At 36.6% G+C, this 144,179-nt stretch overlaps 9 protein-coding genes across 14 annotated transcripts; 5 read left to right on the top strand and 4 right to left on the bottom strand.

The window, feature by feature from the left end:
* Positions 1 to 21,283: 21,283 nt before the first annotated feature.
* Positions 21,284 to 22,902, top strand: LOC130408188 (C-C chemokine receptor type 8-like). Its single transcript, XM_056731670.1, has 2 exons — positions 21,284 to 21,970; positions 22,687 to 22,902. The coding sequence occupies exons 1-2, from the start codon at positions 21,284 to 21,286 to the stop codon at positions 22,900 to 22,902; spliced, it is 903 nt and encodes a 300-aa protein (XP_056587648.1).
* A 1,814-nt stretch (positions 22,903 to 24,716) lies between these two features.
* On the top strand, positions 24,717 to 32,967 carry LOC130408187 (allatostatin-A receptor-like). Its single transcript, XM_056731669.1, has 3 exons — positions 24,717 to 25,025; positions 25,146 to 25,234; positions 32,097 to 32,967. Exons 1-3 carry the CDS (start codon positions 24,717 to 24,719, stop codon positions 32,965 to 32,967), a joined length of 1,269 nt encoding a protein of 422 aa, XP_056587647.1.
* A 31,290-nt stretch (positions 32,968 to 64,257) lies between these two features.
* Positions 64,258 to 66,842, bottom strand: casp21 (caspase 21, apoptosis-related cysteine peptidase). Of its 3 annotated transcripts, none has more exons than XM_056731297.1 (6): positions 66,712 to 66,842; positions 66,515 to 66,603; positions 65,783 to 65,917; positions 65,529 to 65,707; positions 65,326 to 65,446; positions 64,258 to 64,856 (listed from the first exon to the last, which is right to left on the bottom strand). In XM_056731297.1, the coding sequence occupies exons 1-6, from the start codon at positions 66,771 to 66,773 to the stop codon at positions 64,606 to 64,608; spliced, it is 837 nt and encodes a 278-aa protein (XP_056587275.1). In that variant the 5' UTR covers positions 66,774 to 66,842; the 3' UTR covers positions 64,258 to 64,605. The 3 variants fall into 3 exon arrangements, with proteins under 3 accessions (XP_056587275.1, XP_056587276.1, XP_056587277.1); XM_056731298.1 differs by having other exon boundaries at positions 64,258 to 64,841; XM_056731299.1 differs by lacking the exon at positions 64,258 to 64,856 and adding an exon at positions 64,865 to 65,222.
* Positions 66,843 to 69,805: 2,963 nt separating this feature from the next.
* crb2a (crumbs cell polarity complex component 2a) lies at positions 69,806 to 89,515 on the top strand. The gene is made up of 13 exons (XM_056732026.1): positions 69,806 to 70,091; positions 78,933 to 79,592; positions 80,273 to 80,468; positions 80,548 to 80,687; positions 80,780 to 80,950; positions 82,017 to 82,130; positions 82,209 to 83,165; positions 84,197 to 84,756; positions 84,840 to 85,005; positions 85,893 to 86,763; positions 86,886 to 87,002; positions 87,238 to 87,364; positions 87,467 to 89,515. Exons 1-13 carry the CDS (start codon positions 69,998 to 70,000, stop codon positions 87,686 to 87,688), a joined length of 4,395 nt encoding a protein of 1,464 aa, XP_056588004.1. The 5' UTR covers positions 69,806 to 69,997; the 3' UTR covers positions 87,689 to 89,515.
* A 568-nt stretch (positions 89,516 to 90,083) lies between these two features.
* On the bottom strand, positions 90,084 to 105,900 carry dennd1a (DENN/MADD domain containing 1A). Of its 4 annotated transcripts, XM_056730840.1 has the most exons (24): positions 105,762 to 105,900; positions 104,130 to 104,194; positions 102,956 to 102,999; positions 101,534 to 101,583; positions 100,975 to 101,094; positions 100,770 to 100,839; positions 100,603 to 100,683; positions 100,459 to 100,512; positions 99,326 to 99,436; positions 99,116 to 99,216; positions 98,987 to 99,032; positions 98,628 to 98,729; positions 98,377 to 98,502; positions 98,085 to 98,186; positions 97,811 to 97,898; positions 97,657 to 97,697; positions 97,339 to 97,410; positions 97,177 to 97,233; positions 96,963 to 97,079; positions 96,716 to 96,820; positions 96,203 to 96,273; positions 95,716 to 95,841; positions 94,207 to 94,483; positions 90,084 to 94,024 (listed from the first exon to the last, which is right to left on the bottom strand). In XM_056730840.1, exons 1-24 carry the CDS (start codon positions 105,776 to 105,778, stop codon positions 93,035 to 93,037), a joined length of 3,033 nt encoding a protein of 1,010 aa, XP_056586818.1. In that variant the 5' UTR covers positions 105,779 to 105,900; the 3' UTR covers positions 90,084 to 93,034. The 4 variants fall into 4 exon arrangements, with proteins under 4 accessions (XP_056586818.1, XP_056586820.1, XP_056586819.1 ...); XM_056730842.1 differs by lacking the exon at positions 95,716 to 95,841 and having other exon boundaries at positions 105,762 to 105,894; XM_056730841.1 differs by lacking the exon at positions 96,716 to 96,820 and having other exon boundaries at positions 105,762 to 105,894.
* A 125-nt stretch (positions 105,901 to 106,025) lies between these two features.
* On the top strand, positions 106,026 to 110,601 carry lhx2a (LIM homeobox 2a). Its single transcript, XM_056731653.1, has 5 exons — positions 106,026 to 106,078; positions 108,240 to 108,424; positions 108,777 to 109,090; positions 109,910 to 110,106; positions 110,201 to 110,601. Exons 1-5 carry the CDS (start codon positions 106,076 to 106,078, stop codon positions 110,450 to 110,452), a joined length of 951 nt encoding a protein of 316 aa, XP_056587631.1. The 5' UTR covers positions 106,026 to 106,075; the 3' UTR covers positions 110,453 to 110,601.
* Positions 110,602 to 113,862: 3,261 nt separating this feature from the next.
* Positions 113,863 to 120,726, top strand: nek6 (NIMA-related kinase 6). Its single transcript, XM_056731572.1, has 10 exons — positions 113,863 to 113,984; positions 117,208 to 117,285; positions 117,459 to 117,599; positions 118,121 to 118,183; positions 118,266 to 118,376; positions 118,688 to 118,796; positions 119,090 to 119,197; positions 119,448 to 119,542; positions 119,843 to 119,956; positions 120,034 to 120,726. The coding sequence occupies exons 2-10, from the start codon at positions 117,223 to 117,225 to the stop codon at positions 120,142 to 120,144; spliced, it is 915 nt and encodes a 304-aa protein (XP_056587550.1). The 5' UTR covers positions 113,863 to 113,984; positions 117,208 to 117,222; the 3' UTR covers positions 120,145 to 120,726.
* Positions 120,727 to 121,111: 385 nt separating this feature from the next.
* Positions 121,112 to 124,866, bottom strand: psmb7 (proteasome 20S subunit beta 7). Its single transcript, XM_056731573.1, has 8 exons — positions 124,768 to 124,866; positions 123,651 to 123,744; positions 123,469 to 123,566; positions 123,251 to 123,391; positions 122,801 to 122,916; positions 122,201 to 122,259; positions 121,944 to 122,095; positions 121,112 to 121,331 (listed from the first exon to the last, which is right to left on the bottom strand). Exons 1-8 carry the CDS (start codon positions 124,827 to 124,829, stop codon positions 121,220 to 121,222), a joined length of 834 nt encoding a protein of 277 aa, XP_056587551.1. The 5' UTR covers positions 124,830 to 124,866; the 3' UTR covers positions 121,112 to 121,219.
* A 5,509-nt stretch (positions 124,867 to 130,375) lies between these two features.
* nr5a1b (nuclear receptor subfamily 5, group A, member 1b) lies at positions 130,376 to 143,514 on the bottom strand. The gene is made up of 7 exons (XM_056731888.1): positions 143,270 to 143,514; positions 142,546 to 142,667; positions 142,059 to 142,200; positions 140,283 to 141,025; positions 133,656 to 133,775; positions 133,423 to 133,570; positions 130,376 to 132,064 (listed from the first exon to the last, which is right to left on the bottom strand). Exons 2-7 carry the CDS (start codon positions 142,645 to 142,647, stop codon positions 131,811 to 131,813), a joined length of 1,509 nt encoding a protein of 502 aa, XP_056587866.1. The 5' UTR covers positions 142,648 to 142,667; positions 143,270 to 143,514; the 3' UTR covers positions 130,376 to 131,810.
* Between the last annotated feature and the right edge of the window lie 665 nt (positions 143,515 to 144,179).

Here is a 144,179-nt window from a genome sequence, read left to right as displayed (position 1 = left end):
GCACTCAACTTTTTGGTAATGTAACATTTTCTAGTATATGCCGTGTTTTTGTTCATCGTTTTAATGTAAACCATTCATGTACAAATTGAAAAGTAATGAATAAATGTGTTGTGTTGTGTTTGTGCACTAAAGTGTTTGATTTGGGGTTCGCTCATTTTAACTTCATCAAACTATTTTCGTGCACAATTTCTTTATATTCTAGGTGAAAAATGTACAAGTATCGGCTCCCTCTCCTTGCTGTCAACTACTAACAGGTGTAAACAGCTGCAGCTGGTTGTCATGGCGATGGTGTTGATGACGTAAGGGTACTGTGGTTCAGAGTCAAATAATGTAAACAGAGATGTTCAGGAAGGTGGGTGTTATTGAGGTGTGATGTGTTTCAGCAGTCAATTTTACTAACAAGAAGTATAGCTGTATTTGATGACAATGTATTTTAATAATCATTCTGCCAGACAAATGACATTTCTCGTTTAAAAAATATTGCTCTTTATTTTAATGGGCATATTATTACTAATGTTTTAATTAGTGGTGGGCCGTTAACGGCGTGAGACTATTATCGCGCGTTAAAAAAAATGTCGCCGTTAATCTATTCTCAAAGTTGGGTTGGCAGCTGGGACTATACTACGCAAGCTATGATGACTTTCACCTTGATATTTTAGCGCGGATGTATACCAGCTTAACTGCACTGTACGCGGCGAGAACGATATTTTTCAACTCGCGTCATTCGCGGAAGCAGAAGCCGGCTCATCGTCTCATAACCAGGGCTTCATTCGCGCGATTCGCGCAGCAAGTAGGTCTATCGCCTCTTTGCATTAACATATAAATCACTCGCGCTTGACACGCCATTCGCGTTTGTTCTGAACACAACATAACGTTACTGTGAAATTACCGCATCAAACGTGACGTGCTAACATGGATGCAGCTATGAAGCCGCCTTGTGCAATGCGGAATTGGTTTAAAAAAAAACACTTTCTCTCAACAGGTACTGGTCTAGCTTTAGTTGAAACCAGTAACTTTGTATTGAGATCTGCTAAATGACTAAACGTAAATGTACTGTAGGAGCTCTTCCAGTCTCAAGTACCACCTAAACGGAAATCATCCCTTAGCTAATGCGGAAGTAAACACAAGTTCATCTTATTGAACATAATTTAATTTTCATCACCAATTATCATAGTAGAACAGCTTTCTCAAGCAGTTTGTGATGCATTTTGGAAACAGGAGTTGAGCCCCTGGTCTAATGCGCCACCTGGCTTGAGAAACCCGTTCTCAAAGACTTACTTTTAGTCATTATTTGGGTAGCACACATATTCTGAATGCCTTCGGCAGAATTCAAATGAGCCATTTTAATCTAGATTAATCTAGATTAAAAAAATTAATCTATGCCCACCACTAGTTTTAATATTAGAGCACATGTATTGGGCAGGAAAAGCAGATTAAGTTACAGTAACAGCATTACACTTTAGCACAAACATTTACATTAAAGGCTATAATGCTTTTGCTTTTAATAATTAAACTCTTCTTTATGTACCTTTAAGAACATAATTATGTAATTGAAAATAGTCTTGATTTGGTATTTGACCAAATGTCTTTTTTGCTGTAAATGTCCGATGACATTGTTTGATACGATTTTTATAGCTAATGCTGTTGTTCTTTTATATAAACCCATTCGTCACACCTATATCAGTTTTCAAGTATTTTGAATACGTTTTTATTCATTGAAATTGGTTTTATTGTTTTCATCTGTGCGGACTCTCGTTGACCCTGATCTGTCAGTTAGATACAATCTATTATGGTAACACTCTTATACAACACACTCTGTCTTTTTGAAACAAATATGAAGCCACTAAATCAAAGGTGTAAATCTGGTGTAATAGATTCCTGATTCATTTTTGTGCCACACACAGTAAAGAGATGAACATCTCCAGTCAGATCTCCTCCATTTATGGATCCAATTCTTCTCATCACTTCTTTTCTAATGAAACTAAAGCAAAAGCTGATTTTAAAATGTTCTCGGTCATATATATCATCAACATTTTATTAAGTTGTCCCACCAACTCTATGTGATATGGCTTATTGTAACAGGAACTGGAAATGGACTTGCAGCAGAATTCTTCGTTCTCAACTTCTCTGTCTGTGAAATACTCTTGTGTTTGGACACGCTCGTTGTTTTTTTCAACTACACATTTAAAATTCCATGGAATGTTGTGGCTTTTTTAGATGGTGTACTCGTCATTGGACATCCCTTGTTTGAGTGTCTGATCTGTGTGGAGCGTTATCTGGCAGTGGTTCATCCTGTAACCTTTCTGAAGTACAAACCTCTCAGATACAAACTGACGTGTTCTGCTGTCGTCTGGGGAACAACATTTGTCTTTGGTGGATTTAATGCTATATCCTTTTCATTTGTTGTGGAGGTGTACTTTATTTTCTTGATCGCACCATTCTTCGTCTTCCTCTCCATAAAGTTGTACTGTTGTCTGGCTGTTCTCAGAGCTCTGAAGCAGTCAGGACCAGGAGAGAGAGGGAGAGAGAGAGAGGAGGAAAACCACATGAAGAGAAGAGCGTTTAATCTCATTCTAATAGCTACTGTAAGCATGATTATTGTATATTTTCCCTACCTTTTAATTGTTCGTATTAGATCAGATAATGAAAGCTTGTTCATGTTTGTAGGTCAAATTTGTTTTACTTTGTCTGGTTTGGTGCAGCCTGTTCTCTTTCTCTACCGGGTGGGGAAACTGAACTTCATCAAATGTCAATAATTTAACTTGAATTAGCAGAAATATTTTATTCAAATATTCACCTTTATTGTACTGTACACTAGACGTTAAAGAATGACACATGGATGTTTATTGAAACTACGGAGTCATGATTATACTGGACTGTTTTCATATAGACATTGCTTTTAATTAGAGATTTGTATGACTGACATTTTTAAAACATTTTTAAAACATTGTATCTGATACTTATTAAAAAACAAATGTACAGTTTAAGGCAATGTAAGTCGCTTTGGATAAAAGCATAAATGCATAAATGTTGTATCTTCTCCTAAATGTATTTGAGGATATACAGTATACATTTGACTTTAATGTCTTCAGTTACATATTTTCCTCACAAAAGTATAATTGTATGATTTTTTTTCATGAAAACGGCTTGTTCACTTACAAACTACCTGATACAAAAAAAAAAAAAAAAAAAAAAAAAATTAAAATAAATTTTAAAGCATTCCTATTAAATAATTAATTTGTATGTGTATAGCTAGGGCATTATTTAAAAAATGCAGTTAGAATCCTTGTAATATGTTGAAATTTGAATGAAATAGATTTGACCATTGTCATTGAGACTGAACAATAAAACGTACGTATTTAAGTTGGCATTTTCATTTTTTTTCTTGCCTGTGACAAAACATGACAAGTTCATATCTAGTGACAGAAATAGTGCCTTTTTCTTGATGAATCTAAACTGAATCTAAAGTTTTCTCATTTTAGATGGCAAATTAAATACCATTTAACTTCCATTGTCAAAAGACAGTTGCTTCCAAAAAGATCACATGCACAAGTTGTTCATTTTTTGATAATATGCTAATCCAGAGTCTTTAAACACTTCACTTTTATTATTGCACATTGCACTGCTTCTTTCAGCGCATTTAAACGTATAGTGTTATAGTGTTCACTTTTTTTGCTTGTCATAAGGTATTATTTATTATTCACACCTGTTGTTTTGTTTTGATTTCTTTACAGCCTTTCTTGTTTTTGTATCTGTTTTCAATATTCTGATTAAGTTATGTTTCAATGTAGTCCTGTTGTTTTCAGCTCAGTTGACCCTGAATGATAAAACCTAAAATTAAATATTACCTATAAGACTGGTTTTGTTGTCCAGAGTCACAATTATTATAAAAGTAATATCCGCTGATATTTACACATTACATTATAAAAAAAAAAACAGACACCTGACACAAGGAACTATATAGGCTACACACACACAAGATAACAAGACACAGGTGAATGCAATGATTTATGGGAAATGTGGTCTGACAAAACAGAAACACAGAGCACTGTGGCTCCCTCAGCAGGTGAACCAAGGACGTGACAAGTACACTGTTGAAAAAAAATTTTGTTAACAATATTCCAAAAATATTATCAAGTAATTTAAAGTGTATTTTTAACACAATATATCATGAATAAATCAAGTAAGATTTCCTAAGTTATTTAAGCACATGTCACATGATAATCTTAAAAAAATCAAAAGGATTTATTTTTAACATTGCCGTTAATATCTTTAACTTTTTGACTTCAGTTTAACATTTATTATTGTTGACAACATGTACAATGTACAAGTAAGCTGAGAATTGTCTCAGTACTGACTAGAGCAGCATTTCTGTTAAATGAAACAAAATCTTTTCTAAATCCGACAACTGAACAATAAACTCTGTCAAGTAATTTAGAAAAAACCTTTTTACAAGTTTTAGTGGATTGTTGAACATGATAACATTAAATTGAATTCACTCAATCATTTGTGCATTTAGACTTCAGAGATTTTTTATACAATTTAATTAAAATTTTGGTTGAAAAGGTAATGTAAGTAAGTAAAATGTACCCAATTTTCGACCGGACACAGTGAAGAGATGAACATCTCCAGTGTGATCTCCTCCATTCATGAATCAAATTATTCTGATTAATTTCTTTCCAACAGCACTAAAATATAAATTTATTTCAAATGTCCTCTGTTATAAATATTGTCAATATTTTCATCCGTTTTCCTTTGAACTCTTATGTGATATGGCTTATTGTGACAGGAACTGGAAATGGACCGTCCAGCCGAATTCTCAACCTCTCTGCCTGTGAGATCATCCTTTGTGTGCAAACTCTCTTGATGATTTTCGTAGATAAATTTCAGATTCCCTGGAGTGTTGGCTTCCTTTAGATGGACATTACCAGATAGGCATTACCAGACTACTTCTGTTTGAGTGTTTGAATGGTCAGTTGTGGTTCGTGTTTAGAGAGTTCGACTCATAGCAAGAAGGTTGCTGGTTCAATTCTCAGTGCCACCAGGACATGACTGAAGTGCCCTTGAGAAAGGCACCTTACCACTGCTTGCTCTGCAGTCATAGCTGCCCACAGCACCCTACTTGTAAGTTGCTTTGGATAAAAGCGTCTGCCAAATGAATAAATGTAAAAGTAAATGAATGTAACCTGGCAGTGATTCATACTGTAACCTTTCTGAAGTACCTCTCAAATTCAGTCCTGCTGTCTCCTTAATCATAGGTTTTGGCTCCTGTTTATTCAGTGTTATACTTTGGGTCTTTTTGCTCCTTAATTCTTCATCTTTCTCTCTATCCAGTTGTTTTGTTGTCTGGCTATTCTCAGAACTCTAAAGCAGTCAGGACCAGAAGAGAGGGGGAGAGAGAGAGAGAGAGAGAGAGAGAGAGAGAGAGGGGATGAAAACAACATGAAGAGAAGAGCGTATTATTTTATTTTGATAACTAATGTGTGCATGCTTATCATATATTCTCCATATTTTTTTTAATAGCTCTTATTACATCATAGAATGAAAGCTTATTGATGTGTGTTGCTCAGATTCTTTTATACTGTACATTGGCTGGTTTGGTTCAGGCTGTTCTCTTTCTCTACCAGGTGGAAAACTTCATCAAATGTCAGTAGTTATCCTTAATGTGAATATTTAAAGCAGGTGGTTCGTATTTTGGAAGTGGGGAGATTGCCATGTCACCCGGGTTTGTTGTTTTTATCTCAAACATGAGTGACTTTCGATTATTTGTAGATTAGAGTGAACATTTTTGTCTATTTAGAATGATGACGAAAAAGTTATTATATAAAGTATTCATCAACTTTTTATACAGATCTTCCATTTAGGCCTATAAAAACTGAACCAAATCAAACATGATGTCACACATTTGCATGAAATGGTTTTATGTTTCCTGCATGTTCAAAATGTGAAGCTTTCACTATCTACACAAAACACGTCTTATCGAAAAGCAAGAAGCCCAGGTAATTCATGACAACTTTTGATGTATCTGTTTGTTTAAACAGATTTAAACAATTAAAAAAAGTTGTGTTTTAATCTTTTATGATAGAGGTTCAAATTTGTCATTGGTGCAGTTGCATTTTCGTTGTAGGTCAAAGGATTTTGCATTTTCAACGTTGTTTATAAATGTTTTGATCAAGTATATTAGATACCAGAGTTTCGATCTGCTGACACTTGTATTCTCATTTGTAGATCACAGTTTAACTCTGACATTGAAGAGATGAATACAACCTGTGAGAACTCTTCCACCGATGAGAATTCCTTCAGTTTTTCGGCTTGTAACAACACTGAGGTGGATGATGATCTCACAGTCTCAGTGACTAAGTCAGTGGCATATATACTGACTGTTCTGTTGAGTTTTCCCACCAACTCTTATGTGATATGGCTTATTGTAACAGGAACTGGAAATGGACTTGCAGCAGAAATATTCAATCTCAACTTCTCCGTCTGTGAGAGTTTCTATTGTATAGAATGTCTTCTGGCCACTCTCTGTGAAATCGAAACTGTCAATAGAGTTATGGATTTTTTAGAGGGTCTTCCTATGACCGGTCGTCCTCTGTTTCAGTGTCTGATCTGTGTGGAGCGTTACCTGGCAGTGGTTTATCCTGTAACCTTTCTGAAGTACAAACCTCTCAGATACAGACTGATGTGTTGTGCTGTTGCCTGGATCATATGTTTTTGCTCCTGTACATTCAATGTTACGACTGCCATCTATTCGTCAAAACAATTGAAGGCATACTTTATTTCCTACTTTGCACAGTTCTTCCTCTTTCTCTCCATCCAATTGTTCTGTTGTCTGGCTGTTCTCAGAGCTCTGAAGCTGTCAGGACCAGGAGAGAGAGAGGAGGAAAACCACATGAAGAGAAGAGCATTTAATCTCATTCTTATAACTACTGTGACTATGGTTATCATATATGCTCCCCAAATAACGTTAGATAGTCTTGTTTGGACAACAAATGAAGATGAAGGCATACTTGGGTCGTTTAGTTATGTTTGCTTTCTTTTTTCTGGTTTGGTGCAGCCTCTTCTCTTTCTGTATCGCGTGGGAAAACCAAACTTTATCAAATGTCGTTAACCTTAATGATTGAAATAAAGTTAAAAATGTCATTTCTATGAACACATCTGACCAAAGTTGCAATAGACGGTTAACCTTAACTTCCGGTACATATACGCATAATATAATAATAGAGTGCCTGTCGATTATTTCTGATGACAAGCAAAAGAAACTGTTACTTGGCTAAACTTTCCACTGCAATATTTTGAATTAAGACTGCGAATCAAAGCTCAACCGCTAGATGTCAATATATCATATGGTTTCTTTGAATGCGACAAAATGGAAGTTAAATGCAGTCCAGGCGTGCGCGTCTTAATGCTTCAAGGTGCACTTCTTGGTTTTTGCAATAACCATGCAGATAGATCACTTGGTGACTATAAAACTTTAAAGACTTAAATATTTATAAAAAAATCTTGATAAATCGGTTTAAGGTACTTGAAAATGACATTCTCTTTGTTTTATTAAAATTAACTTTATCTAGATTGAATTGCTCACTTGATTTCTATAAAATAATAAACTTACTAATTAGTTATGCAATAGATGACAAAATGTTTTTAAAGCTTAAAATGATTTTGGAATGTTTCAGCTGTATTTGTGTTCACAATAAAACAGTGCTTTTGCTAAACAATGATCTTTCAAGTTCATATTTCAAATTGATGTACATTCAAATATAACCAAACATGTGTGTTGTCATTGAATCTGCATTTTGAATTGTCATCTAAAAACCTCAGTTTCACTCTCTTTAATTTTGCCTGCTAATCGTTGTCATTGAAATATTTGTTCCTTTAACAATTTAAAAGCAAATCTGTGTTTATTCACAATAGGGATAAATGGATTAAGTGGCTTTTTGTTTTACATATAAAACCATCGTGTTTGATTTCACATAATCACAGTGTAATCTAGTTTCATGAGGACATCACCTGTGCTGTCATCAGTGTGGAACAAAGTGGATTCTCATGTGTCACGTTTGATCCAGGTTATGAAACATAAATCCCTGAGATAAGTTTCATATCCTTGTTTACAAAATAACTTCTAAAAATACATTTCACTGCTGGATGACGACAAAGTATACATGATCAAAACCAAATTTATATTTGCTGGTGCATTAAAAAAAACGTTTTCAGAATGTTTGCGCTTGGGGGTGTATCTGGAGTTTGGTAGGTGTACAGAAGGAGAAACATTATATACTGTAAAAATCTTAAAATAGTATGTGTCACATGACAGAAAGTGACCCAAAACTGTCCAGGGCTTAATAACTGTCTGAGAACACTGAGCTTCTGAGCGGCCTGCAAGTGCATTGCATCATCATGTTTACAGGCTCATCTGCTGTGTGATGCTTCCCATGTGATGTCACGGAAATCTGTGTGTTACTTCATATGTTTGCAAGCACAACAACCGCAAGTCTGGATATTGGGACGGGCCCGTTAATTCATGAAACTGATTACTTCTATGTAGTATTTCCAAAGGGTTCTCTCTAGTGGCCAGAAGTAAAATACAGGGACGATTGCGTAATTTTTTTGTACACATAATAGCACTCTGTCTTGTTGCTTTAAGACTTTGCCATCTCAAATACTTAAAAAAACACAGTGTCTTTGTGAACACGGTGTATGATGGTATCATATAATTTATTTGCATATCAAGGTTCCAGATAAAAAGTACACGTTGCATCCCATGTTAATTCAGGTCATCTGGGAATACAACTAGTTTAAGGGTGACTGCGGCTGCAACTCTCTCTGGTAAATATATTTTTAAACCACATAAATCATTTTGTAATTTTAGATAGCAAGACAGTGCTGATATATGCTTGTTTTTTTCTAGACAGCAATTCCCATTCATTTTTGATTGAGTAACAAGCATTTGAATGCAAACTTATAAAGTAAGTAGATCTCAATAATGTTGTATAAATGGAAAGGTAATTAGAACCTTTGTTAACTTTTCTTTATGCTTTACATGGATTGCGATTTTCCATTTTCTTTCTATACTTTTTTTTTAACGTATTTGTGCTTGTATATTTTTCGCATACTGTGTTTGTGGAGGTATATCCTCTTTTTTTCTGTTTTATTTTGGGTGCACTATTTGATTACATCATTTTCAAGATAACTGTCGGAGCACTTTTTGAGCCTACACATGAAAACATATGTTGAAACTAAACTGGTTGTAACTCATGGATTAGTTTTTTAAAAAGAAAAGTGGCTGATTATTGCAAAAAATTACACACACACAAAAATTAAAGGTATTTTGTTAGGTTTATTGTAAAAAAAGAAATAAAAAAAGTTTAGATTTTTCTTTGAAAAATACATTAAAAAAATATGGGTCGCAAAAGGATAAAAAAAATCTAAGCACACTCTTTATAAAAATGAATCAATAACTCTCCCTACATAAATTATTATAAAAAGCACCAAAGAAATCTGTATTCTAGAGTCTTAGACCTTTCCAATGATATATAGTTTGTCATGATTCGATTAGAAATTACATGCACTATATTGACACAAACTAAGGTGTCCCGTATACGGGTCGGGTGACAGTAAACAGGCTACAGGGATACTCCACCCAAAAATTGCAATTCCATCATCATTACTCACCCTCAAGTTGTTCCAAACCTGTATACATTTCTTTGTTCTGATGAACGTAAAGAACTTAAATTAGAAATTAATACAAGTTTAAAACAATTTGTGGGGGAGTAAATCTCAGACTTTCTTTTTTGTTTGAAGTGTTCCTTAAAGAAGTTATGTGACCAATGAGCACCATTGGCTACACCTTTAGAGCACACATAGCTTTCTTAATATCGAGACTAATGTTCATTTGTACATTGTAACAGTTTTGAAATGGTCAGGTGATTAAACACTTTCTTCTATTTCTCCATATTAGATCACAAATCTGTTTCTGACAGCAAACGGTGAAGATATGAACATCTCCAGTCAGATTTCCTCGACTCATGCAGCAAATTCTTCTCTTTACTTCTCTTCCAATGTCATTGTAAAAGAAAGTCATTTTGACACGTTGAAAGTGATAGACGTCATCTGTGTGATGTTGGGTCTGCCCATCAACTCTTATGTGATATGGCTTATTGTGACAGGAACTGGAAATGGACTTGCGGCAGAATTCTTCATTCTCAACTTCTCTGTCTGTGAGATTCTCTTGTGTTTGGAAATTCTCTTGACCGTTCTTGGTGATACAGTTTATATTCTCTTCACTATTGTCATTTTTGTAGAAGGGCTACCCATCACAGGCTGTCCTCTGTTTCAGTGTGTGATCTGTGTGGAGCGTTACCTGGCAGTGGTTTATCCTGTGACCTTTCTGAAGTACAAACCACTCAGATACAGGGTGATCTGTGCTTTTGTCGTCTGGGTGGCAACTTTTGTCTCCAATGGGGTTACGATAGCTTTTTTTTTGTTGTCATTACACCGCGATGTGTACTTTGGTTTTATACTGGCACAGTTCCTCGTCTTCCTCTCCATTCAGTTGTTTTGTTGTCAGGCTGTTCTCAGAGCTCTGAAGCAGTCAGGACCAGGAGAGAGAGAGAGAGAGAGAGAGGAGGAAAACCACATGAAGAGAAGAGCGTTTCATCTCATTCTGATAACTGCTGTGATTATGTTTATCACATATATGCCCTTTATTATTTCAATGTTGTTTTTTGTAAGTCTAGCAGAAAGCAGTCTCACACTCCTATCTATTGCTTTTGCTTGTTTTGCATTGGGTGGTTTGGTGCAGCCTCTTTTGTTTCTCTCCCGGGTGGGGAAACTAAACTTCATTAAGTTTCAGTAATTCCTTCTTTTAATTTGCTGTATAAAAGAGTTTAGTCTTGGTTTCCTTGTGAAACATTGAATAGTTTTAATGATGTAACAATAACAATGGGGTGACAACTATTCAATGTGTCAATGTATACATAAAGCATAGACCAATTTGTTTTTGTATGTAATGGAGAGGGGTCATATCCTAATTCAGTTTATTTGCATGTTCAAAGTCTCTGAGTTTAGTTTAATTTAAATAATAAATCCACAATTGGTCCATGCAAAGCATCACAGGAGATGCATGACGATATTTCTCAACAAAACCTCCCTTTTGGTGCATGTGTTGCATCTTGTTTGTCTTGTTAAGTCTTTCAGTTGATCAAAGGAATATAATATAATAATAATAATATTGTTTTTTGTCATTATTTTAATATGTCTGGCAACCTGATGTGGAATGTATATTATTTGTTTATAGGAACTTCTATTCATTAAATATCTGTGCCTGATATGTTAATATCTGATTCTGCAATATTGTGTCTCTTTGTACTGTAGATGTGCACCCTGATAAATGCATTTTAGCATTGGAACTTTGGAAAAGTATATCCCTAATCTAAAAACATCTGTTTTTATAAAGCATAAATCTCTCAGATAATATATTTAATATCCCGGTTTATAAAACCACTTCAAGAAATACCGGATGGCAGCACCCATTCATACATCATCATGCACGGCTAAAGGTCAAAGGTCAACCAGAGGTGAATCTGCCTTGATCCATTCATTTAAATGCAGATTTATTCGGTTTGGCTGACAAATAAAAACAAATCTTTAAGGTCTTAACATAACAACATAATTTACATTCTACAGACTTTAAAAACACTTTGTCTTCAGGGTCTTTTATTTTTTGAATTTCTAAAGGGCTCTCTCTAGTGGCCAAAAGTGAAAATACAGTTAGGGACGAAGGGGTGAAATTTGTGTACACATAAAAACACTCCGTCTTGTTGTGACTTTCTCAAATACTAGAGCTGTGCTTTCTTATTTCCGTGGAAAAACTGCACTTGCCAAATTTTTTGTCAGTCTAGGGGTTATATATGTATTTTTTGGGATGAATATTTGGACGTCAATCCCAAGAGAGAAGATTTATGAATGTAATGGAGAAGGGTCATATCCTAATTCAGTTTATTTGCATGTCTCAGTGTTTAGCTCAAATGTAAATTATAAATCCACAATTGGTCCATGCAAAGCATCACAGGATGGCATGGGAACATTTAACAACATAAAATGTTGTCAGATATGTTGTAAGGCAACAAATACTGTAATATACAGTGCATCTGTAGCATCTTGTGTGTTGTTAAATAGTGCAGTGTTTGAAATTAAATTTACAACTCAATTACAGGTTTTGTATGTATGTTGTCAATATAAAAGGTTGAAATATCTGGCAACCTAATAGCTAACATCACATTTGTATACAGCCAACACTACTCATTAAAAAATATTAACAGTGAATGTCAATGAAGCAAAAACAAATTGAGTCATTGTATTTGCATTTTGTATTGTATTTGCTATAGCCGTGTTTACTGTATTTATGCAAAACAAAACCCTGAACCCAAGTTATCTCATTTTTGTTTGTTGTTGTTTATTCCATGATCCTCATTTATGTTTCGTTTTGTCATTTGTCATTTAAATACTTATTGTTTTAAAAATTTTAAGGCAAACGTGTGTTTATCCACAATCAGGATGAATGGCTTAAGGGATTGTTTTGTATACAAATAAAACCAGCATGATTTTTTTTATTATCGCAGTGTCATCGCTTTTATGCAGACATCACCTGTTCTGTAATCAAACTGGAACAGAGAGGCTTTCCATATATCCCTCTTATATCATTATATTCTTAAAGAAACCTCCCTGAACCTTAAATTCATTGATAAACATTTTATAGTTGTTACCAAACCGTTTCAAGACATACATTTCACTGCTGGATACTTTGGAACGCATATACAGTACGTCATTTTGAAGGTCTGTAGATCTATAGATTACATCAGTATGTTTTCTTCTACAACTACGACAATTTGCCTTGATCCAACCCGTATAAATTCAGTTGTATTCAGTTCAGCTAAAAAAATAAGAAAAAACCTTTAATATGTATATAAAAACACTTTGCCATCTCACTAAGACTTAAAAGAACACGGTGTCTTCATAAACCAAATATGGTATCATTTGTTGTATTTGCATATTAGGGCTCCAGATAAAAAGTATAAGTTGCATCGCATTTTCACTCAAGTAATCTGGGAATGCAACAACAGCTTTAATGCTTTCTGGTAATTATTTTTTATAATCATTGATCAAATTATTTTTTTAATGAACATTTCATTCATGACTTTATTATGAATGTTTAAATTTAGATAGCAAGTCAAGTCCACTTTAATATGATAAGGACATTAAAACATTGCTTTCTTTTCCAAATGCTTCAATGAGCGTTTTTATTTATCGCCAGAATCAAGTTTAATTGTGTAATCTGTACAGTTCACAAATGGTCTAACACTTTCTTTCTCAATCACAGATCACACTTCGATTTTAGACCACAACCAGTGAAGAGATGAACATCTCCAGTGAGATCTCCTCCATTCAGGCATCTAATTCTTCTGTTTACTTCTCCTCCAATGGCACTATGAAACAAAGTCAATTTGACATGTTCAAAGTGGTTGATATCATCGGTGTGATATTTGGTCTGCCTACCAACACTTATGTGATATGGCTTATTGTAACTGGAACTGGAAATGGACTTGCGGCAGAGTTTTTTAGTCTCAACTTCTCTATCTGTGAGATCATCTTGTGTTTGAAATCTATTTTGTCCCTTCTGAGTAATGCATCTTTAATTCTACTCATTGTTGTCAATTTTTTAGGAGGGCTAACCATCACCGGTCGTCCTCTGTTTCAGTGTCTGATATGTGTCGAGCGTTACCTGGCAGTGATGTATCCTGTAACCTTTCTGAAGTTTAAGCCTCTAAGATATAAAGTGGCATGTGCTACTGTTGTCTGGGTGGCGACTCTTGGCTCTAGCGGGGTTTTGATAACTCTGATCTTGTCTTTACACATCAATTTGTTACTTTGCTTCGTACTGGCACAACTTTTACTCTTCCTCTCCGTCCAGTTGTTCTGTTGTCTGGCTGTTCTCAGAGCTCTGAAGCAGTCAGGACCAGGAGAGAGAGGGAGAGAGAGAGCGGAGGAAAACCACATGAAGAGAAGAGCGTTTTATCTACTTCTTATATCTGCCGTGACCATGTTTATCATATATGCTCCCTTTATTATTTCAATGCTGTTTCTTTTAAATCCTTTAGAGAGCAATTACAAAATTATGACTATTGGTTTTGCTTGTTTTGCATTGGGTGGTTTGGTGCAGCCTTTTCTTTTTTTCTACCGGGTGGGAAAACTGAAGATCATCAATTGTCCGTGAACTACTTATTTGGTCATCTGGTTTCAATACAATTTAACAGTTATGAAATGAATCACGGTTTTAGTTATTATATCCTGATGTAAAAAAATGCAACAGATACGGATATTTGCTTTTTAGCTTGAAATAAAAAATGTTTGACAGTTTTAGGAGGTGATATATTTTCTTTGGATCAATATTTGCTTCACGGTTTGAGTTGAGTTGAGTTCAAGTTTGAATAATGAGTCCACAATTGGTCCATGCAAAGCATCACATGAGATGCATGACAACATTTCACAATATAATCCGCCTGTGTGTATCATCTTCCGCGTCTTGTGAAAACAGACAATGTTTGAATTTTAAATGAACTACTCAGACACAGTAGATCAAAGGAATATGATTATCTGTTGAACATTTGAAATGTTTTATGTGATATGGCTCATTGGAAAGCCTAGGAACTGAAAATGGATTTGCGACAGAATTCTTTATTCTCAACCTCTGTCTGTGAGATTCTCTTGAGTTTAGATGTTGTTGTGCTCTTTCTCCTTTTCAATTTTTGCTACCTGTATATTCTCTATTATTTAAACCATAATTTTGAGATTGCCTGAATGTTTGTGACCAATTTAAATGAAATCAATGGTCATCCTCTGTTTGAGTGTCTGATCTGTATCGAGCTTTACCTGGCAGTGGTTCATCCTGTAACCTTTCTGAAGTACAAACCTCTCTGATTGAGTCTCATGTCTTCTGTCTTTGGTGTCAGTGTAGCCTGTATTTTTATCTTATGGTTTGTTTTTGAGTTCTTTATTATTTTATTGATTTCCTCATCACATTCATCATCCAGTTTCTTTGCCTTTTGGCTGTTATCAGATGTCTGAAGCAGTCAGGACCACAAGATAGAGAGAGAGAGAGAGAGAGAGAGGAGGAAAACCACATGAAGAGATGAGTGTTTTATGTCATTCTCATAACAATGTCAACATGTTAATCACATATGTCCCAATGGTTAATTCACTACTGTTTGTTGTTAAATCATTTGGAAATACTCACACTATCGGGTCTTTCGGTTTTTCTCGTTTTGCTTTGTTTGGTTTGGTGCAGCCTTTTCTGTTTCTTTACCGATTGGGTAAACTGCACTTCATCACTCATTCCAATGATTCTGCTCGATGTTTTACAATCTTTTGTCAACTGGCTGCAATATTTTAAAGTTATAGAAATGACTGTATAAGAGTTGTGTCTTTGTTAATGCTACTGTGTGAGCTATGTAACATAAATGTTTATGAAACCACAATAAACCTTTATTTGACAAATTACTTACCAGTTTAAAACTGTGTTTTCCTCAGATGAATCATTTTTGTTTCTAAAGAAGAATTGCACCAGTCAGTCTAAATGAAAGAACATTGACGAATTCCTGCAGCTCATTGGTCACAGCATGGGGCTAGCAACTCTAAGGTCATGGGTTCAATCCCAGAGAGTCCACATACTCAGAAACAAATGTACTAAAAAGTATCATGGAATGTAAGTCGCTTTTGATAAATGATAACAAAAATATAAATTGTTTATGCATGTAACCAAGAGGAATCATTTGTCATTTTATTTAAAAGTTCATAAAAAGTGAAAATCATTTTTTTGTACTCAAAATAGTTGGAATGGAACTCTACACATGTTTTTTTTACTATGAGGATTCATTAATAGACTAGAATAGAATCGTTCTATTGTCATTGTACAGCTGTTTATATTCAATATTCAAATTAGTCCCCGCCCCCCAATTACTTACACCGGCTGAGACTGCCTGATCAACTCGGTCATATAGACTCAGTCATCTTACACTTATTACATTACATAGACATACAGTACAGCCGTGATTTTTTTTCCCAAAACCATTCATTTAATCAGCATTTCTAGATTTATTGTGGCCATTCCAGTTCAGCAACTGTTGAATTTCAACAAAATCAATCCTCAGAAGTGATATAAAGTCATCCAACAACAATGTGGAAGACTGACAGCATGACCAGACACATGAAAACGGATTATCACATTAAAAATGTTTTCATTTTTTCCAAATTACTTGCACAAATGTGACTTTTGTATTGCTTAAGAGTGGATGAACTGGTTTTCTTTGCAGATTTTGAGGTCTGAAAAAAAATATTCTCTGTTATTATCAACTGTTTCACAAGTTTTCATTTTCTTTGTTGTTAGTAGTTCAGAGAATGAAACTCTAATCAATAAAAAAAATTCCGTGGCTGTATAATATATACATAGTCTTGTTAAATTATACAATATTTAAATGATAAATTGATAAAGCCCTAGTGAAAGCTAAAGGAAAAAAACTTAGCTTTAAATACGAGTTAGCTTTAAGGACGTCAATAAACAATTAAAATTCTTGAAATGCCATGATAGTTCAGAGACTAGCACAGAGCTGATCATATCCGTCGATCATACGTGCATACAATCTGCTGAGATGACAAGACCTATTAGAGTATCTCAAGGCTCTTTATTACACGGTTATTACACTTCTTGGAATGCTTGATTCTGATTGGCCAGTCGCGACGTTTGCAGGTTCGTTATTCCCAGATAACAACCTCTCAAAACTAATATCAAACGGTCACCCGGATGCAGCAAATCTTTTTGACAGGTTTTCTGACAAATTAGAGAAAAATATTTCTTTTTTTAACATGTATTACATTATAATTACAAATGATTATCCAAATTGCCTGTTCGTGACATTTGAACGTTGTTTTTTACCTTTAAAACAAAAGTAAAGGACATTTTCTTCGGGATGTTCTGCCTTCGTTTAAAAGTAGCTAATAAAATAATTCAAATTCACATTTCATGTCCGTTTTTTTTCTCAGCATAATTTACAAGCAACCGGCTGTCATCGCGAAATAAGCCCCTTCAGTGTGATATCACATCCTGATCACACTGTAGTGGCATTATTCCTCGATAACAAACGGCTGCCTGTACATTATCGAATACTTTGAAGAGATCGGCTTTGATGAGTAAAGGAGAAAACAAATGGTCTTACCAACGTTATCAACAAGCTTCAAATGAGACATCACTTGTTTGGTCTTCCACTTTTTTTCGATAGACTATTACACCACTTTGGTTTTCACGCTGTTAAAGGCATTATTGCCAGGCTGTGTCTTGTGAACAAAACGCAATTGGTTATTTTAAAAGGGGGCGGGGTCACTCGATATGTCTCGCTGAATAAAGATGTTTGTTGTTATACGTCGAATTTTATATCTTTTCATTTTGTCTTATGTAAGAATTGATGTGTAATTATTTGACATTAGGTATTTTATACCTGTGAAGGTAAAGCTTGAAGCTTTAAAAATCTTTAAAAAAAAGAACATGACAATTCCTTTAATACCCTTTTTGAAACTTTTAAGCATTTCTATTGTTTGCCAGCATGCCAACATAGCATTATTTCATCCTCTCATAGCAGGTGTTGCCACATTGATCTTCATTTGCATGTCGTTTTCTTACTGAAATGCTTTTGTGATCAATTATATGAGACCTGCTGACATTCAGATTTATAAAACTTTATCTTTGCAGGTGTTCAGCATGTACAAAGCACATCAAGCCAGACATCTGGGAAAAGAGCTGTTAATCATTTGCTGAGATTGTTAATCCTTATTTATTCCAAGGTAAACACATTTTTAAAAATGTATAGTTAGTTACAAATGATGAACACCAAATTTTATTTTGTTTGTTACCGCATCGTTTTTTCTTTCTATGACCATATATATTTTGTTATATGACTGACAGCCAACAAAAAAAGTTCAAGGGTCAAATCAGGTAAAATATTCATGGAGACAACTGCACATTTTCACTTTTAACCTCTATTTTCGTAAAATATATTGTTTACCATAAAACAGAATGTTTAGTATAAAAAAATATTACACTGTATCTAAAATGAAGGATGTTAAAATCACAAATAAATGTTTGGAGACAACATCTACATGTGTATCATAAAGACAATATCATTTGCAATGTGACATTTAAACATTTTTGTATACTTGCATTAAAATATGAATATAACATTATTAAATTACTTTATTTATATAAGTTCCTTGGTATATTTTTCTTGCTTAATAAACATTGCTTTTTAAAATAAAATGTACATACATAACCCTTTTAACCTGAGTAAATCACATCCAGTGATTGTGCAGTAAAGCTGAAGATCCTATATTAGCTGTTTCAAAGTAACAACAAATAAACAAACATTACTGCTCATGTGTGCTTTTGTGGCCCAAACATAACTTCCGGTACATATCCGCAAAGAAGAGTCCCTGTAGATTACTTATGACACAAACAAGTTATAAGTGTAGCCAGCATTATTTTGGGGTTACCAGTAAAAGAACCGCCAATTGGCTCAACTTAAATGAAACAAAGTTACACCACCTATTCAACAAACTGTTAATCTAATAATATTAACATTTAATAAAATTCAAACAATTGTTAATTTAATACAATTATTATACACTAAAACATTAATATTACATTATGAAATAATCAAACATAGACAGGAAGTTAAGTTAACAGGCAGGTATCCAATAAAACCTTCTATTCACACATACAAATAACAGTAGATGTTATTCAGAAAGCACCAAATCATTTAAAAATAATTAAGTATACAAGTTTAAAAGTGAGAAAATAAATCATTTAATTATTCATCATAATTTGAAAGTCATAAAGCATATCCTTCCATAGTAACACTTTACAATAAGTTGCTATTAGTAAACAGTACCTGCATTAGCTAACAATAAACAATATCGTTTTTCAGCGTTTAATAATCCTTCATCATGTTAGTTCATGTAAATTGATGGTGTATTAACTACTGTTTAGAGTGAAAACATTAGATTTTTCATAATGTGTTAGTAAATGCTAAAATTAACATGAATTAATGTTAATAAATGTCGTGTTAGTATCATTGTTTGTTTGCTAATGCCTAAAATAATATTTAACCAATAGCACCTTATTGAAAAAGTGTTAGCACTTCCATATTAAAAACAATCAATATCAGCATTGCAGACGACTGCATGATTGATGCCTCTAACACACAGAAAACAACATTGACTACGAGCTGATACACTATTTGCATACAGATAAAATAATATATTCAGTGTTGTAGATTCTGCAGTGAGATCCGTACTGCTCATCTAATGCGACACAGGCAGAAATTAATGTTGGGAGTGAGAATACATCACTGATCAGGTAACCATCATTACATTTCAATTTCAGATCAAAATCCTCAAATGATCAAATGCTAAATTTGTTTCCAAAGAGTGTGTTGAACTTCATCACAGCAATAATAGATTCATGATTAGAAGCTGTTAATGGTTAATGTTCATTTTATGTGTATTTTCATCTTTTCTTCTCGGTGGATGTTCTTTGGTTTTGTAGGTGAAAGACAAAATGAACATCTCAATGGAAACTGTCACACTTCTCACAGAAGATTTTTGCAACACGACCAGCGTCTCCCAATCTAAATTGCTGCCTTTTGATATTGGAATGCATGTCTTCAATCTCCTGTTTGGTTTACTTACTCACGTTTACATTCTTTGGCTTATTGTCACAAGGAAAACAATAACCTCTGAATTCTTCGCTCTTAACATCTCTGTTTGTGAGATTATGTTCTGTCTGCGCTCTGGGACAGCTGTGATCGCCACTGAATTTCCAAGTTTACGGGACATGATAATGTTTTTGTCTGGCTTTGCCATCACTGGTCGTTTCTTTCAGTGTCTGATGTGTGTGGAGCGTTACCTGGCGGTGGTTCATCCTGTAACCTTTCTGAAGTACAAACCTCTCAGATACCGAGTTGCATGTTGTACCGTTATCTGGATAATGATTCTTATTTTTTGTTTGGTTTACATGCAGTTGGTTAGCCTCTGTTTTATTCGCCTTTATAAATCCCTGTACGTCTCACAGTGCTTAGTCTTCCTCTCTATTAGTCTGTTCTGTTGTCTGGCTGTTCTCAGAGCTCTGAAGCAGTCAGGACCAGGAGAGAGAGGGAGAGAGAGAGAGGAGGAAAACCACATGAAGAGAAGAGCGTTTCATCTCATTCTGATAACTACTTTGACTTTACTTATAACTTATGTTCCGAGTTTAATTGTGTCATTTCAAATTATTCTGTCCAAACCTCCTCTGTCAGTGCTGGAGTCAATGAGTCGAGCATGTTATATGCTGACTAGTTTTGTGCAACCTCTTCTCTATATCCACAGGGTTGGGAAACTACCCGTCTGTAAGATTCAATAGTTCCATCGTCTTTTTATAGTTTATTAAACAACTGGATTGTAAGAATCTCATAACTTTTCTTATAATGTTTGTTATTCAGTTGCATTGTTCGCAGTTTGATTTACACACGAGGTGTTGTCATAAAGCTGTCAAACGTCTCTGAATGATATTATTTGTATGAAAATGCCCTCCGGTTTTAATATTGCCAACACCTGCAAGGAGAGAGAGAGAGAGAGAGAGAGAGAGATTGGTTGTCCGTGTTATATTTTAATTTAAATCCTAAATGAGGAAAGTGCTAAAGTATCATCAGAAAATGCTTGCTGGTGAATGAAATGGTTTATAAAAAAATGAATAACTTGTATTGCTTTAATTTTTTAAATACATGTTACTCATATTTGCATATTGGCTTTTTTATGTGACGTGTACCTTCAAAGCATTATTGACATACAATGAAAATGTACAGCACAGGGATTCATGTAACCAGAGAGAGACAGAAAGAGAGAGCAGTCACTCCTCAGGTGATAAACACAACTTTTTATCAATCTTTTTTTGAAACTTTAAATTATGATTGTAAGCTATAAACGTGTGTAGAGTTTTATTTGTTTTATGAAGCAGACGTAAGGCTCTAATGGGATGTGGAGCTAAGCCCTTACAATTTGCCTGAAAAGAACCATATTTTAGGTTGGTTTATTGCAAAATGAAATCAGAGATTGAATATTGCATATTTTGAATGTGCCTTCTGATTTGTTTGTTTAGATATTTTGTGAGATTCAGAACTGAATTGAGATTCAGAACTGAAGAAGAATGAATTACTCATCTACCAACATCACCACACCTGCAGCATCCACAACCTCTCATAGGTTAACAAGCCCTTTTGAGATGTGTGTATACAGCATCAATTTTCTGTTTGGTCTTCCTACACACTCTTACATCATATGGCTCATCGTCGCTAGAAGAGGAAGTGGAATCGCATCAGACATTTGCCATGTTAATCTCTCAATTTGTGAGATTGGCAACGCTGTGAATGGTTTGTTTGTTGCTTTGTCCTTTTGGGTTTCAGGCCTTGCGACTTTAGTCCAATTTTTAACAGGACTACTCATCACCGGCCGTCCTCTGTTTCAGTGTCTGATCTGTGTCGAGCGTTACCTGGCAGTGATTCATCCTGTTACCTTTCTGAAGTACAAACCTCTCAGATACAGACTGATATGCTGCACTGTCGTGTGGTTAATCAGTTTTGGCTCGTGTTTATTCTGCATGTTTATATTAGGAGCAGTTAATATGAAGACATATAGAGGCATTATTTTATTGCAGTTCTTCATCTTCCTCTCCATCCAGTTGTTCTGTTGTCTGACTGTTCTCAGAGCTCTGAAGCAGTCAGGACCAGGAGAGAGAGAGAGAGGGGATGAAAACCACATGAAGAGAAGAGCGTTTCATCTCATTTTAATATCTATTGTAAACATGGCGATTGTTTATGTTCCATTTGCTTTTACAGTATTTGTTAGCTTGCTGACAGTAAATAAAATCCAGCCACTGTGGAATTTGAGTTTAATTTGTTTCATGTTGGCTGTTTTTTTACAACCGGTTTTGTATTTGCTGAGATTTGGGAAACCCTCCTGGCTACGTTGTAAATAAACCATTTGATCACTAGCAGACTTTTTATTTTATTTCTTAATTTTAAAATGACCAAACTTATGGCCATCATGATATCCTACAAATATTAATGTTTTTCATTACAAACACTGTTATGAACCATCATCTGTTCACCATTAAAGCGTTTGATTTACATACCATTTTTATGTAGTCTGTTTGGTCTGTATTCCAATAGGATTTAATAGTGTTTTATTAGTTCCATTTTGCATATCTCCCAAACATTACCAGTAGATACCATCAGAAACCATTACAGTTTTAAACCAATATAATTCTTTCCATAACCATTTAATCCATCCCAAAATAGCATATCTGTCCAAAATAGTATTTTATATGAATAGAACATTTACATTTAGTCATTTAACAGAAGCTTTGGAAGCAATTGGGTCCACATTAGGACAATAAAAGCATAAGTGCAATAAACAAAAAACATGTTTCACAAAGCTTACTACAGTGTACAGAGCTAAGTTTAGTTTATCTAAACTTAAGTTGACTTGCTTTTTTATTTTAATTTTCTTTGTCCAAGATGGCACGCTTCTGAGTTCCCTGCCTTGTCCAAGGTGGCTTCTTGGGCTTTCCGCCCTGGACTCCGCTTTCGGCTCCTTCTCTGCCTCTGCTCCACACCCCAGGTCCTGTTCCCCTTCATGGGCCTGGGCCGCCAACCCTCCCCTGTTCCGCCTCCTCTCCACCGCCCTCCAGGACTTTGTTATTTTTTGTTATTCCCAATGTGGGGGCTATGTCACTCCCTGGTGCTGGCGCATCTGTTCGCCACCTGAGAGCGTCATTCTCAGTGTTCTGTCTTTGTTTTGTAAGGACTCCAGTTCCAATCATGCTTTGTCTTATTAGCATGTAATGGTTTCACCTGTGTCTCATTACATGTTTGTTCCTTCATCTGTGTATATATACCCCTTGTGTTCATTATTATGGTGTGTATTGTTGTTGTTAGCTCTCCCTTGTGTCCCCGTCCTGGATTCTGTTTGTACTTTTATATTAAACACTTTTACTGAACGCGGATCCGCTCCTTATTTTCCCTCCGCTCATCATGACACTAACGTTGCTTTAATTTTTTAAACAAAGAAAGCTTCTAAAGGGAAGTCATATTTACATATGATGTATTAACCAATGGGTTAAGATTAAAAAGCGCTGATCTAGTTTAACACTGTGTTGCTGTCTGGGTGCATTCCTTACTTTTGTCCAGACATGTTAAAGTTTCCCACTTTGCATTCATGTTCGCTAGAATCATACAAAAATCCAGAGTTTCCTACTCGTAATTAATTTGCATTCATGTGCACTAGAATCGTAAATACAAGACATCAAACGAAATGCACCATTAGTGTTCACCTGCAACGTTACCGACTAACGGGTTCAAACTTCAAAACCAGTTCAAAGAGAGTCAAGAACAAGGATAAAGATGATGCAAAGTGCAAAATAAAGATCACCCAATTGAAAAAGCCATTCAAGAGGACACAGCATTACTCACCTGTCCATGGATCCTGTGAAAATCAGTCAACAGTAGAAGGCATGTGCTTTCAAGTACTGACCACATTTTCAAGCTCCCTCGAACCTAAAACCAACTTTTGCATCTCCTTCAGATCTAACGTGCCATCAAGTGTTGTAGTATCTGTTTTCCCTATTTTGAATACACAACCATTTCAAAACCAATTGTTCTAGTTCGTAATAAAGTGGTTTTGCAGATGGTTATTTTAATTACATGTGGCTCAAGACAGATTGTATTTTGACCTAGATGTTCTTTGACCTACAGTATAACCTGCTGTGACATGAGCAACAATTTACATTGGTGTTGGTTATGCAATACAGTTTAAACACATAGAAACACGTTCTAATGTAAAATGCTTAAAAGTGTCTAGATTTAACTGAAGACGCTTCTTTTTAAAAATCATCTCTTAGGTGGGATCTTTTTCATCGATTACCCGATTTTTACCAGTTACCTGGTTTTAATCACATTGCGATGGACATCACCTCACTCGTTACCAACAAACTATTTGTTCGTCCTACAAACTCATAAGTGATAGGGGTTTTTTGTGTGTTATTATAAAAGGAAATATGTTTCCCCCGAATTATTGCTAAATTTTACTAGACGAGTCGTGTCTGATGGTCAGCTCTCTTTTGGGGAGAGCGAGTCATATCTGCTTACCTCTATCTTCACCTTCTCCTTGGCAGGCCTTCCCGCAATCTACGGCGATTATGTCACAAATTAATACATTTGCATATTAGGGTTTCAGGTCTGAGGTTATTGTGTATAAAGGTTTACAAGTTTCATTATTCTTGGGACGTCAGCTGGTAAGGTAGATTGTCCTGACACAGGTGATTATCTCTATTATGCAAACACACAGATTTTAGGAGGTCATGGTGTTTTTTCCAATATGAGATTCTAAAATATTCTGGAAAGAAATGTAATTTTATAAAAGTGAAATTTGATCATACTAAATGGACTTACATTTCCTTTTACCATCATTTACAGACCACAGTTGAAATTTATCGACCACACCTTGAAGAGATGAATTTCTCCAGTGGGATCTACATGGATCGATCGAATTCTTTTAGTTATTCATCCTGTAATGATACTGGGATGAATGAGGGCTTCGCAGTTTTCTCTGTGGTAGATATTATCACTATCCTCTTGAGTTTTCCCATCAACTCTTATGTGATATGGCTTATTCTAACAGGAACTGGAAACGGACTGGCAGCAGAAATCTTCAATCTCAATCTCGCGGTCTGTGAGATACTCTTGTGCATGGAGGCTATACTGGGTCTTCTCAGCTATGTATTTGTCATTTTCTTGAAAGTTGTGGATTTTTTCGACGGACTTGCCAACACCGGCCGTCCTCTGTTTCAGAGTCTGATCTGTGTGGAGCGTTACCTGGCAGTGGTTCATCCTGTAACCTTTCTGAAGTACAAACCTCTCAGATACAGACTGATCTGCTCTGTTATCGCCTGGGTCACGTGTCTTAGCGCCTGTGTTTTCAATTTTCTCACTTTGTATTTTTTACTTCTTCAGGTGTACTTTATTTCGTGGTTGGGGCAGTTCTTCTTCTTCCTCTCCGTTCAGTTGTTCTGTTGTCTGGCTGTTCTCAGAGCTCTGAAGCAGTCAGGACCAGGAGAGAGAGGGAGAGAGGAGGAAAACCACATGAAGAGAAGAGCGTTTCATCTCATTCTTATAACTACTGTGACCACAGTTCTAATATATGCTCCATATATTACTTTAACATTCTTTGATACGTGTACGTCAGAAAATACTCACATATTTGAATCGATGGCTTATGTTTGTTTTGTTTTTGCTGGTTTGGTGCAGCCTCTTCTATATCTCTATCGGGTGGGGAAACTGCCTTTTATTAATACGCATTAATTCTACTAAAATGAAAAAAATGACATTTTGTTGGATATGCATTTGAAGGCATTGTAAAATTGTGATATGTGCAACTCTGTGTCCAATCAGGCAAAAACTCAAATGATAAAGTTCGGAAAATGAATTTTATGACTTGTAGAAAGTGTCTAGATGTTTATCATAAATTAGTAATAATAAATGCAACTGTTTAAGGAACATTCATTTTTCACAGGAACAATGACGCATTGTAAATGAAAACAGCCTTTACCCATAAGATTTAGAGTAATTTAGCAAAATAAACTTAATGTACATGCTTTGTTTAAAAAAAAATAACATCTAAAGTCTTACTGTAATAATAATAAAAAACAAATGACGCAATAGATGACACCATTCACTTTCTTTGTGTGAACCATTGGACAATGAGGTTTTCTGGCCGTGTGTCCTGATCAACTCTTAAGTAAACGGACCAAATGTCCCCACAAATATAATAATATAATAGCAGCAAAGTTTGATCTTGTGGGGACATTTTTGGGAAATACAGCTCATAAATTCAACTAAATGCAGAAAGGTTTGTGTGATGGTAAGGTTTAGGAGTATTGGATAGGATTCACTGTTCATAGACTAAGAAATGGAGATGCCTTGCAATTGCTTACAAATCGTGTAGCCATGTTCTTGATATATTACAGTATCTGTGTTCTCCTGGGTCTTTGCAACAAATCAGGAGGTAGACTTTTTTCTAAACCTCTGTCTGTGACAAAATAGTCTGGTGTAAAACCTGCAAGAGAAGTGAAAGCATGTGGTGAAAACTATCAAAAATTCTGGTTTGTTTCAACCCATGTTTGGGTCAAATATGGACATTATATTATGTAATTGAAACCAATTGTCGTGATTATCTTTATTTTACCCAGTCTTTGGTCGAAACAAACCAGGATTTTTTCAAATGTGTAGGAACTGTTTATTAAATAAATAATTCAATTAATATTCAATAAAACTAAAAAATAATTATTATTCCATATTAGCAGATCATCATTTGTAACTATGTGTTTATAGTTACATAGTTACTTGGGTTGATACTATACGTCTATATATAAGTTATAGATGGTTTCAGTGGCAACAATATAATTTGACCTCCAGTAGCCCTTCGCATAGAATCAATTACTGTTGAGTAGTTTTTATTCTGTGTTATATAATTAACACACAATAATGTAAGTGAATATTTATATCAATTAAGTATCATATAAATTGTTATTTTATGACCAAACACAGAGCGGAAATCGACTACGGGTCAGGTGTTTGCATCTGATGAAAACTTAAATAACTACAAAACTAGACTAAATAGAAACAACCACAGATAAATTCCAAATTACATAAGAAATAAACATAAAAATAAAAAAGCAAAGCTGCAGACACTTTCACTTTACTGTCAAGTGGTTTGTCACATACACATGATATATAACATTATCACATCAAGAATGAGTATAGTGGGAGTTTTGAAACTTACCGTGCCTTTGTGATGGAATGTGTAAAAAGACTTCACGAGCTTTGTGAGCAAGCCAAAGACATGAGTTTTGCAAATCTCCACACTTTTTGGAGTTAACTCGGAAGGCGGCTTCTCTATGTTAAGTAACATCTCTCTAAACAAGCAAATACTAAACTAAACAGTATATCATTGTCCCCTAAGACCGTACTTGTATTTTATCATCTGTAGATACAAATCCTTATAGGTACAAAAGTTCTCCCAATCCATATATTTCCTATTTTATTTTTTTAATTATACTGCTGTTTTAGATTAGATTTGTTATAGTTTTAATAATTTGTCATTTAGCATGCGGTATCTGATCTAAAAATAAATAGAACAGGCAAATACATCATGAAACAACACAGCTTTCTTACAATCTAAAAAATGTGTGTTACTTCAACACATGGTTGGGTAAAAGACTGTATGGACAAACCCAACCGCTGGGTTTCAATTACCCTATTCAGGGTTGATTCAACCCATCGTTGTGTCAAATATAGACCTATATTACAATATGCAATTAAGGATGCAGCATCACTACTGTAAGCTGGATACTCCCATTAAATGTTTGCTAAGTAAATTGCAATGATGTTTAAAAAGTAATCTAAATGAACTCAGTAGAAATCACATAACTCGTCCGTCATTTTATTTGACTTTTGTACCTTAGAAAGCTATTTAAGAAACATACACTTTTAAAGGTTATTGGGTTAATCAAGAGTGTTGCATGCCATATGTGGCCAATTGATGGTCAAACATTTGTTTATCTATGTAATTGAGAGGGGTCATATCTTGATTCATTTTATTTGCATTTTCAGAACAGAGATTAGTTCAGATAATATTTAAATATGTGAATCCACAATTGGTACAAGCAAAGTGACTCAGCATAAACATGCCAACATGCAGTATGTTAAACATTTAAATAATAAAAAATCATACACAAACCATCAAAACAATGTGGGTAAGTTAATGCTTGAATGTGTACGATGTGTCTCTTTAATGCCAAAGGTAAGATTAATTAATTTACAGCTATGATGCAACAAAATATTTTTGGGACAACATGTAAAACAGCCCTTCTTTAAAACCTGCATTCAGCTCTCTGAATTTCTGCATTCTTAAACGATGGCATTTTACTGCTTTCTACTGGCTTTTCCAATTCTAGCGCTGGTTGTTGGATTTTTTATGGCTGGCTCTTCTACGTCTGATCTGCGTAAAGTTTTGATCAGGGAATCTGCAAAATATTTAAACTATAAGGTTTAATGGAAAACTACTTTTATTTGTAATAATACTTTCTTTGTTTTCATGACAGCATACACTTCAGTTAGCTTGGATTTGGGGGCAGAATGTGATTTTTACAGTAAACAATTTTTTTGTTATTCTACAATGTCATTTTCATACAATTATGTGCCTTCAACTTTTATTTTATTGAACTCTCTGGACTATTACATACTAGTTTATTATATTTTCACCTATATTTTCACCTTATTTTTGAAGATAATTTTTTTTTACAAAATGTTCTTTTTGATTTCTTGCAATGTAATGCTTTCATTAAGGTTTTCACTTTTGTTTTATCATCCATTAATAGCAGGTGTTATGCGATATCGTTATATAGGTGGTATGCGTTTATGATAAAGTATGGGATCTGTTGAGTCAATCTGGCAAAGCTCATCGAGCCAGACTTCCGAAAAAAGAAAATATGGTCTCTAATCTATCAACAATTTGTTTGAAATATTTTAGGCAAAAGAATACTGAAATTGTCATCATATTAAAAACCTTTCAATCTCCTGGCTTAAGCTAACGTTAACTTACAAGCAAAGTCAAAGTTTTTTTATAATATCGTATTCAACAATAAGTTTTCAACTGTTTAGCTTTTTTCAGAAAACTGTAACAGCAGACAGAGAGAGAGAGAGAGAGAGAGAGAGAGAGAGAGAAAGAGAGAGGTGAGAAAAATCACATTAAGAGACACATACTTTTTTATTCTTTATTCACATTTTTGTTCTTTATTTATTTCAAGGTTATTTATTAATGTAGTCCATTTTTTTCTTTTCTTTTTTGACAAATATTTGTTCAAAGAGCTGTTCATTTTTTAGCAGTGTGTTTATGGAAAAATATTTGCATGTGTTTATGTAATGATGCTTATATGTGTGAAGATAGATTCAGTCAATGTACTGAAAACTAGGCTGACTGTGCATTTACTCATCAGGTAACAAACTCCTTTCTCATATTATTTTTTCACACTAAATTGTTTTTATAACTAAAGCATGTGTATGTGTTTGAGGACTCAGACATGTGTCTAAATATCTGAATTTCAACTGAATGTGTTAAACATTCTTCCAAAATGCTAATCTTTGCTGAACGTATTCCTGGTATTGTTGGTATTGTTTTATTATTTGATCGAATTTGATTGTATTTAAATGTGAGATTCTATTAGTATTTTGTATCATATGACTGTATTACACGTTCCAATAAGTTCATGCAATAGGAATCTTGTAACTTAGTTTGGCTTCCTCCCACTAATATTTTTTCACCACAACGGCCATCTGCGGCTCATTGGGCAACAAGAATATGATTTATTTTGCTCCACTGCATTTTCTAACCATGCTTATGTCTCCCGGTAGATTACAACTGTTCAAATCTTCAACAAAAGAGTCACTGATGAACATCGGCAAGGAAAACATCACCTCATCTGAGGTTTATCCTGTCAATCTCACATCACTAGATTTGGTGTTGAGGGATCTCAAAACTTCTTTGCTGTGCTTCAATCTTCTGATCGGTCTTCCGATACACTCCTATATTTTGTGGCTTATTGTCACAGGGCGAGGAATTGCATTACAGTTCTTTAACTTTAATCTGACAGTTTGTGAGATGATTTACACTCTGGATTGTTTTGCTTATGTTGTGTTTCTAAGGTTTCCAAGTCTCTCTATATTACGGCTTATTTCACAAGGACTAGTCATCACTGGACGTTGTTTGTTTGAGTGTCTGATCTGTGTCGAACGTTACCTGGCGGTGGTTCATCCTGTAACCTTTCTGAAGTACAAACCTCTCAGATATCGAGTGATCTGCTCCGCCACTGCCTGGATCATTAGTCTCGCATCTTGTTTGTGCTGCCTTATCACTTTGATATTATTTGGCACGCTTGCATATACATGGTTCTTTTCGGTTTTCTTCCTTGTCGTCCTCTCCATCAAGTTGTTTTGCCTTTTGGCTGTTCTCAGAGTCCTGAAGCAGTCAGGACCAGGAGAGAGAGCGAAAGAGAGAGAGGAGGAAAACCACATGAAGAGAAGAGCATTTTACATAATTCTAATAACTACTGTAAACATGATAATAATGTTTGTACCTTTTATTATCACTGGATTCCTCACTGTTCTGACAAAACGGAGTAATGCAATCGGCGATTTCATAAGTCTTTCTTGTTTTATTCTGACCGCTTTTGTGCAACCTGTTCTTTATATGCACAGGGATGGAAAACTGTGACTGAGACAAAACAATGATTCACTGAACCTGTACATAACTTTTTATTTCTTATCATTCACTTTTAAACTACATCTACACTGGTCCACACATCCGTAAAGTTGATTATTATTACCAATATACGTTTTTCAAGCTTATATCAATCTCAAATGATATGTCATGTATATTTTGCATTTTTGTATTATCATCATTTGTATTTAAAATATTTCATTTAAACCTGTTAACTGTCGGAGCCCTTTTTGAGCCTACACATGAAAACGCATGTCGGAACTAAAATGGCTGTAAATCATGAATTCTTTGCAATACAGACTAACGGTTGGTCTCGCTTTTTAAAAAGAAGAGTAGCTGTTTATTGCGCACAAAAAAAAATTTAAGGTATTTTGTTAGGTTTATTGTAAAAAATGAATTAAAAAAGTTTAAGCGTTTCTTTGATTAAAAAATACTTAAAAAAAATATGGGTCGCAGAAGGATTACAAAAATCTAAGCACACTCATTACAAAAAAGAATCAATTACTCTCCCTACATAAAGTATTTAAAAAATCACCAAAGAAATCTGTATTCTAGAGTCTTAGACCTTTCCAATGATATATAGTTTGTCATGATTCGATTAGAAATTACATGCACAATATCGACACAAACTTAGATGTCCCGTATACGGAACGGGTGACAGTTAATAGGCTACCACTATAACACTTTCACTTAAAAATTGGCGTACATAAATAATGAATGGATATTTTCGTATTGCAAATGATACACTAGAATAGAAAACAAGATCCTAGAAAAAATTTGGAGGCATTCTGTCTAAATGAAGAGTTTATTTGCAAAAACAAAAAAAATATTGTGTAAAACTTCGGTGAAGGCACTAACCCATGCATCTTTTCACACAACACATAACAAACACCCTGCAACTGCCATACATTAATAAACCACAATATGTTCTGGGTGTAAAAATTATAGCTTTATTTGTTTTTTTCTTATAACGTGGGCCCTGATCATCTCTTATTATTTTTCACAGGACAAAATGCTTATATGTAAAGTAGACTTCTTTTCCTATAATGTAAGTGCAAAAAAAAGTGATCTTTATTTTAAGATATGATGTACTAGTTTAGGTGGCAAATGGTACTAATATGGGGCAGAAATTTCCTAGATTTGTTTGTCAAATTACTTTTGATTTTGCTTTTCTCCAAAAAAACAGGCTTTGTAGTTTAGATTTACATACCAGGTGGTGCCATAAAGCTGTCAGACGTCTCTAAATCATTGGTATGAAAATGTTCATAATGATAACACCTGCAGGTTAAAAAACACAGAAAGAGGATCCCACTACACATCGCAGAAAACACATTCTATATAACGAATAGCTTCTGTATTCACTATTTGCATAAGTTTTAATATGTGACGTGTGTCTTTGGAAGCATTACATATATCTTGTAACAGCTCTGAAAGACAGAGAAACAGTGCATTTTACTCTTGAGGTGACTCCTCTTCTTTTTCTGTACTATAGATTGTGTAACTGTTTTTATCTGATTAATGTGTGGGACTTGTATACGAAATTGGGTGATTTATTTTTATTGTCAAGCAAGTGCAAAATAATATAGATTTGAATGTGTATTCTTTGCTTTTTGCTCATGTTTCTCTAGACATTTTGTGAGCTTCTGTGTGGAGAAGACAAACAAAGTGGAAATGAATTTCTCTGCAGTGAACATCATCACATCTGAAGCATCCACAAACTCGACATCTAGATGTATAAACACTATAGACATTAACGTCTACGAGATCAACTTTCTGTTGGGTTTTCCAACACACTGTTATGTTTTATGGCTCATCGTCACAGGAAGAGGAAATGGAATTGCATCAGACATTTTCAATCTCAATTTCTCCATTTGTGAGATTGGTATCTCTTTGTATTGTCTGTTGTGTGTTCTTTCATGCTGGGTTTCAAGTCTCCTAACATATTTAAGGTTAAGCTTAGGACTAATTTACACCGGTCGTCCTCTGTTTCAGTGTCTGATCTGTGTCGAGCGTTTCCTGGCAGTGGTTCATCCTGTGATCTTTCTGAAGTACAAACCTCTCAGATACAGACTCATGTGTTCTGCTGTCGCCTGGTTAATCATTTTTTGCTCATGTTCCTTTATGTACAAATTGATTGAACTTAACTTTAATGTGTTAAGAGGGTTCATTTTAATGCAGTTCCTCGTCTTTCTCTCCATCCAGTTGTTCTGTTGTCAGGCTGTTCTCAGAGCTCTGAAGCAGTCAGGACCAGGAGAGAGAGAGAGAGAGGAGGAAAACCACATGAAGAAAAGAGCGTTTAATCTCATTCTAATAACTACTGTGAGCATGATTATTGTTTACGTTCCATATGTTTTATCAGTCTTTATTAGCATGCTAACAGAGCATAATATTCAACCATTGTGGACTTTAACTTTATTTTGTTTTATGCTGGCTAATTTTACACAACCTGCTCTGTTTCTGAATCGATTTATGAAATTCTCCTGCCTCTGTTCTCAATAAAATGTGATGAATAAAACATGATTACTTTACTATAAAAACGATCAATGACAATTTTTCCCCAATAATTGATTAATTATCAATTTGTACAAATTGATAACATATTGTTTGCATACATTTAATTAATCTATTCTTTGGTTATTCTGATGTCAATTTTGATATTTTATGTGTATTTGGATACATTTTGTTTACATTTAGTCATTTAGCAGATGCTTTTATCTAATGCGACTTACAAAGAGTTTATGGAGCACATAAGCAATATATCATACAGGAGCAATACTACAATAGGTGCCAATACAAAGCTACTAGTTTAAACAAAAGCTAGACCACTACCTGTTGAGAGAAAGAGAGAGTTTTAATATATATATATATATATATATAAATAATAATAATCTTCGTGAATATGTTTTTTAAATATATTACAGTATACTTAACATATCATATTTATTTATTTATTTATATATTATATATTTTAAATATATTAGCTTTTAAATCAAAAATGTCTGACAGTAGCTAATATATTTGCCTAGGTATGAGCCCTTCCAAAGAATATTTAGCAGAATTTTATGAAATGAACACAATTTGAGCAGACTGAACTGGGTAATACAATTCACTTGAAAGTAATGAAATTATTATTAACTGTTAATATTAAATTCAGATCCATTTATAATATTTTGTTAGGGTGTGAATGTGCGTCATGCAAAAAAGGACCCGTTCATCTTGGTCACAGCACATCGCCACCTTTAAACTCTGAGCAGTTTTAAGATATTGAGCTTTAAAGTTTTTGCATTCCATATGACTGACAAATCACGTTTGTTTTCTAAGTTCCAAATACACACAACATAAAATGTAAATAATGTAAATAAATTTTTCCATTCGCCTCTATACATCATTATGCCCTCCTAATCAACCCCATATGTACTAATTGGCTTCATAACATTGTCTCCTCTCCCCCAATTAACTGATGAGTGGTGGGCGTTCCAGGCAAAATGGCTGCCGTCACATCATCCAGGTGGATGCTGCACATTGGTGGTGGTTGAGGAGATTTCCCCTTCCATGCAAACCGCTTTGAGTACCCAGAAATGCAGTATATTATATGTAAATAAATTAAATAGCAAAATAATAGCAACATTTCCAAAGTGATAACGTACCTATATCATGGTACATAGCTAAATACAACTTTAACTCTTAAAGTGTACCTAACATATGTTTTTTTAGGCCCTACTTTGGTTTATGGAGTGTCCAACAACAAGTTTATGTAAATACAATGTGTAAAAACACTATAATCTCGTAATAATAGCCAGTTATTCGTGCCTTATTTCTTGACTGACTCTCAAATGATTCGTTCCACGATTCATCCGTTTAGGCCCCGCCTACCCGCTAACCTTGTGTCATGTGATTGGTCAGATGGTGTAGTCCGTTGTTGAAACGCGTTCATCATTTGTCGCAACTTGAACCCCACTACCATCATTTCAGGATTACGGTTTACATGTGGTTGGATGTCATGTATATTATATGTGAAGCTAGAGATGGCGGCAATTTTACCGTACCAATATGAGGCCGAGTCTGACGAGGAAGCATCATAAGACGCTAATCCAGTGTCAGTGGCAAATGACAACTCTTTTCATAAAAACTCCCAGTGTGACAACATGCATATCTATATAGGTGCACGTGCGGCAAATGTGTCAAAATGCAACGTTAATAGTCAGATAAACAAACTGTAACACCCCAGAAATAACGCTACATGCTAATGCTAGTGTTATATGCATGTCTGCTAAACACAGACTAAGGTACAAAAATATTTCTTGAAGTTAAGACAAAAATCAAGTCAAACTTACAGGTTGGGATTCGGTGGAGCTAACAGGTCCAAATAGAGTTGATAGTCGTTTCACATACACTGCAGTGAACGCGCCATGATTATTAAATGAAATGATGCGCGCACAGTTAAATCCTGGGGTTATACTCCTTTGGTATCGTTTGAAAAATGAATTGTTCCCTCAGACGTTCTTCGTTTGGTAGTTGAAATAAGACGGACTTAGTTTCACACCGTAGAACACAGACTCTAGACATGATACACACGCATCACAAACGAGCGACAGTGTTTGGGGGAGGAGAGATAAGTTTTCGCGTAAGTCTCAGCCAAACGTAGAAGGAGACTATGTATAGTGACGTAGATATGCGTCCACGACTCGTTTGTGTGATTCAGAGTCGACTCCCATTTTTACAAGCAAATAACTTTTTATTTATTCACCTTCGGACTTACAACTTGGCAGACAGCTTACTTTCAAATACGGCAACATAACAGACTGCACGAAATGTCATTTTCATGATGTCATGTTAGCTACTCTTTAAGTATATCACTCAATTTTAAATCAACCGCTTTGACGTGCTGAAAGAGAAAGTTTTTTTAACAAACCAATAATTCAAGTTAGTACAAAACATGTTTAGTTGACAAGTATTTCCAAGCAATTTTTCTTTTTGAGTCCTGTGAATGTTTGCATACGATATCACGTGTTTCTGTATTGATGCTCATGTTAGTCTTAGAATCAGACAGTCTGCTGAAAACCAGGCAGTCCACAGACAGAGTATTTACTCTTCAGGTAACACAATCTTTACTTTTATTGTTTTTCCGAACTGAAAAAAAAACATTTAACATTGCTGTATGGATGTAAACAATATCACTCTCGCAATGCCAAATGAGGGTGGGCTCCATCAGATTTTGTATCTTATCAAGATTGTTTCCCTTCGCTCTTTAAACATGTAATGAAGATGCTTTTTCTCACGAAATTCGACTTCAGCTGCTTACTGTAGATTTTAAAAGCTAATTCTAATTCTAATACAACAAACAACATCAATCTATAATCTGATTGTTGTACATAGATCAGTATTTATATAGCCGTACAACATGATTTGTAAAGATGCTTTTAAACAACATGTATCTTCAACTATTTTAACCAATAACTGTCAGTCTTGTGTCTCATATAAATAAATAAATAAATCTTGTTGTTTATTCTCTCCCTTGCTTACTCCAGCTTTAATCCTCCTATAGTATGTCCATGTAAACCAACAGTATAGCGTATTATCTAAATAATAAATATATGCTCTCCTAAGTCGCTTTGGATAAAAGCATCTGCCAAATGAATAAATGTAAATGTAATGTAAATGTTTCGATCTTTAATCTTTTACTAAAATACATGCTTGTGTTTATCTTCAGTAAATTAGTAGATTGAGTCAACTGAAGCAGATGAACATCTCGACGGGAACAATGTCCTCATCTGAGGCTTGTCCTTCTGCAAATCTCACATCTCAAGAGTTGTTATCCTGGAATCTCAAAAGTTATTTTCTATGTGTCAATCTACTGCTCGGACTTCCGACACAAACCTATGTTTTGTGTCTTATTGTAACAGGAAGAGGAATTGCATTAGAGTTCTTCAACTTCAATCTGACAGTTTGTGAGATGATTTATTGTCTGCATTGTTCGGTTTACCTGATGTTACTAAAGTTTGAATGTCTAACTATATTACAACGGGTTTTACAAGCACTAGTAATGACAATCCGTCCCCTGTTTCAGTGTCTGATGTGTGTCGAGCATTACCTGGCAGTGGTTCATCCTGTAACATTTATGAAGTATAAACCTCTCAGATATCGGGTGATCTGTTCCACTGCTGTCTGGATCATTGGTCTTGCATCTTGTTTGGGAAGAATTGTCACATTCATATTATTAAACCAGAGTGCATATGTATGGGCTTTCTCAATTCTCTTTCTTCTCCTTCTCCCGATTCAGTTGTTCTGTTGTCAGGCTGTTCTCAGAGCTCTGAAGCAGTCAGGACCAGGAGAGAGAGGGAGAAAGAGAGAGGAGGAAAACCACATGAAGAGAAAAGCATTTTACATCATTTTAATAGCTAATATAAACATAGTAATAATGTTTGTACCTTATATTATCACTGGATTGCTCACTGTTCTGGCGCAACAGGATATTCCTATTTGCTGGTTTATTAGTCTTTCTTGTTTTATTTTGAGCTCTTTTGTGCAGCCTGTTCTTTATCTGCACAGGGTTGGAAAACTGTACTGTTTTTGTTCCAAATAAAACATAAAATTGCTTACATTGTTCATTTATGGCTATACGTTCCATGGTTCCTTGTATACATATTTCATAATTTTTAACCTCTAATCATCTTATGTTCTGTATTATAATTTGCATTGTATGTTTAAACTGTATTATTATTTTTATCAAATATAATTTAATTTATTAAACATCATTTATTTATTGTAAACTTTCTAATAAATATTGCCAAACATTGTAAAATGAAATGTTCTCTTTGCAAATTATACATTAATCGAAGGTAAGGTGACGTTGTTTGGTTGTGAATTAATTGGTTCTTTAAGACCTTTGAATACAATTTAACACCATAATTTAATTGTCAACTCAAGGTTACAACAAAATGTGGATCACAATATATGCATGAACACATCACCTCTTAACTGGAAAAATATGCAGTATTTGCCCTGATTGATGGATATTTTCCATAGGAAAACATCTTAAATGTTGAGTAGCTTTAAAGTTAATTTGTTTTTCAATGACGTACAAAAAGTTTATTCGATATACAATGATATACTGTACAAGTTCTTATTATAAGTTTAAGGTGTAAATTGAAATAATTTGGTGAATTATAAACTATAAAATCATGAATTATAAACCATAGCACATCAATCACATTGTTTGCTTTTCCCAATAAAAACAATTGCTTTATAGTTTGAGTGACATACCAGATGGTGCTGTCAGGCATCTCTGATTTATATGATTAGCATGAAAATGTCCATCTAATATTCTCAACACCTGCACAAGTCAAAGAGAAAAAAGGATTCCAGTTCATCTAAATATACATCATAGAATTCATTCAAATATCAACTTAATATCTATATACTGCATTCAAAATATAGGCATAGAATAGTCCAAATGTGCCAAAACACAGAACAAAAATTAATTGGCTTGTGAAAACCATTCAAATGAAGACAATATTTGGTCCTAGGTCACTGGATGATCGTGCAAAAAGTTGATTTGAGTTGATTGAGTTATACGCAAATTCAAAATGGCAGAACTGACATGAATCTCAAAGATTAAAAATGCAATGAACAATGATACAGAAAATTGTTGTTAGTGAATATAGTTTCATTGTCAGATTTAAATTATCAACGTTATTTCTAGAGCTGTATTTTTTCCTAAGCATGTGTTTATCATGTTACTCTTAAAAATCTAAATAGTGCTTATGCAGGTTTAGACATATTTGACAAAAGCATTCAGCCTACTGAAAACTGGTCTTCTGCCTGTCCATTTACTCTTCAGATAACAAACTATTTTTCAAAAATATTCTGCTCACTCACCTGCATCTAAACTCTACCTTATCATAACATTTAATGTTTTTAATGATTCATATACTGTACAACACATACTGGCCCCAGGAGATGAAGAGAGAGAGAGAGAGAGAGAGAGAGAGAGAGAGAGAGAGAGAGAGAGAGAGAGAGAGAGAGAGAGAGAGAGAGAGAGAGAGAGAGAGAGAGAGAGAGAGAGAGAGAGAGAGAGAGAGAGAGAGAGAGAGAGAGAGGAAAACCACATGAAGAGAAGAGCGTTTATTATTACTTTAATAACTTCAGTTAGCATGTTTATAATGTTTGCACCTATATTATCACAGGATTCCTCGCTGTTCTGGCACAACAGGATTTTGTCTGGTTCATTGGTCATTCTTGTTTTATTTCTAGATCTTGTGTGCATTCTGTTCTTTATCTGCATATGGGTTGGAAAACTTTTCTGCTTTTGTTCACCATAAACCTGCAACTGTTTGAGACAAAAACAATGAATCTAACTTTTAACTTATTTGTGGTGAATTAATTACTTTTCACTTTGTAGATATACACTGACGTTCGAGTTCAAACTTTTAAGACTAGTGATGTTATTATATGGCATGTTTATATCTTTAGTTGAGGCTTTTTTCATCTCAAAATTCTGTTGTATCTTTTAATCTGTATTTATATTATTATAAATTGTACCAATTGCACACATTCTGGACATTGCCATATGGTAAAGGACTGTCTTCAAAATATAATAAAATAAAATATTTTTTCCTAAAAACTGTCATTGAATAAAGCTGCATTATTAATTAGCTCAATTAAACAACCAAATGCATCCCTGAACAAAATTGTGAAGAAAATTTACCAGGTAAATTATATGAGCTTTACTGCCCCCTGCTGACTCCATGACAATACTACATGTTATTGAAAACAGGTGGTTATAACAAAAAGTCCTGCTGTTTCCATTTGGACCCAGAAGGGCTTTGGTAAATAGTTATACATTATGACTTCGTCCATTTTACATTTAAATTTACATGTTTTACTCTTATATGACTTTTTAATTGTCAAATTTTGTCAGTTTAGCAGATTTTAATTGTTGAATCATATTGCTTTAGGAGCAACAAGGAAATGAAAGACTTTTATTTATATTTACACCGAAATATCTTGGAAGCAGAAGATAAATTAAACTGTGTTATTAATTGGACAAGTTTACCCTGTTTACACTAAAATATGTATCTCTCATTTATAAATTGCAGTTCCATTTTATTGACTATACATGTGGAAGGGATGAACACCTCCAGTGAGATCTCCTCTTCAAATATCCTCCTTAATAGCACTAATTTGGAAAATTATATTAAAATGTTCTCATGAATCTATGTCATCGGGGCTCTGTTGACTTTTTACCCCAACTCTTATGTAATGTGGCTTATTGTGACAGAAAAATGGACTTCAACATCTAAATCTGTGTGTGAGATAATCCTGTGCATGAAGACCTCAATTTCTGGATTATTATGCTTTTTCAAAAAGGATTAGGCATCACCGGTTGTCCTCTGTTTGAGTGTGTGATCTGTGTTGAGCGTTCCCTGCAGTTGTTCATCCTGTTACTTTTTTGAAGTATAGACATCTCAGGTATAGACTCTGTTATAGAGGGTATGCATAGACGTTACTTTACCGCGAGAACACCACGTGAGCACGCTGCCCTCCTGGGTGGAACAACACTCAGCAAAATGACTGATTACAACATAAGGAAATGCAATTCAATGAACATTTCAGTGTCCAAGCTGTAATGATCGTTGTCGAGTCCAGCTGCCAGGAGAGTGAGAGAGATAGAGAGAGAGAGAGAGAGAGAGAGAGAGAGAGAGGAGGAAAACCACATAAAGAGCAGAGTGTTTTTTACTCATTCAAAAACTACTGTGAGCATGTTTACTATGTATGCTCCCTATATTATTGTAGCAGCACTTCATAGAAGTTTCATGCAAAATTCTGAAATTCTCAGATGTGGTTAGTTATGTTTATTTTGCTCTTGCTGGTTTGGTGCAGCCTCTTCTCTTTCTTTATGGGGTTGGAAAACTGAACATTATCAAATGTCAACAATTCCACTTTAATTCAACAGCTTATTTTCATACATGGGATATTTCTCTGTATATGTATAAATACTGTATATTGAGGCTTTCGAATGAGTCATGTCGATTAATCGCATCCAGAATAAAGAGTTTACATAATATAAGGTCTACTGTGCATTTAATTTATAAACACATGCACTGTATACATATGTAGAAACTATTAACATGTACTGTGTTTTTTATTTTATTCATAATTTCAATTACATATAAATGTTTATTACTTTTTATATATTTTTGAATCATATGCATGTATGTTTATGTTTTTATGATTAGAAAATTAATATGCGCAGTACATTGACGTATATTATGTAAACACAATCTTTTATTCCGGATGCGATTAATCACGCTTAATCATATGACAGCCGTAAAATATCTATATTTTGTATGGTTTAAAACACACCAAATTATTAAAGGGGTAGTTTAGCCAAAAAGTTATCATGAAATTCCAGTCCAGGGGATTTCTCATAACTTGTCATGCCTGCAAGTGGAGGCTGGTATTATGATGTCACTTATGAACACATTTGCAAATAGGGTTTCAGGTCTCATAAAGGTGGAAAATTAATAATCCAGCCACAGGTGAATATTAATGCGTATACAGCATATATATATACTAGAATAACACTAACACTTTGTCGTATTCTCATTTATACATCACAGGTGCCATATTTTCAGCTCCACACAATAAAAAGATGAACCTATCCTCCACCGGAGATTTAAATTATTTGAATTACTCTGCCTGTAATGACACTGAGAAAGAGGATTTCGAAAGGGTTCTTGTCATAGATCTAATCACACTTCTGTTGAGATTTCCGACTAACTCTTATGTGATATGGCTTGTTGTATCAGGAACTGGAAATGGACTTGCGGCAGAGTTCTTCAGTCTCAACTTTTCTATCTGTGAGATACTTCTGTGTATGGAAACTCTTTCTGATGTGCTCAGCTATAGATATGACATCTTCTCAAAAATTGTGGACTTTTTAGATGGGCTTGCAATCACCAGTCGTCCTCTGTTTGAATGTATGATCTGTGTGGAGCGTTACCTTGCGGTGGTTCATCCTGTAATCTTTCTGAAGTTCAAACCTCTCAGATACAGACTCATGTGTTCTGCTGTTGTCTGGATCACTGGTTTTTGTTCCTGTATATTCAACATTATGACATTGTTCTTTGATTTCATTCAATTGTACTTTATTTCCTGGGTGGGGCAGTTTTTCGTCTTCCTCGCCATCCAGTTGTCCTGTTGTCTGGCTGTTCTCAGAGCTCTGAAGCAGTCAGGACCAGGAGAGAGAGGGAGAGAGAGAGAGGAGGAAAACCACATGAAGAGAAGAGCCTTTAATCTCATTCTCATAACTACTGTAACCACAGTTATCATTTATGCACCCTATATTACTGCATCAATCCTTGAGAGGCGTTTTACTGAATTAGGTAACATATTCAATACTATTAGTATTGTTTGCTATCTTTTTGCTGGTTTGGTGCAGCCTCTTTTATTTCTTTACCGGGTGGGGAAACCGCCCTTTATCAAATGTTAATAATAGAAAAAAGATGACGACTGGACGACTTACATCGATTATAAATTCAGTGTAAACACACATCATTGACTCTACATATTGATACTCCAACAACAACAAAATGTGCACAGTTAGAAGAATGAGGATCATTTCTAAAATGTCTATTATTTATAAAGTGACATGAATTAATACAATGACGTTTTAAATTAGATTTTTTTAATGCTGTATTCTGTATCTAGCCAATAAAACCTTTGCTTCTGACAACTTGACAAAATTAACTTTTTTTTTTACTTAAAGTTCAATACATGTTTTGTTTAAAGCAATTTAAACATATTACAGTAAATAATTTTCAATGAAAATCTATTGGGCAAGGTATAACCGAAAAGGTCAAATAAATGTAAATAATACAGTTTTTCAAAATTTCTGTCAGTGCCTGTGGTCCGGTGAGATGACCCAAGTATAAAACCATATTTTATTCTGTATTTTTGATTAAAACCTGGTTTTTTTTTTTTTTTAATGAAATAAAATCTTTCGTAAATTTCTCAAACCATTAAATTTAATCCCAAATTCATGATGTGGTTTGGGCCGCACGTTTCTAGCTTCACCCACTGATCTCTGTCATGTCACTGAAATGCTTGCTCGCTATTTTTAAACACATCTGTCCTCCTTTACAACAGAGGTAAATGGATTAGGCGGTCATTTGATTTACAAATAAAACCAGCATCTTTGTTTTTTTATATAATCACATCAATTTTCAATATTGTCATTTGCTGACATCAGTGTGGAACAAAGGGCCATCTCAAATATCATGTCTGATCCATGTAATCCCTATTTTTCGGAAACATAAATCCTTGAGATAAACCATTTCAACATATACGTTTCCATTCTTGATTATACCACAGTTTTGCACACACGGGTTCACTTTTATGCATTGTGGGGACTTTCTACAGATTTAATAACTTTTAAACTTCATTTTTTTATATATTTTACGTGGCAATTGTCTAAGACCTTTATTATCATGAGTAGCTGTGTTCCAGTTCTTGTAATGTTTAATCACGTGTGCTCTGGTGAAAAATACCTTTCATTAAATAACTTCACTTTTAATGTACATAAGCGTTTAATATTCAGAACAATTACTGTATGCATGATTTACTGTTAATCTTTTTAATAAGGAAATGCGTCTGTGTGTACCATGAACTATACGTGACCCCAGGGGCGCTGTAACGCTTGAGAGGATAAGGGAGATTCTAAGGGCCCTTGTTTCACTGGGGGCCCAGCAGAACCCAGGTGTGTATGTGTGTGTCCCCTAAAAAAGATGTAAGCAGATCATTCAGAGAAGCGGCACTGGTGCTGAAGCGCTTCCCAGTTCTGTACGTGTATTGACATGGATCAAATCAGGATATCGAAAGAGAAACAAGAGAGAAGAGAGGTCGAGACGAGGAAGACATCTTATCACCCAGTTTTTTTATAAAGTCAAAGTGATTTATGTTCCCTATTTTGTGTTATGGTCCTATAAGCTGTTTTAATTAACACAAACTATAAATTCTATCAGCTACACACCCCAATGTTTTGTAACACAATATAGGAAGTATTTTGATGCATTCGAGAATCGAGTTGATTGTGATGAGCTTTAGAAAAGCCTGAAACACAACAAAGGCTAAACTAGTCCATCTATGTATATTAAACCTTCTCACCTTTCAACTGCTTTAAGAAATCAATCAAAATGTATGTTGTAAGCTGCTATAGTTATCCTCTTCTTTTCAAGTCAATGTAGAATCCAGTTCATAAAAACAGTCCTAAAAATCATTTAAGATTATTGTTGTTTTCTCACTGTTTTAATGATCTGTCGTTATTTTTGCTTGTGTGGAACCTGTTATGAATATGATGATGATAATAATAACACAAGCTATACAAGCTTTGGTCAAGCATTTCTTGATCTAGTCTTATTTAAGGGAGGATGTAAACTTCTAGAAGAGATGTATTGTTGTTGTTTGCCATGTTTAAATGTTACAATTTTATTGGTGTGTGTAACGGCTCAAGTATGTATATGTGCAAAAGAATTTGTAACTTGGTAATATAATTAATATCTTGGCTTATTTTTATTTATTTATAGAATAAGATTTACAGAGTTATTTTTAATTAATTAATTTATAAACTGTTCAAATTTATTTATTTTTGTCTCTTATTGAAAGCAATATGCAATAACTCTTTGGGGGCCCGGAGTACAAATTAGCCACAGGGCCCAAAAACCATAGCGGCACCTCTGCGTGACCATGCCTTTAGGGTTGGGAGAAAAAAACGATTCACATATGAATATCGATTCAATCTGCTGGCGATTCAAATCGATTCACAAATTTCAGAAGGGAACTATCGATGTGGCAATTCGTTTAACATAAAGCACTAATGAGTGCTATGTACTTGTTTTATTGTCTGACAGCAGAATGCGTCAATAAGAATGGCTTTTCTGGGCACTTATTTTTGATAAAATACAATACGTGACAGAGAGCCAAAGTACCAACACTAGTCTGACTCAAACAATACGCGATGACATCTAAAAGTAGCATTAGATCATGAAAATTACATTTCATGCAGTTTGTTATGTTGCCGTGTTTGAAAGTAAGCAGTCTGCCAAGTTGTAGTCCTAAGGTGAGTGAATAACAAAGTTATTGGCTTGTAAAAAAGGGAGTCGACTCTGAATCACGCAAACGAGACGTGTCTCTAACCGCCGCGTATCTACGTCACTAGACATAGTCCCCGCCTACACTCATTATCATCACTTGCTCTCATCCCGCCTTGCTCGTTACAAACGCGTTTGACCAATCACAGCAGACTACACCACCTGACCAATCACATGAGACTAGGCTAGCGGATAGGAGGGGAATAGAAGAATGAATCGCGGAACGAATCATTTGAGAGTCAGTCAAGAAGTAAGGTAAGAATAATTACTTATTATTACGAAATAATAGTGTTTTTAAACCTTCTATGTACATAAACTTGTTGTTGGACAAGCCATAAACCAAAGTAGGACCTTAAAAATCATATGCTATTTACTCTTTGAATATGCTAATCAGTAAATCAAGAATCGAAAGTAAGGGACCAAACAATATCCACCACTAGTAACCCAGCTAGTCATTTTTTGTGATTCTCAGTTACTTTAATATTGACTCAGAGAGGCCGTTAAAATCTTTCTTCTATCTTTATTTACCAAACATGATGTATTTGCATATAAGGGCTCCAAATATAAAGTACACGTTGCATCCCATTTTAAGTCAAATCATGTGGGAATGCAGTTAGTTTATATAGATGACTACAGCTTTAACTCTGTCTCATCTTGTAACGGTAGACTTCAATACAGGTAATGAGCCGATTTATTGTTCTATTGATTCTATTGTTCTATTGATTCTAAAAAAGGGTTTAGGGCTTGACAATAGACACAGCCTAACGCTGTGTCATGGACATTTTAATTTACTTTAAAATGCTATCTTCTTCATGAATGGGTTGTTGATGTAATTTTTTTACTTAATCAGTATCAGCATTATTTAAATATCGCTGCTGTCCTTCTTAAACCTTGTATCTACATATTTTGACGTTTACATTTTTGCCATATATCATCATTATTCACGCTTTCTGATGGCACTTTGGCAAATATCTATCCTTTATAAAGAACTTTGACAACACATTATTTAATCATTTAAAAAGTATTTTTTATTTACTGAAAAACAGCTATTGTTTCAGAAGGACAGCTAAAATTCTAAAAATAAAATGTTGCTGCCATATTACGCATTGCTATAGAGTTTGGTTGGCACTGTATTGTCCTTTGCTTTGGTGAACCAACATTTCCCTGTATTTCTCAATTACAGATCACAGTTCTGTCTTTGAAAGCAAACAGGGAAGAGATGAACATCTCAAGTGAGATCTCCAGCACTCATATATCGAATTCTTCTCATTACCCCTTTTCAAATGGCACCGTGGGGACACCATTTGACATGTTCAGAGTGGTAGATATCATCTGCGTGGTCTTTGGTCTTCCTGCCAACTTCTATGTGATATGGCTCATTGCCATAAGAACAGCAAATGGCCTCGTGTCAGAAATCTACAGTCTCCACCTCTCTGTCTGTGAGATCATCTTGTGTATGAAATCGCTCTTATATATTTTTTATGACACATCTCTGAGTCTCTTAACTGTTATTGTTTTTTTACAAGGACTACCCATCACCGGTCGTCCTTTGTTACAGTGTCTGATCTGTGTTGAGCGTTACCTGGCGGTGGTTTATCCTGTAACCTTTCTGAAGTTTAAACCTTTCAGATATAAAGTGATGTGCACCGTCGGTGTCTGGGTGGCAACGTTTGCCTCCAGTGGGATTATGGTTATGATGTTCTGTTTGCAAGTCCACATCAATATATACTTTGGTTTCATATTGGCACAGATCTTCTTTTTCCTCTCCATCCAGTTGTATTGTTGTTTGGCTGTTCTCAGAGCTCTGAAGCAGTCGGGTCCTGGAGAGAGAGCGAAAGAGAAAGAAGAAGAAAATCACATGAAGCAAAGGGCGTTTTATCTCATTTTATTAACTACTGTGACCATGCTGCTTATATATATACCCTTTATTATATCAGTGCTACTTTTTGTGAGTCTAAGTCAAAATACTCAGCTATTGCTTTCTCTTAGCATAGCTTGTTTTTCATTGGGTGGTTTGCTACCACCTGTTCTCTTTCTCTACAGAGTAGGGAAACTGAACTTCATGAAATGTCAGTAGGTCAATTTACCATCACCTTTCCTTCACCTTAAAAAATGAAAAATAATGGTTTCAGAAATAGTCAGCTACTGTTTAAGCATTTTTTACATATGGTGATTTAAATATGATAAAATGTGATTTACAAAATGATGTAACAAGTGATGTAACAGATTACAAATAATGTTAATGTACACTTCAACTAAAAATAACATTAGAAAACAACTTGACGTAATACTTCAATTATTCTTGAATTAAAATCAAATTACCTCTTCACAGCGGTCCTAGTGTGATGTTTTTGTGATCATTAGCATTTTTATGATATTTCTGTAATTTTTTTAACATAGCAGACATCACACAACACGTCCCATTTGTCCCATCATACTGTACTATTGCAAAAATTTGCGTAGGTGTATTATTTTAATAGCTTTTATGGCAATGAATAATTAAATAAACCATTTCTTCTAATTGCGTTCCATATTTAGCCAAATGATAGTCAAACATCTATTATGCTAATAACGTCTGTCCTTCAGACAGAAGCATCAGTTTACAGTGCGCACCACACTGCAGATTTCATGATAGGCTTTTAAATGGCAAGTTCCGCTAAAAGCCAGTGTTGTTTTGAGCCAATTTGCATGTCTATGTAATTGAGAGGGGTCATATCTCGATGCATTTTATTTGCATGTTCTAAAGACTCACAGATTAGTGAAAACATAACATTAAAACAAGCTATACACAAATGTTCCATACAAAGATGTTCATCAGACACAGAACTGGTGTCACAAATAACCAGGTCTTTAATTGGAAATTTTGAGGTGGGGGAACCCTGAGGTCTGTGGGGGATTCTGGTGCCCTAGACCAGGAGAATTCAATTAAAGTTCCAGAAGGTTCGGTCTTTATATTTTCTTTCTAACAGAGGTGTTTCTTGTAAAATGTTTCATGAAAAGCCCACGTGGATATATATATATATATATATAAGATATGATCTTTTATCAGGCCATTTTTTTATATTTTGATATCCACAGTATGTATGTATTGTATGTACAGGCTCTGGGGCTATAGGGGAATGCCCTCTTAATCGAAGTCTGATCATTCATTTTTGAAAATAAAAAAACTAAAGCCAACATACAAACAGCAAATGTATTGCTCTCATCATGAACAAAAAGCTATTTTATTTACTAAAATATGAGCTTTCACTGCCATTCATACCAGAACTTCTTAAAAAAATGTCCAAAGTCTTTTTACAGTTTTTTTACATAAAATCATTCTACAGAATAATCTGTGAAAATATAACCACAATATTTTCAATACTGACTGAATAATGCAATTTTAAAGATTGAAATTAATGCTTTGATGCTTGTTATTTAATAATTAATTACATTATGAGACTTTAGCCTGGGTCATGCTTATCAATAACGCCAATGCTTAATGTAGATAAAAACATTATGGTTCATAACACATCACATATCTGGTGGAAAGGTTGGAGAGGAGACGTATAGCAAACGGTAAACAGACTGTCAGATACAAATACTTTTAAATCGCTGCTTTTTTTACTGTTGTGTGTCCATTTACCTGCTTTGTGTGTATGCACTAGGCCTACTGTTGTTAAACTAAGCACGTGTCTGCTCCGCTCTTCATGTGGCGCTTCTTTGCGGATGATGCCATTGACAAATAATGACATGGCAAAAGATTAATGCAAAATTGAAAGATGCATTTGCTGATAAATATAGCCTACTGTCACTAAAGCATATGAGGTCAAGTAGTATGACTCTTGCTTTTGACACGAAAGAAACTTAAACACCAAGCAATGGTCCAGGAGAACTTCCTGTTTCAATGTGTAATTTATTCACAAATATATTTTTTTTTTTTTTTTTATTCTTACATTTGTTTAAGTGTTAAGTAACTGAAACAGGAAGTGCAGTGCTTCTGGACCAGTGTTGTTTACGTTTTATGATTGTTTAAATGTTCACAAATGTTTTTAAAGTGTAAGGTTCGCCTTTAGGGGGAGCCAGAGTATCTCAGTGTATTTATAGGAACTAACTAAGAACCATACAGTAAAAAGAATAAAATCCAAACTCATCAAGACACTTTTTTATAGGTGATGGTGGATTCAATACTGTCCCAAAAGCTAAATTTACGATTTTTTTATGCTTTGTTAAGTAGCATTTATAAAAATGTAACTTAACATTCGGCTTTTAAAATACATTTGAATACTAAGTTGAACTAGGAATGTGCGATTTATAATTATGACAATAAATTACCAATGACATTTTTTTATAATTTATTTAATATTATATATAAACCAGGTATTCAATCGGAACAATGAAAATTTATACCTTGGCCACACAACTCTATTATTTATTCAGTGTTGACAACAGGTGCTGTTTTTTATTATTTTATTGCTTTTAATTTGCATGTAATTTATTTGATGTTCCATAAATTGGCATGCCACTTTCTGAGACCCACGCAGTTCAAAGCAATACCGGAATAGCCTTTCACGCCACAGGTGATTCATTTCTCTTTAACCATTAGACATTATTTGGTAGATTTTTAAATATATGCACATATATACAGTGATTAACCGACATTAGTGAATAACTTTGAGATTGAATTCTATAAATGCTCGTTGTTTCACTCACCGCCACACACATCATTGTAAAATACACATATTCTGTAAAGTGTCTTGAAACTGTTTGTTTTAATAACAGATTTTGAAAAGAAAGCTGGGAAATGGATATCTCCATTAATGTTTTGTCCACCAACACCACAACAAATGACACTTCATCAACCTTCCAGTTTTACACTGCTGGATGGTTCATCAGCGTCCTTCTCGGGCTTCCTACAAACTCCTATGTGATGTGGCTTATTGTCTCAGCAGGAGAAAATGGAATCACATCCGACTTCTTCAGCCTCAGCCTGTTTGTTTGTGAGATTGTTCTCTGTTTACAGTCGTTTGTGTCTCTTCTGAGTAACACGTATACAAACCTCTGGATGCTTGTGAGATTTCTATTGGGCTTTTCCATGACCGGCCGTCCTCTGTTTCAGTGTCTGATCTGTGTCGAGCGTTACCTGGCAGTGGTTCATCCTGTAACCTTTCTGAAGTACAAACCTCTCAGATATAAAATGACATGTTCCCCTGTTATCTGGATAGTAATTCTGTCTTCTTGTGTGTTTTCCGTTTTGAGTGCAACTTCAGCTTTGTTTTATGTGTTCATGTGCTTTGGCTTATGTCACGCTTTGCTCACTTTTTCAGTTCAGTTGTTTTGTTGTCTGGCTGTTCTCAGAGCTCTGAAGCAGTCAGGACCAGGAGAGAGAGGGAGAGAGAGAGGGGAGGAAAACCACATGAAGAGAAGAGCGTTTAATATCATTCTAATAAACATAATAACAATGACATTGACATATATTGTTTTTGTGCTGGTAGCTTTCAACTTTGTTCTGACACGTAAGCTTAATGGAATGCTCTGGAGTGTTAGTCATGTTTGTTTTGTGCTTGGTGGTTTGGCGCAGCCCTTCCTCTATCTTCACAGGACTGGAAAGATACCTTTTTGTAAAACTCCATAATCCAGTTAAAACTTCATCAATTATTTATCTTTTCTTATTCATACATTTATATTGAACATAATAGTGTCCGGGACTGATTAATAAAACAAAATATAGCCAATAAGTATTTTGGCGTTTTCTGTGCATTTCTTTAACTCACCACAGATGGCATGTTTCTTTTATAAAAAAACGTGATGTATTTACATCAACAACAAGAATCCTTTTTGTGGATGCACATATAATTCATTAAAGCTGCATATTTTGTACCTCTTACAGTTTCTTGTGTCTAGTGTTTTGAACTTGAGAAATAAAGTGATACAACAAAATGTAACATAATGTGAATTTAAAGAGACTAAATGAACCTAAATAGTCTTTATGGGAAAAAATATGCCCAAATATGTCCTTAATATAATTAGATATTGATCCATGATGTATTAAAAATACTAGATTTTTTACAATACTTAATTCCATCCCACAAGAAACATTGTTTTAGACAGTTCTAGTGATCTATGCTGTCAACACTCACACAAAACATTATTGATCGCTTCTTGAACCAACTGATTCATTACGTGTCTTATAATGTTTGCATACTGTATACAATTGAGAGACTATATGAGCTTTGTAGATTCTGGAGCAAGATCCCCACTGTTCAACTCATGCAAGACAGAGGATTCAGTGTAAGTTAAGATAGCAGAAATATTTGACACTCACTACTCAGGTAATTTCCATTCAATCCAAAACATTCCTTTATCAAATCACAATATTTTATTGCTGCTAAAGATAAATAGTATATCTAATGTTTGTGAAATGAAATCAATAAGAAACGTTATAAAAATCACTGAAATTAGTGCTATTTTGTATAGTATAACCATTTAAATGATTATCTAAATAAATTTTAATAAACAGACCATGTTTCTCATGTTTCATGTTCTCCTGTCAATCACAGGATTGTCTTTTTTATGAATTGTTTAGTCAAAACCAAAGACACAATGAACGTCTCAAAGGAACTCACGTGTCTTACTAACGCTTCATGTAGCATCAATATTCCCGGATGTAAATTGCTACCGTTTCATGCTGCATTGTATGTCATCAATTTCCTTTTTGGATTTCCTACACACTCCTATGTTCTGTGGCTTATTGTCACGACAACGAAAGAGAAATTGCATCTGCAATCTTCAATCTTAACATGTCTGTTTGTGAGATCATGTTCTGTCTGCGCATCTTAATCGGTGCATTTGTCGAAAACTTCTTCTAGACATTGTGATGTTTTTGTCTGGATTTGTCATCATGGGACGTTTCTTTCATTGTCTGATCTCTTTTGAGCGTTACTTGGCAGTGGTTCATCCTGTAACCTTTCTTAAGTTCAAACCTATGAGATACAGAGTTGGATGTTGTGCTTTCACCTGGATAATGATTTCTATCTCTTGTGTATTTAGTATACAGTTAGTAAACCCTCGACTTCTACAACTTTTTACATGCCTGAACGTGTCACAGTTTCTCTTCTTTCTCTTCATATGCCTCTTCTGCTGTTTGGCTGTTCTCTGAGCTCTGAAGCAGTCAGGACCAGGAGAGAGAGAGAGAGAGAGAGAGAGGAGGAAAACCACATGATTTTCGTTTCATCTCATTCTCATCACTACTGTGACTTTACTAATAACTTACATACCAGGATGTATTACATCATTTCTTTTTCTCTTGTCAATACTCTTTCCACCAGAGATGTCTTCATTGACCAGTTTATGTTTTATGCTGGCTGGGTTTGTGCAACCTCTTTTCTATATCCACAGGGCTCAAAAATGACCCTTCTGTATTTATTAGTTGCTATAAAGAAAAACAGAATTGTAAAAACATAAGATGTATGAAATGTCATTATTTGTCAAGTAAGGCCTACATCGTTTGCGTTTTGCAATAAAAACAACTGCTCTCTACTTTGATTTTCATACCAGGTGTTCCAATAAACTGACAAAGTGCATATCTGTATATTGAACAATTTATGTCGTCTTGATGCTTATATAATTCATTGACTTAATAGGGCACCTCTGATTCAGATTACCAATGCGTATTAAAATAGAAATTCTGTATAAACTTTGAGATCTTTTTTAAATTACAATATACTGTTTGTCATTATTTTTCAGTTTTGTCTTCTTCAATATATTTAGGGGCTTACTGTCAAAAATAAAAAATACATATTCACTAAACATTTGTTTGTGAGATCAGTCTTTCTCCTCTGTAATTTGAGTTGCGTGTTTTGATATAATTTATTACAATTTAAAATAATCTATTTGTTTCTGATAGCTAACATACACTGTATACTGAACATGAGAGTGACACACTGAATTTCACTTCACATCTTTCTATTTATCTCCTAAGACATGGGGCTTTTTCAAGACCACTTTAATTTACACTTTGTTTTGTTCTTTATAAAGCTATATATCAGCTTAAAACATTTAATGTGAATAAATATATTTCCAAATGCAAATGGCATGAATCAATATGTAAAATGTATAAACAAGATTGCTTTTTCAATTGTTTTTACTAAAAAAGCAAAATGACTATTGATAAAGCCCTTACATTCTGTTTAAACTCGTATTAGGTTATCAACCAAACCTCCCAAAAACGTTTTGGGTGGGTGGTCTATGCTAATGAGAAATAAAAACCTTAAACGGGAAATTAGGAACTGGGAACCGATTCTTGAAAAAAAATAAACTAATAAGAACATCCAAGCGGAAGCCATCAGAAACGGTTCGTTTTGCTGTGTTGAAAACATAATTTATACAGTTCTAGATGATTCTGTCAACAATACAAGGTTTATTCACACCACTTTAACTGGCACTTAATGTGATTTTCATGTGTCAAAATATTTGCATGCATTTACAATAGACAAATCGTACATAGAAACTGGACCAAAATCTACTGTTCACCTTATACAAAACAGACGGTGACTTGATATTCATATATATTGGATGTTACGGACAATCATTATACAGGTAATAAACTTTTAAAAAGGCTTCTTATATTACTATCGGATGTACTGTGGTTATTTTAAGATTTCGCTGTTTCAGAGAAGCTGGTAGTATTTCTAAAATCTCGATTTCATTTTCAATAGAGGTTTGTCCTCATCTCTCGCTTCCTTGCATGGAACAAACCCTTAAATCATAAGTGCCTATAAACATGAGCATTGAAATAATATTTACATAAAACTTATAATGGATTGTAAGATTTGACTTTTAACTAAACTCAACTTTCAAATAGCGGATTAGGTTTTCAGAACATTCACGTTTATCTTCTATCCGGAATATTGTACACTGATAGTTTCTCCTCTTTTATTTGTACAGGTGAAAACAAAGAGAGTGACACAATGAACATCTTGAAGGAAGCTCTAACACAGGGTTCATATAACAGGACAAATGTTTTCGAAGATTTTTCTATGTCAGCTTTTGAAGTTACAATATATGTCCTTAATTCTCTTTTTGGTTTTCCAACACACTCCTATGTTCTGTGGCTTATCGTCAGAGGAATTACCTCTGAAATCTTCACTTTTAACATCTCTGTTTGTGAGATTATGGTCTGTCTGCGTTCTGTTATTGGTGTAATCTCCCACACATTTCCAGGACTCAGAGACATTGGTAGTTTTTTAACTGGATTTGTCACCACTGGCCGTTTCTTTCAGTGTGTGATCTGTATCGAGCGTTACCTGGCGGTGGTTCATCCTGTAACCTTTCTGAAGTACAAACCTCTCAGATACAGAGTTGCGTGTTGTACGTTGGTCTGGATAATGATTTTTCTCTCTTGTCTGCTTAATCTACTATTAGAAAAGCCCGGATATTTGGATTTTCATCTGTTCACATGCTTGTACATTTCACAGATCCTCGTCTTTCTCTCCGTACAGTTGTTTTGTTGTTTGGCTGTTCTCAGAGCTCTGAAGCAGTCAGGACCAGGAGAGAGAGGGAGAGAGAGAGAGGAGGAAAACCACATGAAGAGAAGAGCGTTTCATCTCATTTTAATAACTACTGTGACTTTTCTGATAATTTATATTCCAGGTTGTATTATAGTGTTTCTGCAACTTCTATCAATACGTTTTCCAGCACAGCTGTCTTCAGTGGGCCAGTCATGCTTTATGCTGGCTGGTTTTGTGCAACCTCTACTCTATGTCCACAGGGTTCAAAAATTGCACTTCTGTAGGACTTATTAGTAGTTATAAACAAAACAAAACTGTAAAAAAACATGTGGGTGAAATGTCATGACTTGTCAAGTATTTTTTTTTCTTGCAATAAAAACAAAGGCTTTGATTTACATACCAGGTGTATGTAACATACCTTGGCATCAGGACAAGCTCTAAAATGATGCTGAAAATTATTTCTGTACTGTCCAATGTCTCGACTTTACCATAGATTAGAACAAAAAATATGATTTTACTTTTTGTGATAGGTTAAAAATAAAGAAATACTCAACTCAACTCAACTTTATTTATATAGCGATTTTTACAATTTTCATTGTTACAAAGCAGCTGTACATGAGACACATTGAATACAAGTATGAATTCTAAATAGCTACTACACAGTTTAAATAACCCTTTATTGGACCTTTCATTTAATCTCATACGACACAGGCTTTCTCACTGACACTTCAAATTCAGGCTCTTTGATTTGTTTAATTTAAAACTGGATAAATAAATACTTCACATAAGACTATTGTTTCTAAGTGAATGAATATAGATTAATAAGATTGCTTGCATGGTACATGTATTTTTATGTAACGTATCCACATTTCTTAAGATGGCCCTGTACAGTACAATGTATGTAAATATGACCATGCTGTAGGCTACGTTAGACATAGCTGTGCACCTTAACACAAAAAGGCTTTTCAAAATCTGTATGTGTATTGACAGACAATAAAAATGTATGTATTAACTATTAATTCATATTATTACAGAGTTTGATCATAACTTACATTTTAAATGCTATATTGCATTAATGTTAGACATTGCTGACTTACGACTGATGTTAATTCTGTGAATGTGGGTTATGAATATGCTTTGTCAACCAAACCTCTTAGCAAAGTTCCGGGAAGGGTAATTTTGTGGTGATAAAAACTAAAACCTAAAGTGGGGATTGGAAACTAGTTTTTAAAATTAATATATATATATATATATATATATATATGTATATATATATCAACGTAAACGACATTCTAAATTTAGAGAAATGGTTTGTGTTTGTTTTCTAAAGACACTTTTGGATGATGCTGTCAACACTAACACCGAGTTTTATTAATAGTAGAACTGGCTGTGGACATAATTCATAACATTTGCATACTTTAACGATCAACAAATACAGCCTAATGTCTGGAGAACGATCCACACAGTTCACTTCATACAAGACAGAGGATGAATGTTGGGATCAGACAAAACTGGACAATCACTACTCGTAACCAACATTTTTCCAAACATTACATCGCAAAGTCATTCTGTTCAGTTTTTTTTTAATCTCGAAAAGTGGACGTTTTTTGCTCCATCACAAGGTATAAAATCTATATATTAATATTTTATTCTTCTTCAGAACATTCATGCACATTTTTCCATGTTTTAGGTGAACGCAAAAACGGTGACAAGATGAATATCTCAAAGGAAGCTACCACACCTCTAACACACAGTTTTTGTAACATGACCAACGTTCCCGAATCTAAGTTGCAACCAGTAGATGTTCCAATGTATGTCCTCAATTTTCTATTTGGTTTTCCTACACACTCTTATGTTCTGTGGCTTATCGTGACGGCAACAGAGAGAGGAATTACCTCTGAAATCTTCACTCTTAACATCTCTGTTAGTGAGATAATGTTCTGTGTGCGCTGTTTAACAGAGGCGATCGCCACTGAATTTCCAAGACTCAGTGATTTTGTGATGTCCTTGTCCGGATTCGTCACCACTGCTCGTTTCTTTCAGTGTCTGATGTGTCTTGAACGTTACCTGGCAGTAGTTCATCCTATGACCTTTCTGAAGTACAAACCATTGAGATACAGAGTTGCGTGTTGCACTTTAACTTGGATCATGATTTCTCTCTCTTGTTTATTAAGTGTGCAAGTTGTAAACCTTTGTTATTTTCGTCTTTTTACATGCTTGTACTTGTCACAGTTCCTCATCTTCCTCTCCATCCAGTTGTTCTGTTGTCTGGCTGTTCTCAGAGCTCTGAAGCAGTCAGGACCAAGAGAGAGAGGGAGAGAGAGAGAGGAGGAGAACCACATGAAGAGAAGAGCGTTTTATCTCATTCTAATAACTACTGTAACATTGATAATAACTTATGTCCCGGGTTGTAGCTTAACTATTCTGTTTGTTCTGTCGATAACTACTCCACAAAGTCTGGATTCAGTGTGCCGAACATGTTTTATGCTGGGAGGTTTTGTGCAACCTCTTCTCTATATTCACAGGATTGGAAAATACCCCTTCTGTAAGACTCATTAGTCGTTTAAATACAAATTGAACTGCAAAAACATTGAGTGGTGGTTATGAAGTCTCATGTATTGTCAACATTGTCTTTTGCAATGACAAGCTGGAGCTTTCCTGTAGCTCAGTGATAAGAGTATTGCGTTAACAATGCAAGGTTGTGGATTTGATCCCAGGGGATTGCAAATGCCTAGGTAAAAATGTATAGGATAATGCAATGTAAGTCGCTTTGGATAAAAGTGTCTGCAAAATGCCTAAATGCAATGAAACAACTATGCAGTTTAATTTACATACTAGGTTTTATCACAGTTTGTGTTGTTGTCTGTTTTATCTTCACTACAACTTGATAAAAAATTCCTTTTGGTGACCATTTGTGGAATTTTACCCAGAATCTTTCCATTATTCTCATAAGAATCAGATCCGCCTTGGCACTTCAAATTGAGCCACTTTTACCTGATTGATAGTAATTCAATAAAAACTATAGTAAAACACAAGTGTTTCTAAGTGGAATTAATAGGTGAGCTTGTGTGTGTTGACTTCCTTAATAAATTTGATTAATTGTCTATGCACTATATAATTGTGCATAAGCCCGCGATTCGGGACGAACCTAATGTGATTTATATTTTTATAGTTTATATTTTCTTTACAGCAAAAAAAATATTTAAAATGTTGATTTATCTTTTGCATAGTCTTTTCAAAACCACTTATCAGGAAGAAAAATCACAGTGTTCAAACATGTCAAATGTAAAATACAGATAGCTATTTATCATTTTGTGTATACAACAATTATAAGTATTTGCATGTCACATGTGAGATATTTAACCTGACAAATTAGGAATAAGTCAGAATATTGAGCAGCAAAGTCCTGTGATAGAATGACCCCCCCTCATCATTTGTGATGGGCTCCAGTAACACTAGAATAACCAGTATTGAGAATTAATGGAAAGAGCTGAATTATGCTTCAGGAGTAACCAAACATTCACTCTTCAGGTATAAAATGTCTATTTTTTATTTACAAATTTCCAGACAGTAAATAATGTAATTCTAGATATCACTGTAGATGTTTTAGGAAATTTAAATGGTATGACTGTTGGGATGCTCACAATATACATTTCACCAGAGCTGAGGTGAGCAGATGAACGCCTCCACTGTGAACTTCACCTCACCTGAGGTACATCAGTCCACCAATCTTACATCACAATAACATTTATTGTGGGAAGATCTTGTGTTTGGTGTGCTATGCTTTAATGTAGTCGTCAGACTTCCAGCGGACTCCTATGTTTGGTGGTTTATTGCCACAGGAAGAGGAATTGGAAGAGGAAGCCAAGAAAATGATCTTAATACTTCTTTAATTTACCTCTCAAAAGAAAATGTTGCATTTAAACAGGATTTGGTAATTTACTTGGCATGGAAATCTTCAATCGGCAAGGCAGTCAAAACAAATAATGAATTAAAAAGAATGCCTTACCTCCATCCATCCATCTTCTTCCGCTTCATTCTGGGCCGGGTCGCGGGGGCAGCAGTCTAAGCAGGGATGCCCAGACTTCCCTCCCTCTAGACACTTCCTCCACCTCTTCCGGGGAACAACGAGGCGTTCCCAGACCACCCGGGAGACATAGTCCCTCCAGCGTGTCCTAGGTCTTCCCCGGGGTCTTCTCCCGGTGGGACATGCCCGGAACACCTTCCCGGGAAGGCGTCCAGGGGGCATTTGGAAAAGATGCCCAAGCCACCTCAGCTGGCCCCTCTCGATGTGGAGGAGCAGCGGCTCTAAACTGAGCTCCTACCGAGTGACCGAGCTTCTCACCCTATCTCTAAGGGATCGCCCAGCTACCCTGCGGAGAAAGCTCATTTCGGCCGCCTGTATCTGGGATCTTGTCCTTTCGGTCATGACCCACAGCTCATGACCATAGGTGAGAGTAGGAATGTAGTTTGACCGGTAAATGGAGAGCTTCGCCTTGCGGCTCAGCTCCTTCTTCACCATGACAGACCGGTACAGCGACTGCATTAGTGCAGAAGCTGCACCGATCCGTCTGTCAATCTCCCGTTCCATCCTTCTCTCACTCGTGAACAAGACCCCCAGATACTTGAACTCCTCCACTTGTGGCAGGAACTCTCCACCCACCTGAAGTGGGCAAGCCACCCTTTTCCGACTGAGAACCATGGCCTCGGATTTGGAGGTGCTGATTCTCATCCCAGCCGCTTCACACTCAGATAGAAAACATCCCAGTGCATGCTGAAGGTCCTGGTCTGATGGGGCCAGCACGACGACATCATCCGCAAAGAGCAGAGATGAAATCGTGTGGTCCCCAAAACCGACACCCTCCGGCCCCTGGCTGCGCCTAGAAATTCTGTCCGTACAAATTATGAACAGAACCGGCGACAAAGGGCAGCCCTGCCGGAGTCCAACATGCACCAGAAACAGGTCTGACTTACTGCTGGCAATGCGAACCAAGCTCCTGCTCCGGTCGTACAGGGACCGGATAGCCCTTAGCAAAGGGTCCCGAATCCCATACTCCCAGAGCATCCTTCACAAGATGCCGCGAGGGACACAGTCGAATGCCTTCTCCAAATCCACAAAACACATGTGGATTGGTTGGCAAACTTCCATGAACCCTCCAGCACCCTGGAGAGGGTATAGAGCTGGTCCAGTTTTCCACGACCGGGACGAAAACCACACTGTTCCTCCTGAATCCGAGGTTCTACCAATGCCTTACCTACAAAACAAAATCATAAAGTCCAATCGACCGACTGCATTGTGGAATCGTTGTGTTTAGCCGTCTGAGGCGCGCCGTACTACTCCAGTGTCGAGTGTTTTTAAAACGCTTCAACGCTGTGTGTATTCCTCTCACGTCGTGCCAAACAACAGCATATTACTTAAAATTATTAAAATTATTTTATTTAAAAAACCTATTCTTTTGGTTGCCAAGTGGAACGTAGAACGTGCTCAACCAATCATAATCAGAGACCAGAGCTATTCATTTTATAGTAAAATATATTTTATCGCTTATAGACAGGTTAAAAACAAATTACAAGTCATTATAGCATCAGGTCACTAACTTTTTTGCATTCCCTGATCTTATGAGGATGATTTGCATGCATGTAGCCTAAAAAAATCCAACATTTTCAAATTCACAATGCATATCATCATGTTTTTCACATAAAATTTTGCATATCTGTCTTATGTAACAATGCTCATATATCTTTGAGACAGCATAAATACACAATTGGCTAAATATCGAAGTCAATGTAGAGATTTATGTTGTTCCAGAGACTCATGCTATCCACTGTAAAGGTGAATGTTTTTTTTCTTGATCAATATTTTAACTGCGGTTATAGGCATAACATAATGATTGTGAAGATAGATTTGATAGATAAAGCTATTATGTAAAATAGAGCCGAAATCTGTGGGTTTACCTAAAATCCGATGGAAAAAGATGAACTGTTCTAAAATAATAAAAAAGCAAAGTTTGGTCAATTGGAATGCTAGTAACTCTATCCTAACCATTTGTCTCCTTAAAGAGTCATGACGAAAAATGTATTTCAATGTAATGTTATAAATCTCAAAAGTTTACTTAAAGGCAAAATGTCTTTTCTAACCATTTTTAGGCTAATTTCTCGAATCTTGAATAAATTATGTGTTTTTTTTAACCAACCCTCTTCTGGATGTTTTGTCTTGTACTACTGTACACTCTCTGTGATTAAATTAGGATTAGTTTAGTTTTATTTTATTATTAATGTTTTACAGAAGAGTAGATGTACGACTCCACTGGAAACTTCACTTCACAAAGCTCACTTCAGGAGAATTCGTTCTCCAGAAACACAAGCCTTGGATTTACAGCACAGGATGGTATCCGGATCGGTGTCCTGTGTTTTAATCTATTTTGTGGTGTTCCTACATACTCCTGGGTTTTGTTTCTTATCATCACTGGAAGAAATGGTGTTATAGCGGAGTTCTTCAATTTCAATCTGAATGTTTGTGAGATCATGTTCTCTGTGACCTCTTTGGCTTTTTTACTATCAACATGGTTTCCAAGTTTCGTTATATTACAGAGACTTTCACTCGGACTGGCAATAACAATCCGGCCTCTGTTTCAGTGTCTGATCTGCGTCGAGCGTTACCTGGCAGTGGTTCATCCTGTGATCCTTTCTGAAGTACAAATCATTTAGACGTAAAATCGTCTCTTCTCTTCTTGTTTGGCTCATAGGTCTAGGCTCCTGTTTGTTTTGTATGTACAGCTTTGCCTTGAATTATATCTACGCATTTACGTGGTGTGTCCTTCTTCAGTTCCTCATCTTCTCTCCATCCAGTTGTTCTGTTGTCTGGCTGTTCTCAGAGCTCTGAAGCAGTCAGGACCAGGAGAGAGAGCGAGAGAGAGAGAGGGAGAAAACCACATGAAGAGAAGAGCATTTCATCTCATTCTCATAACTACTGTCAGCATGATAATCATATATGCCCCTTTTACTATCACAAGTTTTCTTAGTATTCTGACACAATATGATCTAACAAAGATGTTGCCTGTTAGCTTTACTTGTTTTATTTTGGGTGGTTTCGTACTGCCCGTTCTTTATCTTCAAAGAGCTAGAAAACGTTATTAAATGTTATTATTGAGATTGTCCTGTTACCAACACTTGATGTTTTCTTTTTATCTATGGTGCACTATGAATTGCAAAAACATATTATTTGATGTTAATAAACAAGATAGTTTGCACGAATAATGAAACAGATTTACTTGAATAGAGATGCCTTTGGTAAATAAAATATCTTCAATGCTTAAATGTGTCTAACCAATGTATCTATCATATTATACTTATGTTGTTGTTGTGTGCAGCATGTCATTTGATATATTTGCATACTATATGGTCTCTCCTATAGACAAATCAACTTTTTAAGGCTGTCTAAAAGTCACTGCCCCTCTCTCTCTCTCACTCTCTCTCTCTCTCTGGATTTTCTCATGAATTTGTATCATATAATGTGCTTAAAAGACATACTGTATGTCACATTAACCCTCCTATTATGTAAAAATTTTAGCAAAAAAAGAATGCTTTATGTTTTGTTATTTATTTACTCACAATTAACTGCCTAATATTTTACATGAAGTTATAAGAAAAAACGCAGCTTTTCATAATTTCTTAATATTTATATACATATTTTTCTACATTTAACGTTTGCGTTTACCTAGAAAAACAGAATTTTGCTCCACATGAATTTATAGAATATTTAGGATGACATTCATATTTATTACATTTGTTGCAAGTTTTTTTCAAAGGGTAAATGAATTCAAGCTATACATTATTAGTATGCCGTGTCTACAGTATACATTGTTTTATACACAGTACGTGTGCCCTGGCTTTTGAACCAATGACCTTTGCACTGCTAAGTACAAACTAAAACTAATATTTTACTTATGTTGGCAGAGTTTCATCAGGCAAAGGTAAAATATAACAAAAAAATATTTAGCAAGTTAAGCATAAAAAGAACTTGGGGTGAAAATGACCCTAAACATCAACGATTAGGTTTAAATGTGTACAGACATTTTGAAAACTCTGTAACATTAGATGAACATGTCTATTTACTATTTTAATGAAATTAGAAAAACTCAGAAATAATCAAGTTTTAAATATGTATTTAGCATATCTAAAAAAAACAGTAAAAGTAGCTTTGGGGTCTATTTAAACACAACAGGAGTGTTAAGATCACTCGGTTTAATCCACGAAAATGTCACATAACAATTTTAATAGTTAGTCATGTATGTAACAATATTTTTAGCACTTTCTGTACACATTCAAGAACTATTTTAGAACGATGGTTAGACAATTCTGCTTATTAATACATTACAGGTATCACTACCATGATATTCTGTTGACACACAACATGACCACTACATCTATTGAGCTTCCTGTTCTCCTGTCCATATTTGCATATTTATTTTGCATCATAAATTGCCGCAAATATGCAGCGTTTCAAATTCTGGAGCACAAGCATAGGGACCACCTTAGAGACAGAATACAAGTCTGAACTTTATGTTGGGAGAGAATGAAGATTTGATGACCATCATTCAGGTATCCAATTTTTGTTTTCAATATTTTTAAGGGACAGTTTGCCCCAAATTTTAAATTCGGTCATCATTTTCTCACCCTCGAGTTATTCCAAATATGTATATATTTCTTTGTTCCAGTGATCACATAGAAAGAGTTTTAGAAGAACGCTAGTAGCCAAACAGTTCTTGGCCACCATTGACTATACTGGTGGTTGGAAAAATAACAATCTTTGTCAAAAGTGCCCCAGAACTGTTTGCTTTTTTACATTCTTTAAAATATGTTCTTTTGTGTTCTGCAGAAGAAAGAAATACATATCAGGAATAACATGAAAGTGAGCAAATGAAAACATTTGTATTATTTTAATTTTTTCTATTTCTTAAAATTTAGCCAAGCTACAGAATGCTTAGATTGGGACATTCATTTTACTGCAAGCTCTCAGTTCAGATACATTTTTAAGATTGGTGATTTTTATTTTACAATTCAATTGTGTTTATTCAGGTATGAACATCTCACTGGAATCCACTGCGTCATCAACACACGGTTCATGTAACCTGACAGCATTGATGCCCTTAGATGTTGCGGTACACATCCTCAATTTCCTATTTGGCATTCCAACACAATCCTATGTTCTTTGGCTTATTGTCACGGGAACGGGACGAGGATTTGCTTTTGAACTTTTCCAAGTGAACATTTCTGTTTGTGAGGTAATGTTCTGTGTGCGCTCTGTGATTTGTCTGCTCACCATCAAATTTCCAGACTTATGGGACATTGCGATGATTTTATCTGGATTTGTCATCACTGGTCGTCCTTTGATTCAGTGTGTGATCTGTGTGGAGCGTTACCTGGCGGTGGTTCATCCTGTAACTTTTCTGAAGTTCAAACCTCTTAGATACAGAATTGCATGTTCCACAATTCTCTGGATAATGATCTTTATCTCTTGCGCATTTTGTTGGCAATTCAGAAAACTATGCTCTGTTTATCTTTTTACTTGTTTTTACACATCGCAGTTTCTCCTCTCCCTCTTCATAAACATGTTCTGTTGTCTGGCTGTTCTCAGAGCTCTGAAGCAGTCAGGACCAGGAGAGAGAGGGAGAGAGGAGGAAAACCACATGAAGAGAAGAGCGTTTTATCTCATTCTTATAAATACTGTGACATTTATAATAACTTATGTACCCAGCTCACTTGTTGCATTACAACATCTTCTGCCAATGTCTGTTATCCCAGAACTGGATACAATAAGTCTAACAACTTTCGCGGTGGCTGGTTTTGTGCAGCCTCTCCTTTATATCCACAGGGTGAGGAAACTGCCCTTCTGTAACTCACCATAGTTTCTCTTTTTCATGCCCTGATTTTAAAAGCATTTCGATGAGTGATGGGGAAAGCTTGTCATAACCTGTCATGCTGATTGTTTTTTTTATAAGAATAATATCAATTGCCTGTGCCTTGATTTCCATAAAACCACGATGAGGATCTGTCTTTGTATGAAAATGTCTCGGTGTGTTCGGGATAAATTCCTATCATTTGTTTGAACAATGTAAATACAAGAATGACAAAATTGATTTACACTCACATCATTATTATGCATTGTATTGTCGTCATTTCAAGAAACCTGTTTTTTAACTGTATTGTACAGAAGCACGTTTAACTGCATCACAAGAGTAAAGAATATCCACATCATCCAAAAGTCAAAACAGACACTGATAAAATAAAAAATAAGTCTCAAGAATATCTGTGTGGATAGAATTGTTTAGATGCAATCTGGCACAAAAAATTGCATGTAACAATGTGCGCAAATTTATAAAATGCACTGAGTGCTATTGTTGATGCACTGTTAAAAAATAAGCCAATTCTTTTACACTCAAACACATTGAAACGTTCCTTTAAATCGCTCACAAATGCTTCTCAAATGTTTTTTATTTTTATTTTTTTGCTTGCATGTGAAGGTAAAAATCCTTGGTCAGTCTGGAGGCAAAGCACGGCATTTGTCTCTTTTTATGAGTCGCAGAATCTAGGGTGTAAGACTCAAAGTGATTCGCTACAAGCTGGTTTACTCTTGTCAGATTCTGAATAATCTCTAGATGACTGTTCATCAACATCTTGCAAAGCTCACAGATGAATACAGAACCCGTCTGCGGATTCCTCCACGAGTAATAACCTACAGAGACAACAACTGTTTTAATATTTATGTGCAGGAGTGCTATATATGTGTACATTTAAAGGTCCTGTGTTTAGTTTTATGGAGGATCTATTTACGTAATGAAGCAATATGTTTTTATTACCTTTTAATGAGCTATTTCTATCTTCATTCATTGTGGGCCCAATTAGATGGAATTCACCATTTTGTTTCTACAGTAACCCTAAACGGACAGCTGGTCAACAGAGTATGTTTCGTAAATACGTTATCTCCTTAAGCAAAGAAGCGAAAAAAGTGATGTCATCTTAGTCCTGTGTCAGCCCCCATAGTGTTTCGAAAGGGAGGAAAGAGGGGTGGAGTGAGCCATTGGTTGCAATTTCACAACCTCACCGCTAGATGCCGCTAAAAAGCCAATATTGCTCTTTTAAATATAACACACTCGTTGTGTCATCTGCTGTATTATGTGAACAGTGCTAAATAATTACAGAACAAATGCAATGCAGACCTTCCACCGTGGAATAACAGCAAAGAAAATCCAATTCCGGAACGTCTGAGATTCCGATAAATTCTGGTGCTTCTTCACTGTCTGTCTCAACGCCAGGGTCATACATCTCCCCTCTGCAGGCCTAAATATGGAATAACAAAAGAAACAGCAATATGAAAAGATGAACTGGATAGAGAAGAAATTAAAAAGAAACAAACAGAAACCTGAAGGAAGAAGATTTTCGGCTTGTCCTGCAAAGTTGGGCAGAGGTCTGCGGTCATGGTAGAGGTCAGAGTTTTGATGGGGATCCATCGCTGATCTGATCCAAGAAGGGATCCTTCCTTTCCATGGCTCATCAGAACACACACAAAACAAGACATGTCTGTGTGGTCATCTTCAGACGCTGGAAGACATACAGTTGAGTCAATTCACACAGGAAAGAGAAACAAGCTACACTGAAAAATACAACATCTTTTACCTTTCGTCAGTGCAGCAGTCATTTCGTCAGCCGACAAATTTCTTTCCAACTGCACATTAAAACCCAAAGACTGGAACGTCTTCAACAGTAGATGTTCATCTGCTCTACATCCGGTTCTGTGCAAACGTGGAGCTCCTAGAACATCACAACACAAATAATGATGGGGAATGATAGGAATTTAATAGTATTTGCTTCCGTTCTTATTTTTGAGAAAGTTGAAAGTGACTAATTGTACTGATTTGTGATTCAGTGAGTCAGATGCTAATTCAGCCACTGGATGAATCAGTGAGCGAGTCATTTGTTTGTGAATCAAACTACACTGGCAGCACGCAAAGAAACACAACGGAAAGTCGGTTTGTGTATTCGGTGTGAAATGAAACATATCAGAGTGTGTGAGAATTGTTGTGACAGTGAATGACAATCTTGCTTAGCTGTTTCCAAAAAACGTGGCAAGTTGAGTTTATTTGAGGAACGAATTGTTGGTCAAATAAACCACAATGTGGATTTAACATGGTGTGAATCACATGAACATAATCGAAGTCAGCAAGAAGAAATATAAAAAATAAGAAACGTTATAAAAATTTAGATAAGATGTATTACATTTACATAATGACGTAATTTTTTAAACCTTTCAGTTAGCAATCAGCATGTGCTTTTTTACAACTTACAACTGTTGAACAAATACATTTCTAGGAAAATAATTGTTTTCGTAGTAGATATGCTGATACTCACCAGGGAAATCTTCATTACTGATGATAAGACATTTGCCCATGTGTTTATGCTTCTCATAGGATTCAAAGTCACAGAGCTGTCTGAAAGCCCTGTAAAAATTTCCACAATTTCAACAATATAAAAATATTACAAAAGCATGCCCAATTTAAAGATTCTGAAAGTTTGAGTTCTCAGATTAATTTGATCCACGTGTTTACCTGTGATCTTCACGTCCACGCGAGCCCAATCTGACCCCTAATTCTTTATCCCACTGCATCATGTGCTATGAGCTTGAAAGTAACTTCCTACAATCTTACGCCTTTAATTCTACATGTCATCTTTGTTTTACTTTCATTACCTCTGACAGAGAAACTCAAAGTCTAAGGTATTGCCTCATTATGAGGAAAGTTAATATTTAACAGATTTATTTGCCTAAACCATATCAAACACCTTACAAACATATTGTTTAATGCAGATTGTTTGCACAAAATGTATAAATATCAAACTTAGAATTTAAAATGATCTAAAGATGTTCTTAAAGGGAGACTAATTCTACTACTTAGAAAACATATAACATACTTTCTGTACACTTATGTTTCTTTCAAAAGACGCTTTTGGGCAAATATTGACAATACGAGTAGTAGCGCCCTCTGCTGTACACCTACGGTTACTGTGAATGCTGTAGATGAACATGAACACATGAAGATGTTTAAATGATTTTGAAGACAATATACAATTATGCTAACATAACAGAGTATAATTAAATTAAATTGTTATTAAATTGTGGGAACTTCATCAAAAATATTAAAAAATATATGCTAGTACACAAACAAAACTATGTTTGTCTGTTACTCAAATAAACACACGAGTTAAAGGGTTTTTCCATGTGGATATTGTTGTAATCCGGACGGCTGTGGGTTAGCCTTTATTAGTCAGTTTAGGGTTATGTTTTGGGGTTTTACAGCAGTGGGACTCTTGTAATCCAGCCATCTGTGATGGTTTTTGCTGACCCTATGCTCATGTTGGGGGTGTTGATTAGTTTTTTGCAGGTGAATAGGTCTGACTGGCTTTTAATCTTATTATAGTCCATATGGGGATGCCTTTTGTGTTATTAAGATAACAAGAATGCCTTTTAATATCCAGCCTACATCACGACAAAAACATCTTTCAAGTTTTAACAAAATGAGTTTCTCCGTCTCATATTATTAAGGGCTTAAAATTTCTCAAATATTGTGCAAAAGTGTGTTTATAACAGCAACCACTTTTAAAATGCATGCAAAAGCATGCACAATTTTGTTTTCTGTCACGTACAGTAAAACGGATGATACATTGATGACAGCACAACTCGGGACAAAACAACAATCCAGTTTTTTTTTACTTTGTTGACATAATGACCTAGTCTGCCATCAAATCTGCCCATATCCAAGCTCCTAACCAATCAGATGCTTGGAACCTTGTCCATTCTATCCATGTATATTTTGGATTACATTATTAACTAGAATACGCTTTGCATTTAAGGTTCGTTCAACTAAAAATCATGTTTTGTTTTTATTTAAATATGCATGGAAGGCATTCATCAATTTTTTGGGATCATAAACATATTCAACAGGCCATGTTTTTACAAATGGGTTGTAACTTGTAATGATGACTCAGAGTTCCTCGTACTGGCTTAATCTACAACTGTTTTGTTCATTTGCTATTTTGAAGCACCCTTTAGACCTGATAGTCATTATATAAAGAACACTGGAACTGACTTTACTGTGGACAAAGGGAAGATAAAACCACAACTATCTCATACGTCACCGTATCTCATACGTAGTACAGGATTTGGTTTGTTCTCAAGAAGAACTGCTGAGTACAACAAGAGTAGTCAATGGAGAAGTCATCCAAAAAATAAAACAGTTATTTAGCTTTATTAATCCAAGTAGTTCCCTTTGATGCAATGAGGATGAAGACTGAAGAAAAGAAATATGAACACAAGACAATCATTGTAACATTGACATTGTTTGCATTGTAAATTTGGATGTAAAACATATAATAGTATGAGCTAAATTAAACTTTAAAGGCTAAATGATACGGTGTTTAAGTAAAAAAATCGTCACTGCATTTCTGGTCTAAGCCTGTTATGTATTTCTGCTTTGAGACAGAAAGAGTGTATTAGTGTACACTTTCTCTATCTCAAGGCCATTGGACAATGTCACATGCTCTTCATGTCACCATCTGGAGAAGATGGTGAATAGAAAGACAGGAATAGGACAACTCATCCTGTTGGGTCAGAAAAACAAAACAGTGTGACTTTTGTCTTCGTTTTACAAAACAGAATGTATGATGACTCACAGATAAAAGTGTGACAAGATTGGTTAATCTTGTTTTGGGCTGGTCTGAACATTACAAAAAGCAGACAAGCACATACACACAAGTTTGATCTCTTTTATCGCAGGAGAATCACAATGTTTTATAGCAAACGCTTCAGTAAAACACTGTTGAATATGTTTTTTTTATATATATATATATAGTTCAGAGATTATGCCAGTAGTTAATTTGGTCATCAAAAACTATCAACATGTATTAACAAAACGGTACTTCACTAAAAGCCTTTATGTTTAATTTTATAAGGGGTTGATAAAGGGAACAGATGCAGTATAATTGTTCATAATTTTTTTTGTACATTAAATGTTGTTGTAGTGAATTATAACCAAATTTATAATGCAAAATGTGACAATGAATTGATTCGACCTTACTTCCTTATAAGCGTATGCATTACAAGGCATAATTAATACATTAAAACCACTTTTATAATGCATTTTACATATATGCTTTAGGAAACGTGTTGTCAAAAAACAAACGTTGATGCGTATAAGCATAAAGGAATGCAGGCTTGAATAACTCATGAATATGGATTTGTGATATAGTCGAAACTCAGCAGGACACAAGATCTCTGTTAGCAAAAAATCAGCAGGGAATCACCTAATGAAGGTTTTTGATTTGTGAAAGAGAATATCCAGCGGAGCTCAGTGTTTTTTAACCAAACAAAGTCCAGATTACCAAAACTACTATCTTTTTTATTTTTTTTAAAAATTTGAGGACATCTCCAATGCCCTATTTTGTCAGATTTAGCTAATTTGGTTAAATTTTGTATAAACACACACACACACACACACACACACACAGTGAGTCCTGATGCTGAAGTCCCTCCTCTCTCTCTCTCTCTCTCTCTCTCTTTCTCTCTCTCTGGGTGATTAGTGTAGTAAGTCCCTGTGGGATTGGGTGAGAGAGTTAGTCTCATTACCGCGTGTACAATGAGCCACTGCTCATAGCCTCACTGTTCTGATGCTGTCCGGAGGAACTTTGTCTACTGAACTCGGACGTTTTTATGAATTATTAAACCGACAGGAATTACAACAGAGTAAGGATCTGGATGTTATTTAAAAAGGATTCATTTGAAGGTTGTTCCACTATGTAGGACTCAAAGCGACATTAAGCTGAACGGACGTTTGCTTTGGCATGTTTGGGGTGTCTCACATCACCATGGAGATCAGGAAAGTGCAGCTAAATTGTCACAGGACAGTCTTCCTGACAATGATGATGTTCAAATGGGGTGAGCTATCTCTTTCTTTCACAATACTTAGGAATGATATGAGATGCAATATAAACTATTTATGTATGCATATTTAACATGTATATTGACAAAATGATTGTATAATAACAAGCATGGGTGGTTGAATGAAAGGAAGAATTTTCGGAGTAAAAAATGTTTCCTTAGGGGTCAGTATCAGAAAAACATTTTTAAAAGAGGTTCTGAATATATTTTTAACATATGAAGGATGAATTTAGACAGAATGTGATGCTCCGCCAGAGTTTGGTCCTTTTGATTTTTACAGTTTTATTGGGATGTTGAGTGTTTTGCCGAGCTTGTTCATCTCTCTCAGAGACAAGAGCAACAGGTTGGATGTTGTGTGAGGTTCTCTTGTCTATTTTCCCAGGTGCATTCAAATCCAGTTATATAAAGGCATACAGGAGAAAATTATTATATTTTAATAAAAATTACTGTTAAAAGAAATATTAAAGGCCTACAAATCTGCATACAGATTTTAAGCTTGGGGTTTTTCTTAAATTCTTAACCTAAAAATATAATTTTGGTTACTTGTCTTGTAACGTTTTTTTGCTACAGGGTTGAAATCTCCAAGTGTGGAATGTTTGAGGAAACCAATGTTTTTAATTTTTCATGCCATCAGATTTGTGATTTCCGGCAAATCGATTTGAGCTACGCCCAATAAAGAAACCACCTGTCAACTACCAAAAGCACCCTAGCAACACACCAAGCAAACCCTGGGAACACCTTAGCAACCATCCAGAACACCCTAACATCGTAGCAAACAATACGTTTCAACAATCTCTTTTCTAAAAGTTTTTTTTCAAAAAGGTTAAGTTTTGTTGCGTTCGTTTACTTTCCAAAGAAAAAATATATAATTTGAAAGCATCAACCTGAATTTTTTAAGATAACATACACATCTAGGTATTCTTAACATCACTATAGTGTTGTTGTTCATATTTTGAATTCGTATTCCTGTCTCCCCCACCTTCTGATCTTGAGTGGCTAAGACCGGTGCGTGGCACGGCCTGGAGTTTGGGGGAGGTTATTTATCTCTGCCTCTATTTTTCCCTCCCTCCTTCCATCCATCCCGTCTGATTCTGCCCCGCTCCCTGGCCAATGTCTGAAACAGAAAAAAGTTGGGGGGTGGGTTCCATTGTTTCCCGTCGCCACGACGACAAGGCTGACTCATTTGGAAACGGCGTGAGGGAGGAATTCACGTTAAGCACTTTTAACAAGCTCTGTTTGCTTTCACGTCCCGTAGGCTTAACGTTCTTTCATCTGTTCGCACGGTCACGCTTTGTTTTCTGTGCTGGCCATATCTGAGGAACATATGACAGGATGATAACAAATGTGATGTTTTATCCTATTTGTTGTGTAAAGAATTAAATGTGCTGTGGAATTTGTGGAGTTGCTAAAACACATAAAAGTAAACAGTGCGTGTAATTGAGTGTAAACGTTATTTCTAGCTTTTGTTGCTCTTGGGATTATCTCAGTACATTAAGAGTATTAATGATGGGGGGTCTTTAGTCTAGTTTGTAATTATTGGGTCCTGTTTGCATTGTCATAGGTTGCAATTTTTTTAGAATTTTTCTTTTGTCATTACCTTCATGTGATTCCAAACCTGTATAACTTTTCCTTCTGTCAAAGACAAAATAAGAAATTTTGAAGAATGTTAGTAACCAAAGAACATTGGTCCCCATTGACTTCCATTGTATGGACACAAAATATCATCTTTTGTGATTCACAGAAGAAAGAGTCGTATACAAGTTTTAAATTACATGATGGTAAATAACTGATGACAGAATGTCTCTTTCTGGGTGAAAATCTTTATTCCATTAAATCAAAATGCATATCATTGCTGTGGGTAATTTCTAAGTATGGCCTAAGTGGATTTAAGTGTTGTGTAAAATGGAAACTTGATAGGCACTTAAACTATCGCTCAGTTTGCTCAGAACTCACCACCCTGCCAGGATCTGTAGTGTGGTATTATGGCACTTGCCTGTATAGATTAATAAGAATCATTGAGTGACTTTAATAAGGCTAAAAATGTGGTCTGATTTCTGGACCGTGCTGCTAGTTTGTGTCAAAAGCGTTAAAAAAAATGTGGGGGATCCTGGAATCCACATGACTTTTTCAATGAAAATGTCTACAATGCACCCTGCCCCCATCCCTAATCCCAACGTGCACACGAGGAGGGAAGAATACATTCACACGGCAGGACAAAATAACTTCACATGACAGAGTTCAATGCATTCTGATAATGAGCGTGTGAGTCTGTAGTGAGTCAGACTTTGCACTTATGCATAAATAACGCTGTTATTCGTGGATCAATATCAAAATCATCACATGTATTAAATTAAGAATACCCAGGTTAAAAACAAACACTAAAATAAGTGTACACTTCCATTAGTTTACTTAAAGTGCTCTAAATTTATACATTAAGTTTGTCCTTAATATAGAAAGAATATTGTCTAAGTTTATTATAAAAAGTACAAGTACAAACTAAATTTTCTAAAAAAAAATTCTTCCGTGACATTTTTCGGATCATGTAAAAATAAGTATAAAGTACCACATTTGGTTTCAGACAGACATGGCAATATAGTCAAAAGTTATGATTGCGGCTTAAATTAATACCTAGAGATAAAAAAAGAAAAGAAAGAACTGCCTAGATAACATACCTAGATTAATAATCTCTTTTTCAAAAGTGTCCTGGCAAAGACAGGCAACAACAGCAACTCACAAATATCAACGCATTATCTACACCAATTTAAAGTGACAGATCACCCAAAAATTAAAATTCTGTCATCATTTACACTTGTCATTCAATAACTGTATGACTTTCACATAAGAAGATAATTCGACAACCGTTGTTTAACAAACAAAGACGGCACTTGTTTTGTGTCCATACAACAGTGCAAACCGAAATGTTTGCACTGTTCGGTTACCAACTTTTTCCAAAGTATTTCAGTTTGTGTTCTGCAGAAGAAAGAAAGTCATACAAGTTTGAAATGATAAGAGGGTGAGTAAATGATGGCAGGATTTTCATTTATGAGTAAACCGTCCCTCTAAAATAATCAAAAGTTCATAATTGCTGAAATTTCCCTCGATTCTAGAATCAAGTAGAAGACCAAACATGCATACAAACACATACACACACTCCTCCTACGCTTGAGAAAATAAACAGATCACAGGTTATCACAAAGTCCTGTCTCACATCACCTCACAGCTGCCCTCCCTCTCTCTCTCTGAAACCCATCTGTAACCCATATCTCTGTACAGATGCTGAATAACTTATCTCATAGTGTTGATTTCTATATCTACATGGAGCCTTAAGACATTGTATGGATATTTCATCCAATTAAGAAGGAAACTGGCCCCCTTTCGGATTCCTACAGTATGTTAACTTTGCGTCACCTTTTTTCTGAAAAGGCATGAGAACACACACTGACAGATGCCCCCTCCCCACAGACACAATTTGCAACGCCTTTAAACAGTAAAACTAACCCATCACACCCATTCACAGCAGGACGTTAGGCACAAACAGGGATGATTGACAGTTATCTAAACAGAATAGGTAGAGTTGTGTTTGATTGACAGCTGGTATCAGTGAGGTTAGCGTATGAGGTAAGAGGAACGGTCTCAGCTCTCAGTGCATGGCTAACATTCCTTTAGCAGTCCAGAACAGATAACATTAAACATTTGCATGTGTCTAGAGTAAGAAATAGCGCTGAAGACAGCTTAAACTACTGGCAGGAGAATGTCTCTGTCAGATGAAGAGCAGACACGTCTGTGAAACTCCAGCCTGTACCACACCACTCTCTCCACCTGAATCTAAATGTGTCATGCGTCTGGATGTTGTCCACATTCCAACAAGCTTAAGAAAGCACAAATATGTACAAACAGAACATTAGCAGATCAAAAGGTGACGACATCCCATTCAGATCTATAGTTTGGAGATATGTCAACATCAAGCTTAAGTTGTTTTATTACTTTTATTCCTAACAGACTTTTTGGACATTTTGAAACTTCCAGGTCTCACAAATGCGTGGGTTTTAAACTTTTAAGACATCATTTAAAAACTGTATTAGTTTATTTATCCCAATTGAGGACCTGCTGTCCTTTTGAAACCGTTGATCTCCATATTTCATGATTTTAATTTATTGCCATGAATCATTATTATTAAATCACCCTTTATGTTTGCAAATATCTAACCAATAAAAAGTATTAAAAGTGCTTGACAACTTTAACAATACAGTGCTGAGTCATTAATTTTGTTTCCGGTCGGAAGGAATGCAGCGATAGATAGCACTTATGGATAATATTTATCATTTAACTCTGTTAAATCAATTTATGAAAAAAAATATTTATTGTGCTAAAATGTACTAAAAAAGAAAAACTGTTGAGGTTGAAAAATTCACATCAAGCCGTGAATCGCATCACTTTCCTTTGGCAGAAATTGACAAAGAAATAACAATTACACAAGAGTTTAAAAAAGTTTAAGGTTAAAATAATAAACTATTTCTAAGAATATATTAATATATATACTGTTTAATAATATAAATAATATACACTGTGAAATATGGTACAAAAAGTGTTGAATTACAGAAACAGCAGACTGCTAAGTTACAAGTCGAGTGTTAAATAACATTAAAAACATATTTAACTGTATTTTTGGTGCCTCAGCTGGTGGACTATTACTGTTTTAATGTGACTTTTAGTGTACATATATTGTGTATAAACAAAAAATATTCGGTTGTAGTAGTTACATCTACGGTTACTCCGCTAACACACCTGTGAAAATATATAGGACACTTTATACTTGGAATAAAATTACTTTTGGTACCAGTTGGTTAAAATAATTGTTATTTTGATGAAGAGGAAAACAAGCAGGAGTCATGTCTGAATCCAAGAGCACGTGCTACACGTTTGTTTCATTGTACCTTACTGTAAAGAAGCTTTACGCTGGTGTCTCCAGAGCTGCCAAGACATTAAGGTAGAACGGGAAAGGAACATCATGTGACAGGACCTGAAAAGGGTCATCAGTGACTTGCTAATTTATGGACATTTATCTTCTGTTAACACTAGGGCTTTCCTTCTCACTTTTCATTTCCCGTTTAAGCTGCTTAGAAAGAAACAATGATGAGTTATATCAGTATTGGCAAAGATGTTCCTAAAAATCGAATTAATGCACTAATTGCAGAGAAGAGACAGAGAAGCAAAGCCTGAGGTCACAAATCTGCCTGGCTTACTGAGACCAATGTAAGGCCGTTCAGTTTTACACACCACACTGAGAGGATTATGATGAGCTCAGTACGTGAAGCCACAGGCCCGTTCAATCTCCGGTGATCCAGTAACTAATGCTATATTTACAGTAGCTATAATACCCAATATCTACATCCACAATGTAAATAAATCTCATCCAGTTCTTAAAGCAAAACTTACAGATCAAACAATGTTTATTAGACATGCTTTCTCATTAAGCTAAACAGAATGTGAACACAGTCTCTGTGTGTTTGGAAAAACAGTGTGTCGGTGTGTCTGTGTAAAAGTACAGAAGCTAAAGGAAGTACAAACCATTAATCCTTAAGATTCTCTAAACAGATGACCCGAGCGATGAACTGTGGCCACACAAGTAAAGGCCACAGAAAGCCTTTCATGAAGGGAAAGAAATGCAAAAGATTTTTAGAAAACATTGCAACGTTCTGTAGTATATTTTTAAACAGTGTAATAGCATTAAAACTCATGTTACTTACTGTATGTACTCTATAACATAACACTCTGAAAACTGTACCAAATACTCTATCCCACAATGCAATCTGTTTTCCTTATTAATGATTTGAAAGTAGCATCAAGCGCAATTTCAAATATCTCCTAAGACCCCCTTAAGACCTCTTTATTAAAGAGGAAGTAGTTTTGAATAATTATGTCGTTCATTGAAAACTTTTTTGTTGTTACATGTAGACATTTACAGTTTATTTTATTTACCATATGCTGAGTAAGCATGGACCTGCCTGTCATTAATGGGCTGACATCACTGTACACCATCTGGTTCAGAGGCAGAAATCTTCTTCACTTGTTGCACTACACAGACAGGAAATGACATCAGGGTTATATAGCTCTTAGAGGAGGGATAGAGACAGAACAAAACCGTAGAGGAGGAGAGAGAGGAGGCGGATCTGGGGTCACAGAGGTCAACATCTCATCGTCTCTGGGTCAAATTAGCTCAGCGGTAACTATGGAAACGGAGACTCACGCGGTGGACACTAGCTGGGTCAGTCCGACTGGAGGTCATTTTCCCAGATCGGGGGTGGGGAGGGAATGTTTGTGTGGGTGTCTGGCTTAACTTCATCCTCACTGTCGGACAATAATAAAATCCAAAATATGATTATGAAGATTGGGAAGCCACGTTTTCTGCAGGGAAATGTGACAACGATTGTGTGTGTGAGACAGAGAGACACTCTATTCTATTCGCTTTTACAATGTAAAAGATTGTATTTTGTAACTTGTCCTGTAGATGGTCTGCTCAGGCGCTTTAACCTCTCGCAGACGCATTACCTTTCTGGAGAAGGGTCCAGTCTTAGCTATGTTAATATTGAATTTGGCATGGCACGAGAGCAACTGGCTCTTAAAGGGAATGGGAGACGAGACTCGGATTGTTGTGATTTAATGCATGTTTTGCCCAAAACACACCCATGACTCATTCAGTGAATAGGGACAACCGTTTAAGACCCTGCGCCGGAAAGGCCGACTATTTTTCCCATCTTTAAACTAGCAAAAGTGGATTCGGACACACCCTAAATGCACTTGCGCGTTGCGCTTTAGACCATGTGCTTATATCTTTAAAATACGGCTCAACAAGTCTTTGGACGTCTTTTATACTTAAAACTATGTTACAGTTCTATGTTTAATTTTTTTCAAAATTTTTGAGTATTTGGTTATGCATCAAGTATTGTTATCTATAAATATATCATATCAAATAGAAAGCAAGAAAGAAGTACCAATAAACACTTTAGAAAGTGATCAATTATCCACACACACCGTAGGTGCATTAAACCAACAATATATAAAGAGTTTTTTGCAAACAGATAACTCAGTTTTTAAGAATGTTCAAAAATGTTATGTTTTATGGTGTAAGCTATTATAAATGAATCAAAACAAGTGTAGTTTGATTGATATTACTTGGAATGCATGCACAATAAAACGATTACAAAGCATATCATCTGTACGTGATATAAAAAATATAATTTGACGTTAACATTTTGTGTTTACTCACCACATGAAACAGGCAAAAATAAGACTAATATTGAAACAGACACCCAAACCATATCTAGACCATAATCAGAGATTTAAGGGCTGGTGCTTTTAACTTTGAACAATAAGCCAGCACCTGGCAACCGCCCAGATCACCCCAGCAACCACTGAGCAATGCACTAAAACCAGAACACCCGATCATCCGCATAGCTTCGCCCTGACCACCTCCCTAAACACCCTTACTTCTGTTGTTCTCACGTTTAATTCAGAAAATGTTAAAATTACATCTGTAACAGAACTCATCTCCTCCAATAGCATCTCTCTCTGTTGATCAGGTGTAAAAAGCTTAGTCTATTTGAGGAACAGCAGAGGTTACTTAACCTCAACTGTATTAATCTCTTACACACACACAGTACTGACTTACTTAGGAGTGACTACTGTAACTAAAAGTAGCACTGACATCTACAAAACCAAACTGTAGCATCTGTGTGAGAACATTTGGTACCCTCATACAGCAAAAAACTGACACATATACACAAAAGCATCTTTTTATTCCTCCTACACTGCTCCGCTACACACACAACACTCATAGTTCACACACACAACACTTCATTCCTTTTGCTCATTCATTAATATCTTCCGCCTGGATGAATATTTGGGATGAAGCCTGATCAAAGCTAAAGTGGTTGGGGTGTGGGGGACGAGGGGCCCCATGAAGGTTAAGGATGGGTGGGCCACACTAATGGATCCGAGCGGTGGGGGCCGAAGGTCGAGGTCAGGCAGATAACGGGAATTTGGAATGACTCAAAAAGCTCTCGTGCCATTGGTCACTTTGTACGGGAAAATCCCCGTGAATGCAGTGCACCCCATTTTACACTCATAGGCACGAACATAATGTGCAATTTACACACAAGGTTAGAGTGTTAGAAATCTCTCTCAATTTTGACCTCTCAGTTCAGATATTAAACAAGCTTTCTGAGGCTTGTTAACAAACGGTGATAAAGAATGCTACATATATGTAGGCCGGTTTTCTGTAACGTTGACATTAAAGATATTCTTTCTCTTTGTTACTGAGGCGTTCTCTCCCAAAAGTAACGGAAAAGTAACGATCAGCACCGTCTTGAATAATTGTAGCCTACCATAAATACTCAGAGTCATGAAGTAGCTTTACTAAGTCAAATCAGGGTTGCCAGATCCGCAGATTTAACACATAATGGACCACAATGTTAAACAACATTTTGTAAACAAAACACAGATGTTCCTTCCAGGTTTGTGGTCAGAAATATCCCAAATACACTTGAACGCAGGAAAAGTTCACCAGCTGTCCTTTTTTAGGTTATTTCAAGTGGTTTATATAAACAGAATGTTTTTGATTTCTACTATACTGTGATTTACTATACCGTGAAACTGGATTTAATGGCTAACAAATTCTAAACTGTGTGAATTTTAGGAATAAGAATGTAATAACAGCCTATAGCGTTTTGGTATTTGTCTGGGGTAGTCTTTGAATTGCCAAAAGGTTGGTTTTGTCATGATCTGGCAACCCTGGTCAGATCTGGTCACAATAATCAATCTCTTTTTCTGTCACTGCAGGTATATTCTGTTCGGGGTCATCTGACTTGTGCGCGTCGTCCCCCTGTCGTAACGGGGCGAAGTGCGTGGACACCATGGACGATTACGTGTGTCTGTGTTCATTGGAAGGTGTCCGGTACACAGGGAAGGACTGCGACGTGCTGCACAACGCCTGCGTGTTTGCCGAATGTGAAGGATGCATGAGTGAACCGGGCTCGGAGCACTACACCTGCCCGGGTGACATCAACGAGTGTGAAAGCGGGCCGTGTGTGGGTGTTCTTTCAGAATGCGTGGACGAGTTAAACGGCTACAAATGCCTTTGCCCACCTGGATATGGAGGAGAGAACTGTAGCCGTCATATTACAGACTGCATCGATGAACCCTGTCTAAACAACGGCACTTGTAGTAGGATAGTGGACGGGTTTGAGTGCACCTGTCCCAGCGGTTTCCGAGGAGAGATGTGCGAGGAGAATGTGGATGAGTGCGCATCACATCCGTGTCAGAACGGCGCCATCTGTGTGGATGGAGTGAATAGGTATCAATGCTTCTGCGTACCGGGTTACCAAGGACACAGCTGTGATATTGACATCAACGAGTGCGCATCCCGACCCTGCTGGAACAACGGAACCTGTATTAATGAGAAAGATCGGTACATTTGTGAATGCCTAGCGGGATATACAGGTAATCCATGTGTTATCTTGTTAGAAACCTGAAGTTTCCAAATGTCAAATATTCACATCTGCACATCTATGTAAGTGTAAACGTCTCTTAAGGGGATAGTTTAGTCAAAAATTATAATGATTTCATCATTTAATCACCCTCATGTCATTGCAAATCTGTACGAGTTTATTTATTCTGCATTATCACAAAAGAGGATCTTTGGCCAAACCACGTTGGCCCCCATTAACTTCCATTGTATAAACACAAAACCAGAGAGACATTGTTCAAAATATCTTCTTTGTTTGACACAGAGAAAATAGTTATATAGTGGTTTTGATCCCTATGAAATCAAAACGGATGTTTTTTTGGCTTTAGTATGAATTGCATTTAAGCTTTTATTATGTAATATTTTATTATGCATTTCAAAGCACTTCAGTGGGACTTTATAAGTAAAGCTTTAAAAACACAATGGTCAAAATCGATAGTCCCAGGCAAAACACACTCAAAGCTTGCAAATTACAAATGATAAACAGTTAAGTGGGGTATAAAGGGTTAACAGGTGAAAACTGTTGTTGTTGTAGAAGCTGTTAAACCAAAGTGCTTTTTGTTGAAACCTCATAAGGTGTAAACTTATGTTACATGAATTGTATCCAGAAACTGTTACGTGAATTGTAAACCGTGCATCATGTTCTTCTCCACAGGAATAAACTGTGAGATGGAGATTGATGAATGCGAGTCAAATCCCTGTGAAAATGGCGCCACCTGTCACGATCTGGTGGGACTGTACACCTGTGACTGCGTGCAAGGGTTCGAAGGGTCCGAATGCGAGGTCAACATCAATGAGTGTGAGAGCCATCCCTGTCAGAACGGAGGAACCTGTCACGACCTCATCGACAGGTAAGAGCACTCTACGAGTGTATTGATGGAATGGTGTGAATAATGGCCGCTCTGATTGATTTTGCATTTTTTTGTGCAGTTATGAATGCGAGTGTGAAGGCACTGGGTTTATGGGAGACCACTGTGAGGAAGATATTCCTGAGTGTGCATCAGATCCATGCCAACATGGTGGAACTTGTGAAGAGGGCATTAACCATTACAACTGTAGCTGTTGGCCAGGTAGCTATCCTTAAATATTTTAAGTAGGCCTACTCTTTGTTCAATATTGTACTTGGGTTTGTACTAATACTGATGTGTGTTTGTGTTTGCAGGTTATGAAGGTGTTAACTGTGATGTGGATGTAGATGAATGTGCTGATACTCCTTGTGAGAACGGCGGTGAATGTTTTGAGAAGTCTAAACCTGAGAACAGGAAATCAGACTGGACATTCAGCTACGACAATGCAGCAGGTTACGTCTGCAAGTGCCAACCTGGATATACAGGTACTGAAAACACACATAAAACAAGTGTATTAACATGCATTTATGCATTTGGCAGACGCTTTTAAGCGACTTACATTGCATTATCCTACAATTTTTTTTCTAAGTATGTGTAATCCCCTGAGATCAAACCCATGGCCAATGCTCTTACGACTGAGCTACACGAAAGCTTTTCCTCAATTATGCTTAAAAGGATAGGTGACCCAGAATATTTGGTCATCATTTTCTCATCTTTTTTGTTGGTCCAAATCTGCATGACTTTCTTCTGTGGAAATGAAATGGATGTGAGAAAATGACTACCATCCTGTCCATTACACTTTCATTGCATGTAAAAACAAATCTTCGACTCACAAATATAAATATATATATATATATATATATATATATAACATGCATGGTAGGTTGATTGGCATCTCTGGAAAAATTGTCCGTAGGGTGTGAGTGCGTGAGTGAATGATTGAGTGTGTGTGCCCTGCGATGGGTTGGCACTCCATCCAGGGTGTATCCTGCCTTGATGCCCGATGACTCCTGAGATAGGCGCAGGCTCCCCGTGACCCGAGGTAGTTCGGATAAGCGGTAGAAAATGGATTGATATATATATATATATATTTATATACAGTAGGCTTGTATAAATGACACCAAATTTTCTTTTGGAGTGACCTTTTATACCAAAATCGGGGCTCTAGAAATCTACTTTTATTTTTTTAAATATTTTTTTCGGTCATTTGCCCACGTGAAAAATACTTTAGGATACTACAATGTAACCCTATGATAAAAAAAAAACAAATCTGAAAAAAATAAAATATAAACAAGTTAATATTTACTTTTGGTATTTTTAACATTATGCAAAAAATAATAAGTAATATAATAGCGTATATGCACACGGGACGATGATGTACTTCCGCTAAAATCTCAGCCAGGCTCTTACATCCAGCGCATGTAGCGTCCATATGGAACAATGGTGTTTAGTCTTTGAATTTGATTAGCTGTTCAAAGCTTTCTAATTTATACATTTTTTAATCTTTTCGTGCCAATCTGTTTTAAACAAAAATGTATTTATATTCCTCAGGAGCGAACTGTTCAGTTAACATAAACGAGTGTGCGTCCAAGCCATGCCAGAACGGAGGCAGCTGTAAGGATCTTGTAAACGGATACATGTGTTTGTGTGCAGACGGGTTTACAGGTTAGTGTGTGCATGTGTAAGTGTAAGTGTAACTGTATGTGTCTGTTTGTTTGATTAAACTTTGCTTGTTTTTCTCAGGTGTCCAGTGTGAAGTCAATATAAACGAATGTGAGAGCGCCCCCTGTCTGAACGGAGGTGTATGTAAAGATGGAGTGGCTGGATACGAGTGTCACTGTGGAGTAGCTAAAGAAGGTCTGCTGACCTGGAGCGGACCTCAATGCAACATGCAGATGCTTGGTTGCGTTGAAAACACGTGTGAAAATGGCTCCACTTGCTTGCCATGGTTTGACGGAGAGACACACGGACATACATGTCTTTGCCCTCCGGGTTTCTATGATGACGTCTGCTCTACACCAACCACATTCTCCTTCTCCTCACCGAGATTCTTCTTATTTGAGGTTCCAGCTCACGAGCGCAGAAGAAGAGATACTAAACAACTTTTTGAGGTGCGCCTGCGCTTCCGTACCACATTGCCTGACATGCTGTTGTTCTTTCGTGGCAATGCTGAAACCTTTCTGTCTCTGGAGATTGTTGGGGGTGAGCTTCGTACCAGGCTGGTGTGGGGAGTCGGAGGGACGCTGGAGGCAAGGTTGCCAGGCGTTGTGAGTGATGGAGAATGGCATGAGGTTGTGGCGGGCATTGATGAAGAGTCTACAAAAGCTGTGCTGGAGGTTAAGGGTCCAGCCTGTGTAAATAAAGCATGCAAAGTGGAAAACAAGTTTCCGGATGATCGTGAACCTTTCTCTAAGAATCTCACAAAGGTGTATGTGGGTGGAGTACCAGAGGAGTATCTGAAGTATACGTTGAGCGGCCGTGGATTTTTGGGATGCATGGAGGACTTGAAGGTGGACGGTCGTCAGGTCTTACCTCGGGATCTGGGTGGCGGGGATGAGAGCGTGGAGATAGGATGTAAGAAAACTGAATGGTGCGAGGTGGATCCACAACCCTGCTCCCAACATGGGAAATGTGTTGACCTGTGGACCAGCTACCGCTGTGACTGCTATAGACCTCATCACGGACATGACTGCAGCCAAGGTCAGCATCACACACTGCATGAACCAAACCAGAGATATTAGTAAATGAGACAAAATGTATTTGTTATCATTAGTTTTGTAAACATAACATTTTCATCTGTTAATATTAGTTAATGAACTAACATGAATAATTATTTTGAAACTAACTAACATTACCAAAAATTAATAAATGATAAAAACTGTAAAAGACGGTTTCTTCTTAGCCACATAAACAAACGTTAATGCGCATGCGCACTTTTGTGACTCCAATTTAACTTCCGGTACACATTCACAAACAGTAGAGTGCCTGTAGATTAGAAGAACCGTTACTTTACTTAACTTGCATCTCCAATTGATGCAACAAAACTGCAGGACCCATTCCACAAATTATTTATTTAATAAAATGAACATACAACAAAATAATAAAAATATATATAAATAGTTAGCCAAACACAAACCGGAAGTTAATAAGGCGGGCGCGTCCTGTAAAAATGAATCATACGTCTTAATGAATCATTGTAAATTCATGTAAGTTCATGTTTGTGTATTTGACCAAAATGTCTCATCATTATCACAAGGATTGTGAGCAATTTAATTGAGGAGGGTTTACTAATTAAAATAATTGAACTCCTATTTTGTATTTAATTTTTGTATTTAATAAGGTAGCAAACAGGATATTGAATTGCATTTGAATTTTGGAAGTAAAATTATTTTTAGACAAATATATTTTTAAAAAAATGACACAATTTAAGCATAACTTTAAGTATCAATTTATTGTATTATTTAATTAGTAATTAATGATTCATATAGAAGTTTACATAGTTAAAAAAAAAGTTTTGACTGTCTTCTCAAATTATAAATTGTATTATAAGCTTACATTTGTGAATTGAATTGGAGGTGAGGATACAGTTTTCAATACTTGTTTAATTATGGATCTTAATATTTTTTTATTTTAATTAAATAAAAGTTTTTAAGTTAGACATTCCATCTTTAAATTCTGGATCTTGCAAAACCGTGTCTCTCACACATCTTCTATTTCTTCTGTCGTCTCAGAATACCCATCTTGGACATTTGGTCACGAAGACTCCGTCAGCTTTCTTGCATTTAAGATGCAGTCTGATTTTGGCAGAAGCTTCAGCGTGTCGTTCTTTCTGCGATCGCTTCAGTCGAGTGGATTGTTACTTCAGTTTCTCAGAGCAGAGGGTGACGATCCTTACTTTACCATCTACCTACAAATGGGTCAAGTGAAGTTGAACTCAACTGCGAAGTCGCCTTTGCGGTCAGCACCTGTGTTTGTCAGTGATGGAGAAAAGCAGCTGTTGCAGGTGGCTGTCGATCGTGGTCGGGTGTTCTTCTTCTACGGAGACTGGATCTATGAACTTGGCTTGTTGCCAGACTTTCCTGAAGTTCTAGAAGGAGACCTGGTGTATGTGGGGGGGCTTCCAGGTGGGGGCACAGCTGGGTGGGGGGGACACTTTAAAGGCTGCCTGCAGGACCTCAGACTGTTTGACGTGAATCTGGCCCCGAAATTAAGGAATTATCCTGTCAATGAGACTGTATATGTTGGCAGTGAAAACGTGCTTTTTGAATGCATCAGTGACGATAAATGCAAGGTATGCAGACACACAGTGTAATCCATATACAGTGCAACAATCTTACAGTATGTGGGATCTAAAATAATGTTCTTGGTTTGCAGGTGCAGCCTTGCTTGAATGGAGGGGAGTGTACAGTCACATGGAATGACTTCACTTGCTCCTGCCCACGAAATTTCACCGGAAAGATGTGCGAAACCCGAGTGTGGTGTGAGAGTGACCCATGTGTAAACGGCGGACACTGTGTGGATCTGTTGGATGGGTTTGAATGTATGTTTATATTCTACACGCAGATGATTCTATAACACATCTATCTATAATATGCAGACTTAATATTCCGTAAAAAACGATATGTTTTATTTAAAATAACTCAAAATATCGAATGATCCTTAAAGCAAGATACAACATAGAGATATTTAGACTTGTTCCAAGAACGTGTATCTTTAAAATAACATTGTTTTACCCTCCTGCAATTCATTTTTATTTATTTACTGATAACTTAAAACGAGCGAAAAACTGTCGGTTCTGAAATACAAAATAGTCTTACATCAAAGTTACATTCTCTGAAATAATAGTATTATATATATTGTATCTAAATTAAATATATGTATATATATATATATTGAGAATATTTTAATAATTTTAAACACGTTCATTTATGAAAATTACAAATAAATATTGAAATGACAAAAAAATATATATATGAACAATATTATCTAAATATATTAGACTAAAGGATTGAATTCACAAAAATGAAAAAAGTATACTTACTTCATTAAGTATACTTAAGTACATGTCAAGTATATTTTAAATATATATATATATATACTTTATGTAGCAAGTATACTTATTTTGATGTACTAGAAGTGTTCTTGTAAGTATTTTTTTTTAATGAATATTAAAATATTTAGATTCAATCTTAATAAATTGATTTTACATGAATTTTAGGGAAAGTTTTCTTACTATACAAATGTTTTTTATGGATATTTTGAAGGTTTTAATTTAAGCATCTGAAACATACAAAAGCATTGCTAGAAAAAATAGCACATTTGGGTCATAGGATGTTTCCCTCCAAACCTTTTAGCAACTGACATAAAGCCCTTGACAACAAGCCATCTTCTCCCTAATAGAAATCCTATTCATGTTCTCTTTTTCAGGTATCACTAATGCAACTTTCGACAACACCCCCTTACACTTCAGCGCAAAAGGAACCCTAGTTTTCCCGGTCACCAATGTTACCATAGAGCTGCGTACACGACAGGAAAATGCTGTGTTACTTCGCGCATGGAGGGGGGCAGAGCTTCTCCAGATTGGCCTGGTTGACTCATTCGTTCAAGTGGAGATCCATACCGAGAACAGAGTGGAACCAGTGATCTTCTCCGGAAAGAGACACATTGCAGATGGCGAATGGCATCGTCTCCTGGTGTCCATGGCATACCCAGAGCGTGATCTGTCAATCTGGTTGATTTTGGTGGATGGTGTCATAGATGGTAGCAGTGCTCCGGCTCTTTCCAGGAGTTTAGACTTTCTCAACAACCACTCAAGTGAGGTTGCACTGGCAGAGATGTACACGGGGTGCATGGGTGCGGTCAGAGTGGGTGAGGTTTACCTTCCATTTGATGACAACGTCAAAGCACCACAGGCATCAAGGTTTTGGAGACGTCCAGATGAGCGAGTGCATGTGGGGTGCATTGGGAGTCCATTGTGCGATTCTCATCCATGCAGGCAGGGTGGCACATGTGTGGATCTCTTCAAAACTTTTGCCTGCCAGTGTCCACCGGGCTGGGAAGGAAGCACCTGTGAGACAGAAACAGATGAGTGTGCTTCGGGACCCTGCGTCCACGGCAGGTGCACCGATAAGTTTAATGGCTTTGAGTGCACGTGTCAGCCGGGCTACGGTGGACCTACCTGTTCAGAAAACCTGTATGATTGTAAAGCGTCAGAGTGTAAGCATGGGGGTACCTGTGTGGACGGGATTAATGGCTACACGTGTGTCTGTCCACCTCAGTACAGCGGAACACGTTGCCAGTGAGTTCACATGCAAAGTCACAAATTCACAGATCAGATTGTTGCAGGAATTGGATCTGATTCCGGTTGGTAATGTTTCGTTTATAAATTCTGAGCAATATGCTTGTGTATTTGTGAAACAGGTACAACTACCCTCCTCTGAAGTGTGAAGTGGACTTTCGATGTGAAAATAATGGAGCATGTCATGACACACAATGGGGGGCAGACTGCGCCTGCTCTCCAGGATTCACAGGAGACAGGTAAGATTTAGCGTTAATCAATTAAAAATGTATTTTCTTGCAGGAAATTTATATTGAGTGAACGATGGCAAAGAGGTGTACAGAATTTACATTACACAAGAAAAATCAAACATTGGTGATAATAAGGGACACCCTCTATATTGCTCTAGTATGCCTTATACAATTTCTGAACGTAAATATAAACTTTTGTCATTTATCTGATTTTACTGAATTTCGGACCATTATCTTCATTCAGATGCGAGACAGAAATTGACGAATGTGCATCCGGCCCGTGTCTGAACGGGGGATCCTGTCTGGATCGGCTGAACCGGTTTCAATGTTTGTGTCCGGCAGGATTAAGTGGCCAGTTCTGCGAAACAAATGTACGTATAAAAATAAACAACAGAGCACACTGTGAAAATGAGAATGCAAACTAGTTTGATAGCTCACCCAGAATTTATTTGTGTACCTGCATCTCTCTCCAGAAACAGTCTCATAAAGATCGTATCCCGTGGCTGGCGATCGCGGTCCCGCTGGTGTGTGGCTGTGCGCTCCTGACGGCGATTGGTTTTATTTTCATGCTGATGACGGCACGCAGGAAACGGCAGTCGGAGGGAACGTACTCCCCGAGCCAACAGGAATTTGCCGGTGCGCGTCTGGAGATGGACAGCATGCTGAAAGTACCACCCGAGGAGCGTCTAATCTGAAATATTTCAATATATAGAGGCAACATTATCATTGTGTGCTTAAAACTACTTTGGACATTTAACGGAGCAATGAGATGCAAGTGTTACCCAAAAACGTAACTCTACAGCATTGTGAGGGTGCAACACTGGAAAAACCTGACAGAAGAGAAGAAAACATGAATGCATACAGTGGATCTTTTACATTTCACTTCTTATGGATAAATGCTTCCTTTTTACATTTTCCAGATCATCAGGTCTCCGACCATTTTGTAAATATAGTATGACCCTTACACTGACTTTTGGGTCATGGTGAAGGACGGAGACCTACGGCACAAGTTTAGCTCTCAAGTCAGAATGCAGAAGATGGATTTTTTACTTTATGGATATATATGCCTGAATGGTTGCAGTTTGGCATTTTCCCAAGGAAACAGGGGACAATGATAGTTTACAGTATGCCTACAGTATTATCTTCAACAAATATGTTCCTCAACATGTCTCTTTGCTCAATTCCGAAGTTAAGTTTCTGAATTACATTAGCCACAAGCTGCTCCTGCTTCATGGTTAAAGGTGAAATTCCGGCTACAACACAGTGCTAATGGAGGAGGTTTCTTTTTTTGGGTTTTGATGCCTTCAAGTCATGTCAGAATTTGTGTATCTACAAGATGTGTGCGAGCACAACGTTCCTTTTTTAGTTAGTTGCATAGGTTAATGAACAATGAGGTTTTGGTCATAATTACAGTTTTAGTTTTCAATGTTGACTGTACAAATAGTTTTAGGAAAATCGTCAGCGTGAACTCATTTAGATGTTTGTGCGAGCTACATTTCCCATCGCTTTCTGATCAAATGAACATATATAGAAAAAATGCACAACTACCCAACAAATCTATTTTTCCTAACCAAAATAAATCACGAATGTGATGTCGGAGTCTTAAGGAGCTTCCCACGCAGACTTGAAGGCAGCATGACATCAAAATATTTATCAAGCACAAAATAGCTGTACTACTGAACCATAGAGTATTTGATACTAAACCACACATGTGTGTATGAGGTATGTTATCTATAATAGGACTGTTGTGTTTCTTCCCACACTGGATCTGATCATCACTTGAGGGCTGTGGATTCAACTCCTGATTTGGCCATGTTTTTGTCTTTTTGAACATGTAGAGGCCTAAAACTGTATGTTTAGAAAAGAAGACTATGAAGTTGTGCCACAGTTGGCGACCTAGAGACGTCGGTGACTAGCTGTATCTAGAGGTCACAGTTTGGGTTAAATGATTTAGCAAAACGCCCATATTTAGGCAGAACCGAGGCAATTTTTCTCAAGGTCTTTTTTTGAGTTTGTGTCTTTTACTGAGGAAAGCTTTGAACAAATATTGTTGACAATCACCGCAACTGTATTTTTATATATATTTCCACACACCGGAATGTGACTACTAAATATGCAAGGAAAAGCAATAAGCATTTGTTTAAACACACTTACAGCTGCAAACACAAATGCCATGCCCACTGAAATAAATTCTGTGACAAGAATGCCTGCGTATGAAAATTTACAGATGACGAAGAAATATTCAATCAAAATCACTGAGGTCCAGATGCTCTGGAGACTTGAATGTAGTATGAAACATGTATTTTAAAAGTTGTTGAAGTTTTCTTTAGCGTTTAGAGGAATGTTCAGCTTGAGTGTTTATGAATGTTGTAAACTTATTTTGTCTCTTCATGCAGATCACTACAATCCACTCGAACACATAGGAACTATTTTTTCTAATAGAGTTTTGTTCAAACACTGCTGAATTTATGATGTATTTTTTGATTATGTACATTTGTAATAAAACTTTTTGATGTGTCTGACTTTGTGTAATGTTTGATGTGTCAGAATGATGTTTAGTTAAAGGAGCAATGTGGAGATTTTAGTGGTATCTCGTGGTGAGGTTCACTCTACCCCTCCTTTTCAAAGCACTATGGCAAGTGACACAGGAAAAACATGTTGTCACATTTTTGCTTCTTTATCGGAGGTTAAGCATTTTTTATCCCTTTAGGGATACTGCAGAAACAACATGGCAAATTCCATGCAAGGAGACTCATGGTGTATGTAGACAGAAATAGCTCATTCTAAGGTAATAAAAACATAACGCTTCATTGTGTAAAGTCTACATACACCTTTGAAGACATAGTTATGTATATCATATTGCATTTCTGTTTATATATTCTTCAAAAAATTACATATTGGACCTTTAAGGTAACGCATGCTGTACTATGTAATGTGCAGAGATCAACATAACCCAACAGCAAGTATTGTTGCCTCTTCTATGATGTGCTTGTGATGTCCATCTGAATAAAAGCATGTGCAAAAATAAATATAAACACAAAAATGGAATGAGAAAAAAGAAACAACAAATTTCGAACTTACCACTTTGATGGGAATATACTGTATGCTCTTTAATCACGACATACACAAATAAACATCCAAATCAAATGCAGTGCAAAATGATAGAAAAACAACAAAACAAGATACACGTTCACATCAGAAAACATTCCAAGATAAATCAATACATTGCAGAAATGTTTTGCAAAGTTTACTGCTGGGCATCATCGTTGTTTGCGACTCCACATACAAACCCCAAATGATGCTTTCAAGAGAGTTTCAACACGCAAAACTAAAATAAAACCTCCTTTAGCTCCATTCTTTAACTGTAGTTTGACACATTTTCGGCCTTTAAATTCATGGCCACATTCAGTAACTCATTCACGGGTGTGGGATGTTATTGAATACATTGAACCCGATGCAGTTCTTAACACTAAACATAAGACAATCAAAGCATCTGCAGATCAAATTTCTGTGTGAATTAAAATGTCACAGCTTAAACTCATATATAACAATAAATACTGTATGTGCTGCATTGGAAAACTCCCAAGGTTACATTCACAGAAAACTTCATTAAAAGAGTTGTACTTTTGGTGAAGATGAGTATAACATCATTGCCTGTTGTGTGATGCCCGTTTCATTTTACCTAAAGTGCCCATGTCCCTGAAATCATTTAAAAAAACGCATTCACTCTTTTCAGGGTGTAAGAGCATTTTGATGTTCCTTTAAAAAGTAAAACATGTAAACCATGAACGATGAAACGCAGAGAACATCTGAAGAATACAAGGCAGAGGAACGGAGCTCTCAGTTCAACCCCATTGAAGCAAACACAGAAGAGCAATATTCAGCTCATAGAGAGGCATAGAAAATCTCATTCTAGCAGTCATATCTAAAACATCCTCTATTTGACTCCTTAGATGTCTTCGGCATTTGACAAAATTCAAGGTCAGTCTCAGATTGTATAAGGCAATAAATACACAGCTCTACTAAATTTCTGGATCTTAGAAGCACAAGAAACAGCATTTCTGACCAGTTTAACATAAATGCCTACTTTATATTTTGTTAAAGACATGTCAAGCTCAAACCTTTAGATTCATTGGGAACTGCACTAAAACTTTAACAAACTATGAATACCAGAAAGATTGGCAAGTGCAGTACCACTAAACTTTGACATTCATCACATTCTGTCTTATCTTCCGATTCCACGGACGCTTTTGCCTTGAACGTTCAGTGCGATTTCCCAGAAAGTACAGATCTATCATTCCAAATAAAACGCTTTTAAAACGAATACATTATATGTCATTTTAACCCAATTTTTTCCCATAAACTGAAACACACATCACAAACAGCTCTCAGCACACACACAGACACACACTTAAGGCCAAAGTTGGAACGTGACCTAATCGCGTAAAAAACAAGTGATTTTTCTAACAGCGCTATAGGGTAAATACAGATGTTCAAGAACACTTTAATAACACAAATAACATTATTTCATATATTTAAATACAACAAGTAAAACCAAAGAAACACCACTCCCTGATGCTCCCTGACATTGACAAATACATCGTGTTTCTTTTGGATCTGAGCGTTTGGTTGTACACACAGTTCAATGTTTTTTTTTCTCCGTGTCAAGATATGCACAAACAGTGTTCTCCTACTTGCAAGTCAAAAAAGCAGAAGGTATAGCAAAAAAGTCAAGAAACAACCTTATGCGTCTCTTAAACGCTGAACAAAAGCAAAAAAAGAGGCGAGAAAATCAGCTGTTAGAGTTTATCGTAACACACTGCAAAGCAGTATGCATGTTTAAAAAGCACAAAAACAGCTCTATTACAATAAATACCCATAATGCAGTGTGCATGGCAGTAGCAAATCACTGGATTGAAGCAGTGCTTAAAAAAAAGGGGGCGTGCTGATTGGTCGCTTTATGAAAGCTATAAATCTATCACGTGACGTTCGGAATAAAAAGAGACAAACAAAGGATTTCCGACGGAAAGCAAGTGGACAGTCAGTATCTAAACTACTAAGAAACTCAACAGAACCCTGTTTCAGAGGCTCTACTTTAATACTTCAGGCCAACGAGCAGGTAAACAGAACTTGCGGTTCCAGTGAGGGCTTTTATAAAGTACATACTTGAAGAATCCTCAAATCCACCAATCTCTTGTCATGTACTGATTTTGTTATGTTAGGAGTAACTGAATAAAATGCAAGCAGAGTTTATGACTTCAAACATCTCACGCCAGACCTCTAGGGGGCAGTATTGCGCTGCACAGGGCCACTATCGCTCTAACATTTAATTTAAAAAGAAGTATAGAGCATGTAATACAATGTGCAGTATGACTTAATGTATTGTGTAAGGTAGTGCAAAGTATTTAGTATGTAGCGGTTACCATTATCACTATGTATAATGCACTATGTAGTATATGTGCAGTGTAGAATGCAGAAAATAGAACGCACTCTTCATATAGCAGGTAGTGTGCGAAGTGTAGTCTGCCACCTATTTGGCAGGGAAAGGCAGGGGAATGAGAGCCAATTTAACCCTCACTTGGGGTGTGATTCTGTTTAAATACAGGTCGAAAAAATATGATTATTAAAACAGTACTGTTTGTTACCTTAACAGCCACAAAGTCAGTCTATTCACTATGCTTATTAAGAAGTGGGTCATTAGTGTACATAATCTGTAGTATTGTATCCGAAGTCTCATCCCTACGGAATTTGCACCGCTAGCTACAGAGTATACAGTGCTGTCCTGGTAACTACGGGATTTTCAGTGTTAAACTTGAAGCAACATGATTTATGACGTTGCCACGGGAAAACATTGAGAGTATCAGTGCGCGTAAGGCTAAGTGTGCGAGCTAGGCGCAATAAAAGCACAACACACTCTGGGAAGAAACGTTCAACAGGCCACTAGAGGGCGCAGTCTTTAATACCCACTGGTTTGAAATTTCTTGTCCATTTGTTGTCCCTCACTGGTTGGTAGCAGCAGTTAAGGGAACAAGTGGGCAGAGCTAATCAAACGTCTCCCACCTCCTCCTCAAGTCCTCCACCTTCTTTTTGGGGGGTGCGGCCATTACAGTTGGTGTGGTTGCCATGGTGAGAAGGTCACTGAATGGGTCATGTGGGGCGTCGCTGGAGACTTGCGCAGGCTGGGCGAGAGTGGGAGGAGCAGGTGAGTCTAAAAGACTTGAAAGGGAGCCACTACTACTAGAGGATGGAGGGACACGTCCAATAGGCCACGCCCCCCCTGAAGGGGCCACACCCGCAGCAGGGGGCTGGCCGAACACTGAGAAGGGGCGGGGAGGAGTGGGGAAATAAGTGGCACCAGGCGTGTAGGCTGGGACGAAAGGGTTGCCTGGGACAACAGGACTGTAGTGCCTTTGAGGAGGATATTGGGGCTGTAGGGTGAAGGGGTTGAGTGATGCTGGAGCAGGGAAGGGGGGAAGGTTGGGCGGATGGGGTCGAGGAGGTAAAGGAGGTTTAGAGGTGGGAGGGGCCGTCTCACTCTCTGTTGCTCCACAAAGAGGGTCCAATAGGCTGAGCAAGTCAAGTCCCTGCCCCTCGTTTGGCTCGCCTGGCTTCAACAAGTCTGCCTCCACTTGTGTTTGCGAGTGGGGGGACATATTTAAGGCTTGCCGAAACTCCTGCCCTCCAGCGGTGACGCCTCCGTCTTTCTCACTGGCCTGTTTACCCCCGCGCAGCAGGGTCACAGCCGGCGCCAGCACTGCTCCCGGTTCTGGCGTTTTTCGACCTTGAGGGCGAGGAATGGTGATACGTGGCCCATCCGCCTTGTCTGTGGTGGAATTACAGCTCTCTCTGCTGGGTGGACATGGCTCAGTGGTCTCCAGGGGTGGTACAGATAAAGGTCTCTCCCAGGCTGGAGACTCTCGGCCAAGTAACACAGAGGGTTCCCCCTTTTGGCTCCAGAGTTTGTTGTACGGATTGGCGGTTTTAAGACCAGGGAGAGTCCTTGTGCGCTCCTCAGAACTAAGATCCATCCGCTAGAGAATATACAACCAGAAAAATTTGTAAACTACTTGTAAAGACGGCTCTTCAGACTATTACTGACTCCTTAGACAAAATGTTAAATGTACTCTAATTTTAAGCTGCTTATTATAAAAGCATCTGCTAAATACACACGGTAAGCACATGCACACCTTTACCTGTGACAGTGTTGTCCTACCTGGTAGTTGAAGTTGGCATGTTGTGGGTCTGCTCGGACCTCCTCCAAACTCCGTGCTGAACTGAGAGTGGCGTGCATGCTCGGTTTTGTGTTATTTGTGGCATCTGTACACTTTGGCACTCCCTGCTGGATACGGAAGGCATCCTCCAACACGCTGAGGTCAGAGAACTTGTCTAGAACGGGGCTGGATGGAGCCGTGTTACCCTGGAAGCGCTCTCCGACCTCTTCTCCTTCTTCCACAAGCTCCGCCTCTTTTAGAGACCTGTACGGCTGTGGCCTGCGACATGCACACATATACGCAAAACACACGCACATGACATCCACGCCACAAGTATACAAACACACGACACATGCACAAACAAGTACAGACACAAGGTATCATTTTCATGTTAGATGAGGGGCTGTTGAAATTGGAAGCTATTATCAACATAATGATGAAAAGAACTTTACGTTTTTAGCGTTTTTAAGCTATAGCAGGTCTTGAGCCAAGACAACGGGTTTTAGAATTGAATCTAGCCATGCAAATTTCAGCCAGTGATGATGAATAAAATCAGGCGGGTTGCAACAGCACAACTAAACATCAAGACGTACTTGGACGTGCTTGTATTTGGACATTTGAAAGATGCAATTCTTAACTTTTGGCTCTATATCGCCATCTGTTTTTTAAACATAAAACTGCAGGTTAATTGATGTATTTTTCCGTTTATGCGAGTTGAAGTCAAATTCTTGGCCACCATTGACTACTACAGTAGAAAAAAATTGCTTTGTACATTTCTTTGTTCTGTTAAGAAGATCATATGAAGAATGTAGGAAAGAAGACACCTCTGGAGCACTTTAGACTACCATTGTAGCCGTTCCAACTATGTTAGTCAAAGATGGCCCAGAAAGGTTTGGTTACAAGCATTCTTCAAAATATATTACAAATAACAGAACAAAGAAATCTATGCAGATTTGAAACAACTCGAAGGTGAGTAAATGATTACAGAATTTTTTGGGGGGGAAGTTGAACGGATACATCAATCGATTGAAGTGCCATATAATAAAAAAATACACTTTGGCTTTTTATATATACAATATGTGCAATGACATTCACACATTTTCAAGAATGGCTTAAGGTGATCTGTCATTATTTACAGATTGTTCCAAACCTGTTTAAATGTCATTTTCTGCTAAACACATAGGAAGATATTTGTAGGTATGTCAGTAACAGAGCAAATCTCGCCCCCCATTTGCTGCCATAGTAGGGAACATAAATACTATGGGAGTCAATGGTCGGTTCTGGACATTCTTCCAAATATCTTCATTTATGTTTTAGCAGGACAAAAAAAATTACACAGGTCAGGAACAATCTAAGGGCGACTAAATAATGACAGAAATTTAATTTTTGGGTGAACTATCCCAAAATCCAAGTGTCCAAATCCATTTTGGGTCCAGTGTACATAAAACACTCATGAAATATTCTCTTTTAAATGAATAGACACCAAGTTAGAAAACCAGTGAAACAGAGACCATTCAAAGGGGGCAGACAGCATGAACTGTTCAGGAAAAGGCGCAATGGAGTCATCTTGAGACAGCTCATCACCCGAAGAGTCCTCGCACAGAAACACTGTATATTGACGGGTTGGACGCACGTAACTACAGCATCAATGCACACGCATACAGGTACAGACGGGTACACAGCAGCGGCGAAAATAGAACACACAGAATATAAAAAAACATACACCAGGACACACACAAACACACACAACAGAGAGACCACATCCCAGGGAGAGAAAGAGAGAGCGAAGGAGAAAAAAGGTGAGACGTGCAAAACACCAGAGATCACAATGATTGCAAATTCTTACTTATCTATTTGATTCATATAAATCAATACTGTGTGACTGTTTTACACGTGGGTGCGTCTTAAATGCATCTATGCATTAATTGAATCACATGACTCGAATTTCAATGGCAGGTGTAAAGGGTGCACATGTGTGAGGGGGGTTTTAAATCTTACTGTTCAGGTGTTCCCTCAATTCCAATGTTACTGCGTGGCCTCTTTGGCACCAGAGGTCGAGGGGGTCTGGTCTTAAAACACACACAAACACATGTTGTAAACAACGTTAAAATACATTACGTTTAGTGTTAAGAGATTTGGGTTTGTTAAATCCTTCCAGAGGTAAACTGTTCCTCTAACAGAGGTCAGAGGTTAAGATCCTGTCACATGTAAACAGAAGTCAAGAGCACAAACATGTAAGCACATGTTATTCATTTGAGTTAGACTAAACAAATCAGTCACTTTAAGCCCAAAAGAGATTAAAACCAGTAGAAAAGGTGAATGCACACGGCAGAAATTAAGGTGAGTGAGCGATTATCTGTAGAGTAAGATATAAAGTTAAATCACGTAGGCATGTGAATCCACACACAAACACACACATATACGTTAACATATTGTACACACACACACACACACTGATGTGCAGCAGCCAGGGTGAATGTCAGAGGTCAGGGACGAGAGTGATGTACTCACTGGACGTATGCTGCGCTGAAGTTTGGAGGGGTGAGGGGGAGGGGGGCGTTGTGGCCGAGGGGGCTGTGGGGAGGGTTCTCGCTCGGGGTTCTCATGGGGAGGGTTCTACACACATCCACAGACACACACACACTTTGACTGGTGAAAAAATGGTTTGATGGGACACCAAAGTTTCTCTGCCACACAGAATTTAATGAATGTGGTGGAAATGACGATCGTCAGAGCGGTTTTAAACTGGCACGCCCACCTGTCCGAAGTGAACCGTGATTGGACGTCTCTGGTCCCAGGTGAGAGAGTCCTTGCTTTGTGTAGAGGGTAGGTGGGTGGAGCCAGGCTCATCTGAAAAGCCGTTCTCTGTTAGTTCCTGTAAGTTAAGAAATGAGTGTGAATGAGATAACAAGCATATCCATGGAAACGAAAACATTGATAGTCGCATTCATGTTGATGTGAATGTAAAATACCTTTTGTTTAAGTCGACTCTTGACTTCTTTGATGCCCATCTTGGCATGATCTTTGGCCTATAGTTAACACACAAGAAAACAATTTACATGACACCTTCAAACAAAATTGGATTTATTGTCTTAAACTTTAATAAGTAAATGTTTATGCATGACTAGACATACAAATTTGTAAACTGTCTTCATTGCAGGGTTTGCCTTTGTCTTCACCGTGTTTAATATAGCCCCACTTCCCTTCTGTAAAAAAGGAATACAGAAAGAAAAAAGTGATATACAATATTAAATATATGCAAAACAAGATAGATACCATCTCACTTAAAGAAATCCCAGTTATTTCTATCAGCTACACAGAACTAGCAAACAGTATGTATGTAGTGCCAACGCAAGTGTTAAATGTCATTTTGTTTCCAGTCATTGTAACACTGGGTCCAAGCTGCACATGACATCATCACACAACAGATAAATGATACTAAAACATTTCACCTTTACTGTAAACAGCCACTGGTAATAAGTCTTATCACTTCCTGTAACAGACATAATAAACCGATTAGCAAGACAAAATAAAGAGGATGTAAAAGCAGAAGCAGATGAATCATTTTACAGAAAACATAGACTAACTCATTCATTTAATTTCTACCTGCATATTCTCCCATATTGATTTCCTCCTCAAACTGATCACTGAACCCTTCACCAGAATTCAACAGCTCCAGACGCCCGTCTATAAACTGAAAAGCCAGATTGTTTTCATGTCATTCCAGATTCTATGGGTATTTTCGTCTTAGAGTTTTTTTAAATTGTAATAAACAACTAAAATATTTATGATTCATTTTAATAATATTTAAACAAATTCTAGTGTGACAATACTTTTTTTAAGCAATATTATGTTAAGTGTGGATGTGTGTGTATTATACCTGTTTAAAGAACTGTAGCTGAATAGCATTTTGCAGAAACTGTCTCATTGTGCTTGACCGGTGTGTGATGAACGCTTCCTCGCTGAAGGTGATCGGCTCCTCCTGAACATGCAGACAACACAAGTTTGCAAACATACAGTTACACAATTACACAGAAACACACAAAACACCAACATTAAACTGTCCACTAGGGGGCACCGTCACACAGCTCCCCTTTAAATTACTTCTAACATTAACAATCATCAAAACATTCGAAACGATAAGCATATAGGCACGTTAAACACGCTCTTACGGGTTCTATGTGCAGTGCATTCCTATAACTGCCGAACAGAGCCGCCTGTGCTTTCAGAAAGGCTCTGGCCACCCCATCACCTGTCGTTGAGGAGACCTTCCTTAGACGGTTCTTTAAAGATGAAATCTAAAACACACACACCAATTAGTCGTCTGCATCAATTACAGTGTATATACATTTTCATTTCATTTTGATATAAAAAAGTAATCGATTTTTCAAGAATTACAAACTACAGACGTGCGTGTGCTCACCACATCATTAGGAAGGCTTTGCAGGTCATCGAACGGCGTTTCAAGAGTGTTTGTGTCTACGTTGAGAAGTACCGCATCATCTATAGCCATACCTCGCACCTTCTGTTACAATAAGACACAAAAAACGTGTTTGTCTAAATACGAAAACTCAATAAAACACAAAATCTGTGCCATAGACAAATGATGCTTAAAGAAATCTATTGGTGGGTTTTTATATAATCTTTGAATATTATTTATTTATTTTTTATATTGAACATATGCATTTTAATTAATGAAATTAAATAAATTGTAGATAATTTGACTATTTATATAGTTAATTGACTATTATATAGTTGAACAATGAAAATGAACATTGTCACCTCCATGAGGCTGGAATGAACTCCGATGAGGTACGGCATTGGGGCGCTAACAAACAAAGACACACAAAATGGCATTACAACTTACGTCTAGGTTTATCAAGGACAGTGTGAATATGTGTTTGTTCGTACCAGCAGTAATCTATTAAATGCTGTGGCAGCACTGGAATGTAAACATGCTGCCAAAACATGGGATACAACATGGCCGCCGCTCCATGAACACATGCGGTTAACTGAAAAAGAGAGAGAGAGAGAGAGAGAGAGAGAGAGAGAGTTTTACTATTAATACACAGAAAATGAACAAAGAATTGCAACAATGATACGAATGAAGATGTTTCTCACAGTGCTCAGCTTGCTACAGCTAATGAGGATTCGTCTCTCGTACATCATGCTAGCGTACAAATGCAGCATGTTATTCACGTCCACGGCTACGAAATACTCGGTCAGATTTCTCTGCGAATAGAGCAACACAAACGACAGCAGTTAACAAGATTCACATGAGCATCTGTGAGTTATATGGCAACACAAAATGGTTTCCTTGTCAGCTGCTTCAAATGTTTTAATGAAATTAAGTTATTTATAATTCATTCATTATAGATAATGCATTCTATTTAATAAGTAAGGGATAATGTACCGGCAACCGTTGGGTCCTGATAACACTGTCAAGGCTTTTTTCGCGATAACAGCCACTGCTTGTACATTATCCCCCTTATTACACACCTACTTTCCAAATGAGAAAAAACTGGACATGAAATGTGAATTTGAAATATTCTATTAGCAAATTTTTAACGAATGCCGACCTTCCGCGAGGAAAATCCATTTACGTTCGTTTTAAGGTAAGAAACGATGTTCAAATGTCACGAATAGGCAATTTGGTTTATTCGTTTATAAATATAATGCTATACTTTTATTTATTTCAATTGTCGAGAAAGCTGTCAAAACGATTTGCTGCATCCAGGTTACTGTGTGTTATTGGTTTTGAAAGGTTGTTATCTGCGAATAACGAACCTGCAAATGTCGCGACTGGCCAATCAGCATCAAGCATTCCAACGAGCGGTGTAATAAATTGAAATAACAGACCTTTGTGTAATCAGTTTTTAATAAAATGAAGCCGTTACAATGTTACAGAATAAACACGTTTAAAGCCTCAAAAATAACAACAACAATAAACTTCTTTTAAAATCTTATTATATTTAAGAGAATAGTCCACATGACAACTATAATGATGAAATGTTACAACAATATCGATGGGATTTCAGAGCGATTTTTAACATTAACAAAATCAATTCAAATTGAAGGGGCTTGCGAATTGAGATGTAAAGTTCCAGAGCTAGAAACAACAAATTATCCTATTTAATCCTTACATATCCAAAAACAGCTGTTGACACATACGTTCTATGATTTTAAAATTGGTGAATTGTCATGCATTTTGTGATGTTTTATATTTCAAAACATGCGTAAAGGATCAAACTTACATTTTCAGGTATACTGGGTAACTCTCTCGGATCAGGCACTGTGAAATACAAATGCTAGAGAGACAGAGAAATATGTTTAGCTTTACACATGACACATCAAATGCAATATAAGCATTTGATTAGAATTTGATTGTATTATATTACCACACTCAAATGTACAGGCACTCCAGGATCAGGGACGGTTAACCGATGCAGAGACTCTAACAACTCTTTCCATTGACTGTCCTATGTTTGTAAAACACACAAAAACTACATTAAACCGACATATTCACATGATATCATTAATAAGGATATGTGTGTATTTAACTGACCTGTCCTTTGGTTGTGTAGTCCGCCAGTATATTTAGAAGTTTATAAAACACTTCAAACCAGGGCAGATAGCTGAAAAAGATCCCGTACAGTTAGAAAAGCCAAATGGCAAAAACATCACCCTATGAACTTCAGTGTTAAGCGGCAGCCTTTTAACCTACCGTCTCTCAGAGCGAATAAAAGCTATCAAGACACAGCGGTTTGTACCTGAGGATACAGTGGCAACTGTGTGCTCCAGATGAGAGCCTGCAGAAGCCAAAGCGTTGTTTGCTCTCGATATCTGTCAGAACGAATGTGAAGTTCTGCCCCACCTGGCTAACTGTCATACTGCAAAGATATATACACAACGTCGGGTTCAAGAGCAGATCGTTAAAACAAAGCTTATGGACTAGACGTACAAAGATGCTAGATCTAATACAAGTGAAGTTGGTGTGAATAAAGGGCTGCTCAAAATAAGATCTATTCCAGACTTCTCAAATTTTAATGCAACAAATTTAAGGCAATATTATATGTGTCCTTAATAGAGGACGCAGTCCCAGAATGCACTGGGACATCTACAAAATCTACCATATACAATGATATATATTTAATGTTTATTTCAAATATAGATTGTTTAGCTCTCAGTATCTTGCTAATGTTGGACTTGAGTAGAATTACATTTTCACTGGAATTACAATTTCATTCCAGATCGGATGTTGTCTTAAAAAGATTCAGTACTAGACAGTGAGACAACTCGCTAGGTTTAATTCCAATGTGTGTATGTTACCTTTCCGCATTGAAGGGGAAACAAAACTTTGGGATAGTCTTCAGCGTTTCCTGAAAACAAGAAAGCAAGAGAGAGAACTTATAGACCTCTTTGCAAGACTGGCCCAGAAGCACTTCCAGATTCATTTTTATTCTTTTACTACTATTATTATTTGAATCATTTTAATCTCACATATATAATAAAATGTTAAAGATATTGATTTGGTTATAAAGGTTCTGTTGATTGAAACAGGACGTACTTGTGGACCAGTTCGCGTTGTTTACGTTTTCCGAAGAGGTCTATATACAAAATGATACAGATTTGCTATGCAAGCATAAACTAGATCAAAATAAAAATTGAGTGGGAAGCTTGGGACATTTGGATCTCAGTATTTGAAATGCTTAAAAAAGTGGTTTGTGTTAAAGTAATAGTTCACCCAAAAATAAAAATTCTGTCATCATTTAGTCTTGTCGTTTCAAACCTGTGCGACTTTCTTTCTCCCGCAGAACACAAAAGAAGATATTTTGAAGAAAGTTGGTAACCGAACTGCACTGGCCCCCATTAGCTTCTATTGTGTGGAGACAAAACCAATGGAAGTAAATTGGGGCCAGTTAACAACATTCTTCAAAACATCTTTTGTGTTCTGCTGAAAAAAGAAACACATACAGGTTTGAAATGACAAGTGGGTGAGTAAATGAAGACCGAATTATTATCACTTTAAGACTAGGGTTAGAATATGTTGTTGTTTTAACATAAGATGACAGTAAACATCCTCCTGACGTGATAACATATGGGATGTGTGCGTGTCATTTGTTGTATCTAAACCCTTGTGTCCAGTTTCACTTGTGAGCCCCTGTATGGACCCCCAGGGAGAGCACATGTGTGGGTAAGTGTGTGTGTTTGCCTCCCCTCATCTGCGTCAGGAGTTAGAGATTAACTCTGGAACAATAGCTCGAATGAGGACAGAGACAACCCAGATTACACAGTTCAACCACTGGGTACCGACACCAAGATGGCCCCCTGAGACCCCTAGACCCTACAATCATGGCACCAGGGGAGTGATGCTGCACCTGTGTGTGGTGTTCAAAAAATGTGTGAAATTGTAAAGAACAGGTGGGAGCAGCTAACAGGCACATGGACCCTCAAACAGGCTAAATGACATCTGCCCTTTAAACAAATTAAGGTAGTGTCCTGTATATAAATGTAAGCTTCAGGGTCAGATCGGTTAAACAATACAGAGGGTGTTTGCTGGTACCATCACACACGCATGCTCAGTTTCTCTAGTGGTTTAAAGTCCATCTGTTGTAACAGGTGCTCACTGCATTATCACAGAGGTGAACAACAATTACAGCATCCCCACCCCAACATCCCCAGAGAGAAAGAGAGAGAGAGAGAGAGACAGAGAGAGAGAGAGTGAGAGAGAGAAAGAGAGAGAGAGCAAACCTGGTCGGTGTATGTGTCAGGGAAACTTCTTCGCACCTCTGGTCCTGAAAACAGTAACCCGTGAATCATGTTATTTTGATGATGTTATTTAAAAAAATATATATATATTGCACAAATTGTGGGTAACTCCATTTTGCTGACAGCCATGTTAGGATCACATGACCTGATGCTAAAGACCGTTTCATCGGATGCACGCGCCTGACCCCCACTTAACTCCCGGTTTGTGTTTGGCTGGTTTCTAATAATAACTATTTATATATTTTTTTTATATCAATTTATATTTTACTGTATAATAATTGTATTAAATAAACATTTGTTGAATTTTGTTGTATGTTCACTTTAGGAAAAGATTATTTGTTGAATGGGTCCTGTAGTTTGATTCTATCCCAATTGTGTGCAGGGATTCTAAATAATCGATTTCACATCATATATCATTTTCGTTCTTGATGGCTGTCAAAAATAAAAGCTGGAGGTTCAGATAACTGATAACAGTTATACAGATAACGGATCTTAAAGGGTTTCGGGGGATATGTGACAGCGTGGGTGTATGCACATGTTGTGGGAGGTTTGTCTCAGGAGATCAAACCCAAGATGCTCTTGCCGCCCTCATCAAACCTCACAATCACTAAGCAACAGTCGCCTAGCGCCTGGTCTCAACAGGATACTTACCTAAAGCGAGTATACCACTACCTTACATGATTTAGGCAAGATCTACAAGCATTTATCTGACTCGAACTCCAATATGCCTTTAGTTTTAGATGCATTAGCGACAATACAAACGACTTGCGTTCATCTGTTCACAAGAAAGTTTCATGGTCCACCACTTCTACCAATGTTTTCTGTTTGACATAAACAGCTAAAGAGCACAAGTATGAACTTGTGAATGGACCACACGCATAACAGTAGGAACAGTTCCTACTGTTCACAACATAACTTTTATGTCACTTTTACATATATCATGTGGCATCTAAAAGAAAACATCTTCTACCCTGCTTGCTTCCTACACGTTAAAAAAGGAAATAGATGCCAGCGATTATTAGATGTTTGGCTTACGTCATCCAGTGCGAGTGGATCACTGGTTTCTGAGGAAATGTGTGTGGGTGCGCGTAAGTGTTATTAAAACCATATTACAGAAGTGACATATGACATCTATTGTTGTTACTGTTGAACTCACCAGAGCCAGCCGTCCCAGAATGCCCCACCTCCATGTACACCTCAAAGGCAGACCCAGGGCTCTCCCTGAAATATAAACAGCATAGGGTTTTGTCGGGGGGTTAAAGGTAAAATCTGACACTTTAGAGAATGTTAAAGGTGAACTGTGAATTTTTGCATCACCATGGAAAAGTGCAAAAAAGAAGGGGTTTTTAAACAAGATTGCCCTGTATGCCTATGGTTTCCCACCCCGGAAAACAAAAAGAGGAACAGGCAACAAGGGATCTTAAAGGAGTACTTCAACCAAAATGTGAGATTTTAGAAAATTCTGTCATCATTTATGCTTCGAGTTGTTCCAAATCTCTATAAATGTCTTTATTCTGATGAACAACATAGAGAAAGATCTTTGGAAGCATGCTTGTAACCAAACAGATCTTGACCCCGTTGACTTCCATAAAAGTAAAAAATACTTGAACCCTCTTGAACACAAAAGAAGACATTTTGAAGAATGTAGGACAGCAAACAGTTCTGAGGCACTTTAGACTAACATTTTATTTCTTCCAACCGTTGAAGTCAATGGGGGACAAAATCTATCTGGCTATAAGCATTCTTCCAAATATCTTTCTCTGTGTTCATCAGAACAAAGAAATGTATACAGATTTGGAGGAGTAAATTATATGAATTTCAATTGTTTAAAAATGTTTTAATACAAAGTAGTGCAATATGGATAATAAAATGGCACGTGTAAATTTCAAAACAGTAATACTCTTAACACGCTAAACCGGTCTAAGGTGGAAGGGGTTGAGGTTGTTTCTTCTTATCACTTTATCTCAACACAAAGACTTTCAGTACAAAGAAACTATACAATTATTAGTGGCAATTCACTTTACAATTAATAATCATGCAAAAAGATACTACATAATAAATAAACATAACTTTAACTAGTAAGATTGACAGATCATGTCATTCAAAACCACGAAACAAGTAATAAATCTACTTCTCCATTTTATCCAGTAGAAACCTGTCAAAGAGATATGTGTGGTGACAGGTATCAACATGGTGGAATGAAGAAACATTTCTAACTGACAGTGTTTCTATCCTTGACACTGTTTCCTAAACATCTTCTTATCAAGGTTTGATTTTCAACCCTGAAAAACACTAACCACAGCAAGGCACAGGATGACCTCCATCATGTCTTATTTATTAAGTGCATTGAATTACTGGATACACTGTATGAGAGTGCAATACTTGTGTGTAGAGAGGCTATTTGCTTCTTTATCTTTTCCATAAAAAAAACGGATGGCATACTATCTCATGAAAAGATCACACGACATCACAACGTAAACACAAATGGATACCTTTAGGGCATGAAATCTACCCATCTGATCATTGTTTACGTTATGTTGTGTGTCCACACATAAGATCACACAGTATCGCGGAAAAATGCGCAACGCACCGGACAACATAATACATAGAAATGTGATGAAGTCCTGCACCACTTGTGCAGATCAATGTCAAAACAAACAAGCTATTGAACAGTTATCTGTCTCTGTCTGTCGCAACAAGTCCAAACAGGCCCTTCAGGGAGGTCAAAACTCTCATTTTTAACAGCATTGTACGCGACGCATGAGAGATGAGAGACGTGGACGCTTACTTGATGCGAGAGCCCATTTTCAGCTTGATTTAAATCCAATCCAGCCCTTGAAATATTGTGGCAACAGCCCGCTGTCTGAGTTATATTTCCCCGTCACATACTGCTCAGGAACGCCATGGTCTCCACGCGCAGATCACGGTACTACCCGCGAGTGGTCATGGGAGTTGGAGTTTCGTGGGCGTGTCTGCGGCTGTCAGTTCACGTAACAATGAACTACATTTCCCAGACTGAGAAACATCATAGAAGGGAGTGGAGAATGATGCTTGGCATTACGATAATGTATTTCAGCAACAACTGTAACAGCTGTAGGGCAGATGGTCAGTATTGATGTTTTATGTTGTGACTGCCGTGATTATTTCTGAGTCTGACACGAATGTGTGATTATTTTAATAAATATACATAGTAGCACGTTGTCTGTTGAGAATGTTGATAATAATCGGATTTTGGGGTTTCTTTCTCTAATGTTTTTCTTTCAAGTCACAAATATTGGACTTTAAGGCAGTTTGTCATTTCGTGTAAAGTTCAATTCAAGTTCAGTTAATGCACAACCCTGGTTACGTTGTATAACTTTTTGTTTATGATGGAAACAGTTATATAAAGAATCCAGTGAAAGGGGTGTAACAAAATCCGTATACATTAGTGACGTCATCTCGTTTGTAAATAATACAAATAACATGACATCCATGATGCACCAATGACTGTTGTTTTTACTGTAGCCTGTTTTTGATTGAAATATTAGTTTAAACTGTATCTGAACGGTCCTTAAATCATTATTCCCCCACATGTCATTTCAAACCTGTATGACTTTCTTATGCAAAACACAATATAAAGATTAAACAAAACGTTTAAAAAATGTTGGTGACCAAACAATTTTTAGCCTATCCCATTGACTTGCATTGTAAGGAGCCATTTTTCTAAATATTTTCTCCTTCTTTCTCAAGAAGAGTCAGAGAGTAAGAGGTTTTGAACCAAATGAACAGGATACATTTTTTGGGTTAATCTTATTAACATTAGCAAAAATGAGCAATAAATACAACATTTATACATTTTAATTAACTTTATTTAATACAAATACAGTTGTTCGTTGTTTATTTATTGTCTATTAATATGTTTACAAAATGTTAACCTCTACTATAATATGACTTAACAGGCTTATGTTAGAATAACTAATGCATCATTATAAAAAGAGCGGGAGCTGATGTTGATCTAACTCTCAAAACTACTTTAATTGGTTTAACAAAGCAATGTTTTGTTGATTCACTCAAACAAAACATTTAAGGGTTCTGGCTCGCCTGTATCATGAGGGAGTGTGCAGGGCAGGCCATAATAAAAGCAAATGATGTCGCTAAGCGCGCGGAGTCTAAGGAGCGTCTACAAGTCTCCACGCAAACTCGGAGCGCACGCAACATCTCATCCACTGCACCTGAACACCGAGACTGGCTCAGTCTTTTGCACTCGTGCCAAACCGCAGTTCCACCCATGGACACAACGCAACTACATCCTTTTATGCTTCATTAGATCCGGGATTTTGTTATTCCAAACTGGCTTTCTGATTGCAGTTTACTTAAACTTTGATTACTTTGGTTTATTAGGTGCTATAAACAGCATCTTGTTGGTACAGTAAGTTTGTAGGGTGCCTTTTATAGATGCTTTTAGAGTGATGCTGATGTACTGTAGTTAAGGTTACCTGCTTCTATATAAACAAAACAACAGATAGATAAGAGACATCTCACGTCTTTAGCAGAAAGGTTGGAATATACCTATTTATCCTATGCAGATCAGCACAAATTACTACCATCAACATGGAAGACAATGAACAGGTAAGAATTAATTTCACGCACATGTGCTGGATAAAAGAAAACTAAGTCATATTCATAAAGCTGTATAATATTTGATTTGGCAAGTTTGTTATTGACACTGGTTTGTTTTATGCATATATTTAAGTTGTATTACAAATCGCCAAGACTGTAATGGAAAAAAGTCAAATGCAGTTGGCTGTTAATTCTAAAGATTTGAGGTTATTGGTTGATTCAGTCATAAATGTTCATGTAACGCAATACTATAAAATTAATAGGCCTGCCGCCTATTATATTTAAAGACGCTATAATCCTAAAGTAACAACCGTGTTGAAGCTAAAAATAGGGAAATCGGTTTTATGTGGCATGTTTACTTTGCATTGCATTTAGGTGATTACATGTCCTTCGTTTCGTTTGTTATTTCACGCTTTAGTCCAATTGCATGCAAGTAAGTACTATGCGCATAGTTTAATTCATTACATTTATTCATTTTAATTGATCTAGTCTGAAGGTCGTATGTCACAAAACAATTAAATTATGTAGATACTGCTAAAGACCCTAACTTGTTTAAACATGAATAATGTAAACTTTGTAGAAATGTAAAATTAGCAACAGTTAATATCAATTTACGATGGCTTTTGAAAACTGTTAATAAACGTGTGTGATATTTGTTGTTTTTCAGAGCTGTGAGTCACTGGTGTGCGCCGGTTGTGGCAGACTGATCTCAGATCGGTTTTACCTGCTCGCGGCTGACAGGCAGTGGCACGAGCGCTGTTTGAAATGCAGCGCGTGTCAAGCTGATTTGGAGTCAGAGCTCACGTGCTTCAGTAAACATGGCGATATTTACTGTAAAGAGGACTACTACAGGTAAAATAAAAAGATCATTCAAAATAGGGTAACTTTTATAAGTCAACTAGTAGGCACGGAATTTTCTTTAAACTGTTTACTAGAATAAGCAATTGCCCATTGCAAAGTTATTGCTTAATAAAAACGTTAATTTACCCATGCATGGCCGTGACCTTGGTCAACAGAAAATGCAATTATTAATTAAAAAAAGTGACAAAACTGTTTTGCCCTCCTTGTCAGTGTGACTTAAAAAATGATGAGAATGAAAACATAATTTAACTCGTACAGTTTCCTGACATTTTAAATCTGTATCCTGTTTTTGAATGTCACATTTTTTACCCATTTGTATAATATCTCGTCTTCTTTTAAGCAGGACATTTTCTTTGCAAAGATGCGCACGGTGTCACCTGGGCATCCCAGCCAAAGAGATAGTGATGCGAGCCAGGGATCTGGTGTACCACCTGAGCTGCTTTTCCTGCGTCACCTGCGACAAAATGCTTCTCACTGGAGATCACTACGGAATGAGGGACACTTCAGTGTACTGTCAGATCCATTTCGAGAGTGTGCTACAGGAGGAGCAACACGCAAACTCCCAGACCTCCACACATGAAGGGGCTCCGGTGCAGAGAGGACGATCACGGAGGAGGAAAAATTTAGACGCAGCAGACCATGTTGTTTATAATTCAGGTAATGCATTTTGCATCATTTTAAGATAGTCTGAACACATTTTATGCATGGCTTCTTTCTGTAATATAAATTTATACATGTAATATGGCATCGGCAGGGTCCTTTAGTTAAAACAACAAAAAAATGTGAGTGTTTCGTAAATGTTTTATATGCTTTGTTTGCAGAAAATGTTCTTTGTTAATGATCTTTTATTTTAAGGCCTTAATTAAATCTATAAATTCTTTGAGAGTTTGTTTCACAATGAGATAACTCGTTTTTTATTATGTCATCGTGTTTTTATTGTGTTTTATTGTGTTGGTTAGCTGTATTTTATTTAAATTTACATTTTTTATCCAAAGCGACTTACTTTGCTTTAACCTATACATTTTACATAGGTATTTGCAATCCCCTGGGCTCAAACCAACAACCTTGCATTGTTATCGCAACGCTTTTACCACGGAGCTACAGGAAAGCTTTTTTTTTTTGAGTTATTATGGCTTAAATCAAAACAAACCAACTGCAGGTTGATTGATATATAAATTGGAATGCACAATAAAACATTATTTTTTCATTTTTTATTAAAACTGAGTTAGCCAATTTTACAAAATAAACCTTTCATTTTGACTCAAACAAAACATGTGTGTAAAGAAAGCAATAGTCAATAACCAAATCATTGTGTTCTATAATAGTTCTATATGGCTTAATGGCTCACAATTCATATATATTATATTTGAACCCTCTATGTAAATGAACAATATCTCCTAATATTGACTATAATGCACTGGTTCTTTAGCATTGAGTGTGCGTCATACCAATATTGATTCATTTTGTGTGCTCTAGATGTGAGCGATATGGGTGTGAACCTGTTGGAGAAAGTGAGACAGTTTAGCTGTCAGAAGTCCAAACGCATGAGAACGTCTTTCAAGCACCACCAGCTGCGAAGCATGCAGTCCTTCTTCAACCACAACCACAATCCAGACGCCAAAGACCTCAAAGAGCTCGCACAAAAAACCGGCCTCTCGAAACGCGTGCTCCAGGTCCACATGATGTTTCTGAATGTTCGATGTTATAATATGAAACATCTACCTAGTTTTACATCTGTTTACTCAATGGCGTCTTTATTTCATGCAGGTTTGGTTCCAGAATGCTCGTGCAAAATTCAGGAGGAATCACCTGTATCAGGAGAGCGTTGGTGCGGACAATATTTCTGACAATTCCACCACGTCACCATCTGTTCCTTCACCGGAGATGTCTCCCCCATCCTTGAATACATCCAGCCCATCCAGCACCTCTCCATCACATCACACATGCTTAGATCAAAACATACATGTGAACCACAACAGCATGAGCCCTTTACAATGCACAACCTCTAATTTCTTCTAATATATAATTGTGATATTCTAATCACTTTTAATATATAACATTCTTGAGTCGGCTGAAACAATATTTCCTGATGTTACACTATAGGTTTTGCAGATCAAAGTATTGATTCGAGATCTGTTTACAGAATTTTGGATTCTTTGTGGCAACAAAACGTTTTCTAAAGAACCACAGAACTTAGAAGGTATTGGATGGCATCAAGGCCTTTTTATATCAAATATGTTCAGAATGAGTACCAGAATATTGCATATGCACAGCATGTACCGTATACTGTTTAGAAAGAAAAAGTATGTGAAACTATATGTAATATGCAACGATAAATGAGTAGGATGATACATGATCTCACATGTTTCAGTAAATATGGTTATTTAGCATTTTTACTCCAATTTACTTAAGTGTCTTATTTTTGCTTTGTTAAAGTAGTTCACCTCAAAATCTGTCACCATTGGCTTTCCATAGTTGGAAAAAAATTACAATAGAAAGTGGGAACGAATCATGATGTGAACTACTAATGCATTGGATAGAATATTCCATGTAATATGGTGTACAGAACATTTTGGCAAATGTCATTCAACTACTCTGTGCATAGACAGACCACTTGCATTATGTGCAAAGTACAGTTACTGCAGTATAATCTACAGTAATGTAAAGGCTGTGCTACCGATTAAGCTATAACTCACTCATATCAGGTCACAAAAAGTGTAAATCACTCTCCTTAAAGGTTTAAAGCAGCAAACTTTGGACTCAAGATGCATTCATGCATAAGTACACACAATGGAAGTCAAATGTGGTTTTGGCTTTTGTTCAAAGTCTCCAAACAAGATTAACTAGGCTTACGCTTCTCTACAGATGAAAGTAAAATAAAGTGTTCACATTGTGAGGTAAAGATGTTTGTTTATTCAGCATTGGGGTGTATGCTGTTTGATTATTTAACGCCGGTTGTGTGTGTAAACCTTGTTTTTGTGAGTGGATAAACTTTGTGTAATTGTAATGATCCAGATCCCTGCTGAGGTGACTGTGGTTACCATTCTGAGGTTAAACCATCCCAGTACAGGCAAATCTGGCGCAGAGACACGGTCCTGGCATCAAAGACAGACATTTGGTGTTGTCTTTGTTCTGTGACCACATTATTTTATTAGCTGCTAATGAAGTCTTAGTTTTGCTTCGCAAAAAAAAATCTTGCTTGTGGTTATGGTGTTTGTGAAATCCTTCACAATCATTTTCACCCAGAAGAGGGAGAGAAACGTGGAAATAATAAGGGATGCATGCTTGATGCGGACGGTTTGTGTACGCTGCACATTTCAGGATGGTGGTTGTGGTTGAACCAAGTGTTTTACCGCAAGCAAGCATTGTTTGTGTGCATGTGTGTGTTTTATGGATGAGAAATTACAGGACGTGCCACTCTCCCGACCCACAGAGACTTGGAGTAACACAAATGTGGAAAAAATAGCCACGTGCTGAAAACTGTGTAAACCGGATCATCCAGGCTGAGCAGACATCAACAACCAGACCTAAAATAATTTGCATTTACAATAAATAAGGCAGTACAACAAAGACTACCATAATGTTTAAACTATTGAAAAAAATATGTTCAGATAATTTTATGATACTTGTGTTTTTTTATTATATTGGTGTTAGCTCTTTTATACATAGAGAATACTACATTCGACAGGATATCTTCATATGAAAACAAAAACAAAATGTTTTAAAAGTGATAGTTCACCCAAAAATGACAATTCTGTCATCATTTACTCACCCTCTTATCAGAACCTGTGTGACTTTCTTTCTTCCATAGAACACAAAAGAAGATATTCTGAAAAATGTTCACGGCAGCCATTCACTTTGCATTGATTTTGTGTCAATACAACAGAACTCAATGGGTGCCACCGCTGTTCGGTTATCAACATTCTTCAAAATGTCTTCTCCTGTGTTCTGCGGAAGGAAGGAAGACATGCAATTTCGAAATTACAAGTAAATGATGACAGAATTGTCATTTTTGGGTGCATCTCCGCTTAAGTGGACATGTGAAAACCTATTTGATTTTTTTTTTATTTTGATTTGGTTTTACATTCCCTAAGAACAATCAAACAGTCATAAAACTATGAGAATAGGTTGTCTTAAATTAATGTATAAACAAATTAAACAAAAACAAAAAGATGTTTTGTACTTGTAATTATCGATTGCCCTGATATTGCTGCTTGTGAGCTCTAGAGGGCGCTACTGACTTATCAAAATGTCAACAGTTTCACAACCCGCAAACCATACCATAAATACTCAAAACATACATATAAAACACACACACACCGAGTCTAATCATAGTCTAGATACACAAACTCTTTAAAAAAACTGAAGTTCCCCACCACAGGCTCGTGACAGTTTTATGTCATTCTTTTTTTTATTGCAACAAAAATGGATTCTTGCCACTTCCCTTTTCATCATGTACAGCATGCATTGAATCTGCAAATCTGCAGACTGTGTCTACAGCAGCAAACCTTGTTAAAAATATCTCAATGCTCTCTCTCTTCCTCTCTATCTCTCTGTCTCTCCGTCTGTGTCTGTGCTAAAGGCATTTGTTCATAATTTCCCCCAGAATGACAACTATTCGGATAGAAAATGAGTGTGTGTGCGTGCAAGACAGAAAGAGTGAGAGGCAAATCTACAGCAAACTCTAGAAAGATGTGGGTTCACTTTCCATTAACCATACAAGGCCACATGAAAGTCTGGGTTTTTTTACAGAGATATCATTTTTACACGTGGGGGTTATAACGAAAGGATGTCGTCGTGTCACTTTCATGTTAAGTCTGAACTTTTAAGTTACATATCGCCCAGGCTTAGGACGGTTCAATATGTAAAAGTCATAACACACACAATTTACACAATTTAAAATTGACACAATTTATAAATATAAACCTCTGTTCTTAGGCTATCTAGAATTCATGATTTTGGATCCAGCCATTCCATCAGTACTGAAATCTAAAAGAACTGCTGAACAAAATTGAAATCATCACAGATATTCGATTGGATTAAATGGTTATAACTGGTTTTAAAGAACACCATAATGGTCTCTGAGGGTCTACTGGTAAAGTTTTCGGGTGTATTATTTTGTTATCTGAGATCAGTATAACGTAGTATATAATATAATATGATATGATAAATATAATATAGTGTATAATATAATATAATATAAAATAATATAATATAATATAATATAATATAATATAATATAATATAATATAATATAATATAATATAATATAATATAATATAATATAATATAATATAATATAATATAATATAAACACTATCATGAATTATCAGTTAAATTCTGCCAGTAATGTTTCCAGTTTCCAGTGTAAATAAAGTAACAGACAGAATCGGTGCTTTGCTCTTGTCACAGACAGCCATGTGATTCCCGGGGTGTGACTCAAACTCGCGTGGGCCGTGACACAAGTGAATCTGGTGTGCGTGGATGCTGACCAAAGTGACTTCGCCACATTTTTCGGCGCTGTGAACGTCTCCAGGAGCGCATCGGAGAGGTAAGAGGACCAGCTGCGTGACTTTTAACCCAATTTCTTGAAAACGCGATGCTTGTGACGTGTGTGCGCGCGCACGCCTCGGGATACCAAGTGTTGCAGACAGTCGCACAACGTGTTCATGTAGAAGAGAAAGATCGAGCCAAATCGCTCTTGGGGTTGATTTGGCTCATGCGCAAAAAAGGCAACACAGAGAAGAGATGTGTTTTTAGTCATACTGGAATAAAGTTGCCATGTGGTTTAGTGTGTATGATTTAAAGAAACAGCGCTTTTCTGAAATGTGTCTTGCTTGCATGTGTCAGATATGAAAACGCGCACGGAAAGTAGATCTGTTTTGAAAGTTAATGTAAGTGCACTGCATACTACGGCCCTATTCCGCGACTTGTCTTATATTCATGCTTTTAAAGTAGTTAACATACCCAAAACAATCATATCGCATTGCAAATGCTATAAAGGGAAATGAGAAAGTATAGAGGAAACACGCACCGAGACTGTGAAATACAGCTCGATACTTTGTGACATGTTGAAGCCTAACGGTAACACCCACATTGAAACCAACTTAGATCATTCATGCAAATATAACTTTAAGATTTATATCAACGTCTGTATATAATCATGTCTGTTTTTTTAACGTGCACGACTCGATTGAATAACTGGATTATGTGTGTGGTGTTATTTTTGCGCGCTTGTTTTTTTCTGTGAAGAGAATTTGCGGAGTTGTGACTCCGCCCACAGGCGGTGTTTATTTGCATCCATTCACGTGTTTTTGACCACAAAGTATCACTTTTGCCCGTGATTCAAGCTCGTATGTCGTCACCACTCGCAATAAATAGTGACCTCCAGTGAGTTAATGCAAAGTATGAACCAGTTACGTAGATTCAATTAATGTTAAAGATATTCAAAACGTTATGCTTATTATTTGTTTGATGCACATTCTGCTTTCATATCATTTTTTTCAAATATCAACACTATGTGTAGTTTTATTTAGATATTCAACCGAGTTAAAGAAATACGAGAATTAGGAAAAGTGCAATAGTGTTATTCTAGCACCTTGCTGGCACATCTTTGCATGTCTGCTCCATTGCCATATTTTAAAATGTAGGCCACGTAAAAATATTTATATCAGAATTTTCCAAATGTGTCCAAGTTCACAATTTCTCTTAAAGTCAAGAACTTGATGACATTCTGGTGGATTCGTTCATGTTAAGCCTTCACGGCCCTGCAGGCAAATCATGACTCCATAAACTGTATGACTGTGTATTGAAGGGGATTCACGGCAAACAAACACAGTCAAACATGTTCGTTTCAGTGACATGATGGCATGGCCATGATGCTTCGCTTCAATGATGTGGGCTGGTATTATCACCATATCAGATTCAGATGTGATCATAAACACGCTTGTGTGTGTTTCCATGCATTCTGTGGGCTTTTTGTTGTTAAGATTAAGATGTGTTAGGGGATGTTGTGGTGTTTTTAGATCGAAAGTGTTTCTATGTGGCGTCTATCCATCCGTCCATGACACAAGTATAATACACGACACGCCACGACATCTCCTTTTAACGCGCTTTATTTAATGCATGTTGGCATGAGTCATGCCCTCAAATGTGACCGCTTTCTAAGTACGCGAAGGTTTTCTAGGAAACAACTGCCGGTGACATCTAACGCCATCTCGTTTTATCTGTCAGTATTAGCACTTTGAATGCACAATGTGTATAAAGTGTGATCTGGATGGTAATTCTTCCTCTTTTCTTTTGTGAATGGAAGGAAGTTGGTACAGAAACACCCTCTCCTTCCCTTTCTTAACGTTGTCTTTCCTGCAGACCTGTTTTTCTTCACCTTCACGAGCAGGAGCTGACTTTTTATTGTACAGTATATGATCTTTGTGTCTGTTAATGACAGTTATCTCGATATGAGCGATTTCAGTGTAATTCGTGGTTACAGTATGAATAGTATTCACATTTTTCTCTGATACGAGCATGCTCTCATTTAGTTTTTATAGTTTATGGAGTTTTTCATTTTCATAACCACTTTTCACTGTGCACAGATAATAATATATTCATATAATATTCATAATAATATACACACATAATGCTTATTTATAACTGCTCAAACACGCATAGCAGTGTTTGTTTTCTTAAGATTTGTGCTACTATAAAAAAGATTATAATTGAATCATGGGCACATATTAAACACTTGCTAACAAACTCAATATATCTGATAATTAGACATTATTATACCTCGTAGGCATGGAATGTTGTAGTGACAGGGATTCACAAAACATGTTGTGTATTTATGTGTGTAAATGTGGGTCAGTAGGTTTGTCTGGAGCTTTTTTTAAATGATAAACATGAGTTGTTATTACATGTCAAGTTGAACAGTTGCCCTGAAGACTACACACCCATACTCACACCCATGTGTTTTTTGGAAGGTTCTAGTACGATGCTACACCCTTCAGTGCACAAATATTTTGTCTCTCCATCGGCGCACTTTTTACACGTGGTGTGGAGCAGGTTTACATTTCTTTCGTACCAACAAAAATTTTGAAAATACAAACATTTTCATGAATCCGAAAATTTACGTCAAAACGACTTTACGAACGATTTATACAAACAAGTCGTTCTGCTCGCGTTTTATGAATGAGGCCCATTGTGTCTATACAAAAGAAGTGAACGCGGCCGAGTGCTGTTCTGCAACTTTTTTCAAAATATCTTCTTTTGTGCTTTCTGGAAGAAAGAAAGTCATAAAGGATTGAAATGACAAGAGGGCGAGTAAATGATGACAGAACTTTCATTTTTGGGTGAACTATCACTTTAAGTATATAGTTCCTTTGAAGATGTTTGCAAGAATTTCACTAGTATTTTGAGCGTGCCTTGGATAGAGAAAAGGTTTCGTAAGAGGACGACCGGAGCCAAGAATGAGTGTAAATGCATGTCATCGAGAAATCATTTCCGTGTGCTTGTCTTTAAGAGACTGTACTAGGAATGTAGGAATTGAATTGTATAAAGTGACTTTTAAGAATGTACTCTTCATGCCTGCATTAATAGTTTACAGTCCTGATGTGATCTAAGCCCTGACAGCCGAGATCTGTCTGTGTTGACAGATGACATCAGGTTTGGTTTGTAATGACAGAATCCTAGAATAAGGCTGAACAAAGCTGCCGTAGGGAAGGATTAATAAGCGACTATGTGTTTTTGATTGTCTGAATGGTCTTTGTGTTTGTCTGCAGGTGTGGAATGTCATTATGGAACAGAACGGCTTTCAAGATCAGAATAAAAATTACACGGTGCCGGTACAGAACGACCAGGTTTGATCTCACACACACACACACACACACACACACACACACACACACACACACGGTGACATGCAGCTATTGTATGAATAATTTACAGTAATCCAGACATACACTAATATGTGGACTAACATAATGGATACTAGTCTAGTACTGACTTAACTTGCTGTCTGTCTCCCTCTCAGAGAAACATGTTGGGATATGGATACAGTTCCATGCTTTCCAACTTCCGTGTGGAGAAGAAGATCGGTCGTGGTCAGTTCAGCGAGGTTTATAAAGCCACATGTCTACTAGATAATCAGCAGGTAGCACTGAAGAAAGTGCAGGTGATTCTGAATATTTTACACTTGCCTATATGATTTATATTTTGAATAACAGGTTACCATATCACATATACTATTTTTGCAATATGTATAATATGTATTAAATAACATTTTCTGTGTGCACAGAGTTTTAAAATGATAACATGAATGTTTTATATATCGTACAAATGTTAAGGGTCACTAAGTCATTATTTGAAATAAACCATGGTAAAAATGTATTATCTTTAGCGTCTTAAAGTACCATTTGCCTAGAATTTGTAAAAATGTTTTTGTGGGATCCTAACAACCAGCTTCATCAGGTTAAATTAATATTAATATCAATGTTAGCAAAATTATATTTACTGTATGTCTTCAGAAATAATTTTAAGCATGTAGGCATACAGATTAAACGTTTTTAGGCTCATAAAAAATTCATTTAAGTAACCTAAAACTTCACGAGTTAGTTTACGACACAATATTTTTTAAGATGTAGATTGTGAAAGATTGTGTTTTGTAACATTGTGTTATTCATTGCGTTCGATCAGATCTTTGAAATGATGGATGCTAAATCCCGTCAAGACTGCATTAAAGAGATTGACCTGCTAAAGGTTAGTAACAAGCTTTTAGACTCATCCGTGTGTTTATGTGTTAGAGAGTTTGGTGAGTAATTTTTACGTTGCGTTTCTGCAGCAATTAAATCATCCGAAAGTCATCAAGTATCTGGACTCGTTTATTGAAGACAACGAGTTGAATATCGTCCTGGAGTTGGCGGATGCTGGAGACCTCTCTCAGATGATAAAGGTGATTGTCAGCGTGTGTTTGTGTACTTTTATGAAAGCGTGGTAGGTCAGCACCTGAGAAAACAGTGTGGGAGGTTTAAATGACAAACAGCTGATGTTAAGTACAAGGACAGTGGGCTTAATGTGACATAAACAATTCAACATGTCATTAAAATATCTCTATCCTTCATTTTTGCCTACCATGCCACAACCCTGTGTTTGCCAAGGGATTTTTTCAATTTATTGTGTATTGTTATAATGCAAACCTTAATTATGACTTAATTATTTTGCCTTTTAAAATAAAAATTCTTACGTCTGTGTTTATTTGTGTAGTATTTTGAGAAGAAGCAAAGATTGATTCCAGAGAGAACGATATGGAAGTATTTTGTGCAGCTCTGCAGCGCACTGGAACACATGCACTCACGCAGAGTCATGCATAGAGGTATACACGCACGTTCACAAAGCATTGTTTTTATATACAGCTATTTCAAATGTATGTAGACTAACCTTACACCAAACCAAAAGTAGAAACATTTACTTCACAACGTAGACTTTGCAAATCTTATTCCAAAGAAGTTTTGTTTGGTTAAGTTCACTGCTGGGGACATGATTTGTCCCAAATGTTAGACACAATTATGCTTCACCTTTAATAATTGGGGTCTGATATGTAGAACAACAGGTAACAACAGGTGTCTAAATAAATATTGGGTTTCTCTCTGAATGTTGGTGTAACAGATATAAAACCATCAAATGTCTTCATCACGGCTACTGGAGAAGTTAAACTGGGAGACCTTGGACTGGGTCGATTCTTTAGCTCCAAAACCACCGCCGCACACTCTCTAGGTAATGCTCAAACGTGTACGCACGCACACACACACACACACACACAAACACACACAATTTTGATGTTCAAGTAAAAGATGCAGTGACTAGTCTCAGTTTTAGCGTAGTATAGGATATCGCTCTCAAAGGTAAACATTTCATGTATTGATTGTGCATTATTTAAAATACACATTCAACATAGATACATTTCTTCAATCAGCCATGCAGCTAGAAACATCCCATAACCTCTTTGTATGTCTCAATCTCACAGTTGGCACTCCATATTATATGTCTCCTGAAAGGATTCATGAGAACGGTTACAATTTCAAATCAGACATCTGGTCACTGGGCTGTCTGTTGTATGAGGTAAACAAATACACAAGTTCATGGTGATGTATACAAACATGCATATCAATTACATTTTGTTAATGCTCCAATTTGCTGTAATGAAATTATTTGATCTTTTAAAAAGAGATAATCACAGTCATTTTAAATGCTTGAAAAAGTTGTCAAGTCAAAGTTGTATGCCAATGCTTTGTTTATGCGAAAAATGATAACGTGAAACATGTCTTTTGGTTGATTTTCCTTTTTTATATACATCTTTTAATATTGCTTTGCTTGATTTGACAAACTTTAACCATTATTGCATCACATTTATTCTCTCAGATGGCAGCTTTACACAGCCCCTTTTACAGCGATAAGATGAACCTGCTGGCGTTGTGTCAGAAGATCGAGCAGTGTGATTATCCACCGCTCCCATCAGAACACTACTCACAGAAGGTACAAATACCCACACACCCTGTCTGTCATTACCGAAACAGATTTGTGACTAACTACACGCTCTTTATGCGTTTCAGCTCCGAGATCTGGTCTGTATGTGCATCAGTCCCGACCCTGATCAGCGACCCGACATCGTCTTTGTCCTGCAGTTCGCCAAACAGATGCACCTGTGGACATCCAGCACCTGAAAGAGACGCGTGTACAAGCAGCGAGGAGAAGCGTTGTGCAAACCTGTGACATCTGCTCTCTCTCCATCCAACTGATAAAGCTATGTTAGATATGTTATAAAGAGTGAATGTAGGTTGAAAGCTACATTCTGTAAGCTATAAACTGAAGATTGCTGTAGATTTGTATTGAACGGAGCGCAGATATAATCTGTCGTGCCTTTGAATGTTTCGTCACAGTGCTGTTTGGAGAAAGTGGACGGGTGTTACATTGGTCAGGTCAGATGACCTCGGACCTCATGATGAAGTCACAACACGGTTCTATTTATACATACTTCCTGTTAGGGTTATAGATTCATAACATTTAAAAGAGCAGTATTTGCTTGTTTCTAATACACACGCACAAAGTTATTTCACAGTAAAGACAGGTATTATATTTGACATGAGTTCAGCATCCTTGTATTTTGGGTCAAATGTCTAAAAGTAACTATTCATCCTACTCATTTTCCCCCCAAAAATGTTATATTATCAGTCATTCTGAAACATTGTCATGTCCTCATATGTAAATGTTGTGTAATTAACAATAAAAATAACTATAAACAAACATTTTCCAAATGTGTTACTCGTTTTTTTGTGAAAGAAAAATTTCAACCCAGATCATAGAGATGGTAGGAAGTCATCAGGTTTCTCTACAATGCCCCCTCGTGGTAAGCAAATCCATTTATTGTCATTTTTACCCTCATGTTGCGCAAAACATGTACGTGACTCTTCTGTGAAAAACAACAGAAGATATTTTTGCAAAGGTGTTTCTTTAACATAATATATATTTAATTTGTTCTATAGAGGAAAGTCATACAGTTTAGAAGTGACATAAGTAAATATTTAAAGAATTCTGGGTGAAGTTCACATTTATCTTGGCATACTTTATATCCCAAACATGATCAAAACATTTTAGCCAGTTGAAATCTTGCTCTCAATAAAATAAACAACATAAACTGACTCAACTTCTTTTATTGGAAATAATGGAAAATGACTATACCACCACATAAGGAAAATGGTTATGAGGGAAAAAACAGATCAAAGAGTTGTGACTGTGATCTCAGGAGGTGTCCATGGTATGAATGCTCTCCTCCACAACCTCCATATTCAGAGGAGTCACGGTCTTCGTCAGCACTCCGGTGGTTCCACGCTTATATCGGTAGCTTCCGGTTCTTTGAGGAGAAGAGATGAAGAATGTAAATCCAAAGGAAAGAGACACGATTTCACAATAGAAACAAGAGTTTACAGTGTGCACACATGTTTTGATTCAGAATATACTGCTCCTTGTAGAATCTTCCCTGGGGATAGTTTAGTAAAACTCTCTCATTGAAAAACACTCAAAGTGGGCTGAAAGTAGCGAGAAAACAACAAAGACAAAAAGCTTTTGCAACAACCTGGTTAGTAATACACATGTAGGTTACTTTCATATCTCTATTTGATTTTTGTTTCGAAACACACACAGGATTACTCACACGGGGTGCCCGTCGATATTATCCTCTCTTAAAAGGGAACATTGATTGAAGCATGAATCAGTTTTGCATTCGGAATTCAGCGACCACAGATGATCTTTCATTAATAGCAGCACATACGTCACAGAAAGTTACTTACTCATGCACCCATTTCCTGAATCTTATTTTTTTTTATAAATCTGTTACAATTAAAATAATGCAGACGGTCAATTATATTCAATTCATTATGCAGACTGTGTCATTGCGTCATTGATTTAAATCCTCTCTGCATGCCGTTCGACAACTGTTGAAGCATTATCCACAGTGCACACTTACCTGACGCCTTTGTTATTGGCCACATCATGTGGTCTCAGGTAATCCACCTTCCCTTTGGTGATCACGCACAGATCAATGTTGCTGCCTGAGCCCAGATCATTGAAGATACCGGCTGCGATCGCATCTCGCACCAGACCCTTGGCCTCTTCCTCCTGATCAACAAAAACAACATCATTATCACAACTCTCTGTATAGATCAGCTAATCGGAAACAAAAGAGAATATTTATTTGAGAAGGGTGAGGATAAGAAAGTTCACCTCCATGTCAGGCTTAAAGCGATCCTCAAAGACTGCCATGGCTGCCAGAGAGCCGGAACCTGATGTGAAAAACACATTGACATTAATACAACAAAAGAGAATCTCTCTGGGCAGAAAAAGATCTGATGAAATAGGTCAACATTCATGAGTGGAAATTTGAACTGGCCACACCACACAGGAAGTTGAAATGGAACGACAGGAAGTATAATGGCCTATGAAACCTTTAAGACTGTCAAACAAGTTTTTGACAAGAATTTTTTTATTTCTGTTTGGATTCATTCTTGTTCTAGGTAATAAATTGACTCAGTAATTTGTGTTTTTTAATGAATCAACTTTCCTTCTCATTCTGCGTGTGACTTCAATATAAATTTAACTAGAATTTAGTAGACATTCTCAGTTCATGTCTGAATGGCACACAACCCGCAGTCATTCTGATTAGATATGGATGTTTTTTAAACAGAATAAATAGTTACAATGTCTCCCCCTTTGGGTGGAATGGAAGAATGACTTTGAGACAAAAGGTACTGCTTCAAAAGAAGAGATTCTTAAGAAGAAGACATTACTAGATAAATAAAAATGTAAACCCTAAATTCAACTTACCCATAGTGACATAGGGCAGTTTGTCTGTTGAACCGTGAGGATAGATGCTGTATAAGTGCGGGCCGGTGCAGTCAACACCTCCAAGAACTAATGCCGCACCAATATATCCCTGATACCTACATACACAAGAACACTTTCCATTAATATCTCTATGACTTTTACTGTCATTTGTGATAACCAGATAAAAGGTTTAAAAGGTTTCGGTGATACCGTTTCTAAGGTATGAGCTGTGTGTTTACACAAAAATAAATAATTGAACCATGTAATTTAATGTTTGATGTTTATGGCTAATATATATGACAAAAATTTGCTTATGGTTATCATACTGTCAATTTTAATTCCTGAATTTCCGGGCCAAGCCTAGAACGGACAAAACATTATTAATAACAGACAAAATGAACCGGAGTAATATGAGGATGGAGAAGCGTAAGATTTTCTCGAATCCATTACCTGAAGAGCATCTGCTTGAGCATGCGGTTGGCAGTGGCGACTCGAGGGAGACGGCTGGTGGTCAGAGAGTGGAGCTCAAGATTTGAGGAGATAATCTGCGTGGTCATCTCCGTGTCTGCCGCGGTACCAGCTCCACAACAACTAAAAATGTCATTTCGCGTTAGGGATCGTGTGAACATGGGATGAAGGAATTGTTCATGTTGTGTTCGTGTACTCACTAGATATTGGGAGAGATGTAGTGAATTTTAGAGCAATTTTTATCAGCCACAACCATTCCTTCAGTCGCTCGTGTGTCGGCACCTAAAACAACACCATCCTGAGATGGAGAGACAGAGAGATTCTATGATGTAAATGATTGAGATCATATCTCAGTTGACACCTTTTTTTTTTGTTTTCTTACCTTAAAAACAATACCACAGATGGTGGTGCCGGTTTTGCGAGCGGCTGGGGCGTTGAACCCAAATTTCGCGCAGTCTGCTTCCAGAAGAGCATTTCTACAACACATATTTTGTCATAAGTTATGCAAAGAGATTTGGTTTCTCAAACTGACTTTTAGATGCCAGTCATCATAAACGCCTTTTTGATAGTACTAACCTATTCTTTCGTTTCAATATTTTATTAAATAAAATTGTTATTGCAGTTTTAGCAATCGGTATATGTGTTCGGATTGATATACTTAAAAAAGGCGTTTGTGTTTATGTTGTGTTGGCAGTTTATTTAGATTAATAGAACCTTATTATATGGAACTGAGATTAAAAAAACATCTTATACTACAATATAGATGATGTTAACACAAAACATATTTTTCAGCTCATTGGTATCTGTACTATTCTTTTTAAATAAAAAACAATCTACTGAAATAATATACAAGACACGCCTTTTATAAAGGTACATTATTCTAATGACATCATACTATCTGTAACAATATTAGAGAACTTAATTCCGTTGTCCTGAAAACTAGCTCACACTTTTAATACATCTTTATAATGACAATCATACTTTTGTTACATCAATATGCGGATAAATGGAGAGTTAAGCAAAATAATTTAACAATTGATTTGTTATAACTTGTAAATTAATAACAAGTTATCAAAAAAATATTTGTAATCAAAATATGCTTCGATAAACAAAACAAGACAGAATCACATCCAAATGTGATGTACTTAAATGTGTGTGTTCGCAGTGATTGTCTGAACCTTTGAGAAAGAGAAATAATAATATAAACAAAATAATGGCAATATTAACTACAAACTACAACGATTTAAGCATATTTATGAACATTATAGTGCTGTAAAACACATATTCGCGTATGTTTCTTGAATTTAAACAGTCATTAAAAGCCTTTCAGGGAATTCTCCTGAGTCATTCACACGGGCCATGACTCAAACACCCGCTGTACAAGCCCTTAAAACACTTTAAACTCTTCGTTGTTTCATCCAAAGTATCACATTCAAAATAAAACACCCGACCGGAAAACCTCTGGTGAATAAACTCAAAAAACAAGCGGCGCTTCTCACCTCTTGCAGTTTTCGAAACTGAAACCGCTGGGCTGATACTGACACACGGAGACGGTCGCCATGATTCTGCGGTACCGCTTCCGGGAAGCGCGAGATGCCGTTTCCTTCTGTGTCACAGGGTATAGATTCCGCGCTCACGAGCCATTCGAGACTATAGAATGTGCGCGCGACTGTAGGAACCTATAGAGTGGGAACCTGTAGAATGTAACACACGGGTTTTTGTATATGGTTAATGCTCAAGACGATAGTTACATTACAAAGATGCCAAGGGTTTACGTTAAAATACAATTTATGTGTACCTTAATGTATATACAGCTATAAAATGACAATGTAATATGTAAATACTGTAACACATGCTGTAGCTACAGTGTGTGTACAAAAGCCTTGCATCTCTGACATCAATTACATGTAAGTTTAATCAAATGTAAGATTATAATGTATGAACAATTTTTTTTTTTGATCTACAATTAGAATGACAAATTTGTTGTGTTATACAATGTCCCCAAAAGCATTTAAGTGGCAATAGCGTTGGTTATAGTGACCAATTATCATGTGACCACCAATAATATCAACATTTTATCAATGGCTGAAATATGAATCTCTGATACAGTATGTTTAGATGAATGTTTTTTTTTTATTAAAACATTACAGGCAATTTTCAGGTAAAATAAATTGATTTTGTTTAGAACAAAACTATGAGATTATTTTTACCAAAGCTCAAAGTACTGCACATACTTTGTTTCTAAACACTTTGTATACTAAAGATTTGTTAAAACAAATGTTATGTGTGTTAAGGAAATTAATTGATTTTAAGATAAATCACAGTCGTACCACATGACATATTTAAGTAGTTTTTCATAGACGAAAAACACTAAAATCACATAATTTAACATTTTAATCTGCATTTATGTATACGCCAAATGTTTTATGTATACATCCTAATGTTTTCTTTAATATAAATTGTTATTTCTATTTTGAAATTGGCATGTCGAAAATCCTGACCCTTAATTAAATATGAACTATTAATTTGGCTACTTAACTAAATATCAAACCAAGTGGCACTTATTTAAAGAATAGTAAATGTTTTTAGGTTTCCAGTTATACAATACATATGTACACTGTCTAAGAATGGTCTTTTGAGAAATTGATAAACAATTTAAAAAGTGCTTTTGAAAAGTAAAGTTGTCCATCTTCTGAAAAAGGGACTAGGATTATTTGTTTGCTTTTGTAATTTGGTTTGCTTTTATTTCATATCTAACGCAATTACATACATTTGAAAATATATTTTCGGTGTAAAATACTTTCCATGGGCACCATACATACAGAACTTATAGGGACCGTCTGTTCTGTAATTTCCTATTTGGCCACTAGAGGACAGTGTGTGCTCAGCTCAATGGAAGCAGGGTCAGGAGGGCTTCAAACTTTCTCTTACAAAAACCTTGTCATGGATTATGTAGATTTCTGAAAAACTTTGATAGAGTTCATCCTACTCACCTTTTAGTTGCACCTACTTTTGCAACCTGTCTTCAATACGTGCTTACTCGGGATGCAATCTTGTTTCCTGCTTACATTAACGTCATTGTTTTTCTAGTCATTTTGGCAAGCATTAGGTGAGACTTCACCAAATGTTTGGAACAGCACATACCGAGATTGCTCCTCTTGAAACAGAATTGAATAGTCTCACAGTAAAGAGAAACATGCACAAAAGGCTCCATCAATCTAAACACATCCTTCTCATGCACTCGAAACTAAACAAAGACGAGCTCAAATAATCACACAAATGTATGTCCGCGTGTTTGAGAGAGAGCTAGAAAGAATAATGACAGTTTTCCTTTCATCGGTTTCTATTGCTGGGGGAAACTGCTTAGCACATTCTCCTATTCATTTTGATTTCAATTGAAAGGATACTTTAAATCATAATCATGTTTCACATTTTTAGTCGTTTGAAAGAATGCGTGATGCGTGCGTGAATGTATGTGCTTGTGAGTATGTGTGTAAGATCTGGTCACTAAGGACAAACTTTTGCATGGTTGTCATGGAGACTGTTCGGTGGGAGTATTTAGGGTTGCAGCTCTCACACACGTACACGTTTACACACACAGGTGTAAGGAGTACTCTCTCACACACTCCATTCTGCAGACCTCTGTTAAATTGTGTGTGTGTGTGTGCAGGAGTGTGCATGAATTTGTAGGAGTGTGAAAAGTTTATCTGCTCTTTGTCTGAGCGCAGTGTTCCTAACACTGCTTTCATTGTCTGAAGACACTACAACAACTATCTGTGTGTGTTTAGGGGTGTAGGGAAGGGCTACACTTTTGCGAGGTTATCTTACAAATACAGAGAAACATATTTGTAAGGATGCCTGAAAGAGTTCTCACTATAAGGAAAGGCCCATTGTGTCTACTGTATGTGATGGCCTCACTAATATATGGGTTAACGTTTGTGTTGTGCGTGTGTTGTGTGTGGGGAGAGGAGAGAGAGAATGTGTGCCATGCACATCCTGAGCGGCTCATCGTATCCGTGAGGAAGAGGAGTCTTCCTCTCGTATGAGTGTGTAGTGCAAGGAGGCTAGTGTTTCTGGATCCCTGTATATATTTATCTATTTTTAAATGTGCTTTTCTGTTTTAGTTGTGGATCGTAAACATGCTTTAAAAATAGAATTATCTGTCCGTCAACAACAATAGAAATGTAGAAAATGTATGTATATGTGAACGTTTTTTCTCCTTCCACGTATGTTTCTTGTTGTGTTGGGAGGATGGGTCACAGGGAGGTTAGACCCTGTTTACCCATCGGCCCTTTCTATAAATCTCCCAAACACACACACACACACTGATACGTTAACGTGCAAGTAAAAAAAACAATCTCATCCTTTGTTTAATTGGGGATCCAAAGTTGGTGTCTGTTAGATCTACCCAAGACTGCTCATTAATTCAGATTTATTACAGTGAAAGAGATTGAGAGAGGGGTGAGCATAGAGCCAAAAACTAGTTTAAATACACAAATGCAGACATCATCTGCAGCAGGGTTGAGTTTGGAGGCATGACTATCTGTTTGACTGACAAATAGCAGATAAAGGAAGTCTTTGAACTTGGTTGGAAGCATCAACATTTTTCTAATTCTGTTTGGTGCCACGCCAGCCAAAACATATTTTTTTATATTTGATTATGCTTCAAACAATATAATTTAAAAAAACATAATAAAAGAATCATTTTTAAAAGTGCTATATTTCTCTACAAACAAAAAGCCAAAAGGATCCCTGACATGGGTCAGTCTGATCTCTTATCTCACACTGTTCGAATTTGATGACATCATTGAAATGTAATCACTGTCCAAGTAACGTGATCTGATAAAAACAACACACTTTAAACAATTCTGGTGGTTGCCACTTCCATCAATTTAAATGTCAGAAAGGTGCTCACAAGCCCATGTCACCTAAATGGAGGCTTCACAAATGGAAAAATCACAAGATAAGGGCATCATTTGGGACAGACCCAGGCAGGCTTGAGAATAAACACTTTCACAAACACACTTAACACAAAAGGTGCTTCCATAAAGAATCTTTAACATCAGAAGAACCTTTCTGTTTCACATAAGGTTCTTTGTGGTGAAACAATGTTCTTCAGATTATAAAAAAGTAAGAAAGAGACGGTTCTTTAAAGAATGATTCAATGATCTTTGTGGAACCAAAAATGGTTCTTCTATGAAATCGCTTTGAAGAACCTTTTAAGCACCTTTATTTTTAAGAGTGAATATACTGAGGGTGTTTTTAAAGTGTGTGTGTGTGTTTAAGGGACTGGAAGATAATGGGAGAAGAGATCCATTATCAAACTGTTTGATCAGAGACAGATGGTTGTCATGGTAACCTGTGCCAGGCAGGTGGCATGATGCTGACAAGGACATTAAGTTTTTGATGTAACTTAGGGACAACCGCAGGTGGGCACTCTAGGATCAGATAATTAAATGGACACAAGGTTAACAAAGACACACACACACACACACACATCATACAAATTTTATTTAAAGAAATTCACGCTGTTGTTTCCTGAAAATTGCTGCTGAAAGTTGTATAAACATTTGTGAGATGAAATAAGAACTTTTACTGATAAGTATATAAACTATATAAAAACCATATTTTTAACGTCTATGTATATAGTTTTTTAAATATTTTAGTCTATCCTTTTTAAATGTGAATGAGTGTGCAAATATTGTGTGTGTATGTGAATATTATTGTAAATGTATATCCTCTTTTATACTGAGTTCTGTTTTGGGAAGTGGACTCCAATTTCATTGTGTCACGCTATAACAATAAACAAATCCAACCTGTGTCACTATGCAATATATATTCAATATGCATCATAAATTCAAAAAGTCTTCTTTCTGCTGCAGTGTCTCTGTAAACTGCGTTCGGAAAAACATGAAGGAGGTTAAAAAATACTTAAACTACAAAAAATGCTATCACTATTGCTTTGAACTAGACTGTAGATCTGCATTTTATTGTGATCTCATCGCACCTTTTGACATCACTTTCTGTCCCCACCAGCACAGCCCTAGGATGTGACATCATAAGTTGCGATGATGAAATAGAACTGTAGTCTTAAATGGGCAAGAGAGCTCATACACAGCTGAGGCACTGAGCAGTCTGTGTGTGTGTCCTTGCTGAGGGTGAAGGTTTTGGAGTCATTTGGAGCGAGCAGTGTGAAAAGGGTGGTATGATGTCAAATGACCAATTAATGGAGCTGAAGAGGCCCTTAAGTGTGCCATGTTTACATACACACACTCCCAAACACACACACAAAAATACGCACACTGGCTGAAAAGACCCATTTGCTGCTCTCTAACACATCAGCCACTCACACACCTGTTCCCACGTACACTTACACACACGCAACATATGCACACGCTGCCCCCTGGCACTAAACCAAAAGCTCTCACGCTAATTGTGTTCTGACTTTAACGGTGGCTTTCTCAGGTGCAATTCTGAACACACACACACGAGCACGTGTACACAACCATGCACACAAACCTCTTTGAAATCCATGAAAAGAAAAGTGATTTTTTTTCATTTTAATTTTGCACTTTCAAAGGACCCAGCTGTGCTCCCTACCTCTATTTTCGTAATAGGGCATCTCTGCGTCTCTGCAAAGCATCTGTTGGATGTTTTTGAGAATTGCACATGAAGCCATTAAAACCGTGTTTCGATATGCATAGTAATGAAGTCCTTAATTAAATTTACAGTAACTTCCATGCAGAAGTTACTGTAACTTGTATTTTGGGGTTTATGCTCAAGCATTTGGATTGTACATTAAAAAGTTTTAAATATTAAGTTTATAACATAAAAAAGTAAGGATGGATTAAAATGATAAAAAAACATTTGAGGCTTTATATGCAAAACTTGGTGGCTTGGTGACTGCATCCACTAATATCACATTGACACCAGCTGGTTAAAAGTCAGTTCTGAAAAAAATGAATTTTGTTTTAAATGCCATTTGATATGTTATATAAATGCAGTGAAATTCTTTCAAGAGCGTGAATGCTATTTCTCACTGTTTATAAAATGGACAAAAATTGTGGCAAACTACACAAATAATCATGTTAGACTAACATCTGCCAGTTTAAATAATTTGCATTTATTAATTTGAAACAATACATTTAAACACATTATTAACAAATGGCATTAACACAAACATGTTACATGAAGGAGAACTTGACCACTCAGACACACACTTACAAAAAACGATTCAATCAGAAACATGCTGACATATCATAATCAGCTCCAGAGGGGCGTAATATTGAGATGAGTTTTCTTCACATGCTCACACACACACACTGTGACGCAGACACAAACACACATCTGAATATAATTTTTTATGCTGATCCATTTTCTCAGCTTCACAGGATCTACATTGTTAAGGCAAAATCGCATAATTTACCTCCTCTTTAATGCACACACATACACACACGCTTCTTTTAAAACACACTGACTTGTAAAAATACTTTGTGTTGGGGGTGTGAGTCTTTCTCTTACTCCCAGAAGGCCTTACTGATTGACTGAAGGGATATTTAGCTTGTTTACAGGCCATTGAGCCCCTCTTGAGAAAACCCTTAGCTTTCACATATTTAGGCTCAGTTTTGTCTTATGTATGTCCTGAAATAACACGGACCGCCCGCAAATGGTTTACGCCCCGTCTGATGATTAATGAAAGCAAGCACGTCAAGAGTCGAATAATTTCCTTATGCACATTCTCTGCATTTTTATTGGTCATGTTCAAGATGATTTTGCCTTCATCGACCAATAGGCAGCAATCTCAGCCAGAGCCAAACACGGTGACAATAACCTATGAAAGACCAATCACATCTTCACTTTTACATTTATTTGAAAACAACATATAAGAGATGATCAGCATCGGGCCTATGTGCTGAATTAGCGTCATGTGCAAATGAGTGGGAAGGCACATTAAAATTTGCTTCTCCATTAAAGGAACAGTTCACCCAATGATGTCATCATTTACTTAGCCTCAAGTTGTTCGAAACCTCTTTACATTTCTTTGTTCTGCTAAACACAATGGAAGATATTTGGAAGAATGTTAGCAATGTTCAGTTCTTGGCCACCATTGATTAAAAATGAAAATGGCGGTCAAAGATGCCCCAGAACTGATTGCTTTCCTGAATTCTCATTTTGTGTTCAACAAACAAAAAAAAATCAATATTCTTTCTGGCAGAACGATGTCACAGAACTGAAAATTGCAAAGATTCTTTCAAATATCTTCCTTTGTGTTCAACAGTCTTTTGTTGACCGCAGAACAAATACATTTGAACAGTTTTGGTCAACCTGAGGGTGAGCAAGGTGACATCATTTTTTATATTTTTTTGTAAGCTGTCATCTTCTGTGCGCTCTCCCCTTCTCTCTCTGAAACACAGTGGCATGGCTAATGAGGTTTTCTGCACGTGATGATATCGTCCCCGCACACTGCGAAACACCCAGTCGAGGACAGACCACGGTGCCAGTGTCTTCTGAGAAGGAATCCGGTCTGAGTCGAATGCGGGAATCAGATGCAGGTTCTCTTGGCGTGCAACATTTCGATGAGGAGGTTGTTGCACGGCACCTCCCCGCTCAGGTGTTTATAACACAGGTAATCTTCGGCCTGCGCGCTCAACGCTCTGAGCTCGGGAAGGCGCATGAGAATCTGACTGAACCTGTCCGGATATTGCGGATAGACGCAGAGCGTGTACTCCAGCAACGCTGCGTTCACTTGTTCATACACGTTTTCGACGTAAGGCTGATTCTCCAACAGTTTCACATCTGCAGAGAGGGAGAGAGAGAGATGACACTCTTCTTAATAAAAGACGGTGTGAGTGGAAAATGGGTTTTCAAGCACTTCACACACACAAATGTATGTGCGCGCGCGCAGAACGGCTGAGGCCCTCGTGCGCTCTCGTAATGAAAAGCAGCTTTTGTTGGCAGCCGCTTGCTTTAAATTGTTTTCACTTAAGGGAATGCGAACAATAAAGGGACATTTTCTCTTGATGCTGAAAAAGAGGACCGCGGCAGCGCGAACCAATATGGGGTCAATCCATTAAACTTCTATTGAGCCGGTGTGTCGCGCAAGCGTCTGCGCGCGGATACGGGGTCCGACTCCCTGCCTTTGTAAACATGAGCGATTCAGCCGGCTTTCATTTTAATTAAGCCCATTACCCAGTTACAGCACGACCCACGCCACACAAAACCCGCCGCCACTCAGAGCAAAGGAGGAACAAATAGCCAATACAACCACGTCCTCGTTAGCGCGGCTGGAAATCAATGCAATATTCATCTTTTTAGAAGTTAATTAGCCTCGGTCAACCCCCGGCGGGGGAATATAGATAGGCGTGCGTTTAACAAGACGCGGGGACGGAGTGACGGGGGCAAACGCGTAAGCTGTGAAAATATCTTTTATATTCAACTTTTAAATCAGCGACTGAACCCACGGGAGGAGAGAGAGAGACGGACGGAGGTGGATATTCCCTCCTCATCTTCAGTAATGAGAAGTTGTTTGGCCTCTGAAATTAGTTATGAACTTAAACTTATAAAGTAAACTTATTAATAAGATAAAAGGCAACTGTGGATAATTGTCGAGACTGCAGGTATAACTCAGCCAGTGATGGGAAGATTCAAAACTGGTCATTTGACTTGAAATTTACAAGACTTTCGAGACACAATATCATTTAAGATTGATAATACAGAATTTTGTGAAATGTCCGAAGAGGGAACATCTCACACCAAAATGAAAGATGTGCTGAACCCCATGATTGCGAAAGCGAAGGAGCAAAAAATCTGAGATTGACAAATGCGCATTGAGTTCTCAAAGTTTTAGATAGACACATCATACTAACATAAGCTACAGTTAGTATTTATTTGACATCAAATCAAAACTGACCCCATTTACTTCCTTAATGAATATTCCACATCTCAAGATGAACTTTTCACAGGTCGAATGTTATTCCGAAGAGAACAAATCAAAATTTGATTTTTTGGTGGCTTGGTTTTGTTTTTTTCTTAAAAAACACATTCTTTGTCGCATGATGTCACGAAGCCTTCTTATTTTCAAACCAATTTTACAGAAAGTTATCTAAGTTTTATAACTCCACTGATATAATGAAGCGATTCGTGTGATGTCTCACCCGGGTTAAAGAGGATTAGGTATTTCAGACAGGCGGTTTCTCTGCGGTCCAGCTGAAGTTCTTGTAGACGATGCACCAGCTCCTGACCTCTCTGTATCATTCCACTCAGAGTTACCCCCGCCTGAGCCAGTAAAGTCGTAAACTCAACCTAATAAACACACACACAGATGTAAATACATCAGTACAAATACACATTTTAGTAAATAAAATGTGTATAATCATACCGGTGTTACCTCTTGTCCTGTAATGAGAAGCACACTTTCTGCTTTCCCATGATGCAACTGTCTGGCGATGTAATCCAGCACAAGTAGTTCGCTCCAACAGTTATGGAGCAACTTCATCTGATCTCCTACCTGTAAAGCAGCCAAAGCGAGAGAAAACGAATGAAAAATCAATAAGGGGAATGAGTTGTTTACGGAAATATGTAAATATACATTATGTATATTTTTTTCACCTTTAGAGAACAGGACACCTGATGTCTCCTTTTAACGTATTGCTTTTGTCTTTCTTAAAAGATAACTACTAAAACCAGTGGAACCACTTGCTGATGCAATTTAAGCACATTGAGCTGCATAACAGTTGTCCAAAAGCATAGCTCAGATAGTTTGGCTCATGGAAGAATTTGCTAAGAAATGTCAATGTTAATTTTAAAATATTTTGACTTCAGGATTTGAAGTAATGGTAGAATTGAAAATGTGAACAGAATTGTCATATTGTTATGAAATTATATGGTTGACAGATGTGATTTAAAGGTATACTTTTCCCAAAAACGAAAATCGTGACATCATTTACTGAACCTCAGGTTGTTCCAAACCTTTCTACATTTCATTGTTTTTCTGAACACACGGGAAGAAATTCGGAAGAATGTCAGATCTCAGCCATCATTTGCTGCCATAGTAGATAAAAAATACTATGTGAGTCAATGGGGGGTTAGATTTGACAATCTTCCAGATATCTTCCAGTGTGAATTTTCATTTTTTTGAGCGAAGTATCCCTAAAACAGATATTTTCTCTAAGAAACATACATTTTGAAAACATAATTTGAAATGAAAGCGATCTCATGATTTAAAAATTGAAATTGATTCTTACTGATATTCTTATGTGTACACAAAAAAAATATTCTTAATCGACAAGGCCAGGATAATAGAAAATACATTCAGATATTCATATGTGGTGCTTTATGAATTTGCCAGTTAGCCTACACACACGCAGACGTGTTTAAAAGAAACCTCACCCACAGAACAGTTCCAAAGAGCTACAAGTTTTCCAACACAATGGCATTCATTTATGAAACGGAACAGAATGGACCGAAGAATCATTCAGGTTAGTCGAGTTGCGAAGCGATGTTCAGTCTCTACGGTGGGCAGCTATTGTGCTTATTCAGGCTCCAGTTTAGCAGGTGTAATTGGATTGAAATTGGCCGATAATGTGGATAATAATTCTAGAGAGATAATTTTCACTTTTGTTCGGGAGATGTGTGACCCCGACTGTAGAATTCTGGGGCTAAACAGTTCATTTAAGCAAAAACATTCTCTATATTTATTAAAGCACATTGAATGGAATGCTAGCTCCATCACTCCCATTATGACACGTTTCTGTTGCCATGACGAGAGATGCGGCACATTCCGCACAACACACAGTGATAAAAGCTGTAGATATGCATACGCAGAAAAGATGCACATTCAAATAAACATGCAAGATTGAACAAGAATCAGCTAAATAACTGTGACTGTTTTAAATAATGATTTCTGATCATTGAATGAGTGAAGGGTTAGTAAACTATTGTTGCAAGCAAATTCATTTTGTGCTTCTAAAATGAATGATCGTCCAATTCTAGCATGACCTAAAACAATAGTTTCACGTTTGACCTTCAGCCTGACGGCATAAGGTCTGGAGCTCTGGACTCACAAAAAAGTTTGATCTCAATTGCCAAGGACCGACTAACAAGCTATTTGACTAACATGTAAAACAACCAATTAGAGTTCATATTGTTTCCAGGCAGATTAAATAAATAACACAACACACTTCTCCTGAATCCTGCAGAATTTATACGATGAACTTCCAAATTCAAGATGTGTTTTCAGTTATGTGTGTTTTTTGCATTATACATACATAGAGGCATGACTAGACCAAACAGTGACCATAATATTGTTAAGAAAAATCTTAAAGGTTCTGTGTATGATATTTAAGGGGACTTCACCCCTCATCCCTCCCTTTCGGTTGACATTGTGATAAACTAAGAGATCGTCAGGAGATAACGTATTTACGAAACGTGCTTTGTAAGAGAAAAAATGGTTTGCAAAATGTATGGTTAAAAAGCATGTTGCATCAGCAATAGGATCGGACCAAAATGTATAAACCATTGCTTCAATGATTGGATTGCGCCTAGAACGCTAAACCAACGGCAGGAAGTGAAGCCACCGTAGGCGATCACGCCGCCATCTTGGTATGCCCAACTGACAGAGAGCTCCATTGACTTAAGTTCACAACGATGATCTAAAATAACTAGTTTCTCAGCTTATTTCGCGCGCTATGCTTTTTTAGTTCACATGTGTGGATAAATTAATGGTAACTTCGGATGTTTTTTCCAATGTTTCAGTTATTTTGGGCAGAATAGCAAAATGTAGAAATGAATGTAGCTATCCGTAGCTGAGTAGCCGTATTGCACACTGTTGTAATGGCACATGTGTAAAAGTTTAGAAATAAATTGTTTTTAATAATAATTGTTTTATCATTAATATGTTTTTACAACCTATATATTAATATAATAGAATGTGGTCTATTATGTAGCTTCAGTGTAATTGAATAATGAGCAATAAAGTCATTTAATTAGATAGGCGTATGTATTTGTCACCTCTGCAAATCCAGATCCCTGTCCAAAACAACCCCCAAGACATAAATAAAAGAAATAAAAAGACTCCCAATCCAGTAAGTGTCTAAATGCGAGAGCCTTTCAGAATTACATGTAGCTAGCTACTACGGTTACAACTCTACTTGAGTATTTCAGTTTGTCCTCTGCTGCCTGAGTTATAAGAGCTGTTTGAAACTGTATTTTGGAGAGTGTCATATACCCTCGACACACTGCGGCCTATTATGCGTGACAGAGAAAAATCCTTGCTCTGAAAAGATTCTGAGTAAAACAAGACCCTTGTCCATATCTCAGCAATAGCTGTTGACTCTGAAATCGCACGCAGACATTCAAATGGTTCCCTCCAAGCGTTTTATATATTTTGTAACCCTCGGTTTATCAGAGATATTACTTGCCTGCTGCCCCTGACTTCCACATAGTAGCCTTTATTTTTCTAGCTATCTTTTTCTCGGTACGTGCTTGTCTGTATTTCTCAGAAAAATCCTGGGCTCTTTTGTGTTCAGAACTAGAGAAATCCTGAAATAACACATTAAATACAAATGAAACAGAAATTATTGAAATGACTACATTGCATCTTTAAAAAAAAAATCTCAAAACAAATATTGAGAATAGCATTGTCTTTTGCATTCTAAAGAAGAAAGAAAGGACGTCACATTTTTTTATTTTTGGCTGAACTATTCCTTCTTCTAACCATAGAAGAACACCATCTAGTGTTCAATTTACTCAGTATACCCACTTTATTTTGTAACGACCACATGGTTGAATTCTATCCTACTATAGACAAAAAAGTAAAATAATAACTTTCAACTCGGACCTCACCTGAATAAGGTGTGTGTTTCAGTGTGTTGTTCTGTTTGTCAGGACACTGCATATATTTGTCTTCAGAGGGTAAATAAACTAACAATTTACATCCGGAATACTGTATGTGCGGGTGTACGTGTATGAGCACACCTGTCCAGGTAACAGTGTGAGGTGGAAACGGTCCATCAGCACAGACAGAGGGTGCGATGACAGTTTTGGTACACATTGTAGCATCCTCTGAAGCCCCACTACTCATGTACTGATTCTGAGTGTGTCAGCATCATTGTACACTGTTTTATTTGATAAGATTCTGTGGTCATACCATGTCTTTTAAAGTACCTTGGGGTACCTTGTCAATAACATGATAAATACACTGTACCGAATATCACCACAATATCTTTCTGTAAGAGGTGCATATTTTAGGGATTGATGCTCAGTTATGTCTTGTAAGAACAGCACAGCAGGGCAAAAAAATGTCTAAAATGAAAGTATAAAATGCTAAAAATATGTCTGTGACAGTCCATTTGAAGCGATAATGTTTATGTAAAATGTAAAAAAATATTGTTGATTGAAACAGCACTAAAAGAAAAATGGGCATTTCAGTGAGAATGTCAACCTTACCAAGAAAAAAAATAGTTTTTACCAGCGACTTTTACTGGTAAAAGTACAGATTTTTACATTTGGTGGTTCAAATACCCATGTGAGATCTCTCTATAAATTGGCAAAGCATTTGATTTATTTTTAGTGCATAAATATTAAGTAACTATTTTATGTTCTTTAAGGAGGCATCCCTTCTCTATTCATATAATATTACTTCGGGATTGTGCATTTTATTTTACAGAAATCTTTCAAGTTTATCGTCTGCCAAAAAACGCGTCCGTTTTTAGTCACATGTTTATTTCCCTTTTTTTAAATATATATATATTTTTTATCGACTGACTTTTTTATGTTTAGACTCTATCAACAAGGGTTCGGTAAAATATAAACAGATGGTTCAATACATTCGTAACAAATTCATCCTCTGCATTTTTATGTCACGTCCATGACGCTGGAATTGCCCAAATGCTAAGCAATAACAATTACGGGCAAGCATTTCAGAAAGCTGAACCTCTCTGTTATTCATATAAAAATGAATCAGCCTTCGTTAGTCTAAAACAACATCACTTCAGCTAAATCAAGTTAAAATGCAACTTACTGAAAACAGAAACTAAAAACCTTTCCTAAAGGGAAAGACAATAATAGTTTGAAATTATGCAGTAGATATAGCCTGTTACATCTATTGATACATCTATATATCATAATATACATATCAACATTCTTAAAAATAATTTTATTTTATGGTTCCTTGGATATTCATAATTCTACGTTCTTCAAATAGGACATTTCTAGAAATGAAAAAGTATTACAAAGGCCTGTCTGTACACTGTAATCTAATGTATCCAAAAGATTGAGACTTGTTGAATAAGACAAACCTTCCCTCACAGAGACTAGACTGAACAGAGATCACATTTTCTGCTTATCAGGAGTGGAATTTGGCCACTGAAATCCCCCCCCCCCCACTCACTCAAGTGAACCAATGTAGTGCATGAAAATCACTCAAAATCAAAGAACATCAAGTAAGGATTTGCTTCTCATCGAGCAGATGACAATTTGGAAGCAACTACTGTGATGTATTTAAATTCATTTTCTCATGCCCTTTTTCTTTGTCTGACCATTTAAGCTCTAATAATAAATCAAATTTGACTTTGGCCTTCCTATTGTTTTCCATGCTCCTGCTTCCTACCTTTATTATATCTCTAGTTTTTGAAATGTGTAAAATGTATGTGTGTGTGCATGCGTGCATGCGCGTATCTGACTTCAGTATCATTATCCATTTGTCATTGTAGACATCTGCATATATTTGTAAGGATAAATTGTGTTTATGGGAATTCAAAAGCTGTGGATTGATGTGTGCTTGCTGCATTGTCAGCAATATTTGGAAACACTGAGAGAGAGAGAAAGAGTAGCTCAGAATGAACAAAAGACAGGATTGTATCCTCAATTTCCTTTAAGACAACAGACACTCGAGAGTTTATTTAAAGACCTCTCCATAACCACCAAAAACCCAAGTGTTTTATTTAAAGACCGCCTCAATGCTGTGGGTTAAAATGGACACAATAAATATATTGTGTTCTCGTTACTATTGTTGTTTCCAGAAGGTTGATGTACCTAATGAAGTTCACCTGAGTTCATAACAGCAATTTTTATTTTGACAAATTTAAGCTTGCATGAAATAACCCCCATCTTGATGTTTGGCATTTATCCATTTAGCAACATTGTGAAAAAGTAACTAAACCAAGCGCAAAACAGTCACGTTACAAATGCATTTCGCTCACAGATGAATTTCCCCTATATTCTCAGTGAACCTCACATTATTTTGATTATAATGCTCCACAATAAAATTTCACAAAAAAATGTTTCACCACATTTGGATTAGCATGCTATGAAATACTTGACGGACAGCATAAAAAGCCATTTAAAGATGAAACTGCATACGAGAACCAAACAACCAAAGCAAATGTGTCTAGATCACACATCATCACTCCACTTAAAGGGATAGTTCATGCAAAAATAAAATAAAAGTTTTTTAGAAATGACTGTGTGCTTATGTGTCCATACTGTGGAAGTCAATTGGGGCCATAATGTTTGGTTGCCAACATTCTTAAAAAAAACATTTTTTTTTCAAAATAAACAAATTCATGAGGATGAGTAAATGATAAATGTTAATTCATTAAACTTGTCATCAACATCAGTTCACACCATCAAAACCATTTTAAGTTAAATGTTTCTGTTATCTTCACTATGAACCAACATAAAGTGAATACTTTTAGTGAAAACACCTGATGATTGTAGAGAATGAAACATTATCTTTCACATGCTAGTGTCTTGATGAATGAGACAGCAGTCCTGTGCAAACACAGAAGGCTAGAACACACACCAGTTCAAGTTTCTCATTCATGTCACTGTCATTTCATCATGCCAACTGTATCCACACTGTTTACAGACACATTGTATGTGTACCAAAAGAGCATTACACGAGACACGGTTTCAGTTTCAGAGCGGAAATGGACTTCCTCCATCAATTCAGATATGCTTTGTTCACACTTTTAATTCAGATCACTAAATAATAAGGATTTCAAATTACACTCACCTTGAGCTCCTTAAAGAAGATGCACCCCCGTGCCCACTCCACGATGGAGAAGAGGGTCTGATCGGCCATGTGGCACATTAGGCCAAAAGTGGTGAGCCGTTCTGGTTTGGCTGCGTGGCGTGCATTCTGTTCCTGATTGGCTACAGTGCTCCGAGGGCTCTGTTCCTGCTGCAGGTGGGCCAGGTGGGTGCTTATCTTGTTTTGCACCTGCAGCTCATCCTGCTCACAGCGAACAAACTGCAGAACCAGCGCTGGTATCGTCAGGCCCGGTGCGGTCCCCGTGGGGCTGATCGACACTTGCGTCTGGTCTACATACGTATAACCCGGCACAGATTCTGGGGAGCTGGCGCTCGTGTAGTGCTCTGAACTTGTGTAGTGGTCGGGGTACTCAGACTTGATGGCACGGCCGGGCAGGGGTGGGTATGGGTACTGTGCTGGGATTGGGGTGTGGGCAGAGAAAGGGACAGATAAACCAAGCGAGCTTGGTGCATATAGACTGTGTTCGTAATCGACAGGGGCCAGAGTGGTGCCGGCGTTTGGATGGCTGGGTTTTGGGGTTGGGACAGGCAGTGTTGTGTTGAAGCTGTAGTCGGTTTGGGGTGAGGATAGTAAAGGGGGCGTGGCCTCCATCTTTAAGCCACTTGCCCGAATAAGCGCTTTCTTCTGTTGCTTTAACGCCCTGTCGCGTTTGTACATCGGACCGAATTTGTTGCGCCCTCCTCGCATCCTATCCGCACGCACAGCTGTGGTCAATAAAAGAAAGATAATGTATTAAATTTTACACTGATGGTAATTATATATTACATGTTAACTGTCAACTGTTGAAGTATCTCCAACCTTGACTAAATAAAAAAAGGTGTATAGCATACTTTAATAGATGATAAATGTTTATTTTTAAATAAATGAATTCTAAAAAATTGCAGTGGCAATTAATATCAAGTATAATCAATTTTACTAGATAAAAATAATATGTAACAACAATACTAATTGTTTTAATACCTAAAACAAAACCATTAAATTATAAAGGGTTAACGTCAGCCAAGCGAAAATAAATCACATTGTACAAACAAAATAAACTGTGTTAGGGCTTTTTGTCCGCTCATAAAATTCGTCCTTCTTTTAACTCACGGAATAGTTAAAAATACCTAACTGATTAAAGATAGAGCTGGTCTTAAATGAATACTTAACCTTGATCCGAACAGCAAAGCGCAGGCGGTAATGCAAAGGTGCCTGAAGATAATAGCGACCTTGCAGATTTTCTTATGTTGATTTTTTTCTTCTAATTTCTCGAATCTCTAAAACAGCTTATTCAAACAGCTGCAATGATTTCTTTACAATCAAATTTGTGTTTTAAAATAGTTAACGTTCTTATTTTTTCAGATATTCACTAAAGAACATGTTCGATTGATGAATATGACTTTAACATTCATAAAAACTACAATAAGCCTTCTAAATAAATCATATCTCTCTAAGGGCATACTATATAATTAAATTAAGGTATTAAAATATACAACTGAAAATCGCAAAATAATACAAACAAATAGAAATATGACCCTTGTTTTTTCATTATATTTATTATATGTGTATTTCATTTTAAGCTTAATAACTCTAAGGGTACATTTTAATAAGAATTAATATGATTGATTTCGTAAGTCAAATATGTAACACACTCATTTATATTGTCATTTCCTTCAACATTTTTATGAAATTCCACGTCAATTTAATTAAATTTAATATTTATATTAAATAAGAAAAGACGTAATACGGTTCCCTCACCCTCCAGTCGCATCCCGACGTTCAGACATTTCTGGAAACGGCAGAACGGACATCGTTTCCTCTGAGTTTTGTCAATTTTACAGTCCTGGCTCTCCGCACATGTGTAGCGTTTATTATTCTGCACGGTCCTCTTAAAGAAACCCTGAAGAGAAGAGATCCCAGTTATAAAGGCGAACTTTGTTACCAATCTGTTCTCATTTTAGCATCGTGATCTGTTTCTTCCTCCGTTTCATACCGTCATCAATGCCAAGACAAAAATAATAAAGTCCTCGATCAACATGATTTAGATAAAGAGACCGATCATATTTTATCTCAACATAAATAAATAACTTTTTTTCCAGTATAAAAAAGAATAAAAAAGAAATTAATCTCGCGACCTGTATTGCATTAACAATTAACAACATTATTATATATCCTTATGATTTTATTAACACGTTGGAAACGCCCATCTGACTGTATAGAGAAAGATAGCATGTTAAATTAATACCTTGCAACTCTCGCAGGTCAATAATCCGTAATGATATCCAGAAACTTTATCCCCACACACCGGACACATCTCTTCCAGTTCAGTATCATAACTGTAGTCCATCCCGCCCCGCCGAGCGCCTCCTAAACACACGTGCATGAAACAAGGTCACACTTTCACTTCACTGGAAATTGTTGCAGCTGCTTGCAGATAAACATTCCAGTAATGCAATAAAATTACTATATTTTGAATTGTTACATAGATACAATGTAAGGTGTAACTATAAGGACTAATTCCATTAAATACTATGTAAGCTGTAAAGCACTAATACCATTAAATTAGCTTTTCGTTTGCCATAGTTTAATGTGTTAAACATTTCGTTAAGGCTAAATTAACAAACCTTTAGCCTTCATTTTTTTTCATTTTGTATCTTTACGTTATCAGTAAATGTTTATAAAGTCAATTAATACGCATGCAAAACAGGGAAAATACAGGATTTATAATGAAGCACTTTTGATAAAATGAGGTAATTATTATTATATAGCATTTTATTCATAAAATTGTATTCATGAAATCGATTTAAAGATTTATAAATAATTAATTACCAAAATAGAGTAATATTTCACATGTAAATAAATATATTGTGTATTCGCTACTACAAAATTTCCATTGGTTCAAAAAATGAATGAATAAAATAAACGAAGGGAGATGAAGCACTTCGGTCGAAGTCAAGCGAATGTGTTACCTGTGAGTGACTCTGTGTTCCTCCTCGGTGGTACGGTGCTGGTTTTCTCTGCGGTAGGAATTTATTCCCACAAAACGCGCCTGGCTGGCACTCGTTGGATCCGCAGCACCTGCAAGATACTGCCGGTTCAGTGTGCGCGCGCGACTCCCGGTAAAAACGAGTGGGATGTCCGCGAGGGCAGCGGCACTTAGTGTTTTGGCCTCGCGTGTTCACACTGCAGACATGCCCTCATATTCAAACACACATGCACACTCACATACACAAAAGAGTCAATGAGCGACAGGAAGAAGCGCCTATCAACAGTTCTGAGGATACAGGGAGGAGACAAAACTCTCTATTCTCTGCCCACAAATAAACCATCTGTTCCTCCTGAAATAAGCATCATTTTATTCATCGTATTAATTTATAAAATAAATCCCACGTGTGGAAAAACACTTTATAAGACATTGAAGGAAATCATAGCAGCTGCATATTTGTCGTCAGACCTTCAAAGAGGCCCATACTATAAGCTATAATATTAATATTAATGGTTAAGCAGGCAAATTATTTTTAGTTAAACATGTGCCATACGGCTGGAGGGGGTGATGTAGGCCAACGAATAATATTTGAAATAAATATGAATGTCGTGGTGTTGCATTATGCAGTATGAGATCATCTTCTAAGGCAACAAACGCACGTGACATTTAAAGACGGAAAAAATTAAGACTTTAACGAGCACACTTAACGACTTTGAGATTTGCGATTTTATGAAAAAAAAATACGTTTACCGTTTCCTGTCATCAACCCAGGTGACGGATCTGATTTAGAAAATAAATAAATAAAAACGAAAAGGAAGAAATTAAAAGCTACATCATAGAGCCTACTACTCTCTCACCCGTTACGCATGGGACTATGTTTGTAAATGCATTTT

This window comes from Triplophysa dalaica, chromosome 19, assembly GCF_015846415.1.
Source record: "Triplophysa dalaica isolate WHDGS20190420 chromosome 19, ASM1584641v1, whole genome shotgun sequence".
Lineage (NCBI taxonomy): Eukaryota > Metazoa > Chordata > Actinopteri > Cypriniformes > Nemacheilidae > Triplophysa > Triplophysa dalaica.
The sequence above is the reverse complement of the archived record's forward strand: the minus strand, read 5'-3'. Positions and strand labels throughout refer to the sequence as shown.

Bases quoted from the DNA above. Each gene is read 5' to 3' on its own strand.
- LOC130408188 (XM_056731670.1), top strand. From the start codon at position 21,284: ATGAATTACTCATCTACCAACATCACCACACCTGCAGCATCCACAACC. The intron at 21,971-22,686 runs GTATTTGTTAGC...GCCTTGTCCAAG, and splicing joins ATGTTCCATTTGCTTTTACA to GTGGCTTCTTGGGCTTTCCG.
- casp21 (XM_056731297.1), bottom strand. From the start codon at position 66,773: ATGATGCAGTGGGATAAAGAATTAGGGGTCAGATTGGGCTCGCGTGGA. The intron at 66,604-66,711 runs GTAAACACGTGG...AAATTTTTACAG, and splicing joins CGTGGACGTGAAGATCACAG to GGCTTTCAGACAGCTCTGTG. The intron at 65,447-65,528 runs GTTTCTGTTTGT...TTCCATATTTAG, and splicing joins CGAAAATCTTCTTCCTTCAG to GCCTGCAGAGGGGAGATGTA.
- nek6 (XM_056731572.1), top strand. From the start codon at position 117,223: ATGGAACAGAACGGCTTTCAAGATCAGAATAAAAATTACACGGTGCCG. The intron at 118,184-118,265 runs GTTAGTAACAAG...GCGTTTCTGCAG, and splicing joins AAGAGATTGACCTGCTAAAG to CAATTAAATCATCCGAAAGT. The intron at 119,543-119,842 runs GTAAACAAATAC...TTATTCTCTCAG, and splicing joins TGGGCTGTCTGTTGTATGAG to ATGGCAGCTTTACACAGCCC.
- psmb7 (XM_056731573.1), bottom strand. From the start codon at position 124,829: ATGGCGACCGTCTCCGTGTGTCAGTATCAGCCCAGCGGTTTCAGTTTC. The intron at 123,567-123,650 runs GTAAGAAAACAA...TCTCCATCTCAG, and splicing joins TCTGTGGTATTGTTTTTAAG to GATGGTGTTGTTTTAGGTGC. The intron at 122,260-122,800 runs GTAAGTTGAATT...TTTTCACATCAG, and splicing joins ACTGCCCTATGTCACTATGG to GTTCCGGCTCTCTGGCAGCC.
- nr5a1b (XM_056731888.1), bottom strand. From the start codon at position 142,647: ATGGACTACAGTTATGATACTGAACTGGAAGAGATGTGTCCGGTGTGT. The intron at 141,026-142,058 runs GTGAGGGAACCG...TATTGACCACAG, and splicing joins CGTCGGGATGCGACTGGAGG to CTGTGCGTGCGGATAGGATG. The intron at 132,065-133,422 runs GTGAGACATCAC...CCCTCTCTGCAG, and splicing joins CCTAATCCTCTTTAACCCGG to ATGTGAAACTGTTGGAGAAT.
- dennd1a (XM_056730840.1), bottom strand. The intron at 101,584-102,955 runs GTTTGCTCTCTC...TCTTGTTTTCAG, and splicing joins CTGACACATACACCGACCAG to GAAACGCTGAAGACTATCCC. The intron at 96,821-96,962 runs GTGGGCGTGCCA...GGATGTGTGTAG, and splicing joins TCACGGTTCACTTCGGACAG to AACCCTCCCCATGAGAACCC.
- crb2a (XM_056732026.1), top strand. From the start codon at position 69,998: ATGTTTGGGGTGTCTCACATCACCATGGAGATCAGGAAAGTGCAGCTA. The intron at 80,469-80,547 runs GTAAGAGCACTC...TTTTTTGTGCAG, and splicing joins TGTCACGACCTCATCGACAG to TTATGAATGCGAGTGTGAAG. The intron at 84,757-84,839 runs GTATGCAGACAC...CTTGGTTTGCAG, and splicing joins TCAGTGACGATAAATGCAAG to GTGCAGCCTTGCTTGAATGG.
- LOC130408187 (XM_056731669.1), top strand. From the start codon at position 24,717: ATGAATGAGGGCTTCGCAGTTTTCTCTGTGGTAGATATTATCACTATC. The intron at 25,026-25,145 runs GTAACCTTTCTG...TTACTTCTTCAG, and splicing joins ACCTGGCAGTGGTTCATCCT to GTGTACTTTATTTCGTGGTT. The intron at 25,235-32,096 runs GTCAGGACCAGG...ATGTTTCTCTAG, and splicing joins GTTCTCAGAGCTCTGAAGCA to ACATTTTGTGAGCTTCTGTG.
- lhx2a (XM_056731653.1), top strand. The intron at 108,425-108,776 runs GTAAAATAAAAA...TCTTTTAAGCAG, and splicing joins TGTAAAGAGGACTACTACAG to GACATTTTCTTTGCAAAGAT. The intron at 109,091-109,909 runs GTAATGCATTTT...TGTGTGCTCTAG, and splicing joins CCATGTTGTTTATAATTCAG to ATGTGAGCGATATGGGTGTG.